The sequence below is a fragment of the Phyllobates terribilis genome, unplaced genomic scaffold (assembly GCF_046119375.1).
Source record: "Phyllobates terribilis strain yellow unplaced genomic scaffold, ASM4611937v1 Scaffold_1__5_contigs__length_1240528914, whole genome shotgun sequence".
In the NCBI taxonomy this organism is placed as follows: domain Eukaryota; kingdom Metazoa; phylum Chordata; class Amphibia; order Anura; family Dendrobatidae; genus Phyllobates; species Phyllobates terribilis.
The window spans coordinates 285,340,362-285,484,540 of NW_027362761.1; the positions used below are offsets into that span (position 1 = coordinate 285,340,362).

Genomic DNA, 144,179 nt, shown 5'->3' on the forward strand with positions numbered 1-144,179 from the left:
TAGCTTAACAAGACAGATGTAATACCCCTTGGAAGAGATGTGGAGGGCACAGTAGCTTAACAAGACAGTTTTAATGCCCCTTGGAAGAGTGGTGGAGATCGCAGTGGAATAAAAAGACAATATTAATGCCCCTTGGAAGAGTGGTGGAGGTCACAGTAGCTTAACAAGATGGTTTTAATGCCCCTTGGAAGAGACGTGGAGGTCACAGTAGCTTAACAAGACAGTTTTAATGCCCCTTGGAAGAGTGGTGGAAATCGCAGTGGAATAAAAAGACAATGTCAATGCCCCTTGGAAGAGTGGTGGAGGTCACAGTAGCTTAACAAGAAAGTTTTAATGCCCCTTGGAAGAGCTGTGGAGCACAGAGTGGTTTAACAAGATGGTTTTAATGCCCCTTGGTAGAGACCTGGAGGTCACAGTAGCTTAACAAGACAGTTTTATTGCCCCTTGGAAGAGTGGTGGAGGTTACAGTAGCTTAACAAGACGGTTTTAATGCCCCTTGGAAGAAATGTGGAGTTCAGATTCATTTAACAATTTAGTTTTAATGCCCCTTGGAAGAGTGGTGGAGGTCGCAATGGAATAAAAAGACAATATCAATGCCCCTTGGAAGAGAGTTGGAGGTCACAGTAACTTAACAAGACAGTTTTTATGCCCCTTGGAAGAGTGTTGTAGGTCGCAGAGGAATAAAAAGAAAATATCAATGCCTCTTGGAAGAGTGGTGGAGGTCATACTAGCTTAACAAGAAGGTTTTAATGCCCCTTGGAAGAGTGGTGGAGGTCACAGTAGCTTAACTAGACGGTTTAATGCCCCTTGGAAGAGACGTGGAGGTCACAGGAGCTTAACAAGACAGTTTAGTGCCCCTTGGAAGAGTGGTGGAGGTCGCAGTGGAATAAAAAGACAATATCAATGCCCCTTGGAAGAGTGGTGGAGGTCACAGTAGCTTAACAAGATGGTTTTAATGCCCCTTCGAAGGATTTTAGAGGTCGCAGTGGACTAAAAAGACAATATCAATGACTCTTGGAAGAGTGGTGGAGGTCACAGTATCTTTACAAGATGGTTTTAATGCCCCTTGGAAGAGTGGTGGAGGTCACAGTAGCTTAACTAGACGGTTTAATGCCCCTTGGAAGAGACGTGGAGGTCACAGTAGCTTAAAAAGACAGTTTTAATGCCCCTTGGAAGAGTGGTGGAGGTCGCAGTGGAAAAAAAAGACATTATCAATGCCCCTTGGATGAGTGGTGGAGGTCACAGTAGCTTAAGAAGACGGTTTTAATGCCCCTTGGAAGGGTGGTAGAGGACGCAGTGGAATAAAAAGACAATATCAATGCCACTTGGAAGAGTGCTGGAGGTCACAGTAGCTAAACAAGACGGTCTTATTGCCCTTAGAAGAATGGTGGAGGTCACAGTAGCTTAGCAAGACGTTTACATGCCCCTTGAAAGAGATGTGGAGGTCACAGTAGCTTAACAAGACAGTTTAAATGCCCCTTGGATTTGACGTGGAGGTCACAGTAGCTTAACAAGAGGGTTTTAATGTCCCCTGGAAGAGACGTGGAGGTCAAAGTAGCTTAACAAGACAGTCTTAATGCTTCTTGGAAGAGTGTTGGAGGTTACAGTAGCTCAACAAGACAGTTTTAACGCCCCATGGAAGAGTGGTGGAGGTCGCAGTGGAATAAAAAGACAATATCAATGCCCCTTGGAAGAGTGGTGGAGGTCACAGTAGCATAACAAGACAGTTTTAATGCCCCTTGGAAGAGTGGTGGAGGTAGCAGTGAAAAAAAAGACAATATCAATGCCCCTTGGAAGAGTGGTGAAGTTGACAGAAGCTTAACAAGACGGTTTTAATTCCCCTTGGTAGAGCTGTCGAGTTCAGAGTGGTTTAACAAGACTGTTTTAAAGCCCCTTGAAAGAGTGGTGGAGGTCACAGTAGCTTAACAAGATGGTTTTAAAGCCCCTTGGAAGAGACGTGGAGGTCACAGTAGCTTAACAAGACAGTTTTAATGCCCCTTGGAAGAGACGTGGAGGTCACAGTAGCTTAACAAGACAGTTTTAATGCCCCTTGGAAGAGTGGTGGAGGTCGCAGTGGAATAAAAAGACAATATCAATGCCCCTTGGAAGAGTGGTGGAGGTTACAGTAGCTTAACAAGACGGTTTTACTGCCCCTTGGAAGAAATGTGGAGTTCAGAGTTGTTTAACAATATGGTTTTAATGCACCTTGGAAGAGTGGTTGAGGTCGCAGTGGAATAAAAAGACAATAACAATGCCCCTTGGAAGAGAGGTGGAGGTCGCAGTAACTTAACAATACAGTTTTTATGCCCCTTGGAAGAGTGTTGTAGGTCGCAGTGGAATAAAAAGACAATATCAATGCCTCTTGGCAGAGTGGTGGAGGTCGCAGTGGAATAAAAAGACAATATCAATGCCCCTTGGAAGAGTGTTGGAGGTCACAGTAGCTTAACAAGACATTTTTAATGCCCCTTGGAAGAGTGGTGGAGGTAGCAGTGAAAAAAAAGACAATATCAATGCCCCTTGGAACAGTGGTGAATTTGACAGAAGCTTAACAAGACGGTTTTAATTCCCCTTGGTAGAGCTGTCGAGTTCAGAGTGGTTTAACAAGACTGTTTTAAAGCACCTTGAAAGAGTGGTGGAGGTCATAGTAGCTTAACAAGACGGTTTTAAATCCCCTTGGAAGAGACGTGGAGGTCACAGTAGCTTAACAAGACGGTTTTAATGCCACTTGCAAGAGTGGTGGAGGTCGCAGGGGAAAAAAAAGACAATATCAATGCCACTTGGAAGAGTGGTGGAGGTCACAGTAGCTTAACAAGACGGTTTTATTGCCCCTTGGAAGAGAGGTGGAGGTCCCAGTAGTTTAACAAGACAGTTTTAAAACCCCTTGGAAGAGACGTGGAGGTCACAGTAGCTTAACAAGACAGTTTTAATGCCCCTTAGAAGAGTGGTGGAGGTCGCAGTGGAATAAAAAGACAATATCAATGCCCCTTGGAAGAGAGGGAGAGGTCACAGTAGCTTAACAAGACAGTTTTAATGCCCCTTGGAAGGGTGGTGGAGGTCGCTGTGAAATAAACAGACAATATCCATACCTATTGGAAGAGTGGTGGAGGTCTCAGTAGCTTAACAAGACAGTTTTAATGCCCCGTGGAAGAGTGGTGGAGGTCAAAGTAGCTTAACTAGACGTTTTAATGCCCCTTGGAAGAGTCGTGGAGGTCACAGTAGCTTAACAATACAGTTTTAATGCCCCTTGGAAGTGTGGTGGAGATCACAGTATCTTAACAAGACAGTTTTAATGCCCCTTGGAAGAGCGGTGGTGGTCGCAGAGGAATAAAAAGACAATATCAATGCCCCTTGGAAGAGTGGTGGAGGTCACAGTAGCTTAACAAGACGGTGGAGTTCAGAGTCGTTTAACAATATGGTTTTAATGCCCCTTGGAAGAGTGGTGGAGGTCGCAGTGGAATAAAAAGACAATATCAATGCCCCTTGGAAGAGAGGTAGAGGTCACAGTAGCTTAACAAGACAGTTTTAATGCCCCTTGGAAGGCTGGTGGAGGTCGCTGTGGAATAAAAAGACAATATCAATGCCTATTGGAAGAGTAGTGGAGGTCACAGTAGCTTAACAAGGCAGTTTTAATGCCCCGTGGAAAAGTGGTGGAGGTCAAAGTAGCTTAACTAGACGTTTTAATGCCCCCTGGAAGAGACATGGAGGTCACAGTAGCTTAACAAGACAGTTTTAATGCCCCTTGGAATAGTCGTGGAGGTCGCAGTGGAATAAAAAGACAATATCAATGCCCCTTGGAAGAGTGGTGGAGGTCACAGTATCTTAACAAGACAGTTTTAATGCCCCTTGGAAGAGTAATGGTGGTCGCAGAGGAATAAAAAGACAATATCAATGCCACTTTAAAGAGTGGTGGAGGTCACAGTAGCTAAACAAAACAGTTTTAATTCCCCTTGGAAGAGTGGTGGAGGTCACAGTAGCTTAACAAGACTTTTTACTGACCCCTTAGACGAGACGTGGAGGTCACAGTAGCTTAACAAGACAGTTTTAATGCCCCTTGGAAGAGTGGTGGAGGTTGCAGTGGAATAAAATGACAATATCAATGCCACTTGGAAGGGTGGTGGAGGTCACAGTAGCTTAACAAGATGGTTTTAATGCCACTTGGTAGAGAGGTGGAGGTCACAGTAGCTTAACAAGACAGATGTAATACCCCTTGGAAGAGACGTGGAGGTCACAGTAGCTTAACAAGACAGTTTTAATGCCCCTTGGAAGAGTGGTGGAGATCGCAGTGGAATAAAAAGACAATATTAATGCCCCTTGGAAGAGTGGTGGAGATCACAGTAGCTTAACAAGATGGTTTTAATGCCCCTTGGAAGAGACGTGGAGGTCACAGTAGCTTAACAAGACAGTTTTAATGCCCCTTGGAAGAGTGGTGGAAATCGCAGTGGAATAAAAAGACAATGTCAATGCCCCTTGGAAGAGTGGTGGAGGTCACAGTAGCTTAACAAGAAAGTTTTAATGCCCCTTGGAAGAGCTGTGGAGCACAGAGTGGTTTAACAAGATGGTTTTAATGCCCCTTGGTAGAGACCTGGAGGTCACAGTAGCTTAACAAGACAGTTTTATTGCCCCTTGGAAGAGTGGTGGAGGTCGGAGTGGAATAAAAAAACAATATCAATGCCCCTTGGAAGAGTGGTGGAGGTTACAGTAGCTTAACAAGACGGTTTTAATGCCCCTTGGAAGAAATGTGGAGTTCAGATTCATTTAACAATTTAGTTTTAATGCCTCTTGGAAGAGTGGTGGAGGTCGCAATGGAATAAAAAGACAATATCAATGCCCCTTGGAAGAGAGTTGGAGGTCACAGTAACTTAACAAGACAGTTTTTATGCCCCTTGGAAGAGTGTTGTAGGTCGCAGTGGAATAAAAAGACAATATCAATGCCTCTTGGAAGAGTGGTGGAGGTCATACTAGCTTAACAAGAAGGTTTTAATGCCCCTTGGAAGAGTGGTGGAGGTCACAGTAGCTTAACTAGACGGTTTAATGCCCCTTGGAAGAGACGTGGAGGTCACAGGAGCTTAACAAGACAGTTTAGTGCCCCTTGGAAGAGTGGTGGAGGTCGCAGTGGAATAAAAAGACAATATCAATGCCCCTTGGAAGAGTGGTGGAGGTCACAGTAGCTTAACAAGATGGTTTTAATGCCCCTTGGAAGGATTTTAGAGGTCGCAGTGGACTAAAAAGACAATATCAATGACTCTTGGAAGAGTGGTGGAGGTCACAGTATCTTTACAAGATGGTTTTAATGCCCCTTGGAAGAGTGGTGGAGGTCACAGTAGCTTAACTAGACGGTTTAATGCCCCTTGGAAGAGACGTGGAGGTCACAGTAGCTTAAAAAGACAGTTTTAATGCCCCTTGGAAGAGTGGTGGAGGTCGCAGTGGAATAAAAAGACATTATCAATGCCCCTTGGATGAGTGGTGGAGGTCACAGTAGCTTAAGAAGACGGTTTTAATGCCCCTTGGAAGGGTGGTAGAGGACGCAGTGGAATAAAAAGACAATATCAATGCCACTTGGAAGAGTGCTGGAGGTCACAGTAGCTAAACAAGACGGTCTTATTGCCCTTAGAAGAATGGTGGAGGTCACAGTAGCTTAGCAAGACGTTTACATGCCCCTTGAAAGAGATGTGGAGGTCACAGTAGCTTAACAAGACAGTTTTAATGCCCCTTGGATTTGACGTGGAGGTCACAGTAGCTTAACAAGAGGGTTTTAATGTCCCCTGGAAGAGACGTGGAGGTCAAAGTAGCTTAACAAGACAGTCTTAATGCTTCTTGGAGGAGTGTTGGAGGTTACAGTAGCTCAACAAGACAGTTTTAATGCCCCATGGAAGAGTGGTGGAGGTCGCAGTGGAATAAAAAGACAATATCAATGCCCCTTGGAAGAGTGGTGGAGGTCACAGTAGCATAACAAGACAGTTTTAAATCCCCTTGGAAGAGTGGTGGAGGTAGCAGTGAAAAAAAAGACAATATCAATGCCCCTTGGAAGAGTGGTGAAGTTGACAGAAGCTTAGCAAGACGGTTTTAATTCCCCTTGGTAGAGCTGTCGAGTTCAGAGTGGTTTAACAAGACTGTTTTAAAGCCCCTTGAAAGAGTGGTGGAGGTCACAGTAGCTTAACAAGATGGTTTTAAAGCCCCTTGGAAGAGACGTGGAGGTCACAGTAGCTTAACAAGACAGTTTTAATGCCCCTTGGAAGAGACGTGGAGGTCACAGTAGCTTAACAAGACAGTTTTAATGCCCCTTGGAAGAGTGGTGGAGGTCGCAGTGGAATAAAAAGACAATATCAGTGCCCCTTGGAAGAGTGGTGGAGGTTACAGTAGCTTAACAAGACGGTTTTACTGCCCCTTGGAAGAAATGTGGAGTTCAGAGTTGTTTAACAATATGGTTTTAATGCACCTTGGAAGAGTGGTTGAGGTCGCAGTGGAATAAAAAGACAATAACAATGCCCCTTGGAAGAGAGGTGGAGGTCGCAGTAACTTAACAATACAGTTTTTATGCCCCTTGGAAGAGTGTTGTAGGTCGCAGTGGAATAAAAAGACAATATCAATGCCTCTTGGCAGAGTGGTGGAGGTCGCAGTGGAATAAAAAGACAATATCAATGCCCCTTGGAAGAGTGTTGGAGGTCACAGTAGCTTAACAAGACATTTTTAATGCCCCTTGGAAGAGTGGTGGAGGTAGCAGTGAAAAAAAAGACAATATCAATGCCCCTTGGAACAGTGGTGAATTTGACAGAAGCTTAACAAGACGGTTTTAATTCCCCTTGGTAGAGCTGTCGAGTTCAGAGTGGTTTAACAAGACTGTTTTAAAGCACCTTGAAAGAGTGGTGGAGGTCATAGTAGCTTAACAAGACGGTTTTAAATCCCCTTGGAAGAGACGTGGAGGTCACAGTAGCTTAACAAGACGGTTTTAATGCCACTTGCAAGAGTGGTGGAGGTCGCAGTGGAATAAAAAGACAATATCAATGCCACTTGGAAGAGTGGTGGAGGTCACAGTAGCTTAACAAGACGGTTTTATTGCCCCTTGGAAGAGAGGTGGAGGTCCCAGTAGCTTAACAAGACAGTTTTAAAACCCCTTGGAAGAGACGTGGAGGTCACAGTAGCTTAACAAGACAGTTTTAATGCCCCTTAGAAGAGTGGTGGAGGTCGCAGTGGAATAAAAAGACAATATCAATGCCCCTTGGAAGAGAGGGAGAGGTCACAGTAGCTTAACAAGACAGTTTTAATGCCCCTTGGAAGGGTGGTGGAGGTCGCTGTGAAATAAACAGACAATATCCATACCTATTGGAAGAGTGGTGGAGGTCTCAGTAGCTTAACAAGACAGTTTTAATGCCCCGTGGAAGAGTGGTGGAGGTCAAAGTAGCTTAACTAGACGTTTTAATGCCCCTTGGAAGAGTCGTGGAGGTCACAGTAGCTTAACAAGACAGTTTTAATGCCCCTTGGAAGAGCGGTGGTGGTCGCAGAGGAATAAAAAGACAATATCAATGCCCCTTGGAAGAGTGGTGGAGGTCACAGTAGCTTAACAAGACGGTTTTAATGTCCCTTGGAAGAACTGTGGAGTTCAGAGTCGTTTAACAATATGGTTTTAATGCCCCTTGGAAGAGTGGTGGAGGTCGCAGTGGAATAAAAAGACAATATCAATGCCCCTTGGAAGAGAGGTAGAGGTCACAGTAGCTTAACAAGACAGTTTTAATGCCCCTTGGAAGGCTGGTGGAGGTCGCTGTGGAATAAAAAGACAATATCAATGCCTATTGGAAGAGTAGTGGAGGTCACAGTAGCTTAACAAGGCAGTTTTAATGCCCCGTGGAAAAGTGGTGGTGGTTAAAGTAGCTTAACTAGACGTTTTAATGCCCCCTGGAAGAGACATGGAGGTCACAGTAGCTTAACAAGACAGTTTTAATGCCCCTTGGAATAGTCGTGGAGGTCGCAGTGGAATAAAAAGACAATATCAATGCCCCTTGGAAGAGTGGTGGAGGTCACAGTGTCTTAACAAGACAGTTTTAATGCCCCTTGGAAGAGTAATGGTGGTCGCAGAGGAATAAAAAGACAATATCAATGCCACTTTAAAGAGTGGTGGAGGTCACAGTAGCTAAACAAGACGGTTTTAATACCCCTTGGAAGAGTGGTGGAGGTCACAGAAGCTTAACAAGACATTTTAATGCCCCACGGAAGAGAGGTGGAGGTCTCAGTGGCTTAACAAAACAGTTTTAATTCCCCTTGGAAGAGTGTTGGAGGTCACAGTAGCTTAACAAGAAGTTTTACTGCATCTTAGAAGAGACGTGGAGGTCACAGTAGCTTAACAAGACAGTTTTAATGCCCCTTGAAAGAGTGGTGGAGGTCACGGTGGAATAAAAAGACATTATCAATGCCCTATGGAAGAGTGGTGGAGGTCTCAGTAGCTTAACAAGACGGTATTAATGCCCCTTGGAAGAGGCATGGAGGTCACAGTAGCTTAACAAGACAGTTTTAATGCCCCTTGGAAGAGTGGTGGAGGTCGCAGTGGAATAAAAAGACAATATCAATGCCACTTGGAAGAGTGGTGGAGGTCACAGTAGCTTAACAAGATGGTTTTAATGCCCCTTGGAAGAGAGGTGGAGGTCCCAGTAGCTTAACAAGACAGTTTTAATTCCCCTTGGAAGAGACGTGGAGGTCACAGCAGCTGAACAGGACAGTTTTAATGCCCCTTGGAAGAGTGGTGGAGGTCGCAGTGGAATAAAAAGACAATATTAATGCCCCTTGGAAAAGTGTTGGAGGTCACAGTAGCTTAACAAGACGGTTTTAATGCCCCTTGGTAGAGACGTGGAGGACACAGTAGCTTAACAAGACAATTTCAATGCCCATTGGAAGAGTGGTGGAGGTCACAGTAACTTAACAAGAAGGTTTTAATGCCCCTTGGAAGAGCTGTGGAGTTCAGAGTGGTTTAACAAGACGGTTTTAATGCTCCTTGGAAGAGACGTGGAGGTCACAGTAGCATAACAAGACAGTTTTAATGCCCCTTGGAATTGTGGTGGAGGTCGCAGTGCAATAAAAAGACAATATCAATGACCCTTGGAACAGTGGTGGAGGTCACAGTAGCTTAACAAGACGGGTTTAATGCCCCTTGAAAGAGCTGTGGAGTTCAGAGTGGATTAACAAGACTGTTTTAATGCCCCTTGGAAAAGACGTGTGTAACATACCTGGCGGCTTCCTTGCATAGTGGTCCATCTCCCACTGTGCAAGAGCACGCACTTGATCTCCAGTCCAGTTTGCTAGCCTGGCTTCCCTCCATGCTGTCTGTTTGCCTCTGTGTCTGCTGCTTAAGGGCGGCGCCCGATCACTTCCTGCTTTTTGTACCTGCTGCAGGCACACCCCTTGTGCGTCCTCAGCCTATTGCTGTCTGCCATCTGGTATTTAACCCAGCTGCTCCAATGAATCCCTGCCTGAGCATTGTGTTCTGTCAGTTGGCCTTTGGTCACTGATATGCCAAGTCCCGTTTATGTTTCCTGCCTTCGGTATCAGTTCCCGTGTCTGAACTGTGTCCTGTCTGTATTATCTTCTAGCCTGTTGTCTTCTGCCTATCCTGGAGGCTGTATTTCCAGGCCTGTGTGAACTCGCTCCTTCCTGTTCGTTCTGCCTTCTAGGGGCCGCATACCTAGACCTGCTCCTGTATCTTGCTGCTGTGTCTGTTCTTGTCTGAATACTCTCCTAGCCTGTTTTGTTTTTCTCTATGTCCGTACTTTCCCTTTTTCTGCAGAGTCTGAACTCGTACCTAACTCCTGATCGTTGTCACTGTACTTCTGTTTGTGAGTTTGTGGTCCACTTGCTACTTCTCTGCAAGTACCCTGTGGGTATCTGGTTCTGCCTTTCCCTTCTAGTCTGTTCCGTGTGAACAGAGCCTTGTCCCCACCGCGTCTGCGGTTTTCGCTTTGCTCAGCTCTGTCCACCGCGTCTGAGGTTTGTGCTTTGCTCAGCTCTGTCCACCGCGTCTGCGGTTTTCGCTTTGCTCAGCTCTGTCCACCGCGCCTGCGGTTTTCGCTTTGCTCAGCTCTGTCCACCGCGTCTGCGGTTTTCGCTTTGCTCAGCTCTGTCCACCGCGTCTGCGGTTTTCGCTTTGCTCAGCTCTGTCCACCGCGTCTGCGGTTTTCGCTTTGCTCAGCTCTGTCCACCGCGTCTGCGGTTTTCGCTTTGCTCAGCTCTGTCCACCGCGTCTGCTGTTTTTGCTTTCCTCAGCTCTGTCCACCGCGTCTGCGGTTTTCGCTTTGCTCAGCTCTGTCCACCGCGTCTGTGGTTTTCGCTTTGCTCAGCTCTGTCCACCGCGTCTGCGGTTTTCGCTTTGCTCAGCTCTGTCCACCGCGCCTGCGGTTTTCGCTTTGCTCAGCTCTGTCCACCGCGTCTGCGGTTTTCGCTTTGCTCAGCTCTGTCCACCGCGTCTGCGGTTTTTGCTTTGCTCAGCTCTGTCCACCGCGTCTGCGGTTTTCGCTTTGCTCAGCTCTGTCCACCGCGTCTGCGGTTTAGAATTTGTCTCCCAGTCTGTACTGGACCCTACCCAGCCTGCGCTCTAGTCTGCCTGTTCCTGTATTCTCCGGTGTGGGTCAACAGCCGTGTCCGGAGTCTGACCTGGAGTAGACCCTGGTTCCTCTGCTCGGTTCCTCCCTGGTGCACTGGTATCGTATGCCGTCGTGCGACCTTGGTCGGATCGGGTAGATACTTAGTTACGCCCCTCCAGGCACTCTCCGGTTCATGGCACAGTGGAATCACTACATAAACATGCACACGCCAGTCAATCCGGGCGTGTGCATTACAGCATGCTCAGGCCATGGTTCCCGTTGAGCCCCACGGCCTTTGCTCTCTGAGACGTTTTCCAGCGAATAGGTGCATTAAAAATAAATATATATTTTTTTTCTCTAGCTGAGTTCCAGGCGAATTACGCACCCGTCCGGATGGATCTATCCGCTCTCGTTCCTGCGGATCCGCCACGGTACTATGGGGATCCAAGACAGAGTCGTGCATTTGTGGAGCAATGCATGCTACACTTCAAGTTCTACCCTCTTTGTTTTCCCACCGATCGGGTTAAGGTGGGATTCATTATGTCTAACCTAGAGGGTGATGCCTTGGAATGGATCAACCCCCTATGGGAAACACAGGATCCTATCGTCCTCGACATAATGGCCTTCCTGGTGGCCTTTTTAATGGTCTTCGATGATCCTAACCCGGAGTCTCCTGCTGAAGCTTCACTTCCCAATATCCCGGAGCAGCCCCGATGGGTAATGTGTGTGGGTAGCGCACTAGTCCTCCTGCACGAAGAGACTACTGCCCAACCAGAATCCACACAGGATGACTATGCTCTCCGGAATACTTCTCCCAACCTTAAGAGGCAGTCCAGACGTGCTAGGCGTAGATGGAAGCCGTCACGCCAGGGTCTGTCCTCCCAAAGATCTCCTGACCCCAACCTTGAAGTCCCTGTTGAAGCTTCATTTCCCAGTATCCCGGAGCAGCCCCGACAGGTAATGTGCGTGGGTAGCGCACCAGTTCTCCTGCCCGAAGAGACTGCTGCCCACCCAGAATCCACACAGGAGGACTTCCTGCACCTGGTATCTGATACTTCAGACACTTTAATCGGTGAGCCTGTCCAAGGGTCCTCCGAAGCAGAGGTTACCCCCAAGTCTCTACACCCCTCCGACCAGGCGGAGGACCTCCAGTTGTCTCCTGAATCCTTCGGGGTGCTATCTGGTAGGGAATGGACAGAGACTTTCCTATACTCTGCACCTGATACCTCGCCCGCTTCATTCAGTGAGTCCGACCTAGTGTACTCCGAAGCAGAGGTTACCCCCAAGTCTCTACACCCCTCCGACCAGGCGGAGGACTTCCAGTTGTCTCCTGAACCCTTTGGGGTGTTACCTGGTAGCGAATGGACAGAGACTTTCCTATACTCTGCACCTGATACCTCGCCTGCTTCGTCCAGTGAGTCCGACCTAGTGTTCTCCGAAGCAGAGGTTACCCCCGAGTCTCTACACCCCTCCGACCAGGCGGAGGACTTCCAGTTGTCTCCTGAACCCTTTGGGGTGCTACCTGGTAGCGAATGGACAGAGACTTTCCTATACTCTGCACCTGATACCTCGCCTGCTTCGTCCAGTGAGTCCAACCTAGTGTACTCCAAAGCAGAGGTTACCCCCGAGTCCCAAACACCCTTCCGACCAGGCGGAGGACCTCCAGTTGTCTCCTGAACCCTTCGGGATGCTACCTGATAGCGAATGGACAGAGACTCTTCTATACTCGGTACCTGATACCTCGGCTGCTTCATCCAGTGAGTCTGAACAAGTGTACTCCGAAGCAGAGGTTATCCCCGATTCTCTACACCCCTCCGACCAGGCGGAGTATCTCCAGTTGTCTCCTGAACCCTTCAGGGTGCTACCTGATAGCGAATGGACAGAGACTCTCCTATACTCGGTACCTGATACCTAGCCCGCTTCTTCCAGTGAGTCCGAACTAGTGTACTCCAAAGCAGAGTTTACCCCCGAGTCTCTACACTCTTCCGACCCGGCAGAGGACCCCCAGTTGTTTCCTGAATCCTCCGGGGTACCACCTGATAACAAAGAGACAGTGACTTTTCTACACCTTGTACCTGATACCTCGCCCATTTCATTCTGTGAGCTTGACAAGATGTACCCCGAAGCAGAGGTTACCCCTGAGTCTCTGCACCCCTCCAACCCGTCTGAGGGCTTCCAGTTGTCTCCTGAACCCTCTGGGGTGCTACCTGATATTAAGTGGAGAGAGACTTCCTTGTGTGCTATTCCTGGTACTCCACCCGTTTCGTCTGTTGCTGAGAATGGCTGGATAGGAGGTAGCATCCTAGCTACCCAGAGGAGACCAGTTTTTCCGGTGGACAGTGGAAGTGATCTCCTTGAAGTAAAGGATTGGCCCTCGAATTCCCTGCGGAACATTCTGGCAGGCCTGAAGAAGAGGGGGCGTAAGGGGGGGTGGTGTACTGTTTCATACCTGGCGGCATCCTTGCATAGTGGTCCATCTCCCACTGTGCAAGAGCACGCACTTGATCTCCAGTCCAGTTTGCTAGCCTGGCTTCCCTCCATGCTGTCTGTTTGCCTCTGTGTCTGCTGCTTAAGGGTGGCGCCCGATCACTTCCTGCTTTTTGTACCTGCTGCAGGCACACCCCTTGTGCGTCCTCAGCCTATTGCTGTCTGCCATCTGGTATTTAACCCAGCTGCTCCAATGAATCACTGCCTGAGCACTGTGTTCTGTCAGTTGGCCTTTGGTCACTGATATGCCAGGTCCCGTTTATGTTTCCTGCCTTCGGTATCAGTTCCCGTGTCTGAACTGTGTCCTGTCTGTATTATCTTCTAGCCTGTTGTCTTCTGCCTATCCTGGAGGCTGTATTTCCAGGCCTGTGTGAAATCGCTCCTGCCTGTTCGTTCCGCCTTCTAGGGGCCGCATACCTAGACCTGCTCCTGCATCTTGCTGCTGTGTCTGTTCTTGTCTGAATACTCTACTAGCCTGTTTTGTTTTTCTCTATGTCCGTACTTTCCCTTTTTCAGCAGAGTCTGAACTCGTACCTAACTCCTGCTCGTTGTCACTGTACTTCCGTTTGTGAGTTTGTGGTCCACTCGCTACTTCTCTGCAAGTACCCTGTGGGTATCTGGTTCTGCCTTTCCCTTCTAGTCTGTTCCGTGTGAACAGAGCCCTGTCCCCACCGCGTCTGCGGTTTCGCTTTGCTCAGCTCTGTCCACCGCGTCTGCGGTTTTCGCTTTGCTCAGCTCTGTCCACCACGTCTGCGGTTTTCGCTTTGCTCAGCTCTGTCCACCGCGTCTGCGGTTTTCGCTTTGCTCAGCTCTGTCCACCGCGTCTGCGGTTTTCGCTTTGCTCAGCTCTGTCCACCGCGTCTGCGGTTTTCACTTTGCTCAGCTCTGTCCACCGCGTCTGCGGTTTTCGCTTTGCTCAGCTCTGTCCACCGCGTCTGCGGTTTTCGCTTTGCTCAACTCTGTCCACCGCATCTGCGGTTTTCGCTTTGCTCAGCTCTGTCCAGCGCGTCTGCGGTTTTCGCTTTGCTCAGCTCTGTCCACCGCGTCTGCGTTTTTTGCTTTGCTCAGCTCTGTCCACCGCGTCTGCGGTTTTCGCTTTGCTCAGCTCTGTCCACCGCGTCTGTGGTTTTCGCTTTGCTCAGCTCTGTCCACTGCGTCTGCGGTTTTCGCTTTGCTCAGCTCTGTCCACCGCGTCTGCGGTTTTCGCTTTGCTCAGCTCTATCCACCGCGTCAGCGCTTTTCGCTTTGCTCAGCTCTGTCCACCGCGTCTGCGTTTTAGAATTTGTCTTCCAGTCTGTACTGGACCCTACCCAGCCTGCGCTCTAGTCTGCCTGTTCCTGTATTCCCCGGTGTGGGTCAACAGCCGTGTCCGGAGTCTGACCTGTAGTAGACCCTGGTTCCTCTGCTCGGTTCCTCCCTGGAGCACTGGCGTCGTATGCCGTCGTGCGACCTTGGTCGGATCGGGCAGATACTTAGTTACGCCCCTCCAGGCACTCTCCGGTTCATGGCACAGTGGAATCACTACTTAAACACGCACGCGCCAGTCAGTCCGGGCGTGTGCATACAGCGTGGAGGTCACAGTAGCTTAACAAGACAGTTTTAATGCCCCTTGGAAGAGTGGTGGAGGTCGCAGTGGTTTAAAAAGACAATATCAATGCCCCTTGGAACAGTGCTGGAGGTCACAGTAGCTTAAAAGACAGTTTTAATGCCCCTTGAAGAGCTGTGGAGTTCAGAGTGGTTTAACAAGACAGTTTTCATGACCCTTACAAGAGCCATGCAGTACAGCATATTAAAAACATTATTCCCATTATTGGGGAGTGGTTCTCCCTTAGTCTTTGCCTATGCCTTCAAAGCAAAAGCTGCCCAAAATTAGGACGGAGTAACTTGCAATGCTGGCAAACAAGAGCCTTGGAGTACAGCATTTTAAAAAAATTATTCCCATTATTGGGGAGTGGGTCTCCCATAGTTTTCCCTATGCCTTCCAAGCAAAGGCTGCCAAAAATTAGGACGGAGGAACTTGCAATGCTGTCAACATGGACCACGGTCACCATGGTGGTATAGTGGTGGTGGAGACTGAGGATTAGGAGAAGAGCAAAATACAGTGGATGTGAAGCGGTGCATGGGAATACACCCCCCGAAATAACACAGTGGATTTGATTTTATGTTACTCTGCTGTCATTTGGTGGTGATGAGAAGTCTGGCCCAATCCAGCCCTTGTTCATTTTGATAAGTGTCAGTTTGTCAGCATTGTCAGTTGACAGGCGAGTGCGCTTATCAGTTATAATTCCCCCAGCGGCACTAAAAGCACGGTCCGATAACATGCTAGTGGCCAGGAACTCCAAGGTGAACAGAGCGAGTTCATTCCAAGTGTGCAGCTTGGATACCTAATAATTAAAAGACACAGAGGAATCACTGAGGAAGCTGGTACGGTCGGCAAGGTACTCCCTCATCATCTTTTGAAACTTTCCACTCCTTGTGAGAGTACCCCGCGCCTCAGGGCCTGTAAGCTGGGCGGGTCTCAGAAAACTGTCCCAGAACATTGACAGTGATCACCTGCCTCCACTGGATTGGAGTTGCGTCTCTCTCGCCTGTACACCTTGGTTGGGCAATGAACTGTGACCTCTGCAGCTAGAGTGTTCAGATGGGAATTTTTTTAAACAGTTCTGCAGCAAGGGCCTTCTGGTACTGCCCCATTTTTGTAGACCTCTCTACCTCAGGAATGAGAGAGTGAAAGTTCTCCTTGTAGCGGGGGTCTAAAAGTGTCACCAACCAGTAATGACTGTCACCCAACATTGTGACAATGCGAGGGTCACGGTTAAGGCAGCGTAACATAAAGTCAGCCATGCGTACCAGACTGGTAACTGGCAAGACTTGCGTGTCCTCACCAAGTTGACAACTGACCATGCTCCCCTCCTCCTCCTCCCCCCTGTCCTCAGGCCACCCATGCTGAACCGACGGTATGACAGTTGTACAGGTACTACCGTCTACAGCGCATGATACCAGCTCCTGTTCTTCCTCATCCTCCTCCTCTCCCTCATGTTCCCCCAATGCACGTTGGGATGAGATGAGCCTGGGCTGTGTGTAACCGCCCGTTACGGCTTTTTGATCCATCTCATCATACTTTGGCTGCAATGCCTCCTCTTAAATTCTCAGCAGAGAGCATTGCAAAAGACAGACAAGTGGGATGCTGACACTAATGATGGCGTCACTCACCATCTTGGTGGACTCCTCAAAGTTTGTCAGGATGGTACATATGTCAGACATCCAGGTCCACTCCTGAGGTCTTATGTGTGGAGTCTGACCTGAATATCGATGGTCTTGCTGCAGCTGGTACTCCACAACTGCTCTCTTCTGCTCACAAATCCTTTGCAACATGTGGAGGGTAGAGTTCCAACGTGTGGGGACATCACACACCAGTCGGTATGCCGGAAGCTGCAAACGCTGCTGCAACACAGCAAGGGCGGCAGAAGCTGTAGCTGACTTGCGAAAATGAGCTGACAGGCAGCGTAATTTGACAAGCAGATCTGGCTACTCGGGGTACGATTTAAGAACCCCTGAACCACGAGGTTAAGCACATGAGCCAGGCATGGTTCATTAAATGATCAATATTTCAGCGTTGATGCCAATTTAATTTCTTAACCTAAACCAAATTTGGGAGGGTTTCAGCTTTCAAAAGAGTAATTTATAAAACCAATGGATGAATTTAACGTCAGGCTATAAGCTTTTATTTACATAACATGGATAAGCGACATAACTTCTATCAGGGAGTGTACACCAGAATCTTTTAAACAGATATATTGGTGTCTGAACAGTCACAGACACACTCAATTTTTTTTTTTGGGGGGGGGGGGGGCAATACCAAAAGGTTAATAAGACGCGTATTTGTACAGTCTGACTGAGGGAAAAAAAAATACAAGATTTAGATGAAAAAAAAGGATTTTTCCTGGCCCCTGAGACCTGGGGCTAAGTCTAGCAATTTGACCAGCAGGAGCACACAGGACTGTAATGCAGCGTTTGCTGGTATAACCACTGCGTCTCCTATACAGCCTGCCTGTCTGATATCTGGGATGGATATTAGTCCTGAGAAGTACTGTTTGTTTGATTTGGCAGGCTTTAGAGACCCTACACTACCTATTTCACACTATATATCTCTCCCTAACTCAGCAGCACTCTTGCTACACTGTCTGATCCGGAGCGACTGTGTCCAAGATGGCGGCGCCCGGTTTTAAATATTCGAGGTGACGCTGTGTGGCCAGCCAATCACTGTAATGCCCACAAACAACATGGCTGCGGCATTACAGTGACCGGCTGGCAATCCCTGCATGTTCATTGGCTCTGTAAAGAGCGCCAAACGTGCAGGGCGGAGACCCGAGCTCCCGCCCGAGTAACCCGGAAATTCTCGGTGCTCGCCGAACATCCCGAGTAGCGTGATGCTCAGGCGAGTAACGAGCAGTGTCGAGTATGCTCGCTCAACACTATTGTTTATATATGAACATGTGAATGTCTATTGTCTAATGTTAGCTACAGGGACAGTATATGTTAGGAGTGGATGGTATATTAGATTAGGAATTGGGTACAGTGCAGTGGTGGGCACAATAGTTTAGGATAGAAATAGTTAATATATTTAGTAATAGCTCCAGTGTAGAAGAAGCCAGGGTAGTAACGGAATAGTTTACCCAGAAACCAACGAAGACGGTTGATGATTGGTCCAGTTGATAAAGTGGGAGGAGTTTTGGCCAGAGGAGAGCAATGGTTATTCCTGTCAGGAGACAGTTGAGTGAGAGCAGTTGTTGCTGTTGGTAACGTTAAGTCTGTGCTGGAGGAAGACTGAGGAGAAGTTCAGGGTCCTGGGGGCTGAAGGTCGATAAAGATACAGACGGATGATTGGAAAAGAGGCAGCTTGGGGAACGATAAAGCGGACAACTCTGAGGAAAATTCGTTAAACGTCCGAGGTCTACGGCCTGTAGAAGGACTGATGGAGCCAGCCTTCACTACTCCCAAGGAGGGAAGAATGGACAGGGACATACCTGAGGAGAGTAGGACCATGTTCTGGGAAGCTGTGGTACCGGGGAAACTAACTCTGAGGACAGGCAAGAAAGGGAGAGAAGAGAGGATGAAAACTGTAACGGAGATGTCCAAAAAGACTGTATCTGTGACTAAAACTGAACAAATGGAGTTTGGTAAAGTTATGTTATATAAAAGAGAGACACAGTCTGAAAGTATTTATCTGCCTGCAACAGCTGAACTCCTGAAGAAAACGGATTTCCCGGGAAACTGTAAATGTTATACAATACATGCAAATCACCAGACAATCGGGACACTGTCTTGTATTTGTGGGTGGTTAGGCTGTAGGAGCAGAACAACTGCATTCCCTTGCCATTACTACCATCATGTACCCCTTACACATATATGGATAATTCACATGAAATTACAGCTGCTCTATACACACATAGGAATCACACTTATTAATTGCAGTATAACCTACAGTATGTGGTTGAGAATATCCCTTTTTTCGGGAAGTTATTTATTCTATTTGCATTTTTGGAACTCTGTGCTAAATATTGATCCCTGGTCTTACTATTAGCTTTATCTTTTTATGTTTCTATGGTTTTAGTATCATACCCTCGATTTATTAGCCTCTCTTTAATGATTTGACATTCCTGTTCATATTTGACGCCATTAGTGCAACACCTGTGTGCCCTTATGAACTCTCATGTGGGTATGTTGCTAATAACATGTTTAGGGTGCTGGCTCGAGGTGTGCAATATAGAATTGGCAGCTATTTTTTTACAAAAAAATGTTGCATTCCACCCTATGGTTATTAATATCTAAAAAGGAAATTTCTTCCTTTCTTGCTTCAATAGTAAAGGATAAATTCAATTCATTAGTGTTTAAATAATTTTCAAACCCGAGAATGTCACTCTCCTGTCCGCTCCAAACAATTAAAATATCATCTATGAAGCGCATGTAATACCGCAGATAGTCTGAATAAGGGTTAGAAATAACATAAATGTATTTAGATTCCCACCAGTTCATGTACAGATTTGCCAGGGATGGAGAGAATTTGGCCCCCATGGAACATCCCTGGCACTGTACATAAAACTGATGGGAAAACTTGAAGCAATTATTTTGAAGCAAGAAAAGAGTAACATCAAGAATGTATTCCTTCATTTCATCAGAGTAAATAGAATTCGCAATTAGTTGTTCCATTAATGCTGGAATGGCCAAACTGTGCGGAATGCAGGAATATAAAGTTCTCACATCACAGGTCCAGAACTCCATCAAAGATCCTCACTCCATTTCACATAATTCATGATGGTTAGAACTAGAGATGAGCGTTGTTCTACTCGAACTGTTCGCCAATCTCATATTCGAGCTGTTTTGGGCGGTGTTCGAGCCGGTCGGCGAACACGAACACTTTGAGAAAAATTCGGCTGTTCGAGGTTATGTTCGATAACTGTTCGTGCACCAAAATCATAACTGGATTTTTTCTCAGTAATGATGAAAATTAATGTTAATACGCAGTTTGAGTGTACAGCGGGGCGGGGGGAGGGGCAGGGGATGGATCTCTGCAGGAACAATGAAGATCTCCATTTTTTTTTCTCTTTCCCGCATTTGCAGTGGGGAGGTGCAATCTGTCAGCCTATCAGCAGCGCACACACGGAGCGAAGTGCTTTTTTTCACACAAGCAAGGGCATGTGTGATTGGCAGTGTATGTCACATGTCCTTGCCCTATAAGACCAAGCCATTTTCCCCGTCGCCACCATTTTCTCACTGCTGCAGCTGCGTGTTAGACGGCACCGCTGTTGCTGTGTGCGCTATACCTTGTTAATTTCAAGCCAATTTTCGCACAAATATACAGATAGCTTGGGAGTAGGGAATAGTTGTGATTGCAGTCCTTTTAAGGACTAGGTTACAGCATTTCCTACGACTTTTATCAGGCAGGTCTGTGCTCTTAAATAGATAGATTGTGGGAGTAAAGACTAATTGTAATTGGAGTCCTTTTCAGGACTAGGTTACATCAGTTCCTATCAGTTTTTGCCAGGCAGGTCTGTGCCAGTGCTGTGCAAGTTTTTTTCACAGCATTTGGCTGAATCTAGCAAAGCTAATCCTTTTTGGCCTATTGCAGAGTGTGTTAGTCAGTGGAGTAGCCTATCTGTGTTGCAAGATATACCACCTGTGTATAGAATACCAATTTTTTTACTGCACTTAGTGAAGTAAAATCTTTTGGGCATAGCATCATTCTATTAGTCCATCTACACTGACCTCCATCAGGTTGCAAACTGAATATAATTTTTTTCTGCATCTAGCTCTGAAAAAATATTTGGGCTTCTAGCAGTGTGTGGGACTTGGTCTATTAGTCCATCTATACTGACCTCCATCAGGTTGCAAATTAAAAATAATTTTTTTCTTCATTTAGCTCTGAAAAAATATTTGGGCTTCTAGCAGTGTGTGGGACTTGTTCTATTAGTCCTTCTATACTGACCTCCAGCAGGTTGCAAATTGAATATAATTTTTTTCTGCATCTAGCTCTGAAAAAATATTTGGGCTTCTAGCGGTGTGTGGGACTTGGTCTATTAGTCCATCTATACTGACCTCCATCAGGTTGCAAATTAAAAATAATTTTTTTCTGCATCTAGCTCTGAAAAAATATTTGGGCTTCTAGCAGTGTGTGGGACTTGGTCTATTAGTCCATCTATACTGACCTCCATCAGGTTGCAAATTAAAAATAATTTTTTTCTTCATTTATCTCTGAAAAAATATTTGGGCTTCTAGCAGCGTGTGGGACTTGTTCTATTAGTCCATCTATACTGACCTCCATCAGGTTGCAAATTAAAAATAATTTTTTTCTGCATCTAGCTCTGAAAAAATATTTGGGCTTCTAGCAGTGTGTGGGACTTGGTCTATTTGTCCATCTATACTGACCTCCATCAGGTTGCAAATTAAAAATAATTTTTTTCTGCATCTAGCTCTGAAAAAATATTTGGGCTTCTAGCAGTGTGTGGGACTTGGTCTATTAGTCCATCTATACTGACCTCCATCAGGTTGCAAATTGAATAAAAAATTTTTCTGCATCTAGCTCTGAAAAAATATTTGGGCTTCTAGCGGTGTGTGGGACTTGGTCTATTAGTCCATCTATACTGACCTCCATCAGGTTGCAAATTGAATAAAAAAATTTTCTGCATCTAGCTCTGAAAAAATATTTGGGCTTCTAGCGGTGTGTGGGACTTGGTCTATTAGTCCATCTATACTGACCTCCATCAGGTTGCAAATTAAAAATAATTTTTTTCTGCATCTAGCTCTGAAAAAATATTTGGGCTTCTAGCAGTGTGTGGGACTTGGTCTATTAGTCCATCTATACTGACCTCCATCAGGTTGCAAATTAAAAATAATTTTTTTCTTCATTTAGCTCTGAAAAAATATTTGGGCTTCTAGCAGTGTGTGGGACTTGTTCTATTAGTTCTTCTATACTGACGTCCAGCAGGTTGCAAATTGAATATAATTTTTTTCTGCATCTAGCTCTGAAAAAATATTTGGGCTTCTAGCGGTGTGTGGGACTTGGTCTATTAGTCCATCTATACTGACCTCCATCAGGTTGCAAATTAAAAATATTTTTTTTCTGCATCTAGCTCTGAAAATATATTTGGGCTTCTAGCAGTGTGTGGGACTTGGTCTATTAGTCCATCTATACTGACCTCCATCAGGTTGCAAATTAAAAATAATTTTTTTCTGCATCTAGCTCTGAAAAAATATTTGGGCTTCTAGCAGTGTGTGGGACTTGGTCTATTAGTCCATCTATACTGACCTCCATCAGGTTGCAAATTAAAAATAATTTTTTTCTGCATCTAACCCAGCCAATAGTTTTGGCCTAATACCACAGTTTGGCCACTCAGCTCTGCTCGGTTACCATCCATTGTTTTTTTGTGCAAACAACTCCAGAGTTGTGAATTAGTTAACCACCAAAATGAGTGGAAAAAGGCCTGCTGCTGGTGGAAAGGGGAATAGGCGTGTTGGGAAGGGGAAAAAAGGTTGTGTCCGTGGGGTAGGTGCAGAAGAAAGACCATCTTCCAGCCAAACTAAAATGTCCACTTCTTTTAGCGGACAATGTGATAAGATCCCTTTCTTACGGCCACGCCAATCGCTACAAATTCCAGATGAGGCACAAAAACAGCAGGTGCTTAAACGGATATCAAGTGCTCCTTTAAGTGGGCTCTCCTCCACATCAACTTCAACATCACAAATACTCCAGTCCTCAAAGGTGTCACCCAAATCGCACTTGCTTCCTCACAGCTCCCAAATCTCCAGCTGCCCGTCTGAGTATGAGGTAGAACAGATGGTTGAGTCTGCAGAGCTGTTTACTCATACTATAGCCTGGGAATCAGAGGTCGACTCCAGCGCTTCTGTGAATCCAGACGAGGAAATGATCTGCACTGATGCCCAGAATCTTTATGAGTCGGATCCAGGACCAGACGCAGAAGGTTCTGACCATAATGTAGACCCTCATTCCCAAACTGTAACTCCTGTTGGTGGAGACAATGAGGAAGACGATAATAAGACTCAAATACCTGATTGGAGCGACAACTTTAGTTTTTTGTCAGGGCAGGAACAGGTTGGCTCTGAGGACGACGGGTGTGATAACGCACAGGGTGATGATGATGAGGTCGGAGATCCCACTTACTGTCAACCCACAGTCAGCCAAGAGATGAGGTCAGCAGAGGAGGTGGAGGAAGATGCTAGTGACGACGAGGTCAGGTTGCGCCTTCCTGGACAGAGACGTAGTACTGGAAGCACGTCAACAACTGCATCCTCAAACACAACTCTGCCTCTCACCACAAGTCGTGGTGGCTCTTCAGGTCGCATGGGTGCTAAGCCTTGCATAGCCTGGGCATTTTTTCAGATCGATAAAGATGACCCAACTCGTGTTATCTGTAACATTTGTCAGCAAAAGCTAAGTAGAGGCCAAAAAATACATAGTTTGAGTACTTCATGCATGAACCGGCACATGGACATGAAGCATAAGTTGCAGTGGGAAGCTCAGTGTGCTACAATGCGGTCTAGCCGGCCGGGCCAACCACCGTCTGCCATATCTTGTGCATCCGCGGCCTCTTCATCCTCTGTGACTGGGGGGACAGCAGTCACACCTGTTTTGGGGCGCAGACCTGCCACCTCTTTACCCGCAACAGCCAGCGTGATTGGCAGGTCATCATTTTCTTTGGAGGTGGGAACACCAGCTGGTCTTGAGCGCTGTCCGACATCGATAGCACCACCTTTGGATCAAGGCAACCTAACATGTCCGCCTGCATCTTCCTCACAGACCGGCAGTTTGCCGGGGACACCCTTATCAACCCCGTCTAAGCACAATAGCCAGCCCTCGGTCCCTCAGATGTGGACAAGTAAAAGACCATTTCCTCCTAGCCATGAGAAAGCTAAGAGGTTGAATTTCACCATCTGCAAGCTCTTGGCTACAGAAATGCTGCCTTTCCGCCTGGTGGACACAGAGGATTTTCGAGACCTTATGTCCGTCGCAGTGCCCCAGTACCAGATGCCCAGTCGGCACTACTTCTCAAAGAAAGGTGTGCCTGCGCTCCACCAGCATGTTGCACACAACATCACCGCTTCTTTGAGAAACTCTGTGTGTGACAGGGTGCATTTCACCACAGACACTTGGACGAGTAGGCATGGACAGGGGCGTTACATGTCGCTGACTGGGCACTGGGTAACTATGGTGACAGCAGGACAAGGGGCTGCTGTCCAAGTCTTGCCGTCCCCACGAGTTGTGCGTCAATCCTCTTTATGTCAAAGTTCCTCCACTGCTTCTGCCTCCTCAACCTCCTCTCGGTCTTCCACCTGCACCCAAAGCCTGTCTGGTCATGCCACAAGCTTTCTAACTGCGCAGAAGGGATCTTGCACACCTCCTTACTATGCTGGCAGTAGGGCTCAACGTCATCAGGCGGTTTTTACATTGAAATGTCTGGGAAATGTGAGTCACACAGCTGAGGAGTTGTGGTCAGCTCTGGAGAACCAATTTCATGAATGGTTGTCTCCACTGGACCTGAAACCAGGGAAGGCCGTGTGCGACAATGCTGCAAACCTGGGTGCGGCCCTTCGCCGGGGCAATGTCACACACGTGCCTTGTATGGCTCACGTGTTGAACCTGGTTGTCCAGCAATTTTTAGCCCACTATCCCAGACTAGATGGCCTTCTGCAGAGGGCACGGTCGCTGTGTGCTCACTTCCGCCGTTCGCATCCCGCAGCTCAGCGACTTACATCTCTACAGAAGTCGTTGGGCCTGCCACTTCACCGGCTAAAATGCGATGTGCCTACCCGGTGGAATTCAACTCTGCACATGTTGCAGCGACTGTGGCAGCACCGACAAGCCCTGGTGCAATACGTTCTGACGTATAGCCTGGGCCAACGAGATTCAGAGGTGGGGCAAATCACGCTGGAGGAGTGGTCTCAGATCAGGGACCTATGCACCCTTCTGCACAGTTTTGAAATGGCGACGAAGATGTTTAGTGATTTACATGCTGGAGCACATGTTAAACAGAATTCGGAGTCAGGTGGTGGCACAAGAGGAGGTGGAGGAAGTAGAGGAGGAGGAGTTGTATGCGGAAGGGCTAACATCTGCAAGGTCCAGACGGTCGGCAGCACCAGGGCGGCAGGCATGTGAGGGTGGGGGAGATGATTTTACCAGGGCGCATGGTAGCAGCCAAACTAGTGAGGAAGGTGCAGGAGCCCAGGAAGAAGTGGAGGACGAACTGATGGAAGACTCATCAGATGAGGGAGACCTTGATCACATTTCTGTTGTGCGAGGTTGGGGGGAGAGGACAGAGGAAGGAAGCATGATTGTTACCTCGCCACCAACACAACAGGGACTTGGTGCTCCTGGATGCGCAACACACATGAGTGCCTTCTTGCTGCACTACCTGCAACATGACCCTCGAATTGTGAGAATTAGAAATAATCCTGACTACTGGGTTGCCACACTGTTAGATCCCCGGTACAAAAGTAAATTTGCAGAAATTATTCCTGCCATAGAAAGGGATGCACGCATGCAGGAGTATCAGCAGAGACTGTTGCAGAATCTTACATGTGCTTTTCCACAAAATACCAGTGGTGCACGTAGTGAATCTCACAGTTCCAACTTGCCAACCGTGGGACCGTCAAGTGTTCAGCACTCAAACCGTAACAGAACCACAGTATCTGCTGGTAACATCAATTTTGCGGAATCATTTCACCACTTTTTTAGCCCATCCTTTGCAAGGCCACAGGAGACAAGAAGTCTGACACATAGTCAACGCCTAGAGACGATGGTACAGGAGTATCTCCAAGTAAACATTGAAGCCACGACTGTGTCACTGGACCCTTGCTCTTTTTGGGCTTCCAATCTGGATAAATGGCCGGAGCTAGCCACTTACGCCTTGGAGATCTTGTCATGCCCCGCAGCCAGCGTTCTGTCTGAACGTGTGTTCAGCGCTGCTGATGGTGTGCTGACAGATAAGCGCACGCGGCTCTCCACTGATAATGTAGACAGACTCACGTTCATAAAGATGAACAAATCATGGATCCGAAACGACTTTTCTACCCCTGTGTCATCCTGGGGAGAGTAAAAGCTTGATGATTGGTTAAAATCACCCTACCAACCGTTTTAAGCTTTCAAATTACTAATCATGTTTATCTGTATCTTGACTGGAAAATAATTTGGGCTTTGTAGCAGTGTGCAGCACTGATCCTATTAGGCCATCTATAATAAGCTTCACCAGATTTAAAATTAAAAATAATTTTTAGCTGCATCTAGCCCGGAAAATAATTTTGGGGCTCCGAGATGCGCAAGACACATAAGTGCCTTCTTGCTGCACTACCTGCAGCATGACCCTCATATTGTCAGAATTCGAAGTAATCATGACTACTGGGTTGCCACACTCTTAGATCCCCCAAACTTTTCGATCAACCTTTTCATTTTAATAAAGACCAAAAAAATGGTCATTTTTGAAATTATAAGCATTAGCAGGTTGTTAGAAACTGAAATCAAACAGTTTTCAACTCAAAACTTTATTCTAGGTGATGTTACATTTTCACATAGGACCCCTTGTTCGAAAGGAGCTTCTGAACTCTCTCGTCCATTGAATTTGTCAGGTTTTGGATGGTTTCTGCTTCAATTGTTTTGCATGAGGACAGAATACCCTCCCAGAGCTGTTGCTTAGATGTGAACTGCCTCCCGCCATCATAGACACTCCTTTTAATGATGCTCCAAAGGTTCTGAATGGGGTAGAGGTCAGGGGAGCATGGGGGTCACACCATAAGTTTGTCCCCTTTTATGCCCATATCAGCCAGAGATGCAGATGTTTTATGTGCAGCATGAGATGGTGCATTATCATGCAGAAAAATGATCTTGCTGTGAAATACACGGTTCTTCTTCTTGAACCATGGCAGGAAGTGCTGTTTGAGAAAATCCACATACATTATGGAGTTCATCTTTAGCGCCTTCAGGGATCCTAAAGGGGCCGACAATCTCTCTCCCCATGATTCCAGCCCAAAACATTACTCCACCTCCTCCTTGTTGGCGCTGTAGCCGTGTTTGCGTGGGGTGTCCATCAACCAGCCATCCTCCACTCCATTCATCTGGACCATCGAGCGCTGCACGGCACTCATCCGTGAACAAAACAGTTTTGAAATCAGTCTTCATGTAATGTTTGGCCCACTGGAGCCGTTTCTGCTTGTGTGAAGTGGATAGAGGAGGTCGACAGGATGGCGTATGCACAGCTGCAAACTTCTGAAGGACCCTGCATCTTGTTGTTCGGGGGACGTTGGAGGCACAAGCAGCTTCAAAAACTTGTCTGCTGCTATGACAAGGCTTTTTTGCCGCTGCTCTTTCAACCTGACGTAATTGCCTGTAGGAAAGAGTCCTCAATTTGCCCTTATCAGCACGCACACGTGTGTACTGTGAATCAGCTACATACTTCTTGATTGCCAAGACACTTCATCCTGATCATCGCACAATGTTGATTGTAGTCATGCCTTGACCTAAACACTCCACAATTTGTTGCTTCTCAGCAGCCGACACATCCTTTTTCTTTCCCATTTTGGCAGAAAATGTAGGCTGCTTAATAATGTGAGAGAGCCTTCTTAAGTAGTCTTGCCTTTCATTGGACACACCTGCCAAACTAATTAGCACAGGTGTCTGCAATTGCTTACAGTGATATAAAGAGCCCTGACACACATCACCATCAATGAGTTTAACTGACAAACAAACAAATTCTTCCCTTATCACTCCTAAACACTTTTTGCATAATAATTTGGAACGCGGTGTACATGTGCTTTTCCACAAAACACCAGTGGTTCACGTAGTGAATCTTACAGTTCTAACTTGCCAACCGTGGTCTGTATGGAATTGTTCAATAAAGGGCCCAAAATTAAGATAACATAGATGGGAGAGGTCTCTATGAATAGGAATTCCTAAGTATTTGATACCCTGTGAGGGCCAGGCAAAGGGAAAGTTGGACTGGATGGAATCCTATATGGATTTAGGGAGGGAGACATCGAGGGCCTCAGACTTCGCTGCATTGATTTTAAAATTTTACCATGTAACAAAGTGATCTATTTCAGCCATAACAGCAGGGATGGATATATGTGATTGAGTGATATATACTAGGACATCATCAGCAAATAGAGAGCACTTGTACTCGGTGCCTTCCACCTCAATCCACCTAATATTGGGGTTATGGCGAATTGATGAGAGCAGGTGCTCCGTCACTAGGATGTATAAGAGAGGGGACAGAGGACATCCCTGCCTTGTCCCATTGGTGATTGTGAAAGGTGATGAAAATGTTCTGACGCACCCCCTGGGCCTTGGGACACCCGGAGCCGGACCCTTTTTGGTGGATGCTGGTGGTTGTAGTCTTCGTGGCGGCGATCCGGTTCCGTGGCTCAGGGCGGTCAAACCAGTGGCGGAACTATTTATGTGGTTTTGATGTTTAAATGTCCGACTACGCCACCCGTGGATTGCGGTCAGAGTGAACCGCCGCTACAGGGCAGACCGCTAAGGCTGGTGTTGTGGGTGCAGCAGAGCGTAGCATAACTCCCCACGGGAGGAGTATAGCCTCAGGGCAGTGTATGCGGAGGATGGGGGTGATGGTGCAGGGCAGCAGCAGTAACGACACGGAGTCAGTGATGCAGTTCAGGGCCTTTACTCACAGTTCTTATTATCCAGACCACGTCTGCAGGTAACGGCTGCCCACGTCGTACTGTGCTCACCAGGTGAGGGGCTCAGACAACTCCCAGATAACTTTGGAGCGCTTCACAGGACCCCCTTTGTGTGTCCTTTGTCTGGCCTTTCTTACCAACACTTCTGTCCGGCTGCCTCGGGCCTCCTCTTGGTAAACTTGGCGCCAGTTTCCCTGACCCTATGTGGTGCCTTCCTAGCGGGTGGAGCAAGGGGCTGCGCCACATAAAATGTCAGAGCCTCCGGTTTCTAGCTGAGGGTCGTTTCCTGCCTCCACTAGTTCGGGGACCGGTCTCCCCCTTTGGCCTGACCCCTCCACGCAGGTGGATTCGGGCGTGCTGTGGCGACTCGCCCGTCCGCACCCCTGGGATCCCTTCATTCCTCGTTCCTGGAGCCTTCTCCGCTCCTCTTCCTTCCTTCTCCCTCTTGCAGGCCTGGGCCTCTGTTACTAGGCCCGCCTCCGGAGCAGAGCTCATGCAGAGCCCCTGCTCCCTGCCACTTCTGCTCAGACTTCTCTGCACTGAACTAAGATGGTGCCCACCTTTTATACTCCCTTCTCAATGCACCCAGGAACTGCTTCCTCCCTGCTCCTGCACTGCAGGGTTCCCCTTCCTCAGTGTTCCCTCCCCCCACTCCAGCCAGGGACAGGGACTGTCGTGCCCATCTCAGGGGCATATTGGTCGCCCTGCCCCACGGCAATGTGGTGTAATGCATGCAGGTGTCGGGTCCTGATCCACACTCCATCCTTATCTGAGAGTGAGATATCACACCTCTGGGTGAGGTGCAATACGTCTGTAGCAACCGAGCCCTCGGTGCTACAGTTCCATTTATCTTCAGCCTAGGTGACGTATTGTGATACAGGGCCGTGATTTTGGCTATAAAAGGGTCCCCTAGACCCCTACCCCAAGCTTTTTAAGAGAATCATATATGGCGTGCCAGGAGACTCTATGGAATGCTTTCTCAGCATCCAACGAGAGTATCTACTTACAAATTTTTAACTGCATCTAGCCCAGGAAATACTTTGTGCCTAGTAGCAGTGTCTGCTAGTCAGCGGATTATCCCGGCTGTTAAGCAAGCTACACCACCTGTAGTTTGGACACTTAATTTTTTCAAAGGAAATGCTTCGGGACCATGGGATACTTAGTGAAGAGCATCAGGAGGCACCCCAAGGCATAGGGGCTGGGACTGGCACTAGGATGCCTTGCGGTGGACAGCCGAGCTCGATCCTTATAAAAGCTTTTTAACTGCAGCAGCTTTAGTGGACGCTACTGGAGCTGGAATTACGCGGCTGCTGGCATGAGACTTGCCCTCCAATAGATCCTTGTAAATGGATTTAAAGTGTATTCACGGAGATGACACGGAGGTGGCACGAGCAGGAGCGGACTGGCCGTCTCGGCTTCTCACTTTTTGGATTTTAGAAGGGCATGACATGCCTATATCTGTGTCTCCCCCTCCTTTTACTCCTCCACCTCTTTTCTTTTCGCATGACTATATGTACTTGTCACTTTTCCATGTGTTAGTTGTGTCTTCTGAGCAGTTTGTCAGCTTTTGGACACCTTTGAAGGTGTTTTCTATGTGTTTCTATGTGTTTTTGTTTGCCTGCCATTGGTTTTAACGGTGTTCGAAGGTGTTCGACGAACAGTTCGACGAACAGTTCGGCGAACACACGGGTGTTCGACGAACCGAACCGAACTCGAACACTACGGGGGTGGCTCAACACTAGTTAGAACGTGCTTACTGTCTCTCAAATAACTGGGTGATATCACTACCAATGGTTGTAACCTATCATCCAACCATGAACCCAATCTCTCCAGCAGTGAACTTATGCCTGAGACTATAGGTCTTAGAGGGGGTGGAAACTGGTCCTTGTGCGTTGTTGGTAACGCATGAAAAATTGGTATTCTTGAATTGCTAGGTCGTAAATAATCCTTTTGCTTTAAATTCAGGATACCCAGGTCCACCCCTTCTTGTAAGATCTTATCCAATTTTTCTCCTATAATCTGTGTGGGATCATAACTTATCTTACGATATGACTGTTCATCATTTAAAATTTTATTTACCTCTCTAGCATAAAGCTCTTTATCCAATACTACCACTGACCCCTCTTTGTCAGAATTCTTCACTATAATATTGGGATTATTTTTGATGCTATTTAGAGCTCTTCTTTCCCCCCTTGTTAGATTATCCTTTTCTGTATTATTATCTGTCTTTTTAGAATAGATTTGTTTTAAATCATTTTCTACCATTAACTGAAAATCATCGATGTTGGGCGCTCTCGACTGTATGGGATAAAAATCCTCATTAGATATTCTAGAAAAAAACATGCCATTATTCACAAGGTTTTCTTTCATGTCATTATCTGGGTATTCAGTTGTATAACGGAAAGCTGTTCCTGAAAGGAAAGTCCTTTATAAATATTCTCCGGTATAAAAATATCATTAATATCAGTTATTTCCTGATCCTGATTATAGAAATGTTTTTTAATAGTGAGTCTCCTTATAAATTTGTTCACATTCAAAATCGTGGAAAAAAAGTCCCCATTATTTTTTGGAACAAAATTTAGTACTTTTTGCAAAACATCTAAATCATTTTTAGTAAGGATATTGTCAGATAAATTTAACCCCTTTACCCCCGAGGGTGGTTTGCACATTAATGACCAGGCCAGTTTTTACAATTCTGACCACTGTCACTTTATGAGGTAATTACTCTGGAACACTTCAACGGATCCCCCTGATTCTGAGACTGTTTTTTCGTGACATATTGTACTTCATGATAGTGGTAAAATTTCTTCGATATCACTTGCGTTTATTTGTGAAAAAAACGGAAATTTGGCGAAAATTTTGAAAATTTAGCAGTTTTCAAAATTTGAATTTTTATTGCCTTAAATCAGAGAGATATGTCACACAAAATGTTCAAAACCACATTCAATAACTTTATTAACCCTTCAGGTGCTTCACAGGAATTTTAGGAATGTGGAAGAAAAAAATGAACATTTAACTTTTTTCACAAAAATGTTACTTTAGACCCAATTTTTTATTTTCGCAGGGGTAACAAGAAAAAATGGACCCCAAAATTTTTGAGCAATTTCCCCTGGGCACGCAGATACCCCATATGAGGGGAAAAACCACTGTTTGGGCGCACGGCAGGGCTCAGAAGGGAAGGAGCGTCATTTGACTTTTTGATTGTAAAATTTGCTTGAATAATTAGCGGACGCCATGTTGCGTTTGGAGAGCCCCTGTGTGCCTAAACATTTGAACTCCCCCACAAGTGACCCCATTTTGGAAACTAGATCCCCCATAGTGAGCACTTGGAACCCCCAGGTGCTTCACAAATTAATCCGTAAAAATAAAAAAGTGTTTTTTTTTCCACTCTTTCATTTTTACGAATCAATTTGTGAAGCACCTGGGGGTTCCAAGTGTTCACTATGCATCTAGATAAGTGCCTTGGGTTGTCTAGTTTCCAAAATGGGGTCACTTGTGGGGGAGCTCCAATGTTTAGACTCCCTGGGGCTCTCCAAACGCGACATGGTGTCCGCTAACAAATTGAATTGGAAAATCGGCTCAAATTGTTAGCGGACACCATGTCGCGTTTGGAGAGCTCCTGTGTGCCTAAACATTGGAGCTCTCCCACAAGTGACCCCATTTTGGAAACTAGACCCCCAAAGGCACCTATTTAGATGCATAGTGAGTACTTGGAACCCCCAGGTGCTTCACAAATTGATTCGTAAAATGAAAAAGTGGGAAAAAAAAGACTTTTTTATTTTTACGGAATAATTTGTGAAGCACCTGGGGGTTCCAAGTGCTCACTATGCATCTAGATAGGTGCCTTGGTGGGGTCTAGTTTCCAAAATGGGGTCACTTGTGGGGGAGCTCCAATGTTTAGGCTCACAGGGGCTCTCCAAACGTGAAATGGTCTCCGCTAACAAATTGAATTGGAAAATCAGCTCAAATTGTTAGCGGACACCATGTCGCGTTTGGAGAGCCCCTGTGTGCCTAAAAATTGGAGCTCCCCCACAAGTGACCCCATTTTGGAAACTAGACCCCCCCAAGGCACCTATCTAGATGCATCAATTTGTCCGCTAAAATTTTGATTCGTAAAAATGAAAAAGTGGAAAAAAAAGACACTTTTTTATTTTTACGGATTAATTTGTGAAGCACCTGGGGGTTCCAAGTGCTCACTATTCATCTAGATAGGTGCCTTGGGGTACAAGTGACCCCATTTTGGAAACTAGACCCCTCAAGGATTTTATCAAGGGGTATAGTGAACATTTTGAACCCAGAGGTACGACACAGAATTTGATAACATTATGTCATCATATTGAATAAGTTGTCATTAGTCTTGAGCTACTTAAGTTTGCATCGGGTACTCAGGTATGCACCATGTACTGCGTGTGCTCGAGTGACATGCTCGAGTCCCTGCCCCGCATGTTTCACGGTTATTAGACACCCCAAAAAAAACATGCGGGGATTGCTCGTGCATGGCAGGCAATCCCCGCAAAGTTTTTTTGGCCGCGAAGCATATGGGGCGGAGACTTGAGCATGTCACTCAAATACCCATGATACTCAATGCATACCAGAGCACCCGATGCAAACTCAATAAGCGAGCACTTGCGCTCAACACTAGTCACCATATCGTCATCTTTTTTTCTTACTTTTGAAAAAAATCCCAACCCCATCACAACCCTAACGCCAACCCTAACCCCAACCCCAGCCCTAACCCTAGCCCAACCCTAACCCGAGAGATTATTTTTTACGCCGTTCCTCGTGCAGTATAAGTGATTAGACGACTTTATTCTTCGGGTCGGTGTGATTACAGCGATACCAGAATCATATGGGGTTTTTATGATTGACAGCTGTCACACACTAAAAGACGCATTTTTTGTAAAATCTAGTTTTTGCATCGCCATATTTTGAGAGCTATAATTTTTCCAGATTTTGGCCGACAGAGTCATGTGATGGCTTGTTTTTTGCGGGATGAGTTGACATTTTTATTGGTAGCATTTTCAGGCACGTGACATTTTTTGATCGCTTTCTATTCTGATTTTTGCGAGGCAGAATAAACAAAAACAAACAATTCATGTTTTTTTTTTTATTTAATTCTGTTCTGCGTGTGGTAAAATTGATAAGGCTGCTTTATTCTTTCGGTCAGTACGTTTACAGTGGTACCACATTTATATAGTTTTTCTATGTTTTGCACTTTTACATAATAAAAGCAATTTTATAGAAAAAAATATTTTTTTGCATCGCTTTATTCTGAGAGCTATAACTTTTTTATTTTTCGGCTGATGGAGCTGTATGGCAGCTTGTTTTTTGCGGGACGAGATGACGTTTTTAGCGGTACCATTTTTATTTATATTTGTCTTTATGATCGCATGTTATTCCATTTTTTGTTTGGTGTTATGGTGATAAAGCATTGTATTTTGCTTAGTTTTTTTTTTTTTTTTTACCGTGTTCACTGAAGGGAAATATGTGTACTTTTATTGTTTTTTTTGTTTTTTTTTCATAATAATATTTATTGATGGGTACATTATATTTTTTATTTTTGGTCAATTATTTTTTTTAATTTTTTTTTTATATTTTTACAATTTTTTTTTTTTTTTTCACTTTCTGACAATTTTTTTACTTTTTTACTTTGTCCCACTATGGGACTTTCACTTTTTTTCTCTGATCGCCTGCATGGCATAGGGATGGAGCACCATCCCTGTGCCATGCAGGCTGTCAGCGCTGGACAGGGAGAAGATAGTTTGGAAATGCTCTGTGCATGTCCAAAAAATCTTCCTGCTGTCTGGTGACCCGATGTTGTCATGATGACATTGGGTCATCGTGGCAACATCCTGGAAGCCGCGGCAGACAGCACTGGAGGCCGGAAGAGGAGGTGAGTATACGATCACCTCCCCTTAGCAACCGCAATGCTGCGATCGACTATGTAATGAGGGCCTCTTGTGGAGAAGTCCGTCCATGTACCCTTTTGGGTTCTGGGGTACCTGTGGGTAGCAGGGTGCCACATATACAGTGAGTAAGGAAAGAATTCAGACCCCTTTAAATTGTTCACTCTTTGTTTCATTGCAGCCATTTGGTAAATTCTAAAAAGTTCCTTTTTTTTCTCATTAAAGTACACTCTGCATCTTGACTGGAAAAAAACAGAAATATAGAAATTTTTGCAAATTTATTAAAAAAGAAAAACTGAAATATCATATGGTCATAAGTATTCAGACCCTTTGCTCAGTATTGATTAGAAGCACCCTTTTGAACTAGTAATGCAATGAGTCTTCTTGGGAATTGTGCAACAAGTTTTTCACACCTGGATTTGGGGATCCTCTGCCATTCTTCCTTACAGATCCTCTCAAGTTCCATCAGGTTAGATGGTGAATGTTGGTGCACAGCCATTTTCAGGTCTCTGCAGAGATGCTCAATTGGGTTTAGGTCAGGGGTCTGGCTGGGCCAGTCAAGAATGGTCACAGAGTTGTTCTGAAGCCACTCCTTTGTTCTTTTAGCTGTGTGCTTATGGTTATTGTCTTGTTGGAAGGTGAACCTTTGGCCAAGTCTGAGGTCCAGAGCACTCTGGAAGAGGTTTTTATCCAGGATATCTCTGTACTTGGCTGCATTCATGTTTCCTTCAATTGCAACCAGTCGTCCTGTCCCTGCAGCTGAAAAACACCCCCATAGTATGATGCTGTTACCACCATGTTTCACTGTTGGGATTGTATTGGGCAGGTGATGAGCAGTGCCTGGTTTTCTCCACACATACCACTTACAATTATCACCAAAAAGTTCTTCATCTCATCAGACAAGAGAATCTTATTTCTCATAGGCTGGGAGTCCTTCATGTGTTTTGAGCAAACTCTATGCGGGCTTTCATATGTCTTGCAATGAGGAGAGGCTTCCATCGGGTCACTCTGCCATAAAGGCCCAACTGGTGGAGGGCTGCAATGATAGTTGACTTTGTGGAACTTTGAGGAACCAGGAAGATCCAGCTGAACAAATCTTGTAAAATCCACAATTTATTGGGTCATACAAAAAATATTTTAAAAGTCCACCATGGAGAAGAACAGCAAACGCGTTTCGAACTAAGAGTTCTTAATCATTGCATAACCCAATAAAATGTGGATTTTAGAAGATTTGTTCAGTTGGATCTTCCTGGTTCCTCATTGTTCGTCTGGTAGCACTCCTGGCTCCGTGCTGTTGATCTTCTAGGTGGGTGAGCTGATTTTTTCCTTTCTTTTAGTGGAACTTTCTCCCATCTCCCTACTGCATCTCTGGAGCTCAGCCACATTGATCTTGGGGTTCTTCTTTACGTCTCTCACCAAGGCTCTTCTTCCACGATTGCTCAGTTTGGTTGGACGGCCAGGTCTAGGAAGACTTCTGGTGGTCCCAAACTTCTTCCATTTAAAGATTATGGAGGCCACTGTGCTCTTAGGAACCTTAAGTAATGCAAAAATTCTTTTGTAACCTTGGCCTGGTCTGTGCCTTGCCACAATTCTGTCTCTGAGCTCCTTGGGCTGTTCCTTTGAGCTCATGATTCTCATTTGGTCTGACATGCACTGTGAGCTGTGATGTGTTATATAGACAGCTGTGTGTCTTTCCAAATCAAGTTTAATTAAACACAGCTGGACTCCAATGAAGGAGTAGAAGCATCTCAAGGAAAATCACAAGGAAATGGACAGCATGTGACTTAAATATGAGTGTCTGAACAAAGGGTCTGAATACTTATGACCATGTGATATTTCAGTTTTTCTTTTTTAATAAATTTGCAAAAATTTCTACATTTCTGTTTTTTTCAGTCAAGATGGGGTGCAGAGTGTACTATAATGAGAAAAAGAATGAACTTTTAAGAATTTACCAAATGGCTGCAATGAAACAAAGAGTGAAAAATTTAAAGTGTTCTGAGTACTTTCTGTACCCACTGTATATATCCATCTGAACTAACAGACCTTCTGAGGACTAATCCAGCTGCATATTTTCAGTGGTGAAGGTGATAGCAGGATTTAGGCAGGTAGGCAGTATATATAGCAGACTGCAGTGCATCATACAGCACAAGAGGGTCCATTGAACGTTCTGTCTGCTGCTGCTGTTCTGACATATATTTGTAGACATAGCACCATATATCATGGGAGAGGGCCAATTTTTTTTATCTTAATCCTGATTATTTGCTTAAAAAGCAATCCAGAGTGCTCCATTTGCTTGCTGGCACTGCAGAATACAGCCAGATCTTTTCCATATTACAGATATAAAAATCCAGAAATTTGAACAGAACGTGGAAAATATTGGCTAATACTGCGTGCCCACTATGAGTTTTTCAAGCGTTTTTGCAGTGGAATTTCCGGAGCGAAAACGATTATTTTTTATTTTTTACCATTTCTATATTTTTTTTTTAACTATTATTTGGTGACACTATATAAATCCATGCCGGTTGCATGGATTTATATAGTGTCACCAAGTTGTCAAGCCAATTTTTTTTATCTTAATCCTGATTATTTGCTTAAAAAGCAATCCAGAGTACACATTTTTTCTGCTCCATTTGCTTGTTGGCACTGCAGAATACAGCCAGATCTTTTCCATATTACAGATATAAAAATCCAGAAATTTGAACTGAACGTGGAAAATATTGGCTAATGCTGCGTGCCCACTATGTGTTTTTCAAGCGTTTTTGCAGTGGAATTTCCGCAGCGAATAACGCTTATTTTTTACCATTTCTATTTTTTATTTTTTTTAACTATTATTTGGTCGTACTATATAAATCCATGCCGGTTGCATGGATTTATATAGTGTCACCAAGTTGTCAAGCACTTTTCCAAGTGATGCTAAAAACGCTTGGAAAAGCGCTTGATAACCCGCATGCAGAAATGCATGCAAAGACGCTTGACAAACGCTTCTGCCTGGCAGGAAAAATGCATGTAAAATCCGCATGCGTTTTTTCTGCCAGGGAGAAGTGGAAAAAATATGCAGCATTTCTGCATCGTGGGCACTTAGCCTTACATTTTCATTTTGTTGCAGTGTGTCGGTCAAGCTATTCACACTAAGTGTCTGAGAAGAACAGTATTACTAAACAACAGGCCTGCTGTTTAAACGTGTGGTTCTCTGTCAGAAGTATCTCACATATAACAGCGTTCCAAAATCAGCCATTTCTGCTTTCCATTTCATTGCAGTGTGTCGGTCAAGCTATTCACACTTGGTCTCTGAAGTATTAGTAAGCTTCAGGTCTGCTATTTAAAACCATGGTTCTCTGTCAGACGTATGACATATAACTGCGGCTCAAATCCAGCCATTTGTAGTGAACGTGGAAAATATTGTTCTCCATTTATAGATTGTAGCAGTGTGTCAGTGTACACGATTTTACAGCTTGTTCGCAGAATACAGCCAGATTTTTTTAGTTTTATTCATATTACTGTATTGTGGAAGCAGAGGAACTTTTTTCAATGATCAGACGCACGTGATCCATATGACTGCCGTAATAATACAGAAATTTTATGGAGTGTGCCAAATATTCCTCTCCGTTTAAATTCAGCCACCTGTGTTTTGTTGAACCAATTGACACTTGGTCGCTGACAAATACCATACTATTAGACGACTGCCTGAAACTGTGGCCATCAGACGTTATCTCATATCTTGCGCTAATAATCCAGCAATTAATGTGAGCATGTCAAATATTACACTCCATTTAAAGTATTGCAGTTGTGGCTTCAAGCCTGTTCTCAATTGGCCGCTGACAATTAGCATATCTATTGGGCGGTTTGTCACCTAAGCATTAAGCATATTATCTTCAGCATAGCCTGTTGCCGCTTGGCCAAGGCAGTGCTGCAGTGCCTCCAGCTTGTGACTGATGTAGTCATTTCGGAGATGGAGGCGAACAGGAGGAGGAGGTGAAGGAGCTGAACAATGTGATTACATTGAGGTTACATTGGCGAGTCTGGTTTTTATACTTAAAAAAGCCTACTCTGTTTTTATATTTAGTTTTTATTTTTTTACTTCTCTTCAAATGTGTATTGGAGTTCATCCTAATTTTTGGCAGCCCTTGAAATTGCTGCATATGCAATAACAGTATAGGAGACACTCTCCTTAATAATGGGAAGGAAATTTCAAATAGATTCTATATTCTAGAATATTTACTGTCTTATCTGAAGTTGTTTTATGGGTGAGGTATCGCAGTATGGATAGCGTATCGCAGAGATCCAGCCAGGTATTATTGCGTTATACTGCGTGCTGTGTTAGGCCAGTACGCAGGAGAAGGGCTTTCTCGCGGTGTCCGGCCAGGCCCTTTCCTGCTGGTCAGTAATTGTCAGCATTTAGGTTCCGTTCTAGGGATTCTAAGTGTGGTTTCTGCGCATGTGCAGCTAAGCCATGCCCCCTTGCGGCGATGTGCCGTTAAGCCACGCCCCATTGCAGTCATGTGCCGCTAAGCCACGCCGCCTGCTGTCTGGCACAGCGTGATTGGTTGTCCTGGGGTGCTGGGGATGTCTCTAGTGTATTTAAGGGCTCCGTGGGCTCCGACCCGGTGCCTAGTCAATCTCTTTCTAACCTGTGATGAGGTATCTGGCAGACGATGCAGTGTGTGAGAGTAGTTGTCAAGGGTTCCTGCTGAGTGCTCCCTAGTCATCCTAGCCATCAATTAGGGCTAGGGGAATGCTGTGAGCAGCACGCTCTACCGTGTCAGTTCACCGGTTGGTGTCCATGCCACGGAGGCGTCCCTGCTACCGATTCAGCATTCCAGGGTCTGCCATTGTATGTGTGGTCACACTGCCACTTTTACACCCATGTGTTGGGTGCTGCAGAGATCCTCCTCCTCTTTAGGAACTTAGGTTCCAGGCTTTTCCTGGCCTGCAGCTAACTGCAGCTCTATACGCCGCCATTTAGCGCTCAGGCGTTTCATGCTGCCAAATCTTTCCTGCTCTGCATTGCGGTGTCTTGCAGTGCAGAAGTTTATTAGTTTAGTTTCTGGAGTGTTGCTAACTCTCAGCATTGTAGCTTGATTAGTTACTTCTTGTGTGTACACATAGCACACTAGTTGATTTCTTTCTCTGTGCTTAGCTAAAAATTCCTATGGGACTCAGCTGCTGCAGCTCCTCTGCAGTCCGGTGGACCCCGACGTGTCCTTTAAGTTTTATTTTATTTTATTAAAGACACGCCAGCATAACATGCTGCTGGTGCCCAAAAAAATGTAAAATCTATTCTATTCCCTATCGATAACGCTGTTAGATAAATTTACAATAGGGACAGGTGCTGCTAGGTGGTATCATCACCAGCTACAGATGAGTGTTCATTCTGGTCGAATAAATGTCTTCCACAGTCTATAACTTTATTTCTTATTTATTTTTTGGCCTTATGTACAAGTCATTACCCTGGAAAGAATGTTTCTTAACATGCTGGAGAAACTTGTACCTACTGCCACTCAGTATCTTCAGCTCCTTTTTGAGAAAATAATGTATTTGGGCAGACGAAAAGGAAATTGTGGATGGCTTCGCTACTGGTACTGGGGGCACTGCTAATATCATGGCATTGTGCCATAGTTCACTGGAAATAGTTCACTGGAAATATTCTAGGCGGGTTGGAGCCAAGCTGATTCCCATAGAAAAGTACCAGCAGCAAGCTAGGGAGATCGTGACCTCTATCAACATCACAACCTCACCTCGGCACTATGAACTCTCCTGAAGGAGAATCCAGGGCCCACCGGAGGATTCTCCGGTTCTCTGGTGGGCCCGTCCAACCCTGCCAAGACGCAGCCCTGACTAAGAAAAGTGTGTGGGAAGGTTCCTGGACAATCTATGGTTGCTTTTTTACTGTGGACTGGCTCCAGCAATCTATAAGATTGCAATCTATAATCCCTTCACTGGCTCCCAATTATCCTGAGACTTCAGTTCAAAACCGTAACCATGACATGCAAAGCCATCCACAAACTGTCTGCTCCATATATCTGTGACCTACACTGTATGCAGAATTATTAGGCAAGTTGTATTTTAGAGGATTATTTTTATTATTGATCAACAACTATGTTCTCAATCAACCCAAAAGACTCAAATATCCAAGCTTAATATTTTTGGAAGTTAGAGTGTTTTTTATTTTTGGATTTGGTTATCTTAGGAGGATATCTGTTTGTGCAGGTAACTATTACTGTGCAGAATTATAAGGCAACTTAATAAAAACCAAATATAATTCCACCTCACTTGTTTATTTTCACCAGGTAAACCAATATCAGTGCTCAACATTTAGAAATAAACATTTCTGACATGCAAAAACAAAAACAAAAAAAATTAGTGATCAATATAGCCACCTTTCTTTATGATGACACTCAACAGCCTTCCATCCATAGAGTCTGTCAGTTGCTTGATCTGTTTTTGATCAAGATTGCGTGCAGCAGCCACCACAGCCTCCCAGACACTGTTCCGAGAGGTGTACTGTTTTCCCTCCCTGTAGATCTCACATTTTATGATGGACCACAGTTTGTCTATTGGATTCAGATCAGGTGAACAAGGGGGCAATGTCATTATTTTTTCTTCTTTTAGACTTTTACTGGCCAGCCACGCTGTGGAGTAGTTGGATGCATGTGATGGAGCATTGTCCTGCATGAAAATCATTTTTTTCTTGAACGATACCGACTTTTTCCTGTACCACTGCTTGAAGAAGTTGTCTTCCAGAAACTGGCAGTAGGTCTGTGAGTTGAGCTTCACTCCATCCTCAACCCGAAAATGTCCCACAAGTTCATCTTTGATGATACCAGCCCATACCAGTAATCGACCTCCACCTTGCTGGCGTCTGAGTCAGAGTGGAGCTCTCTGCCCTTTACTGATCCAGCCTCTGGCCCATCCATCTGGCCCATCAAGAGTCACTCTCATTTCATCAGTCCATAAAACCTTTGAAAAATCAGTCTTAAGATATTTCTTGGCCCATTCTCGACGTTTTATCTTATGTTTCTTGTTCAAAGGTGGTCATTTTTCAGCCTTCCATACCTTGGCCATGTCCCTGAGTATCTCACACCTTGTGCTTTTTGATACTCCAGTAATGTTGCAGCTATGAAATATGGCTAAACTGGTGGCGAATGGCATCTTGGCAGCTTCACGCTTGATTTTCCTCAATTCATGGGGATTTATTTTGCGCCAACACGCTTCTTGCGACCCTGTTGGCTATTTGTCATGAAACGCTTGATTGTTCGGTGATCACGATTCAAAAGTTTGGAAATTTCAAGACTGTTGCAACCCTCTGCAAGACATCTCACAATTTTGGACTTTTCAGAGCCTGTGAAATCTCTCTTCTGACCCATTTGACCAAAGGAAAGGAAGTTGCCTAATAATTAAGCACACCTTATATAGGGTGTTGATGTCATTAGTCAATGTAACATCCCTGGCGGCATGCTTGCATAGCTTACCATCTCCTACCATGCAAGACCGCAATCTTACCTTTCAGGCCAGGCTGCACACTTTGCTCCAGTGCCTGCTGTTTGTGTGTCTCTTGTCTGCTGGCTTAGGGCGTCGGCGCTTTTGCTTTCTGATTCTTAAAGCTACAGTGTGCACAGTCCTAATGCATCCCCAGCCTATTGCTGTGAGTCACTGGATACTTAAACCCCCTCCACCCAGTAGGAGGTGCCTGAGCAACACTTTCTTACAGTGTGTTCTGTGCAACTGTGAGTTGCCAGGTCCTGTCCTGACTCTAGTCTGTTTCCGCCACCCTGGGGGCTGAGTACCCAGGGCTGCTACCTGTATCTCTGACTACTAGTCTGTTTCCGCCACCCTGGGGGCTGAGTACCCAGGGCCGCTATCTGTACCTGTGACTTCTAGTCAGTTTCTGCTACCCTGGGGGCTGAGTTCCCAGGCTCGTTCCTGTATCTTGTTCCTGGTTCAGATCCTGTCTGAATAGTGTCCTAGTCCGTTACTTGTTTGTCTCTATGTCTGTATCTTCCCTTTTTCCTGCAGTATCTGAACCTGCACCTAACTCCAACTCGTTGTCTCTGTACTTCTGTTTGTGAGTTTTGTGTCCACTCGCTACTTCTTTGCAAGTACCTTGTGTGTATCTGGTTCAGCTCGTTCTGTTTCCCTGCCTGTGTATCTAACTCCTGTGTTCTAGCTATCTTCTTGTGTTTTCCAGTCTGTTCCATGTGAACAGAGCCCTGTCCTGTCTACCGCATCTGCGGGTTTTTCTTTGCTCTGCTTGCTCACCGCACCTGCGGTTTTGCTCTGCTTTGCTTGTTCACCACATCTGCGGGTTTTGCTCTGCTTTGCTTGTTCACCGCATCTGCGGTTTTGCTCTGCTTTGCTTGTTCACCGCATCTGCGGGTTTTGCTCTGCTTGCTTGTTCACCGCATCTGCGGTTTTGCTCTGCTTTGCTTGTTCACCGCATCTGCGGGTTTTTCTCTGCTTTGCTTGTTCACCGCATCTGTGGTTTTGCTCTGCTTTGATTGTTCACCGCATCTGTGGGTTTTGCTCCGCTCTGCTTGTCTTGGTCGGATCGGGTTGATACTTAGTTACTCCCCTCCAGGCACTCCTCGGTTCATGGTACAGTGGGATCACTAATCACGCTCACGCTAGTCTTCCTTGGCGTGTGCGTAACAGTTTGCTCAGGCCATGGTTCCCGTTGAGCCCCACGGCCCTTCGCTCTCAGAGACATTTGAATCCTTGTCTGGCGAATACGTGCAAAAAGGAAAAAAATTTTCGCAAGCTGAGGCCCAGGTGATTTACGCACCAGCCCAAATGGATTTATCTGCACTCGTTCCTGCGGATCCACCACGGTACTATGGGGATCCAAAACGAAGCCGTGCATTTGTGGAGCAATGCATGCTGCATTTCAAATTCTATGCTCAATATTTTCCTACCGATCGGGTTAAAGTAGCATTCATGATGTTCTACCTAGCGGGTGATGCCTTGAAATGGATCACCCCCCTATGGGAAGCATGGGATCCTATCGTCTCTGACCTGCAGGCCTTCCCAGTGGCCTTTCTAATGGTCTTCAATGACCCTATTCCTGAAGCTTCTGCTAAAGCTTCCCTTCCCAATGTCCTGGAGCAGCCCCGATGGGTGATGTGTGTAGGTAGCCTACCAGTTCTCCAGCCTGAAGAGACTGCTGCCCACACAGAATCCACACAGGATGACAATGCTCTACAGAATAATTCCCTTCCCAACCTCAAGAGGCAGTCCAGACGTGCAAGGAGTAGAGGTAAACCGTCACGCCAGGTTCTGTCCTCCCAAAGACCTTCTGTTCCCCGGCCTGTAGAGGCAGCTGTCCGCACAGAATCCATGAAGGATGACTATGTTCATCAGGCAAAGCAGAGGCCATAACTCAGTCACAAAATCGGATTGCAGTCCCGCTGTGGTTGTTTGGGATCCCCTGACGGTCTTTGTCCAGCGAAGGTTGGAGAATCCCAAGACATTAGGCCTGTAGGAGGGGCTGCCCTTGGCGTTAGTGTTTCCTCTTCACAGATGACCATGACTGTCTCCGTGGCAAGTGAAGGCCTCGGATTAACCGGAAGTTTCGGGCTTAAAGCTTTGAAGAGTCGGTGTCTGATTCCTGTCTGACAGCTCCAGAAGCCGGTTTGGGCATTGTCAGTGGAAGGACGAGCCCTACTCAGAAACAGTCAAAATATGTCTGTACAAATTAAGCTCCAGATTGGAGCATTACACATGAAGAAGTTCACATTCCAGGTGCTGTCTGGTTTACCCACAGGTTGTCCAGAGCCGAGAGATCTAGTGCCCGCTCAGGTCTGGAGATCCTGCATGGTGTTTCCTGGGGGACTGCTGAGGTGCTAGGGGTGTCCAGTTCCCATATCTTCAGGACAGTCAACAGTTTCTTCTTCTTCTTCACCAGATCTGCTAGTTGCTGACTCGCTGTGCTCTGAAGTCTCTGAAGGAAGGGAAGCGGAGGCATTGTCCCCACAAAGTCTCGACAATTGTATCAATGATATGGCTTTAAGCACCGCCCCGCCTCGCAGATGTGTCATCTCAGAAACCAGACTGAAGTTGGTCCCTAAGCAAGGATCCTCCATCTCTAACAAATCTGGCAATAAGTCCATCAAGGCGGTGGCTACCTCCAAGTTTCTGCACCCCTCCAACCAGGTGGAGGACCTCCAGTTGCCTCCTGAATCCTCCGGGGTGCTATCTGATAACAAATGGAGAGAGACTTTTCTGCACCCTGTACCTGGTACTCCACCCACTTCATCCAGTAAGCTTGGCAAAGTGTACGTCAAGGCGGTGGTTACCCCTGAGTCTCTGCACCCCTCCAACCAGGCGGAGGACTACCAGTTGTCTCCTGAATCCCCCGGGGTGCTACTTGATAACAAATGGAGAGAGACTTTTCTGTACCTGGTACTTCACCCACTTCATCCAGTAAGCTTGGCAAAGTGTACGTCAAAGCGGTGGTTAACCCCGAGTCTCTGCACCCCTCCAACCTGGTGGAGGACCTCCAGTTGTCCCGTGAATCCTTTGGGGTACTACCCAATATTAACAAGTGGAGAGAGACTTTCCTGTGTACTGTTCCTGATACTTCACCCACTTTATCTGTTGCTGAGGATGGCTCGATGGGAGGAAGCATCCTAGTCACCAAGATGGTGAGACCAGTTTCGCTCCCTCTAGTGGACAGAAGAGGTAATCTTCTTGAAGAGAAGGATCGGCATCCAAATTCTCTGCAGGAAATCCTTGCTGGCTTGAAGAAGAGGGGGCGTAAAGGGGGGGGTTCTATAACATTAATGGCGGTGTGCTTGCATGGCTTACCATCTCCCACCATGAAAGACCGCAATCTTAGCTTTCAGGCCAGGCTGCACACTTTGCTCCAGTGCCTGCTGTTTGTGTGTCTCTTGTCTGCTGGCTTAGGGCGTCAGCGCTGTTGCTTTCTGATTCTTAAGGCTACAGTGTGCGCAGTCCTAATGCATCCCCAGCCTATTGCTGTGAGTCACTGGATACTTAAACCCCCTACACCCAGTAGGAGGTGCCTGAGCAACACTTTCTTACAGTGTGTTCTGTGCAACTGTGAGTTGCCAGGTCCTGTCCTGACTCTAGTCTGTTTCCGCCACCCAGGGGGCTGAGTACCCAGGGCCGCTACCTGTATCTCTGACTTCTAGTCTGTTTCCGCCACCCTGGGGGCTGAGTACCCAGGGCCGCTACCTGTACCTGTGACTTCTAGTCAGTTTCTGCCACCCTGGGGGCTGAGTTCCCAGGCTCGTTCCTCTATCTTGTTCCTGGTTCACATCCTGTCTGAACAGTTGTAACATCCCTGGCGGCATGCTTGCATAGTGCACCACCTCCCACTATGCAAGACCGCAATCTTACCTGTCAGTCCAGCCTGCAAATCTTGCTCCTGTTCATGCTGTGTGCATGCCTCTTGACTGACTGCATAGGGCGGCGGCCCGGTTACTTCCTTATTCTCATAGCTTCTGTGGGCGCACCCCTAATGTGTCTCCAGCCTATTGCTGTGAGTCACTGGATATTTAAACCCCCTCCACCCAGTAGGAGGTGCCTGAGCAACACTAACATTCAGTGTGCTCCTTGACTCTGAAGTTGTCAGGTCCAGTTCTGCTTCTTGTCTGTTTCCGCCATCTCTGGGGGCTGCACACCCAGACCTGTTATCTGTGACTTCTTGTCCGTTTCCGCCATCTCTGGGGGCTGTATACCCAGGCTCGTTCTTGTATCTCTTTGCAGTAGCAGTTCCTGTCTGAGCTGTATCCTAGCCAGTTACCTGTTTATCTCTATGTCCGTACCTTCCCTTTTCCTGCAGTATCTGAACCTGCACCTAACTCGAACTCGTTGTCTCTGTACTTCTGTTTGTGAGTTTTGTGTCCACTCGCTACTTCATAGGAAGTACCTTGTGTGTATCTGGTTTTGCTTGTCCCTTTTCCCTTCCTCCGTATCTTCCTGTATTTTCCAGTCTGTTCCATGTGAACACGAGCCCTGTCCTTTCTGCCTTGCCCACCGCTCCGGCGGTTTCTCACTGCTCTGACTTGCCCACCGCTCCAGCGGCTTCCCTCTGCTCTGCCTTACCCACCGCTCCAGCGGCTTCTCTCTGCTATGAATTACCCACCGCTCCGGCGGCTTCTCTCTTCTCTGCCTTGCCCACTGCTCTGACGGTTCCGCTCTGTTCTGCCTTGTCCACCGCACCTGCGGTTTCTCTCTGCTCTGCCTTGTCCACCGCTCCGGCGGTTCGGCTCTGCTCTGCCTTGCCCACCGCACCTGCGGTTTTCTCTTCACTCTGCTTGTCTACCGCATCTGCGGCTCTGTACCTGTCTCCCAGTCTGTACTGGACCCTATCCAGCCTGTGCTCCAACCTGCTAGTACCTCCCTGTCTGCACTCCAGCTGTGCTTGCCAGTATCTCCCTGTCTGCACTCCAGCCGTGCTGGTCAGTGCCCTCCTGTCTGCATACCAGCCGTGCTTGCCAGTGCCCACCTGTCTGCATACCAGCCGTGCTTGCCAGTGCCTACCTGTCTGCATACCAGCCGTACTTGCCAATACCCACCTGCGTGTATGCCAGTCTAGCCTGCCTGTTCCTGCATTCCCCGGTGTGGGTCAACAACTGTGACCGGGGTCTGACCTGGAGTCGCACCTGGTCCCTCTGCTCGGTTCCTCCTTGGTCCATGGAGTCGACTAAGCCGCTGTGCGACCTTGGTCGGATCGGGTTGATACTTAGTTATGCCCCTCCAGGCTCTCCTAGGTTCATGGTACAGTGGGATCACTAATCACGCTCACGCCAGTCAGTCCGGGCGCGAGTGTACCAGTTTGCTAATTCCATGGTTCCCGTTGAGCCCCACGGCCTTTCTCTCTCAGAGACATTTTGAATCCTTGTCTGGCGAATATGTGCACCAAGAAAGTTTTTTTTTTCCACAAGCTATGGCCCAGGTCATTTATGCACCAGCCCAAATGGATCTATCAGCACTCGTTCCTGCGGATCCACCACGGTACTATGGGGATCCAAAACGAAGCCGTGCATTTGTGGAGCAATGCATGGTCCAGATGAATTACACCCCAGAGTACTGAAGGAGATTGTAGAAGAAATTTTAGAACCACTCTCCATAATCTTTGAAAATTCTTGGAGAACAGGAGAAGTCCCAGAAGACTGGAGAAGAGCAAATGTTGTTCCTATCTTCAAAAAGGGGAAGAAGGTGGACCCAAGGAACTATAGGCCGGTGAGTCTGACTTCTATACCAGGAAAGATCTTTGAACAAATTATTAAACAACATGTATGTAAGTACATGGATAAGAATGAAGTGATTAACCAGAGTCAGCATGGGTTTGTAACTAACAAGTCATGTCAGACTAACTTAATTTCCTTCTATGACAGAATCACTGACTGGGTGGATCAGGGAAATGCTGTAGATATAGTATATCTTGACTTCAGCAAAGCATTTGACAAAGTATCTCACATCATCCTTATTGAAAAAATGACCAAGTATGCAATGGACCAGGCAACTGTTAGGTGGATTCATAACTGGCTTAGTGATCGGACTCAAAGGGTGGTTGTAAATGGCTTCACATCCAGCTGGATGAATGTCTCAAGTGGGGTACCACAGGGCTCTGTCCTGGGACCTGTATTGTTCAACATCTTTATCAATGATTTAGATGAAGGAATTGAGGGTAAACTGATTAAATTTGCTGATGACACAAAGCTAGGAGGGATAGCTAATACTAGAGAAGAGAGAGAGAGGATTCAAAAAGACCTAAATAAACTGGAGCAGTGGGCAGCAACCAACAGAATGGTTTTTAACAGGGAAAAATGCAAAGTACTACATCTGGGCAATAAAAATGAAAAAAGCATATACAGAATGGGAGGAATAGAGCTAAGCAACAGTACATGTGAAAAAGACTTAGGTATACTAATAGATCATAGACTGAACATGAGTCAACAGTGTGATGCAGCAGCAAAAAAGGCAAATACAATTCTGGGATGTATTAACAGAAGCATACAGTCTAGATCACGTGAAGTCATTATCGGTCTTTACTCCTCTTTGGTCAGACCTCATCTGGAATACTGTGTACAGTTTTCGGCACCACATTTTAAAAAAGACATCGACAAACTGGAGCAAGTTCAGAGAAGAGCGACCAGAATGGTGACTGGTCTGCAAACTATGTCCTATGAGGAACGGTTGCAGGATTTGGGAATGTTTAGCTTGCAAAAAAGAAGACTGAGAGGAGACTTAATAGCTGTCTACAAATATGTCAAGGGCTGTCACATTGTAGAAGGATCATCTTTATTCTCATTTGCACAAGGAAAGACTAGAAGCAATGGGATGAAACTAAATGGGAGGAGACACAGATTAGATATTAGAAAAAACTTTTTGACAGTTAGGGTGATTAATGAGTGGAACAGGCTGCCACGAGAGGTGGTGAGTTCCCCTTCAATGGACGTCTTCAAACAGAGGCTGGACAGACATCTGTCTGAGATGATCTAGTGAATCCTGCTTTGAGCAGGGGGTTGGACCAGATGACCCAGGAGGTCCCTTCCAACTCTACCATTCTATGATTCTATGATTCTATGCTGCATTTCAAGCTCTATGCTCACTGTTTTCCTACTGATCAGGTTAAAGTAGCATTCATGATGTCCTACCTAGCGGGTGATGCCTTGAAATGGATCACCCCCCTATGGGAAGCATGGGATCCTATCATCTTTGACCTGCAGGTCTTCCCGGTGGCCTTTCTAATGGTCTTCGATGACCCTAATCCTGAAGCCTCTGCTAAAGCTTCCCTTCCCAATATGCCCGATGGGTAATGTGTGTAGGTAGCCTACCAGTCCTCCAGCCCGAAAAGACTGCTGCCCACCCAGAATCCAACCAGGATGACTATGCTCCACAGAATACTTCTATTCCCAACCTCAAGAGGCAGTCCAGACGTGCAAGGCGTAGAGGTAAACCGTCATGCCAGGTTCTGTCCTCCCAAAGACCTCCTGTTCCACAGCCTGTAAAGGTAGCTTTCCGCACAGTATCCATGAAGGATGACTATGTTCGTCAGGTAAAGCAGAGAGAAGCCGCCGGAGCGGTAGGCAAGTCAGAGCAGAGAGAAGCCGCCGGAACGGTGGGTAAGGCAGAGCAGAGGGAAGCCGCCGGAGCGGTGGGCAAGTCATAGCAGAGAGAAACCGCCGGAGCGGTGGGTAAGGCAGAGCAGAGGGAAGCCGCCAGAGCGGTGGGCAAGTCAGAGCAGAGATAAACTGCTGGTGCGGTGAGCAAGGCAAAGCAGAGAGAAGCCGCCGGATCGGTGGGCAAGTCAGAGCAGAGAGAAGCCACCGGAGCGATGGGTAAGGCAGAGCAGAGGGAATCCGCTGGAGCAGTGGGCAAGTCAGAGCAGAGAGAAACCACCTGAGTGGTGGGTAAGGCAGAGCAGAGGGAAGTCGCCGGAGTGGTGAGCAAGTCAGAGCAGAGAAAAGCCGCCGGAGTGGTGGGTAAGTCAGAGCAGAGGGAATCCACCAGAGCAGTGGGCAAGTCAGAGCAGAGAGAAGCCACCGGAGCGGTGGGCAAGTCAGAGCAGAGAGAAGCCGCCGGAGCGGTGGGCAAGTCAGAGCAGAGAGAAGTCGCAGGAGCGGTGAGCAAGTCAGAGCAGAGAGAAACCGCCGGAGCGGTGGGCATGTCAGAGCAGAGAGAAACCACCGGAGCGGTGGGCAAGGCAGAGAGGACAGGGCTCTGTTCACATGGAACAGACTGGAAAATACAGGAAGATACGGAGGAAGGGAACAGGGACAAGCAGAACCAGATACACACAAGGTACTTCCTATTATGTAGCGAGTGGATGCAAAACTCACAAACAGAAGTACAGAGACAACGAGTTGGAGTAAGGTACAGGTTCAGATACTGCAGGAAAAGGGAAGGTACAGACATAGAGACAAACAGGTAACTGGCTAGGATACAGTTCAGACAGGAACTGCTACTGCAAAGAGATACAAGAACGAGCCTGGGTATACAGCCCCCAGAGATGGCGGAAACGGACAAGAGGTCACAGATAACAGGTCTGGGTATGCAGCCCCCAGAGATGGCGGAAACAGACAAGAAGCAGAACTGGACATAGCAACTTTAGAGTCAAGGAGCACACTGAATGTTAGTGCTGCTCAGGCACCTCCTACTGGGTGGAGGGGGTTTAAATATCCAGTGACTCACAGCAATAGGCTGGAGACGCATTAGGGTTGGGCCCACAGCAGCTATAAGAATCAGGAAGTAATCGGGCCGCCGCCCTAAGCAGTCAGTCAAGAGGCATGCACACAGCATGAACTGGAGCAAGATTTGCAGGCTGGACTGACAGGTAAGATTGTGGTCTTGCATACTGGGAGGTGGTGCACTATGCAAGCACGCCACCAGGGATGTTACAACAGTGTCCTAGTCTGTCACTTGTTTGTCTCTATGTCTGTATCTTCCCTTTTTCCTGCAGTTTCTGAACCTGCACATAACTCCAACTCATTGTCTCTGTACTTCTGTTTGTGAGTTTTGTGTCCACTCGCTACTACATTGCAAGTACCTTGTGTGTATCTGGTTCTGCTCGTTCTGTTTCCCTGCCTCTGTATCAACTCCTGTGTTCTAGATATCTTCTTGTGTTTTCCAGACTGCTCCATGTGAACAGAGCCCTGTCCTGTCTACCACATCTGTGGGCTTTGCTCTGCTTTGCTTGTTCACCGCATCTGCGGTTTTTCACTGCTTTGCTCTATCACCGCATCTGCGGATTTTGTACTGCTTTGCTTGTTCACCGAATCTGCGGTTTTGCTCTGCTTTGCTTGCGGGTTTTTCTCCGCTCTGCTTGCCTACCGCACCTACGGCTCTGTTCCTGTATCCCAGTCTGTACTGTTCCATATCCTTTAATCACAAATGTCCTATATTTTTACCACAATACCTGGCAATATTGAGTAGGCACTTCTTAAAGCAAAGATATAATCAACAGATCCCTCCAGGCGTTCTAGTTGCTCCTGGTGGTAATTAGAAGTGACACAGATTAGTTTAAAAATTATTTTTTATTAAAAATATTTTTAAAATTACTATTGTTAAAAAACAGAAAAAGGTGCAGGAAAAAAAGTACAGGAGCTATAAATCACAGAGGTAAAGGCGAAAATTTGTAAATACAACCACCATCAAAAGTACCAATTCATAATAAATATTATTTATCAAGACCGTCAATTGCACAATGTCCCTTAGCTGGAGTTCTTAATGCCCAATGCCCTAAATGTTATAACAGTGTCATACAGAAATGAGGTGCTAGTGCAGTTATAAAACATTATTAGTCACTGTATCCCATTGCATTCTGCCCTTTGGCCACAAACCAAAAATAAACATTCCTCAAATATAAAGAGATCTTTGTAAATTTAGGATCTAAATGAGGAGTCACATTAATTGGGCTCACAGGTGCACAGAGCAATGAGAATATAGCAGTGAAGCTACATAAGACTTATAAACTATACCCCGGATATAAACCAGGCCTCATAGAGATAAACATCCAGGCATGGAAGTCTTACTAGAGCATAATTGGGACCCAAGTTGTGATTTACCTGATACTAAATTGCTGAAATGTCTGCGTGGGAGCTCCTGCACTCAGCCCTGATGTGCACGTTTCGCCCAGGGGCGTGTCTAGCTGCAGGGGCAGGCAAAATTAAATACTGCGAACTGTCCAATGAAAAAATCCAAAAATGTGACATCATCTGTTGCTAGTCAAAAACTGTAACCAATAAGAAAATTCAAGATAAAGCGAGTCATCTGTTGCTGGTGTTTGCGGCGCATGTGTCGACTGATAAGGATGCATTCTAAGGAGAAGTCCGGAAGATCGGTCACATGACCCAGTCACTCCACCCCTCCGTGTCCCAGGGCTCAGGAGGAAGCAGTGACAGGTCTCTCTAAACCGCAATTACGGACTCTCAATGCATCCCCAGTCCGGACATGCGCACTCACCGCTACACAGTCCTAGCCATTGGGAAAATAAAATAAATAAATAAATAAATTAACCAAAGTTTTTACTTTTATGTATTTCAAAACGGGGTCCAATCATGGAGGATTGTGGGTCAGGCACTGAATTTGAACAGCGTCCAAGGACTAGATTGTATCAAAGGAAAAAACCATATGACAGGCCTTCTAAAAATTACTAAGATGACAATCTGAAGGTAATTAATCTCTCAACTCATATTTTAACGGCTACTCAAATAGCAGTATTACAGAGAGGTTTAACCTTTTCTCCTTCATCCCATATAGACACGTTCTCGGAGATTTGCATTTATTTGCAAGAAAATTGATTCTAAAAAAATTACACCATAAAACCGATATTTTGGAAATGTTTCCAACTCATCAGGAGAGAGAAGCATTGAATATTTTGCAGTCATTGATAGATGAAAATGCATCAAGTGTAAGTACGTTTCCTAACCATCATATAAAACAGGAAAAAAATTTTCCCCCTTTATCTTTAGTACTAGCGGTAGATACCTTTACCAAAATGGTTAGCAGGGAAATTGAGGATTTGACCACAATCAAATGCAGTGAATCTAACCTCAATTTTCAGGAAAGACAGGCCTTGAAGGAGTTGGGACAATGGGATGACGTGGTTTTCAAGGAGGCTGACAAAGGCGTTAATATAGTCATCTGGCCTAATTATAAATATGAAAATCAAGCAAATATTTTGTTAAATGATAAAAAATGTTATAAACAACTTACATTTAATCCCATGTCCAAATTTCATGGTGAATTAATATTCATTTTGCAACAAGCCTTTGAAAACCACGTCATCCCCAAAAAACTCCTCGACGCCTGCAAGAAATTAAATCCTCGACTGCCCACATTCTACCTCATTCCCAAGATCCATAAAAATGCTCTAGATCCACCTGGGAGACCTATAGTCTCAGGAAAGGAGGGATTATGTGAAATGGCATGCAAAGTGGTGGATTATTTTCTCAAACCATTGGTAGGTGAGTTGCCTTCCTATATACAAGACACTACGGCTGCACTGGGAAAATTGGATGACATTTGTTTAAACCAAAATATGCTTCTAGTCAGAGCTGACGTGGAAGCGTTATATACCTCCATAAAACATTCGGATCGTCTAAGAGCAGTGAGATGGTTCTTACAAAACAGTAATGTGGAAAAACCAATGATGGAATTAATTTTGATTGTTGGAGTTTATTTTAACCCACAATGCATTCACTTTTAATAAAAAAATATTTCTGCAAATACAGGGAACAGCGATGGGGGCATCTTGTGCCCCCTCGTATGCAAACCTTTTCCTCGGTTTTTGGGAACGTGAAATTTTCCAAGAGGAACGAATCCAGGAAGTGGGTCAAATCCAGAACTGGATTCATTTCATTGATGATGTTCTGTTTATATGGGAAGGGTCAGTGGTTGAGTTGGACCAATTGATGAAAAAATTGAATAAGAACGTCTATAACATCAAATTGTCTTACAAGTGTGGAAGATCAATTGAGTTTTTGGATGTTTTTGTTTCAGCAGACCCTATGGGACGATTAACCACTACCCTATACCGAAAACCTACAGCAACTAATTCTCTGTTACCTGCTACGTCAAGCCATTTGAGTTCTACTATTCAAGGCATTCCGATTGGGCAGTTTTTGCGTGTTAGGAGAATCTGCTCTGAAACTACAGAATTTGAATATCAGGCCAGACAATTGTCACAACGATTTAAAGAAAGAGGATTTAGCTCCAGAAGCATTAAAAGGGGTTATCTGAGAGCAAAAGGTTCCTCAAGAAATTCGCTGCTTTATAAAACCAATTCCAATAGCAGACAAATGGATGCCAACTGTGAGGTACGCTTCATTACCAACTTTCATGAGCAATGGTCCAGTTTTAAACATTGAAACATTCTTTTTACAGACCCTATTTTAAAACAAATCCTACCATCCAAACCTTCTATTGTGGCTAAACGGTCATGGAATTTGGGTGATGTGTTGACACATAGCCATTATGATCCACAAAGAAAAAGATTGGGAAAAACAGAGGGACCAAAAGAATTTTTTCCTTGCGGTTTATGTAACGCCTGTGCCAATCTGGTGAAAACAAAAAAATTTAAGAGATTTTGAAATTAGGCATTACATCACATGTTCCTCCAAAGGAGTGATTTATCAGGCTGAATGTCCCTGTAAAAAAATTTATATAGGCCTCACAAGCCGTGAATTAAAAATAAGGACTAGAGAACACTGTTTGGACATTGAAAAAGCAAAAATATGTAGTGATGATTCAACTTTAAAAACCATTCCCAAACATTTCAAGAAATTTCACAAATGCAATTCCGCCGCATTGAAAATAAAGGGCATAGATCTAGTCACTATGGGTTTTAGGGGAGGTGATCTGACTAAGAAATTGGCTAAACAAGAGAGCAGGTGGATTTATAAACTGGGTGCTTTGGCTCCCCAAGGATTAAATGAAAGCCTTGCCTTTGGGGCCTTTTTATAATATGCCATCATATTTTGTGATGTCTGTGCGTTGTTTTTGTATTTTCTGCATCTTTTTGGCACCAAATGGTGCTAGTTTCAAATTTGGGGTAGTTTTTGTAATATTGTTTTATGATTTTTAACTGTTTGTTTTCTTTATATTTAGTAATCAGCTTTATTGTAGAACTGGTCAATTCCTTCTGATGACTATTCGGGACGTTTTCCCCCAAAAATTGTTGAAAATAAGAGTCTTCAAGCAGGAATACGCTACGCATTAGAAAATGGACAACTTCATCTCCATTGTCTTATTAAGCTAAAAACTTTTTCTGCCATATTGGACCAATAAGAAAAATCTTCGATACTTACCAAGGGGGGCTGGGAGTTGTCGCCAATCCGGATAGAAACCTGTGAAGAAAGAGATATATTTTATGTATTTCTATGTGTTTACAATTATAACCAGTAAAATGACTCGAGTGAATTTATATATATTTATTTTATTATTTTTTTTATACACTCTGTTCACACTTTAATAAGCTATTCTACTTAATACACACTTATACTTGTCACATGATATCAATATTTACATACATTTTCTATTAAGACACTTTTTTTTTTTTTTTTTATTATTATTATTTTTTTTATATTTACCTTAACATTTGATTCACTTAAATTTTCATTTAAAAATTTATAATAAATTATTCACTATTATGTTCACATTATACATATTTATATATTCTTTCTTCGATTGATTATTCATATTTATTTTTTATTTATTATTTATTTATTTTTATTTTTTTATTTATTATGTATTTGTAGTGTTCATTTTATATGAATTGAAAGGCTATGGAAGTGAGGATATTTACTTTTTAAATCCTCCATGATTGGACCCTGTTTTGAAATACATAAATTTAAAAACTTTGGTTAATTAATTTATTTATTATTTTCTTTTATTTTCCCAATGGCTAGGACTGTGTAGCGGTGAGTGCGCATGCCCAGACTGGGGATGCATTGAGAGTCCGTAATCGTGGTTTAGAGAGACGTGTCACTGCTTCCTCCTGAGCCCCGGGGCACGGAGGGGTGGAGTGACTGGGTCATGTGACCGATCTTCCGGACTTCTCTTTAGAATGCATTCTTATAAGTCGACACATGCGCCGCAAACACCAGCAACAGATGACGCCCTTTATCTTGAATTTTCTTATTGGTTACAGTTTTTGACTAGCAACAGATGATGTCACATTTTTGGTTTTTTTCATTGGCCAGTTCGTAGTATTTAATTTTGCCTACCCCTGCAGCTAGACACGCCCCCCCGAAGAAGCTGGGCGAAACGTGCACATCGGGGCTGAGTGCAGGAGCTCCCACGCAGACATTTCAGCAATTTAGTATCAGGTAAATCACAACTTGGGTCCCAATTATGCTTTAGTAAGACTTCCATGCCTGGATGTTTATCTCTATGAGGCCTGGTTTATATCCGGGATATAGTTTATAAGTCTTGTTATGTAGCTTCACTGCTATATTCTCATTGCTCTGTGCACCTGTGAGCCCAATTAATGTGACTCCTCATTTAGGTCCTAAATTTACAAAGATCTTTATATTTGAGGAATGTTTATTTTTGGTTTGTGGCCAAAGGGCAGAATGCAATGGGATACAATGACTAATAATGTTTTATAACTGCACTAGCACCTCATTTCTGTATGACACTGTTATAACATTTAGGGCATTGTGCATTAAGAACTCCAGCTAAGGGACATTGCGCAATTGACGGTCTTGGTAAATAATATTTATTATGAATTGATACTTTTGATGGTGGTTGTTTTTACAAATTTTCGCCTTTACCTCTGTGATTTAAAGCTCCTGTACCTTTTTTCCTGCACCTTTTTCTGTTTTTTAACATAGTAATTTTAAAAAATTTATAATAAAAATAATTTTTAAACTAATCTGTGTCACTTCTAATTACCACCAGGAGCAAATAGAACACCTGGTGGGATCTGTTGATTATATCTATTCCCTATCCTGCCTACGTTCCTACTTGCCACTACCCGCCTGTCTACATGCCAGCAGTGCCTGCCAGTGCCCACCTGTCTGCATACCAGCTGTGCCTGTCAATATCCACCTGTCTGCATACCAGCCGTGCCTGCCAGTACCCACCAGTCAATATGCCACTTTAACCTGCCTGTTCCTGCATTCCCCGGTGTGGGTCAACAGCTGTGACCGGAGTCTGACCTGGAGTAGCACCTGGTCCCTCTGCTCGGTTCCTCCCTGGTTCACGGAGTCGACTGAGCCGCCGTGGGACCTTGGTTGGATCGGTTTGATACTTGGTTATGCCCCTCCAGGCACTCTTGGTTCATGGTACAGTGGGATCACTAATCAGGCTTACGCTAGTCTGCCCGGGCGTGTGTGTAACAGTCAACACCCCTCCTCATTACAGAGATGCACATAACCAGATTTACTTAATTGATAGTTGGCTTTCAAGCCTATGCAGCTTGGAGTAAGACAACATGTATAAAAAGTATCATGTGATCAAAATACTCATTTGCCTAATAATTCTGCACACATTGTAGTCTCCAGGTACATACCTGCACGCAACATCTGATACTCACAAGATCTCCTTCTCTACTCCCATCTTCTCTCCTCTTCCCACAATCACATACAAGATTTTTTCCGTGCATTCTTTCTACTCTTGAACTCTGTGCCCCAACATGTCAGACTCTCGCCTACTGTTGAAACCTTTAAAAGAAAGCTGAAGACCCACCTCTTCTGACAACCCCACAACCTGCAGTAAAACAACCAAAAATATGCATAGACAGGGTCTAATTATAATAAAAGAACAAAAGAACCAGAAGAGATCAGACCCCTAAAATGTCAGTCAGAGTTGCCCCCACAGTGTACAGCTCCTGCGCATCATCCTCCTCCTCCTCCTCATGTTCAGCCTCCATCTCAGATATCACCACATCAGTTACAAGCTAGAAGCACTGCAGTACTGCCTCAGCCAAGCAGCAACAGGCTGTGCTGAAACTCATAAGCTTAGGTGATAAACCTCACACTGCTTGTGAGTTGTGGACAGCTGTGAAAGAGCAGGCAGATCTGTGGCTGAGACCACTGAATCTACATCCAGGCATGGTAGTGTGTGACAATGGCCGTAACCTGGTGGCAGCTCTGAGGCGAGGCGAGATCACACACGTACCATGACTGGCTCATGTGCTTAACCTCGTGGTTCAGCGGTTTCTTAAATCGTACCCCGAGTTACCAAATCTGCTCGTCAAAGTACGCCGCCTGTCAGCTCATTTTCGGAAGTCGGCTACAGCTTCTGCCACCCTTGCTGTGTTGCAGCAGCATTTGCAGCTTTCGGCACACCGACTGGTGTGTGATGTCCCCACACATTGGAACTCTACACTCCACATGTTGCAAAGGATTTTTGAGCAGAAGAGAGCAGTTGTAGAGTACCAGCTGCAACAAGGCCATCAATATTCAGGTCAGACTCCACACATAAGACCTCAGGAGTGGACCTGGATGTCTGACATATGTACCATCCTGACAAACTTGATGAGTCCACCAAAATGGTGAGTGGCGATGACGCCATCATTAGCGTCAGCATCCCACTTGTCTGTCTTTTGCAACGCTCTCTGCAGAGAATTAAAGAGGAGGCATTGCAGCCAGAGTATGACGAGATGGATCAAGAAGCTGTAGCGAGCAATTACACACAGACCAGCCTCATCTCATCCCAACATGCATTGGGGGACAATGAGGGAGAGGAGGAGGAGTAGGAGGAGGAAGAACAGGAGCTGGTATCATGCGCTGTAGATGGTAGTACCTGTACACCTGTCATACCGTCGGTTCAGTGTGGGTGGCCTGAGGACACGGGGGAGGAGGAGGAGGAGAGCAAGGTGAGTAGTCATCTTGGTGAGGACACAGAAGTCTTGCCCGTTACCAGTCTGGCACGAATGGCTAACTTTATGTTACGCTGCCTTAACCGTGACCCTCGCGTTGTCAAAATGTTGGCTGACAGTCATTACTGGTTGGTGACAATTATAGACCCCCGCTAAAAGGAGAACTTTTACTCTCTTATTCCTGAAGTAGAGAGGTCTACAAAAATGGGGCAGTACCAGAAGGCCCTTGCTGCAGAACTGTTAAAAAAATTTCCATCTGAACACGCTAGCGGCAGAGGTCACAGTTCGTTGACCAACCAAGGAGTACAGGCGAGAGAGAAGCAACTCCAATCCAGCAGAGGCAGGGAAACACTGTCAACATTCTTGGAGAGCTTTCTGAGACCCGCCCAGCTTACAGGCCCTGAGGCGCGGGGTACTCTCACATGGAGTGGAAAGTTTCAAAAGATGGTGAGGGAGTACCTTGCCAACCGTAACAGCGTCCTCCGTGATTCCTCTGTGCATTTTACTTATTGGGTATCCAAGCTGGACACTTGGAATGAACTCGCTCTGTACGCCCTGAAGGTCCTGGCCTGCCCTGCTGCTAGCGTGTTATCGGAGCGTGTTTTTAGTGCCGCTGGGGGAATTATATCTGATAAGTGCACTCGCCTGTCAACTGACAATGCTGACAAGCTGACCCTTATCAAAATGAACAAGGGCTGGATTGGACCAGACTTCTCATCACCATCAAATGACAGAAGAGTAATATAAAGTCATATCCATTGTGTTATTTCGGGAGGTGTATTCCCATGCACCGCTTCACACCCACAAATGGGTATACACTTCCTCATTTCGGCTGTTTTTTGCTCTTCTCCTTATCCTCAGCCTCCACCACCACTATACCACCAGGGTGACCGTGGTCTGCGCTGCCAGCATTGCAAGTTCCTCCGTCCTAATTTTTGGCAGTCTTTGCTTGGAAGACATAGGCAAAAACTATGGGAGACCCACTCCCCAATAATGGGAATAATGTTTTTAATATGCTGTACTGCATGGCTCTTGTAAGGGGCATTGCAAGTTCCTCCGTCCTAATTTTTGGCAGCTTTTGCTTGGAAGGCATAGGCAAAGAATATGGGAGACCCACTCCCTAATAATGGGAATAATGCTTTTAATATGCTGTACTGCAGGGCTCTTGTAAGGGGCATTGCAAGTTCCTCCATCCTAATTTTTGGCACCTTTTGCTTGGAAGGCATAGGCAAAGACTATGGGAGACTCACTCCCCAATAATGGGAATAATGTTTTTAATAAGCTGTACAGCATGGCTCTTGTAAGGAGCATTGCAAGTTCCTCCATCCTAATTTTTGCCAGCTTTTGCTTGGAAGGCATAGGCTAAGACTATGGGAGACTCACTCCCCAATAATGGGAATAATGTTTTTAATCTGCTGTACTGCATGGCTCTTGTAAGGTGCATTGCAAGTTCTTCCATCCTAATTTTTGGCAGCTTTTGCTTGGAAGTCATAGGCAAAGACTAAGGGAGACCCATTCCCCAATAATGGGAATAATGTTTTTAATATACTGTACTGCATGGCTCTTGTAAGGGGCATTGCAAGTTCCTCCGTCCTAATTTTTGGCAGCTTTTGCTTGGAAGGCATAGGCAAAGACTATGGGAGACCCACTCCCCAATAATAGGAATAATGTTTTTAATATGCTATATTGTATGGCTCTTGTAAGAGGCACTGCAAATTCCTCCGTCCTAATTTTTCGCAGCTTTTGCTAGGAAGACATAGGCAAAGACTATGGGAGACCCACTCCCCAATAATGGGAATAATGTTTTTAATATGCTGTACTGCATGGCTCTTGTAAGGGGCATTGCAAGTTCCTCCGTCCTAATTTTTGGCAGCTTTTGCTTGGAAGGCATAGGTAAAGACTATGGGAGACCCACTCCCCAATAATAGGAATAATGTTTTTAATATGCTATATTGTATGGCTCTTGAAAGAGGCACTGCAAGATTCTCCGTCCTAATTTTTGGCAGCTTTTGCTTGGAAGACATAGGCAAAGACTCTGGGAGACCCATTCCCCAATAATGGGAATAATGTTTTTAATATGCTGTACTGCATGGCTCTTGTAAGGGGCATTGCAAGTTCCTCTGTCCTAATTTTTGGCAGCTTTTGCTTGGAAGGCATAGGCAAAGACTATGGGAGACCCACTCTCCAATAATGGGAATAATGTTTTTAATATGCTGTACTGCATGGCTCTTGTAAGGTGCATTGCAAGTTCTTCCGTCCTAATTTTTGACAGCTTTTGCTTGGAAGGCATAGGCAAAGACTATGGGAGACCCACTCCCCAATAATTGGAATAATGTTTTTAATATGCTGTACTGCATGGCTCTTGTAAGGGGCATTGCAAGTTACTCCGTCCTAATTTTTAGCAGCTTTTGCTTGGAAGGCATAGGCAAAGACAATGGGAAACCCACTCCCCAATAATGGGAATAATGTTTTTAATATGCTGTACTGCATGGCTCTTGTAAAGGGCATTAAAATCGTCTTGTTAAGCTACTGTGACCTCCATGTCTCTTCCAAAGGTCATTGATATTGTCTTTTTATTCCACTGCCACCTCCACCACTCTTCCAAGGAGCATTGATATTGTCTTTTTATTCCACTTGGACTTCCACGTCTCTTCCAAGGGGCATTAAAACCGTCTTGTTAAACCACTCTGAACTCCACGTCTCTTCCAAGGGCCATTAAAATCGTCTTGTTAAGCTACTGTGACCTCCACATCTCTTCCAAGGGGCATTGATATTGTCTTTTTATTCCACTGCGACCTCCACCACTCTTCCAAGGGGCATTGATATTGTCTTTTTATTCCACTGCGACCTCCACGGCTCTTCCAAGTGGCATTGATATTGTCTTTTTATTCCACTGTGACCTCCACGTCTCTTCCAAGGGGCATTAAAACCATCTTGTTAAACCACTCTGAACTCCACGTCAGTTCCAAGGGGCATTGAAATTGTCTTGTTAAGCCACTGTGACCTCCATGTCTCTTCCAAGGGGCATTAAAACCGTCTTGTTAAACCACTCTGAACTCCACAGCTCTACCAAGGGGCATTGAAATGTTGTTTTTAATTACCTCTAACCTCCACGACTCTTCCAACAGGCATTGCATTTCCTCCTAATTTTAGTCAGCTTTTGCTTTTCAATGCATAGGCGAACACTAAGCGAGACCACTCCCCAATAATGGGTAGAAGGTAATAAGTAAGCTGTAATCCACGTCTGTTTCAAGGGGCATTGCAGTTCCTCATAATTTTTGGAAAGCCTTCCATTCACTGCTTAGGCCAACAGTGTACAGGAGACCCAGTTGCTATAAATGGAAAACTGGGAGTCATAGAACTGGGATAATAGCTGGAAAACATCCAGCAATCCTCGGAGGTGGTAGGATATGCGTCAAAACGCTGACCACCTCAGGCCTAGCTGCTACTACATACATGCGCTTGCATTCCAAAGAACAGAAAGCTAAGGAGATGGATGGCCTCATGATCATGAATAATTTACTCGTTGTGTAGGAGGCCTCTAAGTCTAGAGGACATGTTGCATCCCAGTGTCCAACTGTGTCCCGGCTTCCACAATATTAACCCAGTGTGAAGGCGTCAGTGAGATGGACCATCCCTGGCTACATTCAATTGTCCACGTGTTTGTGGTTAGGTTGTCCTTCCCACTAAATGCCCTGGGGAGGGCACAGGTAATGTTTTGGTATGCGCGCTTGTGTATAAGGCGCATCGGGACAAATATGGGCGGCTGGGGACCGTTTTTGGACACCCGGCCGCCCCCAGGTGGCTGGGGACCGTCTGTGGGCACCCGGCCGCGGGACGGCTGGGTACCGAGTATGGACACCCGGCCGCCCCCTGGTTGCTGGGGACCAAACGTGGACACCTGGCTGCCGGGCGGCTGGGGACTGAGTATGGATACCAGGCCGCCGACTCAGCCATGACGTGGTGGCCAGATTCCGCCTCCAAATGCCTAAAAGGCCCAATTTCAAGTGCAAGCAAGCAAGCAGTATGTTATTGCAGCCTGGGGGTGGGTGGGTGGCAGGCTGCATACTTGCACTTGCATTGCAAGGAATGGGGGTGGTACAATTGAACACTGCCCTGGGAAAAGGACTTGCACGGGGATAGTTGCAAGTCTGCATCTTCTGATGCGGCAAGGATCACTTCTGATGGGCACACTTTTAGGCAGTGATCTGGGTGTCAGCGATGCTTCCAGGGGTCTTCTCCATGCTGTTCCCATGTCTTTTCAGCACTGTATGCATGTATCACACACAGCACATGGTCAGATAAGGTTGTAAAATGTTAAAATGATATTTCCCGGTGAATGCATTTGTCACATTTGAAAGCATTACAAAAGTGCAAAAATGTCAGAAATGCTTCCTGGGGTGATCCCCATGCTGTCCCCATGTCATTTGAGTACTGTCACTATCGTTTTGGGCACTTTTTAGGCTTTCCACAAACTGCCGGGGTGCCGCCGCAAAAATGCTCGGGTCTCCCATAGACTAACATTGGGCTCGTTGCTTGGGTCGAGCACCCGAGTATCACGGTGAGCTCGCCCGAGCTTCGAGCACCCGAGCATTTTAGTGCTCGCTCAATACCAGTAATTAGTAATAATTATTGATCCCATCTTTCTAATTGCACAGGAAAACAACCTCATCAGCTGATTCCACATAAATTAATTTGCATAGCATGGTTAGGGATCAACATAATTCCTCAGAGTAAATATAGGACAGGGATCCAAATGCATATACAAGAGTTACTACATTCAGAATAGACACAACAGTCTGGTATTCATGTGAATATAAAGAAAAACACCCTTGGCCAGTAATGGACATTTATATCCTGACCCATAAGTGGTATATATCCAGAACACAATACCCAGTAATTATTAAATATGGGCAAAAATAGTTCCTCAAAGCAAAAGACACATAAAAGGCTGTTTCACATACATTATTCATCCTAAAATCAGCCAATATACTGATATAGCTCAATACATATGATAAATGGCACTTGTAATCAGCAGTCACATGTCACAACAAGCAGTCTGGCAAAATACAATTGTATAATAGATAGCACTTATCATTAGTAGTCCCATCATTCGTAGTCCCAATGTGTTTCTCCCGTCACTGAGCGGGGGCGCCACCTAGTACAAATTAGAGTGACAACCTCCGCTGTCAGGAAGGGAGAGCTACTAGGGACAAACTAGGGACAGGGCAGTCCTTATATCTTCCTGCCTGGTGTATTTCCTTAATTTGGTGTTCCCTGTTGATATTTTTTGTTTTTTTGCGGATTTTGATAGTCCTTTTTAGATAAATTAATAAAGGTTACATTTTAGGAGTCTGATCTCTTCTGGTTCTTTTTTTTTTTTTTTTACAACCTGCAGTAACCCTTGCTCCACCATACCGCTGCACGACCAGCTGTACCCTCACCTACTGTATCCTCACCCATCCCTTATAGACTATTTTTTTTCCTCACGGGCAGGGTTCTCTCTGGTCTTGTACCAGTCAGTGACTTCTTTTCATATGTTAAGCACAATGGAATAAATAGCGCTATAATAACAAATAATAATACTTATACTACTTGTACTCTGGGTCAATTGATGGCACTTTCTTGGTGACTGCCTCTAAATTGATGTGTTTTGGCAGATTTTGGTCCCGTTTGAAGGTATTGTGTATACGTTTGGTTTTGGAACCCATTGAATCCAATGGCGTTCGGCAATGTTCGGCAAATATTTGACAATTACATTGGCGAATATTGCAAAAACGGCGATTATAATTCGAAACGAATATTGAAATATTTGCACGTCTATAATCAGAAACACCCTTAAAAAATTATGTGGGTATTACATTGCGGTCTTCTTGGTGATACGGTGGTGGAAGATGAGGAGAAGGAGTAGGGTGACATAAAATAGCACAATTCCTGAAGGAGATATCCATTTCTAGGTGTGAACTGGTGCATGGGAATAGACCCCCAAACAATAACCACTGGATTAGAGTTTATGTTTGATGCTATTATCTGGTGGTGTTAAGTCTGGCCCAATCCAGCCCTTGTTCATTTTTATAAGAGTCAGCCTGTCAGCATTTTCAGTTGACAGGCAGATGCGCCTATCAGTTTTATCAGTTATAATGAGCAGCGAGCGTTTCAGTAGACAGAGAAGCGGAATGGTGATGCTAATTATGGCGTCATAGCCGCTCACCATCTTGGTGGAGTCCTCAAAGTATTGGAGGAGGGCACAGATGTCAGACATCCATGCCCACTCATCAGCTCTATTGTGCGGAGGCTGACCTGAATGCTGATGGGCGTGTTGCAGCTGGTACTCAACAGCTGCTCTCTGCTGCTCAAAATCATTCCAAACATCCGCAATGTTGATTTCCAATGCATAGTCACATCGCACACCTGTTGGTGAGCTGGAAGCTGCAACTTTCTGAAATGGGCACACACGTGGCATACTTTCACAAGCTGCTCTGGCAGATCCGTGTCGATTTTGAGAAACTACAGAACACTAAGTTGAGCACATGGGCCAGGCATGGTACATGTGAGAGCTTGCCTAGCTTCAGAGCCACCACCAGGTTCTCTGATACAGCGTTCAACAACTCTTCAACCGTTTGCTTTTTGTCGCCTAAGCATACTGTCCTGCTTATTGTTATTGGCCCACACAAAGTTTAAGTAAATGATCTGGAATATATCCTGAAAAAATGAATCAAGTGATGGAGATGGAGGCTGAAGAGGAGGAGGAGATGGTGCAGGAGCTGTAGAATGTAGGGTAACCGTGATTGACCCAGGGCCCGCAATCCTCTGCGTCGGGAGGTCGTGTTCGGTCCCAGGGTCCCACTGGGTACCAGCTTCCACAATATTAACCGAGGGGAATGCTTTAGCGAGATGAACCGTCCCTGGCTACATTCACTTGTCCTTGTGTTTGTGGTTAAGCGGTCCTTCCCACTTAAGTGCACTGGGAAGGGCACGAGTAATATTCTGGGACCCACGCTTGTGGAAGGAGGAGACAATACAGGGAGAAATAGTGGCGGCTGGCGACTGAGTATGGACACCTGGCTGCTGACGCCATGAGGTTGTGGAAAGCTTCTGCCTCCCCGAGCCTAAAAGGTAACATTTCAAGTGAAAGCAGACCAGAAATGTGGCAGTTTAGTATTGCGGCCCTGTTTGGCTGGCTGCACACTTGCGCTTGTATTACAAGGACTGTGGTAGGGACAACTGAATGCTGCAAAAGGGACAAGGACGTGGACGGTGATGGTTGCAAGTCTGCAATGACAGGTGCCTGGTGGGAGGCATCTTCGCATGCTCCATGGACAGGGGATTGGTGTGCATGCACAACAGCAGAAGAGGAAGTGGTGTCACCCGCAAACAATGTTTCTGGACCTTGGTGTTCGGCCCAGCTAGTCGCGTGCTTTGCTGTCATGTGCCTATGCATGATGGTTGTGGTCAGGCTGGTAGTTTTGGTGCTCTTGCTGATGCTGGCCTGGCAGATATTGCAAATGGCATTTTTGGGGTTATCTAAAAGGTCTTCCCGAGTCTGGTTCTTTTCTAAAGACTGAACAGTTGTACTGGCAACTTCCGTCTTGTTGATGTTGTGGGGAGCAGTTGCCCACCTTGTGTCTGAGGCCACCACACTGCTTGTTCCTGCCTGTTGTGGTGCTACGAACCCCTCCCGGTGTGCTGCTGTCCTCGCTCTACATGTCCCCTTGCCAGATTGGGTCAGTGACTTTATCGTCCACTGCTTGGCTTTCCACTTCCACACCCTGGTCCTCCTCCTGACTTTCTGTCCATTGTGTCTCATCATTATCCACCTCTTGTAATAGTAATTGCACTTTCCCACTGTCACCTTCGGGTGACCATGGCTGCTCAAATCGCTCTACATGCGATCTTCTGTTGCACTGCTCGAATCTGGCCAGTCGAGAGGCCCGAATTTATCGATGGAATAATTTACAGCTCTTGGGGTAACCCTGACCTCTAATCTCTCCTTCAAACCATATATCTAAGCTCTTTCCACTGCCGAGCCGACCGAGCGAGAGGCCAGAATCTATAAATGGAAAAATGAGCAAAACAGCTCTTCGGAGTGTCCAAGTGTAGGATCAGTTGTCTCAGGGCTTTCGGAATGGTTGGAGGAAGGAGGATCAGGGTGAGGAAGATGCCGACTCCAAGTAAAAAAAATCTCCCAGATCTGCACATTTCTCAACGACGAGTCTACAAAAACACTACTGCACGCGCTCATCATTTCCCTTCTCGATGACTTCAACCTCCAGCTCTATGGCCTCCCTTCTAACACTCTTGCATTCCTCCAATCTATCCTTAACTCTGTTGCCCAACTAATCCACCTGACCCCTTGCTATTCCCTGGCCTCTTCTCTCTGTCAATCACTTCACTGGCTCCCCATTGCCGAGAGACTCAAGTTCAAAACCCTAACCTTGGCATGCAAAGCCATCCACAACCTGCACGCTACCTCCGATCCTCACAAGATCTCCTTCTCTACTCCCCTCTTATCTAGTGTTCAGCGAGCATGCTCCGCACTGCTCGGTACTCGCCCGAGGATCTCACTACTCGGTATGTTCGACGAGCACCGAGCATTTCCGGGTTACTTGGGCGGGAGCTCGGGTCTCCGCCCTACACTATTTACAGAGCCAATGAACATGCAGGGATTGCCAGCAAGACACTGTAATGCCGCAGCCATGTTGGTTGTGGGCATTACAGTGATTGGCTGGCCGCACAGCGTCACCTCGAGTGTTTAAAACCGGGCGCCGCCATCTTGGACACAGTCGCTCCGGATCACACAGTGTAGGGAGAGTGCTGCTGAGCTAGGGAGAGATTTATCCTATGAAAAAGGTAGTGTAGGGTCTCTAAAGCTTGCAAAATCAAACAAACAGTCCTTATTAGTGTTACATCCCTGTCGGCATGCTTGCATAGTGCACCACCTCCCACTATGCAAGACCGCAATCTTACCTGTCAGTCCAGTCTGCAATCCCTGCTCCAGTTCATGCTATGTGCATTTCTCTTGACTGACTGCTTAGGGCGGCGGCTCGGTTACTTCCTGATTCTTATAGCTGATGTGGGTGCACCCCTATTGCGTCTCCAGCCGATTGCTGTGAGTCACTGGATATTTAAACCCCCTCCACCCAGTAGGAGGTGCCTGAGCAACACCTTCACTCAGTTTGTCTTTGCAACTGTATTGCCAGGTCCTGTCCTGTTGTCTCTGACTTCTAGTCTGTTTCCGTCACTCTGGGAGCTGCATTCCCAGACCTGTTATCTCTGACTTCTAGTCTGTTCCGCTACTCTGAGGCCTGTATTCCCAGGCCTGTTACCTGTGACTTCTAGTCTGTTTCTGCCACTCTGGGGGCTGTATTCTCAGGCTCGTTCTTGTATCTCTTGCAGTAGCAGTTCCTGTCTGAACTGTATCCTAGCTTGTTACCTATTTGTCTCTATGTCCGTACCTTCCCTTTTCCTGCAGTATCTGAACCTGCACCTAACTCCAACTCGTTGACTCTGTACTTCTGTTTGTGAGTATTGTGTCCACTCGCTACTTCATAGGAAGTACCTTGTGTGTATCTGGTTCTGCTTGTCCCTTTTCCCTTCCTCCATATCTTCCTGTATCTTCCAGTCTGTTCCATGTGAACAGAGCCCTGTCCTCTCTGCCTTGTCCACCGCACCAGCGGTTTCGCTCCGCTCTGTCTTGCCCACCGGTCCGGCGGCTTCTCTCTGCTCTGCCTTGTTCACCGCTCTGGCGGTTTCTCTCTGCTCTGACTTGTTCACCGCTCTGGCGGCTTCTCTCTGCTCTGACTTGCCCACCGCTCCGGCGGCTTCTCTCTGCTCTGACTTGCCCACCGCTCCGGCGGCTTCTCTCTGCTCTGACTTGCCCACCGCTCCGGCGGCTTCTCTCTGCTCTGCCTTGCTCACCACTCCGGCGGATTCTCTCTGCTCTGACTTGCCCACCACTCCAGCGGCCTCTCTCTGCTCTGCCTTGCCCACCACTCCGGCGGTACCGCTCTGCTCTGCCTTGTCTACCGCACCTGTGCTTTCTCTCTGCTCTGCCTTGTCCACCGCTCCGGTGGTTCCGCTCTGCTCTGCCTTGCCCACCGCAACTGCAGTTTTCACTCCGCTCTGCTTGCTCACCGTACCAACAGTTCCTCTCTGCTCTGCCTTGTCCTCCGCTCCGGCGGTTTCGCTTTACTCTGCTTGTCTACCGCATCTGCGGCTCTGTACCTGTCTCCCAGTATGTACTGGACCCTATCCAGCCTGCGCTCCAACCTGCTAGTACCTCCCGGTCTGCACTTCAGCCGTGCTTTGCCAGTGCCCACCTGTCTGCATACCAGCCGTACTTGCCAATTTCCTCCTGCCTGTATGCCAGTCTAACCTGCCTGTTCCTGCATACCCCGGTGTGGGTCAACAACTGTGCCTTGGTCTGACCTGGAGTCGCACCTGGTCCCTCTGCTCGGTTCCTCCTTGGTCCACGGAGTCGACTAAGCCGCCGTGCGACCTTGGTCGGATCGGGTTGATACTTAGTTACGCTCCTCCAGGCACTCCCCTGTTCATGGTACAGTGGGATCACTTATCACGCTCACGCCAGTCAGTGTGGGCGCGAGCGTTACAGTTTGCTCAGGCCATGGTTCCCGTTGAGCACCACGGCCTTTTGCTCTCAGAGACATTTTGAATTCTTGTCTGGCGAATATGTGCACCAAGAAAATTTTTTTTTCTCAAGCTATGGCCCAGGTGATTTATGCACCAGCACAAATGGATCTATCAGCACTCGTTCCTGCGGATCCACCACGGTACTATGGGGATCCAAAATGAAGCCGTGCATTTGTGGAACAATGCATGCTGAATTTCAAGTTCTATGCTCACTATTTTTCTACTGATCGGGCTAAAGTAGCATTCATGATGTCCTACCTAGCGGGTGATGCCTTGAAATGGATCACCCCCCTATGGGAAGCATGGGATTCTATCATCTTTGACCTGCAGGCCTTACTGGTGGCCTTTCTAATGGTCTTCGATGACCCTAATCCTGAAGCCTCTGCTGAAGCTTCCCTTCCCAATATCCCGGAGCAGCCCCGATGGGTAATGTGTGTAGGTAGCCTACTAGTCCTCCAGCCCGAAGAGACTGCTGCCCACCCAGAATCCACACAGGATGACTATGCTTCACAGAATACTTCTCTTCGCAACCTCCAGAGGCAGTCCAGACGTGCAAGGCGCAGAAGAAAACCATCACGCCATGTTCTGTACTCCCAATGACCCACTGTTCCCCTGCCTGTAGAGGCAACTTTCCGCACAGAATCCATGAAGGATGACTATGTTCATCAGGCAAAGGAGAAGCCAGAACTCAGTCACATAATCGGATTGCGGTCCCAATTCGGTGGTCTGGGACCCCTGACGGTCTTTGTCCAGCATAGGTTGGAGAATTCCAAGACATTAGGCCTGTAGGAGAGGCTGCCCTTGGCGTTAGTGTTTCCTCTCCACAGATGACCATGACTGTCTCCGTGGCAAGTGAAGGCCTCGGATTAACCGGAAGTTTCGGGCTTAAAGCCTTGAAGAGTCGGTGTCTGATTCCCGTCCGAAAACTCAAGAAGACGGTTTGGGCATTGTCAGCGGAAAGACGAGCCCTACTCAGAAACAGTCTAAATATATCTGTACAAATTAAGCTCCAGATTGGAGCATTACACATGAAGAAGTTCATATTCCAGGTGCTGACTGGCTTACCCACAGGTCATCCAGAGCCGAGAGAACTAGTGCCCGCTCAAGTCTGGAGATCCTGCATGGTGGATCCTGGGGGACTGCTAAGGTACAAGGGGTGTCCAGTCCCCATATCTTCAGGACAGTCATCAGTTTCTTCTTCTTCTTCACCAGATCTGCTAGTCGCTGACTCACTGTGCGCTGAAGTTTCTGAAGGAAGAGAAGCGGAGGAGTTGTCCCCACACAGTCTCGATGATTGTACCAATGATTTGGCTTCAGGTACCGTCCTGCCTTACAGACAAGTCATCTCTGAAACCAGTCTGAAGATGGTCCTAAAGCAAGGACCCTCCGTCTCTAATAAATCTGGTCCTACGTCCATCAAGGCATTGTTTACCCCTGAGCCTCTGCACCTCTCCAACCAGGCGGAGGACCTCCAGTTGTCTCCTGAATCCTCCGGGGTGCTACCTGATAAAGGGAGAGAGACTTTCCTACACCCTGTACCTGGTACTTCGCCCACTTCATCCAGTAAGCTTGGCAAAGTTGTACATCGAAGCAGTGATTACCCCCGAGTCTCTGCACCCCTCCAACCAGGCGGAGGACCTCCAGTTGTCTCCTGAATCCTCCGGGGTGCTACCTGATAAACGGAGAGAGACTTTCCTACACCCCGTATCTGGTACACTGCCCACTTCATGCAATAAGCTTGGCAAAATGTACTTCGAAGCAGTGATTACCCCCGAGTCTCTGCATCCCTCCAACCTGGCGGAGGACCTCCAGTTGTCTCCTGATTTTCCCTGGGTGCTACCTGATAAATGGAGAGAGACTTTCCTACACCCGGTTCCTGGTACGAAGCCCACTTCATCCAGTAAGCTTGGCAAAGTGAACGTCAAGGCGATGGTTACCCCCGAGTCTCTGCACCCATCCAACCAGGCGGAGGACCTCCAGTTGTCTCCTGAATCCACCAGGGTGCTACCTGATAACAAACGGAGAGAGACTTTCCTGTGTGCTGTTCCTGGTACTTCACCCACTTCATCTGTTGCTGAGGATGGCTTGATAGGAGGAAGCATGATGAGACCAGTTTCGTTTCCTCTAATGGACAGAAGAGGTGATGCTCTTTAAGAGAATTATTGGCCTCCAAATTCTCTGCAGAAGACCCTTGCAGGCTTGAATAAGAGGGGGCTTAAAGGGGAGATACTGTTACATCCCTGGCGGTGTGCTTGCATTGTGCACCACCTCCCACTATGCAAGACCGCAATCTTAGCTGTCAGTCCAGTCTGCAATCCCTGCTCCAGTTCATGCTATGTGCATTTCTCTTGACTGACTGCTTAGGGCGGCGGCCCGGTTACTTCCTGATTCATATAGCTGCTGTGGGCGCACCCCTAATTAGTCTCCAGCCTATTGCTGTGAGTCACTGGATATTTAAACCCCCTCCACCCAGTAGGAGGTGCCTGAGCAACACCTTCACTCAGTTTGTCTTTGCAACTGTATTGCCAGGTCCTGTCCTGTTATCTCTGACTTCTAGTCTGTTTCCGCCACTCTGGGGGCTGCATTCCCAGACCTATTATCTCTGCCTTCTAGTCTGTTTCCGCTACTCTGGGGCCTGTATTCTCAGGCCTGTTACCTATGACTACTAGTCTTTTTCCGCCACTCTGGAGGCTGCATTCCCAGGCTCGTTCTTGTATCTCCTGCAGTAGCAGTTCCTATCTGAACTGTATCCTAGCCAGTTACCTGTTTGTCTCTATGTCCATACCTTCCCTTTTCCTGCAGTATCTGAACCTGCACCTAACTCCAACTAGTTGACTCTGTACTTCTGTTTGTGAGTTTTCTGTCCACTTGCTACTTCATAGGAAATACCATGTGTGTATCTGGTTCTGCTTGTCCCATTTCCCTTCCTCCATATCTTCCTGTATCTTCCAGTCTGTTCCATGTGAACAGAGCCCTGTCCTCTCTGCCTTGTCCACCGCACCTGCGGTTTTGCTTTGCTCTGTGTTGCCCACCACTCCGGCGGTTTCCCTCTGCTCTGACTTGCCCACCGCTCCGGCGGTTTTCCTCTGCTCTGACTTGCCCACCGCACCAGCGGTTTCTCTCTGCTCTGACTTGCCCACCGCTTCAGCGGCTTCTCTCTGCACTGCCTTGCTCACTGCTCCGGCAGTTTCTCTCTGCTCTGACTTGCCCACCGCTCCGGCGGCTTCGCTCTACTCTATCTTACCCACTGCTCTGGTGGCTTCTCTCTGCTCTGACTTGCCCACCGCTCCAGCGGCTTCTCTCTGCTCTGCCTTGCTCACCGCAACAGCGGTTTCTCTCTGCTCTGACTTGCCCACCACTCCGGCAGCTTCTCTCTGCTCTGCCTTGCTCACCGCTCCGGCGGTTTCTCTTTGCTCTGACTTACCCACCGCTCCGGCGGCCTCTCTCTGCTCTGCCTTGAACACCGCTCCGGTGGCCTCTCTCTGCTCTGCCTTGCCCACCGCTCCGGCGGCCTCTCTCTGCTCTGCCTTGCCCACCGCTCCGGCGGTTCCGCTCTGCTCTGCCTTGTCCACCGCACCTGCGGTTTCTCTCTGTTCTGCCTTGTCCACCGCTCCGGCATTTCCGCTCTTCTCTGCCTTGCCCAACGCATCTGCGGTTCTCCCTCCACTCTGCTTGCTCACCACACCAGCAGTTCCTCTCTGCTCTGCCTTGTCCTCTGCTCCGGCGGTTTCTTTCTGCTCTGACTTGCCCACCACTGCGGCGGCTTCTCTCTACTCTATCTTACCCACTGCTCCGGTGGCTTCTCTCTGCTCTGACTTGCCCACCACTCCAGCGGCTTCTCTCTGCTCTGCTTTGCTCACCGCAACAGCGGTTTCTCTCTGCTCTGACTTGCCCACCACTCCGGCAGCTTCTCTCTGCTCTGTCTTGCTCACCGCTTCGGCGGTTTCTCTTTGCTCTGACTTGCCCACCGCTCTGGCGGCCTCTCTCTGCTCTGCCTTGCCCACCACTCCGGTGGCCTCTCTCTGCTCTGCCTTGCCCACCGCTCCGGCGGCCTCTCTCTGCTCTGCCTTGCCCACCGCTCCGGCGGTTCCGCACTGCTCTGCCTTGTCCACTGCACCTGCGGTTTCTCTCTGTTCTGCCTTGTCCACCGCTCCGGCAGTTCCGCTTTGCTCTGCCTTGCCCACCTCTCCGGCGGTTCCGCTCAGCTCTGCCTTGTCCACGGCACCTGTGGTTTCTCTCTGTTCTGCCTTGTCCACCGCTCCGACAGTTCCGCTCTTCTCTGCCTTGCCCACCGCACCTGCGGTTTTCGCTCCACTCTGCTTGCTCACCGCACCAGCAGTTCCTCTCTGCTCTGCCTTGTCCTCTGCCCTGGAGGTTTCGCTTTACTCTGCTTGTTTACCACATCTGCGGCTCTGTATCTGTCTCCCTGTCTGTACTGTACCCTATCCAGCCTGCGCTCCAACCTGCTAGTACCTCCCGGTCTGCACTCCAGCCCTGCTTGACAGTTCCCACCTGTCTGCATACCAGCCGTACTTGCCAGTACCCACCTGTCTGCATACCAGCCGTACTTGCCAATACCCACCTGCCTGTTTGCCAGTCTAACCTGCCTGTTCCTGCATTCCCCAGTGTGGGTCAACAACTCTGACCGAGGTCTGACCTGGAGTCGCACCTCGTCCCTCTGCTCGGTTCCTACTTGGACCACGGAGTCGACTAAGCCGCCGTGCGACCTTAGTCGGATCGGGTTGATACTTAGTTATGCCCCTCCAGGCTCTCCTCGGTTCATGGTACAGTGGGATCACTTATCACGCTCACGCCAGTCAGTGCGGGCATGAGCGTAACACTTAGGGCTAATATCCATCCCAGATATCAGGCAGACAGGCTGTATAGGAGACGCAGTGGTTATACCAACAAACACTGCATTGCAGTACTGTGTGGTGCTGCTCAAATTGCTAGACTTAGCCCCAGGTCTCAGGGGCCAGGAAAAATCCTTTTTTTTTTCAAATTAATACTCTTTTTTCTTTTTTTTCCTCAGTCAAACTGTACAAATACCCATTTTACTAACCTTCAGACACAAATATATCTGTTTAAAAGAGTCTAGTTTCGGCCAGATAACTAAAACTGTGGTTTTGCAGTTCCACGGTTCAAATCTCTGTATTATTTACTTTTTGCCTTTTTTCCATAAAAAAACAGTTTCAGTGTCTCGCTGACTGTTCACACACAAATATATCTATTTAAAATGGTCTGGTATACGCCAGGAAATATATCTGTTTAAAAAATTCTGGTGTAGGCCAGAGAACTAGAACTGTGGTTTTTCTCTTCCACGGTTCAAATCTGGGTGTAATCCACCTTTTTGCATAAAAAAAAACAGTTTGAGTGTCTCACTGACTGTTCAGACACAAATATATCTGTTTAAAAGATTCTGGTGTAGGCCAGAGAAATAGAACTGTGGTATTCCTCTTCCACGGTTCTAATCTCCTTTTTATTACCCTTTTGCCATTGATAGTGCGAGTGTAAGCTATTTTACTTCATTTACAATAGGCAAGGCGCGTGGCAAGGCACGTGGAACTGGACATTCTGGCGATGGTGCGTGCTGAGGACGGGGCTGTGGCCAAGGTGAAAATGTGCCACAACCAACAGCCACATCTTCTCGCTCCCAGTTCTTGACCGAATTAATAGGGAAGCACACAACAACAACACTATTGCGAACTGATCAGTGTGAACAGGTTATTAATTGGATAGCAGATAATACTTCCAGTCAACTGGGCACCACCACCTCCGGTCTGTCTTCCACACGGTCAAGTCTTAGTAGCCGTGAGTCTCAATTGCATACTCCTCCTCACCCTGATGCTCCTTCCTCCCACCATGCCGAGTGTCGTCAGACAGCAACTGATCCCACAGTTGGACACTCTGAAGAGCTGTTCACTGGTCCATTTCCATATTTGGGCCCCTCGCCTGCTCCGCTTGAAGTAGTGGAAGAGGAGATCCCATGTAGCAATGGCCAAATATTTGAATAGCTACGGCCACAGCAAGGCGACGCTGGCAATTTGTCATAAGAGTTGGATGATGACGAGACACAATTGACACTAAGTGAGGAGGAGGACCGTGGTGCGTAAGTGGAAGAGGAGGAGGTGGTGGATGATCTAGTAACTGACCCAACTTGGCAGGAGAACACGCAGAGCGAGGCCAGCAGCACACACGGGGAGGGAGGCAGAGTACCCCAACAGGAAGGGAGAAGCAGTGTGGTGGCCGCAGACAGAAGGCGGGCAACCGTTCCCCTTAACACCAACACAAGGGACTTTGCCAGTACAACCGGTAGGTCTTCCAGAGTCTGCTGATAACCCCAAAAAGGCCATTTGTACCACCTGCCAGGCCAGCATCAGCAGGGGTGACAAAACTACCAGCCTGACCACCACCAGCATGATCAGGCACATGGCAGCAAAGCACCCGACTTTGTGGGGCGAACCCGAGGGTCCACGACTAGTGTCAGCAGGTGTCACCACTGTTTAACCGCTGTTATGCATGTAAGAAAACCCCCTGTTGTGCGTGCAAGGCAATCCCCTGTCCATACTGCATGCAAATATGCCCCCTCCTCTCAGTCTTCACTTGTTATGGCAGTTTCTCAAGAAACAGCATCAACGTCCACGTCCACGTCCCACCGCAGCGTTCAATTGTCCTTATCCCAGACATTTGAACGAAAGCGGAAATTCGCAGCCAACGCCCCACAGGCCACAGTCCTAAATTCTCACATTTCACGACTGCTTGCGTTGGAAATGCTGCATTTTAGGCTGGTGGAGACGGAATCCTTCCGCAACCTTATGGCGGTGGCCGTCCCTCGGTACTCGGTCCCCAGCTGATACTATTTTGCCCGGTGTGCCATCCCCGCACTGCGCAAGCACGTGTCCCAAAACATCTGCCGTGCCCTCAACAACGCAGTTACTGGGAGAGTCCACCTGACAATGGACACGTGGACAAGTGCTTGTGGCCAGGGACGATACATCTCCCTGACGGCACACTGGGTAAACATAATGGGATTGCGGGCCCTATGTCAGTCAAAGTTGCCCCCACAGTGTAGAGCTCCTGGCATCAAACTCCTCCTCCTCCTCCTCATGTTCAGCCTCCATCTCAGATATCACCACATCAGTTACAAGCTGGAAGCACTGCAGTACTGCCTCAGCCAAGCAGAAAGAGGCTGAGCTTAAAGTCATAAGCTTAGGTGATAAACCTCATACTGCTTGTGAGTTGTGGACAGCTGTGAAAGAGCAGGCAGATCTGTGGTTGAGACCGCTGAACCTACATCCAGGCATGGTCATGTGTGACAATGGCCGTAACCTGGTGGCGGCTCTGAGGTAAGGCGAGATAAAACACGTACCATGCCTGGCTCATGTGCTTAACCTTGTGGTTCAGCGGTCTCTTAAATCGTACCCCGAGTTGCCAGATCTGCTCGTCAAAGTACGCCGCCTGTCAGCTCATTTTCAGAAGTCGGCTACAGAATCCACCGCGTTTGCAGCTTTCGGCACACCGACTGATGTGGGATGTCCCCACACGTTGAAACTCTACCCTCCACATGTTGCAAAGGATTTGTGAGCAGAAGAGAGCAGTTGTGGAGTACCAACTGCAACAAGGCCGTCGATATTCAGGTCAGACTCCACACATTAGTCCTCAGGAGGGGACCTGGATGTCTGACATATGTAACATCCTGACAAACTTTGAGGAGTCCACCAAGATGGTGAGTGGCGATGACGCCATCATTAGCATCAGCATCCCACTTGTCTGTCTTTTGCAATATTCTCTGCAGAGAATTAAAGAGGAGGCATTGCAGCCAGAGTATGATGAGATAGATCAAGAAGCCATGGCGGGCAATTACACACAGCCCAGCCTCATCTCTTCCCAACATGCATTGGGGGACGATGAGTGAGAGGAGGATGAGTAGGAGGAAGAACAGGAGCTGGTATCATGTGCTGTAGACGGTAGTACCTGTACAACTGTCATACCGTGGGTTCAGTGTGGGTGGCTTGAGGACAGGGGGGAGGAGGAGGAGAGCATGGTCAGTCGTCATCTTGGTGAGGACATGGAAGTCTTGCCCGTTACCAGTCTGGCATGCATGGCTGACTTTATGTTACGCTGCCTTAACCGTGACCCTCGCATTGTAAAAATGTTGGGTGACAGTCATTACTGGCTGGTGACACTTTTAGACCCCCGCTACAAGGAAAACTTTGACTCTCTTATTCCTGAGGTGGAGAGGTATACAAAAATGGGGCAGTACCAGAAGGCCCTTGCTGCAGAACTGTTAAAAAAATTCCCATCTGAACACGCTAGCGGCAGAGGTCACAGTTCATTGACCAACCAAGGCGTACAGGCGAGAGAGACACATCTCCAAACCAGCAGAGGCAGGGGAACACTGTCAACATTTTGGGACAGTTTTCTGAGACCCGCCCAGCTTACAGGCCCTGAGGCGCGGGGTACTCTCACAAGGAGTGGAAAGTTTCAAAAGATTTTGAGGGAGTACCTTGCCGACCGTACCAGCATCCTTCGTGATTCCTCTGTGCCTTTTAATTATTGGGTATCCAAGCTGGACACTTGGAATGAACTCGCTCTGTACGCCTTGAGGGTCCTGGCCTGCCCTGCCGCTAGCGTGTTATCAGAGTGTGTTTTTAGTGCTGATGGGGGAATTATAACTGATAAGCCCACTCGCCTGTCAACTGACAAGCTGACCCTTATCAAAATGAACAAGGGCTGGATTGGGCCAGACTTCTCATTACCACCAAATGACAGCAGAGTAACATAAAGTCAAATCCACTGTGTTATTTCGGGAGGTGTATTCCCATGCACTGCTTCACACCCACACATGGGTATACGCTTCCTCATTTCGGCTGTATTTTGCTCTTCTCCTTATCCTCAGCCTCCACCACCATTATACCACCAGGGTGACCTTGGTCTGTGTTGCCAGCATTGCAAGTTCCTCCGTCCTAATTTTTGGCAGCTTTAGCTTGGAAGGCATAGGCAAAGACTATGAAAGACCCACTCCCCAATAATGGGAATAATGTTTTTAAGATGCTGTACTGCATGGTTCTTCCAAGGGGCATTAAAACCGTCTTGTTAAGCTACCGCAACCTCCTCGTCTCTTCCAAGGGGAATTAAGACCGTCTTGTTAAGCTACTGTGACCTCCAAGTCTCTTCCAAGGGGCATTAAAACCGTCTAGTTAAACCATTCTGAACTCCACAGCTCTTCCAAGGGGCATTGAAATGTTGTTTTTAATTAACTCTAACCTCCATGACTCTTCCAACGGGCATTGCATTTCCTCCTAATTTTAGTCAGCTTTTGCTTTTCAATGCACAGGCGAACAGTAAGGGAGACCCACTCCCCAATAATGGGTAGAACTTTTTTAGTATGCTGTAAGCAACGTCTGTTTCAAGGGCCATTGCAGTTCCTCATAATTTTTTGGAAAGCCTTCCATTCATTGCTTAGGCCAACAGTGCACAGGAAACCCAGTTGCTATAAATGGAAAAAACGGTTTAGTTAAGGCCATCTGACCTCCATGTCACTTCCAAGGGGCATTGGAGTGCCTCGAAATTTTTGGTAGGCATTGCACTCACTGTATGCCTATAACTGTGTAGCCGAACTGCGCCTTTTGGTACAGAAACATATCCTACAAGATGTGTGGTTGACTGGCCTGATATTGATGTGAATGGTTCCTGTTCCTCCTGCTCTTTCTCCTTTGCCACCACCTCATCCATCATTCATCACCTGAAGCTTTGTTTTAATGGGAGTCATAGAACGGGGATAGTAGCAGGAAAACATCCAGCAATCCTCGGAGGGGGTAGGATATGAGCCAAAATGCTGACCACCTCAGGCCTAGCCGCTGCTACATACATGCGCTTGCATTCCAAGGAACATAAAGCTAAGGAGATGGATGGCCTCATGATCATGAATAATTTACTCGTTGTGTAGGAGGCCGACCACTGCTGCTGTCTACCTTCTGAACTTTATGTTGAAGCCTGATTGACCCAGGACCCGCAATCCTCTATGTCTGAAGGACGTGCTGCATCCCAGTGTCCAACTGTGTCCCGGCTTCCACAATATTAACCCAGTGTGAAGGCGTGAGATGAACCCTCCCTGGCCGCATTCACTTGTCCACGTGTTTGTGGTTAGGCTGTCCTTCAAATAGGGGCGGCTGGGAACCGTGTGTGGACACCCAGCCGCGGGGCAGCTGGGGATCGAGTATGGACAACCGGCCACCCCCTGGCATCTTGGGACCGAGCGTGGACACCCGGCCGCAGGGCGGCTGGGGACTAAGTATGGATACCAGGCCGCCAACGCAGCCATGACGTGATGGCCAGATTCCGCCTCCACATGCCTAAAAGGCCCAATTTGAAGTGCAAGCAAGCTAGCAGTATGGTATTGCAGCCTGGGGGTGTGTGGGTGGCAGGCTGCACACTTAGGCTTGCATTCCGAGAAAGCAAAGCAGATGCTAACTTCTATCATCATCATCATCATGCTCCTCACCTTGGCACTCTCAACTCCCCTGATGAAGAAGCCAGGGCCCACCAGAGGAGTCTGGTTCTCTGGTGGGCTTGTCCAATGCTGCCCTAAAGCAGGCTGGGCTAAGAAAAGTGTGTGGGGGGAAGTTGACAGGAGAAATAGGGGTGGCTGGGGACCGTTTATGGACACCCGGCCTCCCCCTGGCGGCTGGGGACCGTGTGTGGACACCCGGCCGCGGGGAGGCTGGGGACCTTTTTTGGACACCAGTCCGCCCCCTGGCGGCTGGGGACCGAGCGTGGACACCCGGGCCGCCGGGCGGCTGGGGACTGAGTATGGATACCAGGCCGCCAACGCAGCCATGACGTGGTGGCCAGATTCCGCCTCCACATGCCTAAAAGGCCAAATTTCAAGTCCAAGCGAGCTAGCAGTATGGTATTGCAGCCTGGGGGTGGGTGGGTGGCAGGCTGCACACTTAGGCTTGCATTTCGAGAAAGCAAAGCAGATGCTAACTTCTATCATCATCAAGCTCCTCACCTTGGCACTCTCAACTCCCCTGATGGAGAAGCCAGGGCCCACCGGAGGAGTCTGGTTCTCTGGTGGGCTCGTCCAATGCTGCCTAAAGCAGGCCGGGCTAAGAAAAGTGTGTTTGGGGAAGATGACAGGAGAAATAGGGGCGGCTGGGGACCGTTTATGGACACCTGGCCACCCCCAGGCGGCTGGGGACCGTGTGTGGACACCCGGCCGCAGGGCGGCTGGGGACTGAGTATGGACACACGGCCCCCCCCATGACGTGGTGGCCAGATTCCGCCTCCACATGCCTAAAAGGCCCTATTTCAAGTGCAAGCAAGCTAGCAGTATGGTATTGCAGCCTGGGGGTGGGTGGGTGGCAGGCTGCATACTTGCGCTTGCATTGCAAGGAATGGGGGAGGTACAATTGAACACTGCCTTTGGACAAGGACTTGCACGGGGATAGTTGCAAGTCTGCATCTTCTGATGTGTTAAGGATCACTTCTGATGGGCACACTTTTAGGCAGTGACCTGGGTGTCAGAGATGCCTCCAGGGGTCTTCCCCATGCTGTTCCCATATCTTTTCAGCACTGTATGCATGTGTCACACAGCACATGGCCAGATAAGATTGTAAAATGTTAAAGTGACATTTTCCGGTGAATGCATTTGTCACGGTTGAAAGCAATACAAAAGTGCAAAAACGCATAAAAAATGCTACTTGTGAACATAGCCCAAGGTGTGGAGGAGTATTTTTGCTTTTGTTTATTTATTTTACCTTATACATAAGTCTTTTCCCTGGAAAGGAAGTTCCTTAACATATTTCACAGGAAAACAGTTTCAGTTTTGTTTTTGAACGTTTTATTGTGAGCCTAATACCTCTGACCACGTTGTTGACAGCAGTGACCTGGGGGTCAGAAATGCTTCCTGGGGCGATGCCCATGCCTTCCCCATGTCTTTTGAGCACTGTCACTATCGTTTTGGGCACTTTTTAGGCTTTCTACTGACTGCCGGGGGTGCCGCCGCAAAAATGCTTGGGTCTCCCATAGACTAACATTGGGCTCGTTGGTCGGGTCAAGCACCCGAGTATCACGGCGAGCTCGGCCCGAGCTTCGAGCACCCGAGCATTTTAGTGCTCGCTCAACACTACTCTTATCTCCTCTTCCCACAATAGCATTCAAGATTTCTCCCGTGCATCCCCCTTCTCTGGAACTCTCCAACCCACCATTTCTGACTCTCGCCTACTGTTGAAACCTTCAAAAAGCACCTGAAGACCCACCTTTTGTGACATGCATTCAACCTGCAGTAACCCTAGCTCCACCATACCGCTGCATAACCAGCTCTATCCTCACCTACTGTATCCTCACCCATCCCTTGTAGACTGTGAGCCCTTGCGGGCGGGGTCATCTCCTCTCCTGTACAAGTCTGTGTCACATTTTTGTTCAAGATTATTGTAATTGTTTTTGCGATGTATACCCCTTTTTCATATGTAAAGCACCATGGAATAAATGGTGATAAAGCAATAATAATAATGTGGACCAGGCTCACATCTACTGAGACTGGACCATTTGGAACACAGGGTGGTGGTGGTGGCAAACTGACTGGAAACTTTATCTGCTATCCAACCAACAATCTTTTCACACTGCTCTGGCTTCAATAATGGTGTTCTGCGGCCCACTAGAAATTGGGCCAGGAAGGTAGTTCGACATGAAGTGGGTATTTGTTGTGCTCCCTGAGCAGGCACAGTTTCATCTTGCCCATGCCCTCTGCATGCACTATCACTATCACCATCACCATAATGTCCACTTCTCAGTGCCTTGACACACACCTTGCCCATTTTAAATAGAGTTTAAGATTTTTCACGTTGCCAAAAATGTCTGTATTATTACTGCAGTAATATAGGATCACATCTGATGGGATGATCACAGTTTTAGGCAGTGACCTGGGAGTCAGAGATGCTTCCAGGGGTCTTCGTCATGCTGTTCCCATGTCACACACCACACGGCCAAATAAGGTAGTAAAATGTTAACTCCTTTAAAGCCTGGGGCGTGTTAGCATGCCTCAATCCATCACCCCCTGTTCAGCACGGGCTCCGGCGCTGAGCCTGTACTTAACTGGGCACATGTCAGCTGATTCTTACAGCTGACATGTGCCCGCAACAGCTGCGGGTAGAATCGCGATCCACCCGCAGCTGTTAACCAGTTAAATGCCACTGTCAATCTCTGACAGCGGCATTTAACATCACCGTGCCGGAAGTGTGGCATTTGCCCCACCCATCGGTGACCCATCACATGATCGCGGGTCACCGATGGGTTGGCATGACAACCCGGGGTCTGCAGCAGACCTCTGTGATTGTCATGTCTCAATTGCTATGAGCACCACGCAGTGGTCGGCACTCATAGCAAGTGAGCATTTCTACTGGATACAGGCGATCTGCTCACTGCCTGTATGCAGTAGAAGCAATCAGACAACTGCTGCTTCTTGTCTCCTATGGAGACTATTAAAACATGCAGAAAGTGTAAAAACACTGGTTTTAAAAATATTAAAAAAATAAAAAATGTATAAAAGTTTAAATCACCCCCCCTTTCGCCCCTTTCAAAATAAAATAATAAAAAAAAAACATATACACATATTTGGTATCACCGCGTTTAGAATCGCCTGATCTATAAATATAAAAAAAGAATTAATCCGATCGGTAAACGGCGTAATGAGAAAAAAATTCTAAACGCTAGAATTACGTTTTTTTGGTCATCGCAACAGTGCAATAAAATGCAATAATAGGCGACAAAAACATCTGTTCTACCCCAAAATAGTATCAATAAAAACGTCAGCTCGGTGCGAAAAAAATAAGATCTCACCCGGCCCCAGATCTCTACAAATGGAGACGCTATTGGTCTCGGAAAATGGCGCCATTTTTTTTTTTTAAGCAAATTTGGGATTTTTTTTCACCACTTAAATAAAAAAGAACCTATACATGTTTGGTGTCTACAAACTCGTAATGACCTGGAGTATAAGAATGGCAGGTGAGTTTTAGCATTCAGTGAACGTGGTAAAAAAATAAAAATAAATAAAACAACTGTGGTATTGCACTTTTTTTGCAATTTCACCCCACTTGGATTTTTTTTCCCGTTTTCCAGTACACGATATGGTAAAACCAGTACCATATATAGTACAACTTGTCCCGCAAAAAATAAGCCCTCACACGGCCATATTGACCAAAAGATAAAAACGCTATGGCTCTGGGAACAGACGGAGCAAAAAACGAAAGCGCAAAAATGGAAAATCCCAAGGTCCTTAAAGGGGTTAAAATGACATTTCCTTGTGAATGCATTTTTAACCATTAAAAGCAATGTAAAAGTGCAAAAACGCATAAAAAACGCTACGTGTGAACATCGCCCAAGATGTGGAGGAGCATTTTTGCTTTTGGTTATTTATTTTGCATTATGCACAAGTCAATACCCTGGAAAGCAGGTTCCTCAACACATTTCCCAGGAAAATACATTTTGGTTTAGTTTTTGTATGTTTTATTGTGAGTCCGTAAAAGTGGCGTAATACCTCTGACAACATTGTTGACAGCAGTGACCTGGGGGTCAGAAATGCTTCAAAGGGTCTTCCCCATGCTGTTACTATGTCATTTGAGCACTGTTCCCATCGATTTTGGCAATTTTTATTTCGACCCAAGCAACGAGTATCTGAGCATTTTAGTGCTCGCTCATCACTACCAATTACCTCAACCAGTGGGCCCCCACTTTTGGCGAACCCCTACAGAGAGGAGGTAGCGGCAAGCTTAGGAAGCTGACCATCCATCGAGGTACAAGGCCAGGAGACCCGAGGGTCCCACCCTGGCTTCTCCTTGAGTTTCCATGGGGCCAAATGACCGGCTGGTCCCAATTTGGCTTCTCCGAATGTCTCCATGGGTTCCAGATGACCAGAGGTCCCACCTGGTAAGCCCAAAAAACATATCCATGGGGCCAGGTGACCTCATTGTCCCAACCTGATCTCCCTAGCTGTATCCATGGGTTCTCTGATAGTTAATGGAGCAAATCTGTATCCTTCCTGTCAGGGCCGTATACTCTTAGACCGTAATCATGTAGAATACAAAATCTGTGTCTCTCTGGAGCAAGCCATGCTACCAAGCTGATGTCCTGAAGAGTCTGTCTGATCTTTGATTCTCTTTTCTAAAGTCTGCCTACTGCAGAGGCCTTGTTCCTTAAATAGTTCCTAATTGTTCTTTCAAGCACATATCCACAGGTCAAGGATTAGGGAGGGTATTATTCCACAGTGCACAGCTCTCATTGCTTGAGCATTTATTCAATTTACATAGTTGGTATAGCAGGGGGGCTCTTGTACATCAACATCTAGCTGACTTTATTAGAATATGCAATATTAACAAACATTATTGTTTCCAGACTAAGCAAAGTCAACATTCAGGTTTATACACATAGTAGTATGTCCTTCTAGACCAGCCACAGAAAAACACATAAATTCACAAGTCAACACAAACACAATAGTGTATTTCTCTTGGCTTAACAAACATAGATGTCTAGCTGATTAAGATTTGAAACTGTTTCGTCACACATACCTGACTTTTACCTCAATATTTGCCATTGATCAGAGAGCTATTTCCACTGCAGTGCCCTGACCATCACATCTTTCATGGACCTTTCTTTAAAAGATAAAAAAAAAATGGCCATTTACTTTTACAAAATATGATGGGCCATGAAAATTAGGTAACTTCACATCCCAAAAGTAAGCACCTACAACACTTAACTGTTTTCAGGTGGCACATACACAGGTTTAATATTGAAATAATACCACAATGAAGAAAAAAAAATAATTTAAGCCATGTATACTTTGTGAGGTAGAGAGTAGGGATGAGTGGACCTGTGGAAATGCAGAATTGCTCCCGAACTTGAACCTGAACCCGAACCCCATTGAAAGAACTTTGGGCTTGAAAAATTCCCTCTCTCTCTATCTCCCGCCTCTCTCTTCTCTTCTCTCTTTCCTTCTGGACTTCCCCAGATCTCCAAACGTTAAAACGGACATGCGGAAGAAGTCTATTTTCTGAGTTTAGAACTGGACACTAAATGTCCGGTACCATCCCCTAACTTTTAAGTTTGGGTTCTCTCATCTCTAGTAGAAAATTATATTTAAATTTTTATCTTTTTTAGGATGTGGAAAAAAATATATGATTTGTCCATCTTACAATGCAGGAAACACATATTATATGACACACAAGCTTTGGTTTCAGCAATGAAGGATTTAATACCAAAAGTACATTTTACAACCAATTAATTTATGAAAACATGTATTGTATTCATGTGATACAATATTAATAACAACTGCTCACAGTGATAACCATCTGAAATTAATCTCAATAGATTTGATTAAATCGATTTAAAATATGAGTAATTCAATAGGGAGCTAAAGATAATGAGGCAATGTCTCAACAGATCCTCAATTATAACGTTCAGATCTGGGTGGAAAGTATATATAAGAAATATTTCACTCAGTGAAGACCTGCTCATCAACTTATAACAATAAATCTAAGTAGAAAATTTAATCATAGCAAATCATTTTAAGTAAGTCAATATTCAATAGATACTCATGCTGTGCTTTTATACTAAGTTCTTGTAATATTTCTTCATCTTTAGAGGGAAAATATGTATTTGTAAAAAGCTATATTAATCTTGATGTGCACTCACTTTTTTTTTTTTAATAAAATAGAGTTATCTAATTAACTAATTAATTTTGAATATATATATAATATAACATTAAGATCTGCTATTAGTTTTTAATTGTGAACATTGTGTTTTTCTATTTTGACTCATTTCTAAATTTAGAACAAATATAGAAATGATCATTTAATTTATTATATTCAATTATAATGCCAAATGGTGACAGAACATCTCCTGACATTAAAATCTGCTATATTAGATATTTTTGAAAATCTTGTTCTTTTCAACAGTAGGCCATCATGAATCTACAGTACATTAAAAAGATGAAAAGTAATGTCTTGTAATATTTGACTTATTATTGCCCAAATATGCTGCATATATTAATAACATGCTAAAACTTCTTTACTATATGCAGATCCTTATAAAGACTGTCCAATGGAAAGCGTTAACAAAACACATGTCACATCATTTATACTACTGGGATTTCCAAGCTTGCACTATCTAGGAATCTTCATTTTCATCCTAGGATTATTTATCTATATAATAACATTAATTGCAAATGTCCTAATAGTTCTCATGGTTCGGAAACAGAGTCGCCTTCATCTGCCTATGTATTTCTTTCTTGCAAATATCTCTGTGATTGATATTTTCTATACTACTAATATTGTTCCTCAAATGCTTGCCACTTTTCTCATTGAAGTTTTTTGTGTCTCTTACATTGGATGCATTTCTCAGTTTTTCATTCACATCTGCCTCGGATCAGCAGAATGCCTCATCTTGGCTATCATGGCATTTGACCGTTATGTTGCCATATGCAATCCATTGCATTACCTTTCAATCATGAATTATACTGTATGTATCTATTTAATTGCTGGAATGTGGGTTATAGCAATAACGGCGAACCTGCCTCCATTGTTTTCTGTTTGCCAGTTACAATTCTGTGGTCGTAACACTATCAATCATTTCTTCTGTGATGCCCCACCATTACTGGAAAATTCTTGTACAGGGGCTGAGAGGGTAGAATTTATAAACTTTGTTGTTGCTGCCAGTATGATCATGAGCTCCTTTTCCATGATCATGTTGTCCTATATCATGATAATAAGAGCCATTATTTTAATTCCCACAACAGGGGGGAAGAAGAAAACTTTTTCAACTTGTGCTTCCCATCTCATAGTTGTTGGTATCTTTTTTGGAAGTTTAATTATTATGTATGTAAGACCAAATTACAAAAATTCAACAGAATATAATGAAGTTGTGTCTGTTTGCTACACTCTGGTGACACCCATACTAAACCCTATCGTATATACATTCAGAAATAAAGATATTAAACATTCACTTAAGACTTATTTCATATGTCATAATCTATGACTGTAGATGTTATATACATGTAAATCTAAATTACAGCAGTGTGTTAGATGTTTCTTGTTACTAAGAACAAAATGTGATTATACAAAGTGGTCTTCACATGACAATCTCTAGAAAGGATCCAACACGAGGATTAAAGAAGAATTTCAGTTTATCGAAGGTAATCCTATTTATAAAAAATCAGATTAGTAAAAGGTCCATAATTTGTAACTCGTATAGCAAAATTGCTGCGGCATTCAGTGTAACTGATTAACAGAAATTGCTTTCAATTTAGGAACCAGTACCAATTCTTATAATTATACTTTTTTCTTAAAGACAACACATTCAGGATAGCATAAAAAAAAATTGAGTTAGTACTTTAGGGTACTTTTAGGGGCATTAAAGCTGATTATTGTTGCATATGCACTTTGGGAAATGGAAAGCGTAGGGGTACTGTTATGTTTTTGGGACACTATATTTGTAGACACAATGTTTTAGGAAATTTTGATTGACAGTTACAATGACTATATTTTTTGGGCTGAATGTTTTCATGGATACTATAGCTGATACCATGAGTGCGGCTCATATATTTCAGGTTAAAGAGGTTATGAAAGAAGATCTTCGTGTATTTTCACACGTCTTTTTCGCTCAGATTCTGCCCGAAATCTGCGTTTAAATAGTGCCCCAAAACCACCACAAAAAATGAACATAATTCTTGAACATGTAAAATTATATTGCTATGCGCATGTTCAGTCTTTTGTAACTTCTTTTAACCATTTTAGGGTTTGGAAACCATGAAGCGATTAAAAAAAGTAGTATGTTCATTCTTTGAATGGCTTTGGAAGCATAGGGAGAAGTTGAAATAGTTGGGCATAGTTGAAAAGTGGAAAATACAGGGAAAAGACGCTGAAAAAAATAATTGCAAAACCGCCAGTGAAGACACTTCAGGGAAAAAATACATTTTCCTGAAACGGCTTCACCTAGCAAAACCTCAGCGTGAAATAAAATATGCATATACCATTAAGTTAACTGGCCACAATAATAAAAAAAAATATTCTTTATGAACAGTGCTGTCCACAAAAGAGCTTTATCCTGTTCTCTATGGCTGCCACATGAAATACAATTCTGAATGGTTATCTATGCAGTTATCTGTGGTCTTATTTGATTTTTACCCCGTTTTCTAAAGAATAATCATTTCAGAACGTCACGTATTTTCATAGCAATAGTCAAGTCAAAAACGCCATTAACCTGAAGATATGCTGCTGTAATCTGCAGGTTAATAGCATTCTAAAGCTGTGCTGCCGCCGCACTGAAAGCCCAGCTACCAGGATGAAATAAACGTTATTCCTCCTGGCAGCCAGTAGCTTTCAGTCATAAAGGCACGGCCGTTGCGGCTTCGGTCAACCGACTACACCTGACTAGCGTTTTGATGTTTGTTGGGTGAGCCTCTGTTTACTGTATGTACTTTTCTTTCCACATGATTTAATGTTTGGGACTTGTTTTATTTGGCACCTTAACTTTATACTTTTATGTGAGTATGTGTACTGTGTTTCAGACTGCACATTATTAGTCACTTGTATTATCGCATACTTATATACGTACTCTTCTGTGTTTTATTACATTGTTAAATTAATTGGTGCCTTTTCATTATTGGGGTCCCTCATTATTGGGGTCACTCATCAATTTGCGTTTTGTGCCTGTCCGGTTGGATTTTTCTATATGCTTTTTCATGATCAATAAAATCTTTTTAAGCAGTAAGTATTTATTGTAGTCCTGGCATAAACAAGTGACATAAAGGGGATAACTCAAATCATTTTTATACCAAATCCTGAAAGGCTGTAATCAGCTGTTTAAAAGTAATGTACAGTAATTCTAGCACATGTATCATATGTAGTGTCAGGCAGAGTAATGAGTGCAAAAAATCACCTTCTTGAGAATGCCCCCTTAGAAATGCCAACCACAGTGTCTGTGTTTGTAGTGCCTTCTTACTTCACATGGAGTCATTCTCTAGCAGCCACTAAGTACCAGCCAGAGAGAATACCACCATAATATCAGCCAAACAAATGCCCATATTTATTGATAGCGAAATCACCCCCAATGTTTATAGTGATACAGAAGTCTGTTATGTTTCATCTATAATCTTACAGTGACAAATCACAAGAAGGCACACAAAATGCTACAAGGCAGCTAACAAATCTTCTAAATTAGGAAGAAAATATTCCATGTAAATCTAAGACTGGTGCTAAACAGCAACTTTGGCTGTAACACTGGTCCCGCGGTCAAAGAACGCTATGTACTGCTGCTAGATCATATCATAATGGAGGTGTATAGGGTTAGATCACCACCCCTAGTGTAACACAGCCAAAGCAAGTTGCAAAAATCCAACTGGTTCGAAATTTTTGCAACTTCCTTGTCGCTGTCGTGGTACGCTAAGGGTCAAAATTCACCCCTTTTACCTGCAGTACATTGTGATATACCAGAGGTCAATAATGATAAAGTGCAGGACAGGAAAAATGTAACAAAATAATAAATAACTTTTATTACAAAAAATTATTAAAAGACAAAAAGTTCATAATGGTAATAGTGCAGACAGAGAGGACACAGTAGATGTATGTTGGTGGGTGAACTAAAGTGAAGAAAAACTCTGGAAGTAATAAATCAAGTGGAAAGGATAAAACATAATCGATTCATAATTACATATGCGCAATGGAAATAAGAATTGGATGCCAGGGGGAAATTCAATAAATATAAGGATATAATAGTATACATCATCACAGCCAAGATGAAACGGGCTCACCCATCAAACACACCCAACGTAAGTTTCACAAATGCTTCATCAGTGGTACTTGGTTGTTGTGACATTCTGGTATATAAAACACAGGTAACCAATTAGAAAGTGGACATAATGAGGCAAACATAGATAACACATGCACAAACAGAACAAACAAACAAAGTTGCAGTCTGCAGTGCTAAAGCATGTAAACATGAAATATATTAAATTTTCTTATTATCCAGAGAAGTAATGCTATTCAAATTTCATATATTTCATGTTTACATGCTTTAGCACTGCAGACTGCAACTTTGTTTGTTATGTATAGAGAATGGCTACTCTTAGTTCACACCTGTACACACCAGTTTTCCGATTTGTAAGTCTTTTTGCTACATGTACAAACAGAGATATAACATGCTGATAAATACCTGGGAACATATACAAAATGCCTGCGCAAAGAGTGCTTATTTGCTGGTCAAATGGCAAATTGGATTCCACACAGTGCATGCCAGTACGTGTGTACATAAATGATATCACCATATGTAGCAGAGGAAAAGAGATTCAGCACTTCCAACCTTTGAAGTAAAATATTTGTCAATCCTTATTAGTAATCCATTAAAAACAGAGAAGTTAGGGGAAAGTTAAAGCATTGATGAGTTTCTAGCACATTAAGTGCCCTTAATCATAGCATATCAAATGAATCCTGGGAGTCTTGTTTTAAACATATTGGAACTAGTGACGAGCGAGCACTAAAATACTCGGGTGCTCGATGCTCGGGTCGAGCAAATTAGAATACTCGGGTGCTCGACCCGAGCAACGAACCCAATGTAAGTCTATGGTAAACTTGAGCATTTTTCAGTCAGCTCCCCCCGGCGGTCTGCAGATGGCCTAAAAATTGCCCAAATCGATGGGAACAGTGCTCAAATGACATGGGAACAGCATGGGCAAGACCCCTGGAAGCATTTCTGACTTCCAGGTCACTGCTTTTAATAACGTTGTCAGAGGTATTACGCCACTTTTACAGACTCACAATAAAACATACAAAAACAAAACCAAAATGGATTTTCCTGTCAAATATGTTAAGGAACATCCATTCCAAGGTAATGACTTGTATATAAGGCAAAATAAATAACCAAAACCAAGAATACTCCTCCACACCTTGGGCTATGTTCAAACGTAGCGTTTTTGATGTGTTTTTGCACTTTTGCATTGCTTTCAACCAAGACAAATGAATTCACTGTGAAATGTCATTTTAACATGTTACAACCTTATCTGGCCATGTGGTGTGTGAGACATGATCAGACACATCCTGCTTAACTTATGAAGGAGGGACACTGAAAGTCACAAAGCGTACTTTTATAGGGCCATCAGGCAGCCTTTACTATTCTTAAAGGGTCAGCAGTTGGCCCTCACTATTGTTAGAGAGCCATCAATCGGCTATGCTTTGTTGTTCCCATTACTAAAGACTGGGTCTCCTATACTGTTATTGCGTATGCAGTGAGTGGCAGGGTTGGCCAAAATTTGGACTCCCCACAATACCCCTTTGAAGAGACGTAGAGGAGGGCCTCCTGAAAACAATGTTCCAATTATTAGGAAGTTGGTCTCCCATTGTGTTTGCCTATGCAGTGAATACAAGAGTTGCCAAAAAATTGGAGGCACTCCAATGCCCCATGGAATAGAATAGTTGTGGAGTTCAGAGGGCTTCCTGAAAACAATTTTCCCATTATTAGGAAGTAGGTCTCCCATAGTGTTGGCCTATGCAGTGAATGCAAGGGCTGCCGAAAATTGAGAGGCACTCCAAAGCACCTTGGAAAAGACATGGAGGAGGGCTTCATAAAAAAATGTTCCCATTAGAACGGAGCGAGTCTCCTATACTTGTAATGTCCATGCACTAAGTGTATGGGCTGACAAACTTTTACCCCTGGGGGGTATACATGAACATACTGTATAAAACATTTTTTTTACCGGCAACATAAACACCCTTTAAAAAAATTATGTGGGTGTTGCATCACGGACCACAGTCACCCTGGTAATATGGTGGTGGAGGATGAGTATGAGGAGAAGGAGAAGGACAAGAGCAAATAGCCAAAATGAGGAAGCGTATATCCATGTGTGGGTGTGAAAAGATGCATGGGAATACACCTCACAAAAATAACACTGGATTTGAGTTTGTTACGCTGCTATTATTCGGTGGTGTTGAGAAGTCTGGCCCAATCCAGCCTTTGTTCATTTTTATGAGAGTCAGCCTGTCAGCATTTTGAGTTGACAGGCGGATGCGCTTATCAGTTAAAATTCCACTAGCGGCACTAAAAACCCACTCTGATAAAACGCTATCGGCAGGGCAGGCAAGGACCTCCAAGGCATAGAGAGCCAGTTCATTCCATGAGTCCACATTGGATATCCAATAGTTATAAGGTACAGAGGAATCACAGAGGACATTGGTATGGTTGGCAAGGTACTCCCTCAGCATCTTCCTAAACTTTGCACTGCTTGTGAGAGTACCCTGCGCCTTAGGGCCTGTGCGATGGGAGGGGCTGAGAAAATGCTCCCAGAACTTTGCCAGTGTTCCCCTGCCTTCACTGGATTGGAGTTGTGTCTCTCTCTGCTTGGTTGTCCAACAAACTGTGACCAATGTCGCCAGCGTTTTCAGATGGGAATTTTTTTTAATAGTTCTGCAACAAGGGACTTCTGGTACTGCACCATTTTTGTAGACCTGTCTGCCTCAGGAATAAGAGATATAAAGTTCTCCTCGAAGCATGGGTCTATAAGTGTCGCCAACCAGTAATGACAAGTCACCCAAAATTTTGAGAACGCAAGGGTCACGGGAACGGCAGCGTAACATAAACTCAGCCATGCGTGCCAGACTGCTAGCAGGCATGATTTCCATGTCCTCACTAAGAGGACGACTAACCATGCTCTCCTCCTCCCTGTTCTCAGGCCATCCACGCTGAACAGACGGTATGACAGTTGTGCAGGTAGTACCGTCTATAGCGCAATAAACCGGCTCCTGTTCTTCCTCCTCCTCTTCCTCATTGTCACCCAGTCCACATTTGTCACGCTGTCTCTATATACTGGAGGTAGGGGGCCTAAGCTGACCCTAAGCTGGGGCCCTGACTAATCCCTTAACCTGGAGGTAAAGTTAAAGGTACAGAGGTCCAGGCCACCAGCGTAACCCCTACCTCCTGAAGATCCCTGCACCTCCGTAATCTAGTCCTGAGAAGGACCCCGATCACAACCAAAGGGAACAAGAAATAATATGCCCAAACACAGTATTTAGACGAACGAGACAGTACAAGGGAAAAACCAAAACCACCTTGCATGCAAACAACTTCTCAACTACAACAGAGGGAAAACCAACGGGAAAGGAGATAAATGATAAAGCGAGGAAAGGGAAAAAACACTTCCAAATACACTTATCTCAGCAACTCCAAACACCACGATCCGCTCTGTCAGTCTGAATGAAATGCTTTCACCGACACCTCCCAAACAGACCAGCAGGTATATGAAGGAGTCTCACTACAGCAGCATTGATTGCAGCTGGGCGAGGCTGGACCTCATCTAGCCCAGAGAGAGAGAGAGAGAATTAACTCCCTCACTGCCGAGAAACACAAAGCACCAACAAGTCAGCTGCGAGAAGTCAGGCTGTGTACTCGTGACGATCTTCGTGGCAACACACCCGTGACAGTACCCCCCCTTCTACGAGGGGCCTCCGGACCCTCAGGGCCAGGTTTATCCGGGTGAGTCGTGTGGAAGGCCCGAACTAATCGGTCTGCGTTAATATCCGACGCAGGAACCCACATCCTCTCCTCAGGACCATACCCCTTCCAATGAACCAGGTACTGAAGGGACCGGCGATTAAAGCGTGAATCAATGACCCTCGATACCTGGAACTCCAAGTTACCATTGACAACCACTGGAGGGGGAGGTAAAGGTGACGGTACCACCGGCGCCACATACCTCTTAAGCAATGATCTGTGAAACACGTTGTGAATTTTAAACGTAGGGTGGAGGTCAAGACGGAATGCCACCGGATTAATAATAGAACTGATTCTGTACGGCCCGATGAACCTGGGACCCAGTTTCCAGGAGGGAACCTTAAGTTTTATATTCCTGGTAGACAACCATACCCGATCGTTCACACTTAGGTCCGGACCAGACACTCTCCTCCTATCAGCCATACGTTTGTATCGGTTCCCCATAGTATTCAGACTCTTCAGCACCCCTCTCCATACTGAAGCGAGTGATGAGGAAAATCGTTCCTCCTCAGGAACCCCCGAAGAGCCCCCCCCACTGAAAGTACAAAACTGGGGGTGAAAACCATATGCCCCAAAAAACGGGGACTTACCAGTGGACTCGCTCCGCCTATTATTAAGAGCAAACTCTGCCAGAGGTAAGAAAGAAGCCCAGTCCTCCTGGTTCTCTGACACAAAACACCGGAGATATGTCTCCAAGCTCTGGTTCATATTTTGCGTCTGACCATTGGTCTGAGGATGAAAAGCCGATGAGAATGACAACTGCATCCCCCGCCGTGCACAAAACGCCTTCCAGAACTTAGACACAAACTGAGACCCCCGATCAGACACCACCTCGGAGGGTACCCCGTGAAGCCTCACAATCTCCCCAATGAACACCTGCGCAAGAGTTTTAGCATTAGGGAGAGCCTGAAGAGCGATAAAATGTGCCATCTTGCTGAACCTGTCCACTACAACGAGTATGACCGTTTTACCCGAAGACGGAGGGAGGTCCGTAATAAAGTCCATAGACAGATGAGTCCAAGGACGCTCCGGGATCTTCAAAGGTAAGAGGGCCCCAGATGGACGGGTATGTGAGGTCTTAGAGCGCGCACAAACCCCACAGGACGCGACAAAAGTTACCACCTCCTTATGTAAGTTAGGCCACCAAAACCGACGCGAGAGGAGATCCACAGTTGCTTTACTCCCCGGGTGTCCTGCAAAAACTGAGTTATGGTGTGCCTCGATCACCTTCTGTCGCAACTGATCTGGAACAAACAGTCTCCCTGGAGGTCCAACAGGGGCGTCCCCCTGAGCCTCCAATACCTCCTCCTCCAGCTCAGAGCATACTGCCGAAACCACCACCCCCTCCTGAAGGATAGGAATCGGGTCGTCCGTATTCCCGGCCCCAGGGAAACTACGAGATAAGGCATCCGCCTTTACATTTTTTGACCCAGGACGATATGTAACGACAAAATTAAACCTGGTAAAAAACAATGACCACCTAGCTTGTCTGGGATTCAGACGTTTCGCGGACTCCAGATATAGCAGGTTCTTGTGATCGGTGATGACGGTGACCGGATGAACTGCCCCCTCCAAAAAATGGCGCCACTCCTCAAAAGCTAACTTAATGGCCAAGAGTTCCCTATTGCCGACATCGTAATTCCTCTCAGCGGACGACAATTTTTTAGAGAAAAAGGCGCACGGATGCCACTTACCAGGGGACGAACCCTGTGACAATACTGCTCCCACCCCTACCTCGGAAGCGTCTACCTCTACAATGAATGGCTGAGACGCATCAGGTTGAATGAGTATGGGCGCCGAGGCAAAACATTTTTTCAAAGAGGAGAATGCTTGACAAGCCTTGTCAGACCACCTAGAAAAATCCGTCCCCTTTTTAGTCATGTCAGTGAGAGGCTTAACCATGGACGAGAAATTACGAATGAACTTTCGGTAATAATTAGCAAACCCCAGGAAACGTTGTAGTGCCTTAAGATTCTCTGGCCGATCCCACTCAAGAACTGCCCGCACTTTCCCAGGGTCCATACGAAAACCGGACGCTGAAACCAGGAAGCCTAAAAACTGGAGTTCCTGTACGGCGAACACACACTTTTCCCACTTGGCATACAGTTTATTATCCCGCAAAATCTGTAACACCTGCCTAACGTGCTCCTGATGAGACACCAGATCCGGCGAGTAAATTAGGATATCATCCAGATATATGACAACAAACTGTCCCACCAAGCGGCGAAAAATGTCATTAACAAAGTGTTGGAACACCGCCGGGGCATTAGTCAGACCGAATGGCATGACAAGGTTCTCATAATGCCCCTCCGGAGTGTTAAACGCCGTCTTCCACTCATCCCCCTCCTTCATCCTAATCAGATTGTACGCCCCCCTGAGATCCAACTTAGAGAACCATTTGGCGCCCACGATCTGATTAAAGAGATGGGGAATAAGTGGGAGCGGATACGGATCTCGGACCGTAATCCGATTAAGTTCACGGAAATCCAGGCAAGGGCGTAGGCCTCCATCTTTCTTCTTAACAAAGAAGAACCCCGCAGCCACCGGTGAAGATGAAGGTCTAATATGCCCCTTAGCCAGACTTTCTGAGATATAATCCTTCATGGCCTGCCTCTCAGGACCAGAAAGGTTATACAACCTAGCTTTAGGTAACTTGGCCTCAGGGAGCAGTTTTACAGAACAGTCATACACGCGATGAGGAGGTAGTTCCTGACACCCATTCTCCGAGAATACATCCTCAAAGTCCGCCAGAAATGGAGGTAAAACCCAAGGAGTAACCGCACCAATGACCGTGTTCATGCAGTTTTTATTACAGAATTTACTCCATTCGCTTATCTCCCTGGTTTGCCAATTAATAACCGGGTTATGCTTAGCTAACCAAGGAAGGCCCAACACAATAGGAGTGGGAAGACCCTCCAACACGTAGCAAGACAACAGTTTTTTATGTATTGCCCCCACTTGAAGTTTTACGTCATGCACAGCTTGCAAAAAACTTCCCTGCCCGAGAGGCCTGGCATCGATCGAGAATATGGGGATGGGTTTAGCCAACTCACTCAACCGCATACCTTGAACCCGGGCAAACCGAGCATCAACCAGATTAGCCCCGGCCCCACTATCCAGAAGAACAGATATCCTCTCAGTTCTCGTACCCACCACCACCTCCGCCGGTACGAGAAACTGAGACGAACCTAGGGACGAAATACCTACTCCCAGATTGCCGTCCACCACACAACCTGGGATCAACAGTTTTCCGACGACTCTTCACTCTGCAAGGGACGGGATGGACACCCCCCAATAAAATGTCCCTTTCTCCCGCAGAAGAAACACCTTCCTGCCTTATGGCGCACCACCGGTCCCCTCCCCCGAAATGATGTCCCTCCTAATTGCATAGGCTCCTCTGGACTGACCAGGGGAACCACCATATGAGGGGACCTTGTAGGAGGTGGAGTCATCACAGGGGGTAGAGTTATCCCGCACCTCTCCCGAAGCCGTCTGTCCACGCGAATAGCAAGGGCCATAGCGGCTTCCAGAGACACGGGAGAGTCATACTGTGCCAACACATCCTGTAATTTGTCGGATAAACCATGACAAAACTGGCTCCTAAGAGCCGGGTCATTCCACTGGGTGTCCGTGGCCCACCTACGGAACTCCGAACAGAATTCCTCCGCCGGACGATCTCCCTGCTGGATCCTACGTAACTTAGACTCAGCAAGGGAGATCCGATCTGGGTCATCATATACGAGTCCCAGGGCAGCGAAAAACCTATCCACTGACTGGAGAGCCGGGGAACCCGGGGGAAGAGAGAACGCCCAAGATTGTGGGTCCCCTTGTAGGAGCGAGATGACAATTCCCACCCTTTGTTCTTCACTCCCCGATGACCGAGGCCGCAGCCGAAAGTACAATTTACATGCCTCCCGGAAAACAAAAAACTTGTCCCGCCCCCCAGTGAACCTATCAGGGAGAGCTACTTTAGGTTCTGGTCCGGCTTGCTCCTGAGGATGCCAAACCTTGGACCTAACGTCCGCCAGCTCCATGGACAAACTCTGCAATTGCCGAGCTAGACCGGCTACTGGATCCATGGTAGCTGGAGAAAAACTAAGCGGGTCGGTGAAAATGTCACGCTGTCTCTATATACTGGAGGTAGGGGGCCTAAGCTGACCCTAAGCTGGGGCCCTGACTAATCCCTCAACCTGGAGGTACTGTTAAAGGTACAGAGGTCCAGGCCACCAGCGTAACCCCTACCTCCTGAAGATCCCTGCACCTCCGTAATCTAGTCCTGAGAAGGACCCCGATCACAACCAAAGGGAACAAGAAATAATATGCCCAAACACAGTATTTAGACGAACGAGACAGTACAAGGGAAAAACCAAAACCACCTTGCATACAAACAACTTCTCAACTACAACAGAGGGAAAACCAACGGGAAAGGAGATAAATGATAAAGCGAGGAAAGGGAAAAAACACTTCCAAATACACTTATCTCAGCAACTCCAAACACCACGATCCGCTCTGTCAGTCTGAATGAAATGCTTTCACCGACACCTCCCAAACAGACCAGCAGGTATATGAAGGAGTCTCACTACAGCAGCATTGATTGCAGCTGGGCGAGGCTGGACCTCATCTAGCCCAGAGAGAGAGAGAGAGAATTAACTCCCTCACTGCCGAGAAACACAAAGCACCAACAAGTCAGCTGCGAGAAGTCAGGCTGTGTACTCGTGACGATCTTCGTGGCAACACACCCGTGACAACATTGGGATGAGATGAGGCTGGGCTGTTTGTAATCACCCTGTATGGTTCCTTGCTCCATTTCATCGTGCTCCGCCTGCAAAGCATCCTCTTTGATTGTAAGCAGAAGACAGAGAAGCGGGATGTTGATGCTAATTATCGCGTCATGTCCGCTCACCATCTTGGTGGAGTCCTCAAAGTTTTGGAGGATGGTACAGATGTCGGACATCCATGTCCACTCCTGAGTCTGAACTGAATACCGACGGCGTTGTTGATGCTGGTAGTTAACAATTGCCTTCTTCTGCTCAAAAATCCTTCCCAACAACTGCAGTGTACAGTTCCAACGTGTGGGGGTATCACACACGAGTCGGAAAGCCAGAAGCTGCAAACACTGCTGAAACACGGCAACGGCAGCGCAAGCTGTAGCTGACTTTCTAAAATGGGCACACAGGCGGCATACTTTGACAAGCAGATCCAGCAGCTCCGGGTAGCTTTTGAGAAACCGCTGAACCACGAGGTTAAGCACATGGGCCAGGCATGGTACATGTGTGAGCACGCCTTGCCTCAGAGCTGCTACCAGATTCCGGCCATTGTCACACACGACCATGCCTGGCTGTAGGTTTAGCGGTGCAAGCCACAGATCTGCCTGCACTTTCAGAGCTGTCCACAACTCTTCAGCATTGTGCGGTTTGCCACCTAAGCATATTAGCTTCAGCACAGCCAGTTGCCGCTTGGCTGAAGCAGTGCTGCAGTGCTTCCAGCTTGCGACTGATGTGGTCATTTCGGAGATGGAGGCTGAAGAGGAGGAAGAGGCTGAGGAGGATGAGGTGCAGGAGCTGTAGACTGTGGGGGCAAACCCTGATTGACCTAGGGCCCGCAATCCTTGGCGTTGGGAGGACGTATTCCGTCCCAAGGTCCTACTGGTTCCCGGCTTCCACTATGTTAACCCAGTGTGCCGTCAGCGATATGTACCATCCCTGCCCACAAGCACTAGTCCACGTGTCCGTGGTTAGATGGACTTTCCCAGTAACTGCATTTTTGAGGGCATGGCTAATGATGTGGGACACATGCTTCTGTAATGCGGGGACGGCACACTGGGAGAAATAGTGGCAGCTGGGGAGTGAGAACCGAGGGACGGCCACCGCCATCAGGTTGCGGAAAGCATCCGTCTCCACGAGCCTAAAATGCAACATTTCGAGAAATGTGGGAATTGTGGGAATTTAGTAGTGTGGCCTGAGGGGCGTTGGCTGCGTATTTGTGCTTGCGTTCCAATTACTGAGGTATGAACAAGTGAATGCTGCACTGGGACAAGGACGTGCTTGCTGATGGTGCTAGTTGAGAGTGTGCAATGACAGGTGCAGGGCAGGAGGCATCTTTGCATTCACTATGGACAGGGGATTGGCTTGCATGCTCAACAGCGGACCCTGGGGTTAGGCCCACAAAGTCAGGTGCTTTGCTGCCATGTGCCTGATCATGCTGGTTGTGGTCAGGCTGGTAGTTTTGCTACCCCTATTGATACTGACCTGTCAGGTAGTGCAAATAGCCTTTCTGGGATGATCAGCAGAGTCTTTAAAAAACAACCAAACTCGGGAAGACCTAACAGTTGTTCTGGCAACTTCCGTCGTGATGGTGTTAGGGGGAACGGTTGCCTGCCTTCTGTCTGCGGCCACCACACTGCTTTTTCCTGCCTGTTGTGGTGCTCTGCCTCCCTCCCCCTGTGTGCTGCTGTCCTCGCTCTGCATGTCCTCCTGCCAGATTGGGTCAGTTACTTTATCATCCACCACCTCGTCTTCCACTTCCGCACCCTTGTCCTCCTCCTGACTTTCTGGCAATTGTGTCTCATCATCGTCCACCTCTTGTGACTCTTTCCCACCATCGCCTTCGTATGACTGGCTGCTCAAATATTTGGGCATCGCTACATGCAATCTCCTCTTGCCCCACTTCAAGTGTACCAGGTGAGAGGCTCGAATCTATAAATGGAAAAGTTAACAGCTCTTCGTAGTGTCCAAGTGTGGGATCAGTTGCCTCCGGGCACTCGGCATGATGAAAGGAAGGAGAATCAGGGCGAGGAATATTCAGTCCAGACTCACGGCTACTGAGATGTGACCGTGTGGAAGATAAGGTGGTGGTGGTGACTAAGTGACTGGAAGCATTATCTGCTATCCAATCAATAACCTTTCACACTGCTCTGTCTTCAATAGTGGTGTTCTACGGTCCCCTATTAATTGGGACAGGAAGGTCGAGCGAGAAGATGTGGGTGTTTGTTGTGGCACAATTTTAGCTTGCCCACGGCCTCGGTCTCTGCATGCACCATCACCATCACCATCACTATCACGTCCAGTTCCCCGACCCTTGCCACGTGCCTTGCCCACTTTAAATGGAGGACAATATCTTCTAAGCTCACTATAAATGGCTGAATTTGGAGCGAACTTATATGTGATCCGTGTGACGGACAAACCACAGTTTTAAATAGCTGGCCTGTAGGTAACTATTTTTGACAGCGCCGACCTTGTGTCAATAAATTCACTGACAAACTGCAACAAAATTTCAATGGAGGCCAGAAATGGCAATATTTTCAGCGCAATTATATGTGATCCGTGTGAAGGACAAACCAGTTTTAAATAGCTTGATTTTTAGCGCTGTAATATGAAAAGGACCTGGCTGTATTCTGCATTTCTTTTTAAGCAAATGATCAGGATTAAGATAAAATAAATTTTTCCTGGCCCCTGATACCTGGGCCTATTTCCACAAATATCTCTAAAAACACCAGCAGACAAAACTGGAATGGACCCTCTTGCTATGTGCACTGCAGTCTTCTATATACCCTGCCTGCCTAGCACTGATATCTTTGCAGCTGGATTAGTCCTCAGAAGAAGGACTGCTTGTTGAGATGGATATATGTCTCTAATATACAGTAGTTTGGTACACCTACACTAACTAGAAACAAGAAAATCTCTCCCTAGCTCAGCAGCAGCTCTCCTTACACTGTCTGATTCCGGAGTGACTGTGATGAGCATGGCGACGCCAGGTCTGATATAGACCTTTTGACCCTGTGCCTATCCAATCACTGTAATGCCACAACCAACATGGCTGCAGCATTACAGTGTGTGTCAGACAATCCCTGCATGTTGATTGACGCTCTAAAGAGCACCAAACATGCAGGGAGGGGACCGGAGCTCCAGCCGAGCAAGGTCGAAAATACTCGCCGAGCATCTCGAGCAGTTAGGTACTCTGGCGAGCACCGAGCAGTAGCGAGCAAGCTCGCTCATCACTAATTGGAACCAATCACCTGCAACCATAAATATGACGTATATCAAACAATGAGGGAACGACACCTTTATAATTGATTCCAGAAGATCATACAAATCAAAATTAAGAATACAATCAAAATCAAACTGATACAAGTATATAAAAAAACAATAATTCATAAAGTTCATACCTTGAGGTTCTGGATTTTGACTCTAGACATCAAATACAATGAGGTGATGTGTCTTTGCCAACTACCTCCTCTGATTGGACTTATAACTTTTTCAATGGCAAAAAACTTTTAAGTGTGTAATGTCCCCATTATGTATGGTAACAAAGTGCTTAATAGCAACAGAATATGAGCTATTCTTTTTATGTATATTAGCAACATTTTCTGTGATGCATTTTTTAATTTTTGAGTGGTGCACCATACCTACTATATAATCGGCTTATCCCGTCTGTCTGTCCGTCCAGGAAATCCCGCGTCGCTGATTGGTCCGGCCACGGCCAATCAGCGACACAGGATTTCAGAACAAGATGGTGGCCATTAGCGGCTGATCTGCCGCACGGATGTCAGCGGTGATGCAGCCGGGAGATGACCGGCGCTACCAATCAGCGATATTGGAGCGAAATTTAAAACACCAATTCTCTGATTGGTCAAGGCAGAGACAAAGCGCGCGGTGGATGCTGGGTGTGACACGATGGGGGATAACCCCACCCACAGCCCTTCATTCACCGTGGTACGCGGAACAGGAGACCCCTGGCTGCAGCCGCAAATAGTCGTGATGTAAGCGGAAGCAAGAGCCGGCTGCAGCCGGGGGAATTACGTGCTGGCTGTGCGTGGTCAGCGATGTTGTCACAAGCAGTATTGACAACATAGTTACAAAATTCATTAGGGGCCCTGGGGGGATACATTGGGGGGTTAATTTAAAGTATTGCACAACCCATTTAAACACTGCTTCGCTGATTAGTCGCGCCCGGTCGGCCGCATACATATTCTAGAATACCCGATGCGTTAGAATCGGGCCACCATCTACTGTACTATAATTTGCGAAGATTGTATTCAATGCTTTGCACCCCGTACAGTGTCCATTTTAGGACATGATCAATTATTAAAATTAAACATCAGAATGATGTCAGTTTGAGGCTAAATACCCTGTCTGAGAACTGATTTTGACAAGTGACTTTGACATGTGACTTTGATAAGGGACTTTGATAAGGGACTTTTACAACTGTAATAATAATAGTGATGAGCGAACGTGCTCGCCACTGCTGGGCGAGCAGTGGCGAGCATCACTGTGCTCGACGAGCTCAGCGCTCGGCGAGTATTTCTGGGTTGCTAGGGTGGGAACTCGGGTCCCCTCCCTGCATGTTTGGCACTCTTTAGAGAGCCAATGAACATGCAGGGTTTAGCTCTGGCGTCTCTGCTGGGCAGAGACACCGATCCCCTCACCTCCACGGTCCCGATCAGGCGTTATACAGCTCCTCTGTTGCTGCCGGGGTGCGTGCACCACGCACAGTTTCCCGGGCACTGTTCTTAGGGCACTTGTGCGCTCCCTCCCTCTTAAAGGGGCCGCATGCGCCATCCTAAAGAGTCCCCAGCCACCTTCTCCAAAATGTAGGTGCCTGTGCAAGGTTGTTGTTTGTGTGTTAACACTCTCCTCAGCCCTCAGGTTCCAGTGCCCTCCAGCCTGCCTGTTAACCGTGTCTGCCAGTCTGCCTGTTAGACAGGATGACGGGCACGGCTGATAGACAGGCTGACAGGCACGGCTATCAGCCGTGCCCGCCAGCCTGTCTACCCGTATCACCTGGCTGGCTACCTGCTATACCCGCCTGCTTGCCTAGCCGCATCACCTGTCTGTTTACCGGCCATGCTCATCTTCTGTACCTGTCAGCTTCCGCCATCTGACCCGTGGGAGTCGCCTGCTCTCACACAAGGTTGGTCTCAGAGTGGCACCAGGTTCACATTCCCGGTCCCTCCTTGGTTCACGGAGTCGACTAAGCCACCGTATGGCCAGGGTCCATCCGGGGAGGCACTTAGTTACGCCCCTCTGGTCCCTCCTTGTTGCATCACAGCACAGAGATTCCACCATCCGGATCCGTAACAGTTTGCACAGGCCATGGAATCCGGTGGCTCCTTCGCTCTCAGACCGGTACCAGGAGGTCTCTCGCTAGAGATCCCAACAGGATACTATCCTTTCATATCTGCGGACAGTCAGCTCCCACCTGGATGTGCAGTCCATCCCGACTGTGTCCGTCTCTAACCCAGCAGCACCCGCTCCGGCGACAACTCAATCCAGTGGTGCTGTGACACCCAGCTTTGGACCTCGGCTTTCTGCGCCTCCATGTTTTGGTGGTGATCCTGTCCTATGTCGGGGCTTCATAAATCAGTGCACGATGCACTTTGAACTCCTGGCACACCAGTTCACTTCCGACCGAGCCAAGGTGACATTCATCATGTCTCACCTCACCGGAGAGGCATTGGCGTGGCTTAACCCTATGTGGGAGAGAGGGGTTCGATCTCCAGGCCTTCCTCGCGGCTCGAAGGTGTTCGATGAACCTGGATGAAAATCTTCTACTGCTTCCTCAAGTCTCCGACTCCGCCAAGGAGTCTCTCAGTGGGACAGTATGCCGTGCATTTCCAAACCCTCGCATCTGAACTTGCCTGTAACAATGAGGCTCCGGTGTCCACCTTTTGGGAGGGCCTTTCCGAACGGATCAAGGATGAGTTAGCCGGTTGTGACATACCTCCTTCCCTGGACGACTTGGTGTCATTAGCTACCCGGATTGACATCCGTTTTCTGGAACGTGCTAAGGAGACAACCCATGAGAGGAAACCTCTGCACTCGCTCCAACCCTCCAAAGTCCAGTCTCACAACCAACACTCCCCCGGGTGTCTTCTCCAGAGCCTATGCAAATTGACCAAGTTAAGATGGTCAAGTCTCACCAGGAGACCCGCAGCACCAAGAGGAGTTGCTTCTATTGTGGCAATATAGAGCATCAGATCCGTTCCTGCCCGGCGAGACATGGAAACTCCAGTGTCTAGGACCGCTTGGAGAGGTCATTCTAGGCAAGAGCTCTTCCTCTCCCCCCTTGACTCTGTCCGTTTGTGTTACCAGTGGTGAGACCCGCTTCTTCGACACTGCCTATCTGGATTCCGGAGCGGCTGGGAATCTCATTCAACAGGCCGTTGTGGAGCGTTTTCAGATTCCTACCATACATCTGGCAGATCCTTTAGCGGTTTCCTCTGTGGATGGTAAGCTTCTCCCTGAAACCATCTTGTTGGTCACTGAGCCTGAAACTGTTCAGGTGGGAATGCTGCACTCGGAGAAGATCTCCTTTTACATACTGTCCGGTCTCTCTCATCCCCTCTTGCTTGGTCTACCCTGGTTACAGAGACATGAGCCCGTCCTGAATTGGAGCTTGGGTGAGGTGCTCCGTTGGGGTCAGGAATGCCATAAGTCCTGTCTGGTTCCGGTTCGTCCTGCTCGACCCTCGTCTACTCCGGCTAACCTACCTGGCCTGCCAGCACCCTACTGGTCATATGCGGACGTCTTTGATAAAAAGGAGGCAGAGACACTACCACCTCATAGGCCGTATGATTGCCCCATCAACCTGATACCTGGTGCTTCACCGCCTCGCGGGCGAATCTACCCCTTGACGCTGGCCGAGACCTATACCATGTCTGAATACATTGAAGAAGATCTTGCTAAGGGATTTATCCAGAAATCAACCTCTCCGGCTGGAGCAGGATTCTTTTTGTCAAAAAGAAAGATGGCTCTCTTCGTCCTCGTATTGACTATAGGGGCCTAAACCAGATTACCATAAAAAATAAGTACCCCCTGCCTCTCATCTCGGAGCTGTTTGACTGCCTAAAAGGAGAAAAGATCTTCACTAAGCTTGATCTTCGTGGGGAGTACAATCTGGTCCGGATTCGCCAGGGAGACGAGTGGAAGACGGCATTCAACACCCGGGATGGCCACTATGAATACGGCGTGATGCCCTTCGGTCTCTGCAATTCTCCAGCCGTCTTCCAGGAGTTAGTAAATGACGTCTTCTGAGATCTCCTGTATTCCTGCATGGTGGTGTACCTGGACTATATTTTGGTGTTCTCCCCTGATCTGCCCTCTCACTGGAGGGATGCTCGTCAAGTCCTGTTGAGGCTCTGGAAGAATCGCCTGTATGCTAAGTACGAGAAATGCCTCTTTGAGCAGACCTCCTTACCATTTCTGGGGTATATCATTTCTGAGACCGGTCTGCGGATAGATCCTGAGAAGGTGTCTACCGTCTTAAAGTAGCCCTGACCTGAGGGGTTGAAGGCTATTCAGCGGTTACTGGGTTTCGCTAACTATTACCGCCTCTTCATTCCTCATTTCTCCTCCCGGACTGCTCCCATCTCTGCTCTCACCCGTAAGGGAGCGAATCCCAGTTAGTGGACTTCCGAGGCGGAGAAGGCATTTGTCTGTCTTAAACAAGCTTTCTCCTCTGCTCCAGTGCTGCACCGTTCGGATTGCAATAAACTGTTCTTCCTGGAGGTTGGTGCCTCTTCCTCCGGGGCCGGAGCAGTGCTCACCCAGTAATCCCCATCCGGACGAATGGTGACCTGCGGCTTCTTCTCCAAACTCTTCTCTCCGTCAGAGACCAATTACTCCATAGGACATTGAGAACTTCTGCCCATCAAATTAGCGCTGGAGGAGTGGCGCTACTTGCGTGAGGGGGCTCTGCAGTCGGTGGTCATCTACACTGATCATAAAAACCTTTCTTATTTGCAGATCGCCCAACGACTAAACCCGCGTCAGGCCAGCTTGGTTTTTATTCTTTGCTTGATTTTGCTTCACTCTTTACTACCACCCGGCAGACAAGAACATTAAAGCCGATGCTCTATCCAGCTCATTTCTGTCTACGGACCAAGAGGAGGAGCCTCTACACATCATTGTCCCCTCCAGAATAAAAACTGTTGCTCCGTTCGACCTGTCTCATCTACCACCTGGTAAGACCTTTGTAGCGGCTCAGGATCGGAAGAGGGTCTTACTCTGAGGTCATTCGTCCAATCTGGCCGGCCATGCCGGACAGAGGAAGACGCTTCTGCCCACCCTGCGCAAGGATGTTGCGGATTTTGTCGCGACTTGTTCCTCTTGTGCCCATAACAAGATACCTAGGCATTTTCCAGCTGGTCTGCCTCATGCCGGGCAGATACGCCGATCCCCTCACTGCCACGGTCCCTGTCCGGCGTCCTCCAGCTCCTCTGTTGCTGCCTGGGGTGCGTGCACCACGAGCAGTTTCCCGGGCACTGTTCTTAGGGCGTGCGCGCGCTCCCTCCCTCTTAAAGTGGCGGCGCACACAGTCCTAAAGAGTCCCCGGCCAATGGCCGGAGGACTACTATTTAAAACACCTCCTACAAAATGGAGGTGCCTGTGCAAGGTTGTTGTTTGTGTGTTAACACTCTCCTCAGCCCTCAGGTTTCAATGCCCACCAGCCTGCCTGTTAGCCGTGCCCGACAGCCTGTCTATCAGCCGTGCCCGCCAGCCTGTCTACCCGTATCACCTGGCTGGCTACCTGCCGTACCCGCCTGCTTGCCTACCCGCATCACCTGTCTGTCTACAGGCCGTACTCATCTGCTGTACCTGTCAGCTTCTGCCATCTGACCCGTAGGAGTCGCCTACTCTCACACAAGGCCGGTCCCAGAGTGGCACCTGGTTCACCTTCCCGGTCCCTCCTTGGTTCACGGAGTCGACTAAGCCGCCGTTTGGCCCCGGTCTGTCCGGGTAGGCACTTAGTTACACCCCTTTGGTCCATCCTTGTATCAGAGGTTCCGCCACCCGGATCCCTAACACAGGGATTGCCTGCCATGCACTGTAATGCCGTAGCCATATTGGTTGTGGGCATTACAGTGATTGGCTGGCGGCACAGAATCATCAGGTGTATATATGACCGGGTGCCGCCATGCTCGTCACAGTCAACCCCGGAATCAGGCAGAGTAGGGAGATCTGATGCTGCGTCAGGGAGAGATTTGCTTGTTTATAGTTAGTATAGGTTTTCCACAACATATATCTATATCCATCTGAACTAACAGTCCTTCTGAGGACTAATCCAGCTGCATATATTCAGTGGTGATAGCAGAAGGCAGGCAGGCAGTGTATGTGGCAGACAGCAGTGCATGATACAGCACAAGAGGGTCCATTGAACATCCTGTTAGTATCGGTATTCCACAACATGAACAGTATATATATATTCACCTGAACTAACAGTCCTTCTGAGGACTAATCCAGCAGCATATATTCAGTGCTAGGCAGGCAGTGTATGTGGCAGACTGCAGTGTATGATACAGCACAAGAGGGTCCATTGAACGTCCTGTCTGCTGCTGTTAAAATTACAGATATTTCTAGACATAAAAAGGCAATTTTTTTTATCTTAATCCTGGTTATCTGCTTAAAAAGCAAACCAAAGTACACCATTTTTCTGCTCCATTTGCTTGTTCTCACTGTAGAATAAAGCCAAATCTGTTCCATATTTCAGTGATAAAAATCCAGAAATTTGAACTGAATGTGGAAAATATTGGCTTCCTTTTCCATTCCGTTGCAGTGTGTCGGTGAAGCTATTCACACTAGGTCTCTGTGTAGAATATTATTAGTAAATTACAGGCCAGCTATTTAAAACCGTGGTTCTCTGTCAGACATATCACCTATAAGACTGTTCAAAAATCATACACTTCTTCCATTTTCATTCCATTGCAGTGTGTCGGTGAAGCTATTCACACTAGGTCTTTGTGTAGAATATTATTAGTAAATTACAGGCCTGCTATTTAAAATTATGCTTCTCTGTCAGATGTATTACATATAACTGTGTTTCAAATCAGCCATTTCTCGTGAGCGTGGTAAATATTGTCCTCCATTAAAAATGGGCAAGGTGCGTTGCAAGGAACGGGGAAGTGGATGTTAGGAAGCTGAAATTGTGCCACAGCAAACACCCACCTCTTGTCGCTCGACCTTCCTGTCCCAATTAATAGGGGACCGCAGAACACGACTATTGAACACAGAGCAGTGTCAAAAAATTATTGGTTGGATAGCAGATAATGCTTCCAGTCACTTAGCCACCACCACCACCCTGTCTTCCACACAGTAAAGTCTCAGTAGCCGTGAGTCTGGACCGCTTATTCCTCACCCTGATCCTCCTTCCTCTCACCATGCCGAGTGCCCGGAGACAACTGATCCCACACTTGGACACTCAGAAGAGCTGTTCACTTTTCCATTTGTAGATTCGGGCCTCTCGCCCAGCCAGCTTCAAGCGAGTCAAGAGGAGAACGCATGTAGCGATGCCCAAATATTGGAGCAGCCACTGTCACACGAAGGCGATAGTGGGAAAGTGCAATTACTGTCGTAAAAGGACAACAATTGTCAGAAAGTCAGGAGGAGGACCAGGGTGCGTAAGTGGAAGACGAGGTGGTAGATGATATAGTAAGTGACCAAACCTGGCAGGGGGACATACAGAGCGAGGACTGCAGCACACAGGGGGAGGGAGGCGTAGCACCAAAATAGGCAGGAAGAAGCAGCGAAGGCGGGAAAGTGTTCCAAGAAATGCTAACACGACAAAAGTTGCCAGTACAACTGTTAGGTTTTCCCGAGTTTGATCTGATTGCTTAGGGCATTGGCGCGGCTTTCTCCTTGTTTCTTATAGCTACTGTGTGCACAGTCGTAATGCGTCCCCAGCCTATTCCTGTGAGTCACTGGATACTTAAACCCCCTCCACCCAGTAGGAGGTGCCTGAGCAACACTTTCTCTCAGTTTGTCCTTGCAACTGAATTGCCAGGTCCTGTCCTGTATCTAGTCTATTCCGACACCCTGGGGGCTGTATACCCAGGCCTGTTACCTGTCTGTTCTGCCACCGTGGGGGCTGTATACCCAGGCATGTTACCTGTCTGTTTCCGCCACCCTGGGGGCTGAGTTCCCAGGCTCGTTTCTGTTTCAGTTCCTGTCTGAACAGTGTCCTAGCCCGTTTCTAGTTTGTTTCCATATTTGTACCTTCCCTTTTCCTGCAGTGTCTGAACCTGCACCTAACTCCAACTCGTTGTCTCTGTACTTCTGTTTGTGAGTTTTGTGTCCACTCACTACTTCATTGTAAGTACCTTGTGTGTATCTGGTTCTGCTCGTTCTGTTTCCCTGCCTCCGAATTTACCTCCTTTGTTCTAGCTATCTTCCTGTATCTTCCAGTCTGTTCCATGTGAACAGAGCCCTGTCCTGTCTGCCTTCACCTACTGCTCTGTTCTGCTCTGCTTGCTCACCGCACCTGCGGTTCCGCTCTGCTCTGCTTGTTTACCGCACCTGCGGTTTCACTCTGCTCTGCTTGTTCACGGTTCCGGCGGTTCTGCTATGCTCTGCTTGTTTACTGCACCTGCGGTTCCGCTCTGCTCTGCTTGTTTACCGCACCTGCGGTTCCGCTCTGCTCCGCTTGTTTACCACTCTGGTGGTTCCGCGCTGCTCTGCTTGTTTACCGCACCTGCAGTTCCGCGCTGCTCTGCTTGTTTACCGCTCCTGCGGTTCCGCTCTGCTCTGCTTGTTCACCGCTCCAGAGGTTCCACACTGCTCCGCTTGTTTACCGCACCTGCGGTTTTGCTCCGCTCTGCTAGTTCACCGCACCTGCGGTTTTTGCTCCGCTCTGCTTTTTCACCGCACCAGCGGTTTTGCTCCGCTCTGCTTTTTCACCGCACCTGCGGTTTTGCTCCGCTCTGCTTGTTCACCGCTCCTGCGGTTTTGCTCTGCTAGTCCACCGCACCTGCGGCTTTTTTCCTGTATCCCAGTCTGTACTGGTTCCTATCCAGCCTGCGTACATGCCTTCCAGTATCTGCCTGTCTGCATTCCAGCCGTGCCATATCAGCTCCCACTTGCCTTCATACCAGCCGTGCCTGCCAGTGCCCACCTGTCTGCATACCAGCTAACCTGCCTGTTCCTGCATTCCCTGGTGTGGGTCAACAGCTGTGACAGGGGTCTGACCTGGAGTAGCACCTGGTCCCTCTGCTCGGTTCCTCCCTGGTTCACGGAGTCGACTGAGCCGCCGTGTGACCTTGGTCGGATCGGGTTGATAATTAGTTACACCCCTCCAGGCACTCCTCGGTTCATAGTACAGAGGGATCACTAATCACGGTCACGCCTGTCAGTCCAGGTGTGAGCGTAACACCCCACAGGCCACACTACTAAATTCACACATTTTGCTAATGTTTGCGCTCAAAATCATGCTTTTTAGGCTCATGGAAACGGAAGCGATCAGCAACCTGATAGTAGCGGTGGCCGTCCCTCCGTACTCAGTCCTCAGCCGTCACTATTTCTCCTTGTGTGCCATCCCCGCATTAAACGTGTATGTGTCCAACAACATTAGACGTGCCCTCCACAATGCAGTTACTGGGAAAGTCCACCTAACCACGGAGATGTACTGCAGCACTGCCTCGGCCAAGCGGAAACAGGCTGTGCTGAAGCTAATATGCTTAGGTGACAAACCGCACAATGCTGAAGAGTTGTGGACAGCCCTGAAAGAGCAGGCCGATCTGTGGCTCACACCGCTGAACCTACAGCCAGGCATGGTCTTGTGTGACAATGGCAGGAACCTGGTGGCGGCTGTGAGGCGAGGCGAGCTCACACGCGTACCATGCCTGGCCCATGTGCTTAATCTCGTTATTCAGCGGTTTCTCAAAAAATACCCGGATCTGTCGGACCTGCTTGTCAAAGTACGCTGCCTGTGTGCCCATTTTAGAAAATGTCAGCTACAGCTTCCGCCGCCGTGGCCGTGCTGCAGCAGCTTTGCAGCTTCCCACTCACCGACTGATCTGCGATGTCCCCACGCCTTGGAACTCTACATTGCAGATGTTGGGAAGGATTTGTGAGCAGAAGAGGGCAGTTATTGACTACCAGCATAAACCAGGCCGTCGATATTCAGGTCAGACTCCACACATAAGACCTCAGGAGTGGACATGGATGTCAGACATATGTATCATCCTCCAAAATTTTGAGGACTACACCAAGATGGTGAGCGGCGATGACGCCATAATTATCGTCACCATTCCGCTTCTCTGTCTTCTAAAACGCTCTCTGCTCAATTAAAGAGAAAGCATTGCTGGCGGAGTACGATGAGATGGAGCAAGGAACCATACAGGGTGATTACACACAGCCCAGCCTCATCTCATCCCAATGTGGACTGGGTGACAATCAGGAAGATGAGGAGGAAGAACAGGAGCTAGTTTCCTGTGCTATAGATGGTACTACCTGCACAACTGTTAGACCCTCTGTTCAGCATGGGTGGCCTGATGACAGGGGGGAGGAGGAGGAGGAGGAGGAAGAGAGCATGGTCAGTCATCCTCTTGGTGAGGACGAGGAAGTCTTGCCTCTTTGCAGTCTGGCACACATGGCTGAGTTTGTTACACTGCTGTTCGAATGACCCTCACATCGTCCAAATTTTGGGTGACAGTCGTTATTGGTTGGTGACGCTTCTAGACCCATGCTATAAGGATAACTTTCTGTCTCTTATTCCCTTGCAGGACAGGCCTAATAAAATGGTGCAGTACAAGAAGGCCTTTGTTGCGGAATTATTAAAAAAATTTCCATCTGAAAACACTGGCTGCAGAGGTCACAGTTCATTGGACAACCAAGGAGTACAAGCGAGAGAGACACAAATGCAATCAAACAGAGGCAGAGGAACGCTGTCAAAGTTCTGGGACAGTTTTCTCAGACCCTCCCATCACACAAGCCCTGATGCGCTGGGTACTCTCAAGGAATGAAAAGTATTGGAAAATGGGGAATGAGTACAGTGCAGACTGTACCAATGCCCTCCGTGATTCCTCTGTGCCTTATAATCTTTGGGTATCCAAGCTGGACACGTGGCATGAACTGGCTCTTTACACCTTGGAGGTCCTGGCCTGCCCTTCTGCTAGTGTTTTGTCAAAGCGGGTTTTTAGTGCCGCCGGTGGAATTATAACCGATAGGCGCATCCGTCTGTCAACTGAAAATGCTGGCAGGGTGACTCTTATAAAAATGAACAATGGCTGGATTGGGCCAGACTTCTCAACACCACCGAATGATAGCAGAGTAACATAAACTCAAATACATTGTCTTTTTTTTGGGAGGTCTAACTCTATTCCCATGCACCTCTGTCTTCACACCCAGACATGGGTATACGCTTCCTAAATTTGTCTGTTTGCTCTTGTCCTCCTACTTCTCCGCATTTTCAACATCCACCACCTTATCACCACTGTAGCGTCGGCGTCCCTGCCTCCTGCTAGGCAGGGACGCTGTTCCCCTCACCTCTCCGCGCCGTGCCCGGCGTCTTCCTCCCGCTCTGCTGGCAGCGCGTGCTGCTTCCCGGCCACTGTGCTTAGGGCGCGCGCACGCGCGCTCCCCCTCTCTTACAGGGGCCGTGCGCGCCGTCCTAAGGAGTACGCCCCCTGCTCCGGTTTCCGCTGAAAACGAGTTTGAGGTAGAGAACATTCTGGCCGCCAAAAGGGTAAGAGGAAATACCCTTTTTCTAGTAGATTGGAAGGGGTTTGGTCCTGAGGAGAGAACGTGGGAGCCCCGGGAGAGCATCCATGCCCCTCTCATCCTTGATAAATTTCTGTCTGGCCTAAAAAAGGAGGGGGGGTAAAGGGGGGGTACTGTAGCGTCGGTGTCCCTGCCTCCTGCTAGGCAGGGACGCTGTTCCCCTCACCTCTCCGCTCCGTCCCCGGCGTCTTCCTCCCGCTCTGCTGGCAGCGCGTGCTGCTTCCCGGCCACTGTGCTTAGGGCGCGAGCGCGCGCGCTCCCCCTCTCTTAAAGGGGCCGCATGCGCCATCCTAAGGAGTCCCCGGCCAATGGCCGGAGGACCTCACCATATATAAGGCACCTCCTCCAAAATGGAGGTGCCCGAGCAATGTTGTTGCATAGCCTATCACTCTGCTTCAGCCCTCAGGTCCCGTTACCAGATTCCTGCTGGATACCTGCCTGATACTTGTCTATGTGCTTACATTCCTGCGGTCCGACAGTCTGCCTACCAGCCCTGCCAGTCTGTCTATGGATCTGTTTGCCCGATCACCTGGGAGCGCTCATCTGCTACCTGCCTGCTAGCCTACCTGGAGGCTCTGCCGTCCCGTGCTGTGACCACCTGCCTGTCCAGAGACTCTTACCCGCTAACCTGGGAGCGTCCGCCTGCTACCTGCCTGCTAGCCTACCTGGAGGCTCTGCCATCACATGCTGTGACCACCTGCCTGTCCAGAGACTCTTACCCGCTCACCTGGGAGCGTCCACCGGCAGGCTTCTTCTTCGTCAAAAAGAAGGACGACTCACTCCGTCCCTGTATAGACTATAGAGGCCTTAACCAGATCACGGTGAAGAATAAATACCCCCTTCCGCTCATTCCGGAATTATTTGACCGTCTGAGGGGGGCTAGAATCTTCACCAAGCTGGACCTCCGTGGGGCGTATAACCAGGTCCGTATCCGTCAGGGGGATGAATGGAAGACGGCATTCAACACCCGGGACGGCCACTATGAATACCTGGTAATGCCCTTCGGTCTCTGTAACGCTCCCGCCGTCTTTCAAGATTTGGTCAATGACATCTTCCGGGACCTTCTCTACTCCTGCGTAGTGGTGTACCTGGACGACATCTTGGTCTTCTCTCCGGATCTTCTCACTCACCGGAGGGATGTTCGTCAGGTCCTGCTCAAGCTCAGGCAGAACCACCTCTATGCTAAATATGAGAAGTGCCTCTTTGAGCAGACCTCGCTTCCGTTTTTGGGCTACATAATCTCTCAGACCGGCCTATGAATGGATCCTGAGAAACTGTCTGCCATCCAGAAGTGGCCCCGACCAGAGGGGTTGAAGGCTATTCAGCGGTTCCTGGGCTTTGCCAACTACTACCGCCTCTTCATACCGCACTTCTCTTCCCGGACTGCCCCAATCTCTGCGCTCACCCGTAAGGGCACTAATCCCAGAGAATGGCCGCCCGAAGCAGAGGAAGCCTTTCTTTCCTTAAAACAGGCTTTCTCTTCCGCCCCGGTGCTGCATCGTCCGGACGGCAACAAACAATTCTTCCTGGAAGTTGACGCCTCCTCCTCTGGAGCTCGAGCGGTACTTACCCAAAAGTCGCCTTCCGGAAGAATGGTAACTTGCGGCTTCTTCTCCAAACTCTTCTCCCCTTCTGAGCGCAATTATTCTATAGGAGACCGAGAGTTATTGGCCATTAAGCTGGCACTGGAGGAGTGGCGTTACCTGCCCGAGGGGGCTCGGTAATAATTTACATGGACCACAAGAACTTGGCTTACCTCCAGAGCGCCCAGAGACATAACCCGCGCCAAGCCCGGTGGTCCTTGTTTTTTGCCCGCTTTGATTTCGTTCTTCATTTTCGCCCGGCAGACAAAAACATCAAAGCTGACCCCTTGTCCCGATCCTTCCTGGTGTCTGATCTAGAGGAGGAGCCTAAGCACATCATTGATCCTGCAAGAGTAATGCAGGTGGCCCCCGTGAATCTAAATCGTCTCCCTCCCGGTAAGACGTTCTTAACAGTACCTGATCGGAAGAAGGTCCTACACTGGGGTCACTCATCTAAGCTAGCTGGCCACGCCGGTCAGAAAAAGACCCTCCAGCTTATTACCCGGCATTACTGGTGGCCTATCCTGCACAAGGACGTAATAGACTTTGTTTCAGCCTGTGTGTCTTGTGCCCGCAACAAGGTTCCGAGACACCTGCCAGCCGGTCGCCTCCTTCCTCTTCCAGTACCTGCTGCCCCGTGGCAGCATATAGCTATGGACTTTATAATGGATCTCCCTGTCTCTGCCGGTTGTACGGTCATTTGGGTGGTCGCTGACCGCTTTTCCAAGATGGCTCACTTCATTCCCCTGCCGGGCCTCCTGTCTGCACCCGAGCTGGCTAAATACTTTATCCGCTACATCTTCCGTCTCCATGGCCTGCCCCTCCACATCGTGTCGGATCGTGGGGTTCAGTTCACCTCACGCTTCTGGAGAGCCACATGTAAGCTGCTTGACGTCACCCTGGACTTCTCCTCCGCTTACCCACCCACAGTTCAATGGTCAAGTGGAGCGGATCAATCAGATTCTGACCGGTTACCTCCGGCACTTCGTTAATGCCCACCATTCGGACTGGGTGGATCTCCTACCATGGGCCGAGTTCTCTTACAATAATCACGAGAGTGAATCTTCCTCCAAATCCCCGTTTTTTGTAGTCTTCGGTCAGCATCCTCGGATCCCATTTCCCGTCTCCACCTCGGTGGACAATCCGGCTGCGGAATCTCTCGTTAGCGAATTCTCCTCCATTTGGGAGAGTACCCGATCCGCACTCCTTCAGTCGTCTGACTAAAAACGCCTGGATCCTCCACAATTCCGTCCTGGAGATAAAGTCTGGCTCTCGTCCAAGTATGTCCGGCTCAAGATTCCTTCCTACAAGTTAGGGCCTCGGTTCATCGGCCCACTGGAAATTATCAAACAAATCAACCCAGTGGCCTATAAATTGAAACTCCCGGCCAACTTGCGGATCCCTAACTCCTTCCATGTATCTCTCCTCAAACCCGTGGTACTTAACTCTTTTTCCAAGTCCACAGGTACGCCCCCTGCTCCGGTTTCCGCTGAAAACGAGTTTGAGGTAGAGAACATTCTGGCCGCCAAAAGGGTAAGAGGAAAGACCCTTTTTCTAGTAGATTGGAAGGGGTTTGGTCCTGAGGAGAGAACATGGGAGCCCCGGGAGAGCATCCATGCCCCTCTCATCCTTGATAAATTTCTGTCTGGCCTAAAAAAGGAGGGGGGGTAAAGGGGGGGTACTGTAGCTTCGGTGTCCCTGCCTCCTGCTAGGCAGGGACGCTGTTCCCCTCACCTCTCCGCTCCGTCCCCGGCGTCTTCCTCCCGCTCTGCTGGCAGCGCTTGCTGCTTCCCGGCCACTGTGCTTAGGGCGCGAGCGCGCGCGCTCCCCCTCTCTTAAAGGGGCCGCGCGCGCCATCCTAAGGAGTCCCCGGCCAATGGCCGGAGGACCTCACCATATATAAGGCACCTCCTCCAAAATGGAGGTGCCCGAGCAATGTTGTTGCATAGCCTTTCAACTCTGCTTCAGCCCTCAGGTCCCGTTACCAGATACCTGCCAGTTACCTGCCAGATCTCTGCTTGAAACCTACCTGATTCCTGTCTATCTGCTTGCATTCCTGCGGTTCGACAGTCTGCCTTCCAACACCTGTCAGTCTGTCTATGGATCTGCCCGCCCGCTCACCTGGGAGCGTTCACCTGCTACCTGCCTGCTAGCCTATCTGGAGGCTCTGCCGTCACGTGCTGTGACCACCTGCCTGTCCAGAGACTCTTACCCGCTCACCTGGGAGCGTCCGCCTGCTACCTGCCTGCTAGCCTACCTGGAGGCTCTGCCGTCACGTGCTGTGACCACCTGCCTGTCCAGAGACTCTTACCCGCTCACCTGGGAGCGTCCACCTGCTACCTGCCTGCTAGCCTAACTGGAGGCTTAGCCGTCACCTGCTGTGACCACCTGCCTGCCCAGAGACTCTTGCCCACTCACCTGGGAGCGTCCACCTGCTACCTGCCTGCTAGTCTACCTGGAGGCTCAGCCGTCACTTGCTATGACCACCTGCCTGTCCAGAGACTCTTGCCCGCTCACCTGGGAGCGTCCATCTGCTACCTGCCTGCTAGCCTATCTGGAGGCTTAGCCGTCACTTGCCGTGACCACCCGCCTGTCAAGAGACTGTCCCCATAACTTGCCGTGACCTCCTGCCCTTCTACCCAGAGACTGTCCCAGTCACTTGCCGTGACCTCCTGCTCTTCTACCCAGAGACTGTCCCCGTCACTAGCCGTGACTACCTGCCCGCCTACCCTGGGAGCCACCCGCTTCCTTACAAGGACTGCCCCTTTGTATAGTTGCTCAGAGGTTCCACCTTCCAGACCCGTTACAACCACCATATGCACCATATCAGCATATCTACGTCTCTTGCAAGAGACCATTGGAGTTCCTCCAAATTTTTGGCAGCCGTTGCTTTACTGCATAGGCAATGAGAGACACACTTCCTAATAATGGGAGCATTTTTTTGCAGGAGGACCTCCCACCTCTACGTCTCTTGCAATGCCATTGGAGTTCCTCCAAATTTTTGGAGCAGTTACTTCACTGCATAGGCAAACATCATGGGAAACATACTTCCTAATAATAAGAACATTGCATTTAGGAGGCTCTCTGACCTCTACATCTCTTGCAAGGGGCATTGGAGTGCCTCCAAATTTTTAGCAGCCCTTGCAGTCACTGCATTCCCAAAAAAAGTATAGGAGACCCACTCGTTAATAATGGGAACACTAGCGAGGGCCGACTACTGGCCCTTTAAAAGTAGGCTTTGTGACTTTCAGAGTCCCTCCATCATAAATGAAACAGGATATGTCTGATGATGTGTCACACACCACATGGCCAGAAAAGGTTGTAAAATGTTAAAATGACATTTCCCAGTGAATGCATTTGTCTTGGTTGAAAGCAATGCAAAAGTGCAAAAATGCATCAAAAATGCTATGTGTGAACATTAGTGTTGAGCGAGCACTAAAATGCTCAGGTGCTCGAAGCTTGGGCCAAGCTCACCGTGATGCTCGGGTGCTCGACCCGAGCAATGAGCCCAATGTTAGTCTATGGGAGGCCCAAGTATTTTTGCGGCGGCACCCCCGGCAGTCTGTAGAAAGCCTAAAAAGTGACCAAAACGATAGTGACAGTGCTCAAATGACATGGGGACAGCATGGGGATCGCCCCAGGAGGTATTTCTGACCCCAGGTCACTGCTGTCAACAATGTGCTCAGAGGTATTAAGCCACTTTTACGGGCTCACAATAAAACATACAAAAACGAAACTAAAACTGTTTTCCTGTGAAATATGTTAAGGAACATCCTTTCCAGGGTAAAGACTTGTGTATAAGCTAAAATAAATAAGCAAAAACAAAAATTCTCCTCCACACCTTGGGCTATGTTCACAAGTAGCATTTTTTATGCGTTTTTGCACGTTTGTATTGCTTTCAACCGTGACAAATGCATTCACCGGGAAATGTCATTTTAACATTTTACAACCTTATCTGGCCATGTGCTGTGTGACACATGCATACAGTGCTGAAAAGACATGGGAATAGCATGGGGAAGAACCCTGGAAGCATCTCTGACACCCAGGTCGCTGCCTAAAAGTGTGCCCATCAGAAGTGCTACTTGCCGCATCAGAAGATGCAGACTTGCAACTATCCCCGTTCAAGTCCTTGTCCCAGGGCAGTGTTCAATTGTACCTCCCCCATTCCTTGCAATGTAAGCACAAGTATGCCACCTGCCACCCACCCACCCCCAGGCTGCAATACTATACTGCTTGCTTGCACTTGAAATTGGGCCTTTTAGGCATGCGGAGGCGGAATCTGGCCACAAAGACATGGCTGAGCGGCGGCCTGCTATCCATACTCGGTCCCCAGAAGCCCCTATTTGTCCTGGTGTGCCTTATACATAAGCGCGCATACCAAAACATTACCTGTGCCCTCCCCAGTGCATTTAGTGGGAAGGACAGCCTAACCACAAACACATGGACAAGTGAATGTGGCCTGGGATGGTCCATTTCACTGACGCCTTCACACTGGGTTAATATTGTGGAAGCCGGGACACAGTTGGACACTGGGATGCAACACATCCTCCAGACATAGAGGATTGCAGGTCCTGGGTTAATCAGGCTACAACACAAAGTTCAGAAGGTAGACATCAGCAGTGGTCGGCCTACTACACAACGAGTAAATTATTCATGATCATGAGGCCATCCATCTCCTTAGCTTTCTGTTTCTTGGAATGCAAGTGCATGTATGTAGTAGAGGCTAGGCCTGAGGTGGTCAGCGTTTTGGTGCATATCCTACCTCCTCCGAGGATTGCTGGATGTTTTCACGCTACTATCCCAGTTCTATGACTCCCGTTAAAACAAAGCTTCAGGTGATGAATGATGGATGAGGTGGTGGCAAATGAGAAAGAGGAGGAGGAACAAGGACCATTCACATCAATATCAGGCGAGTCAACAACACATGTCTTGTAGGATATGTTTCTGTACCAAAAGGAGTGGTTCGGCTACACAGTTAGAGGGCATACAGTGAGAGCAATGCCTACCAAAAATTTCATGGTACTCCAATGCCCCTTGGAAGTGACATGGGGGTCAGAGGGCCTTCACTAAACCGTTTTTTCCATTTATAGCAACAGGGTCTCCTGTACACTGTTGGCCTAAGAAGTGAATGGAAGGCTTTCCAAAAATTATGAGGAACTGCAATGCCCCTTGAAACAGACGTGGATTACAGCGTACTAAAAACCTTCTACCCATTATTGGGGAGTGGGTCTCTCTTAGTGTTCGCCTATGCATTAAAAAGCAAAAGCTGACTAAAATTAGGAGGAAATGCAATGCCGGTTGGAAAAGTCGTGGAGGTTAAAGGTAATTAAAAACAACATTTCAATGCCCCTTGGAAGAGCTGTGGAGTTCAGAGTGGTTTAACAAGATGGTTTTAATGCCCCTTGGAAGAGATGTGGAGGTCACAGTAGCTTAACAAGACGGTTTTAATGCCCCTTGGAAGAGACGTGGCGGTCACAGTAGCTTAACAAGATGGTTTTAATGCCCCTTGGAATAGACGTGGAGGTCCCAGTGGAATAAAAAGACAATATCAATGCCCCTTGGAAGAGTGGTGGAGGTCGCAATGGAAATAAAAGACAATATCAATGACCCTTGGAAGTGTGGTGGAGGTCGCAGTGGAATAAAAAGACAACATCAATGCTCCTTGGAAGAGTGGTGGAGGTCGCAGTGGAATAAAAAGACAATATCAATGACCCTTGGAAGAGTGATGGAGGTCACAGTGGAATAAAAAGACAATATCAATGATGCTTGGAAGAGATGTGTAGGTTACAGTAGCTTAACAAGACGATTTTAATGCCCCTTACAAGAGCCATGCAGTTCAGTATATTAAAAACATTATTCCCATTATTGGGGAGTGGGTCTCCCATAATCTTTGCCTATGCATTCCAAGCAAAAGCTGCCAAAAATTAGGACGGAGGAACTTGCAATGCTGGCAACATGGTCCACGGTCACCCTGGTGGTATAGTGTTGGTGGAGGCTGGGGATAAGGAGAAGAGCAAAAAACAGCTGAAATGAGGAAGCGTATACCCATGTGTGGGTGTGAGGCGGTGCATGGCAATACTCCTCCCGAAATAACACAATGGATTTGACTTTATGTTACTCTGCTGTCATTTGGTGGTGATGAGAAGTCTGGCCGAATCCCGCCCTTGTTCATTTTGATAAGTGTCAGCTTGTTAGCATTGACAGTTGACAGGCAAGTGCGCTTATCAGTTATGATTCACCCAGCGGCACTAAAAACACGCTCCGATAAAACGCTAGCGGCAGGGCAGGCCAGGACCTCCAAGGCGTACAGAGTGAGTTCATTCCAAGCGTCCAGCTTGGATACTCAATAACTAAAAGGCACAGAGGAATCACGGAGGACGCTGGTACTCCCTCACCATCTTTTGAAACTTTCCACTCCTTGTGAGAGTACCCCGTGCCTCAGGGCCTGTAAGCTGGGTGGGTCACAGAAAACTGTCCCAAAATGTTGACAGTGTTCCTCTGCCTCTGCTTGATTGGGGTTGCGTCTCTCTCGTCTGTACACATTGGTTGGGCAACGAACTGTGACCTCTGCCGCTAGCGTTTTCAGATGGGAATTTTTTTAACAGTTCTGCAGCAAGGGCCTTCTGGTGCTGCCCCATTTTTGTAGACCTCTTCACCTCAGGAATAAGAGAGTGAAAGTTCTCCTTGAAGCGGGGGTCTAAAAGTGTCACCAACCAGTAATTACTGTCACCTAAGATTTTGACAACGCTAGGGTCACAGTTAAGGCAGCGTAACATAAAGTCATCCATGCATGCCAGACTGGTAACGGGCAAGACTTCCGTGTCCTCACCAAGATGATGACTGACCATGCTCTCTTGCTCCTCCTCCTCCCCCCTGTCCTCAGGCCACACACGCTGAACCAATGGTATGACAACTGTACAGGTACTACCGTCTATAGTGAATGATACCAGCTCCTGATCTTCCTCCTCCTCCTCTTCCTCATTGTCCCCCAATGCATGTTGGGATGAGATGAGGCTGGGCTGTGTGTAATCGCCCGCTACGGCTTCTTGATCCATCTCATCATACTCTGGCTGCAATGCCTCCTCTTTATTTCTCTGCAGAGAGCGTTGCAAAAGACAGACAAGTGGAATGCTGACGCTAATGATGGCGTCATCGCCACTCACCATCTTGGTGGACTCCTCAAAATTTGTCAGGATGGTACATATATCAGACATCCAGCTCCACTCCGGAGGTCTTATGTGTGGAGTTTGACCTGAATATCGACGGCCTTGTTGCAGTTGGTACTCCACAACTGCTCTCTTCTGCTCACAAATCCTTTGCAACATGTGGAGGGTAGAGTTCCAACGTGTATGGACATCACACACCAGTCTATGTGCCGGAAGCTGTAGCCGACTTCCGAAAATGATCTGACGAGCAGATCTGGCAACTCGGGGTATGATATAAGAAACCGCTGAACCACGAGGTTAAGCACATGAGCCAGGCATGGTACGTGTGTGAACTCGCCTCACCTCAGAGCCGCCACCAGGCTATGGCCATTGTCACACACGACTATGCCTGGATGCAGGTTCAGCGGTCTCAGCCACTTATCTGCCTGCTCTTTCACAGCTGTCCATAACTCACAAGCAGTGTGAGGTTTATCACCTAAGCTTATGAGTTTCAGCACAGCCTCTTGCCACTTGGCTGAGGCAGAACTGCAGTGCTTCCAGCTTGTAACTGATGTGGTGATATTTGAGATGGAGGCTGAACATGAGGAGGAGGAGGATGAGGCGCAGGAGCTGTACACTGTGGGGGCAACTCTGACTGACATAGGGCCCACAATCCTCGGTGTGGGGAGAATGTGTTCCGTCCCAAGGTCCGACTGGGTCCCTGCTTCCACTATGTTTATCCAGTGTGCCGTCAGGGAGATGTACCGTCCCTGGCAACAAGCACTTGACCACGTGTCTGTTGTCAGGTGGACTCGCCCAGTAACTGCGTTGTTGAGGGCACGGCAGATGTTTTGGGACACGTGCTTGTGTAGTGCGAGGATAGCACACCGGGCAAAATAATGTTGGCTGGGGACCGAGTACCGAGGGACGGCCACTGCCATAAGGTTGCGGAAGGATTCTGTCTCCACCAGCCTAAAAGGAAGCATTTCCAACGCAAGCAGTCGTGAAATGTGCAAATATAAGACTGTGGCCTGTGGGGCGTTTGCTGCGAATTTGCGCTTTCGTTCAAAGTTCTGGACCAATGAACGCTGCGGTGGGACGTGGACTTGCAAGTTGATGCTGTTTCTTGAGAAACTGCCATAACAAGTGAAGACTGAGAGGAGGGGGCATCTTTTCATGCAGTATGGACAGGGGATTGCCTTGCACACACAACAGGGTGTTCTCTTACATGCACAACAGCGGATGAAGCAGTTTTGACACCAGCTGACACTGGTCGTGGACCCTGGGGTTCGCCCCACAAAGTCGGGTGCTTTGCTGACATGTGCCTGATCATGCTGGTTGTGGTCAGGCTGGTAGTTTAGTCACCACTGCTGAAGCTGGCCTGACAGGTGGTACAAATGGCCTTTTTGGGGTTATCAGCAGAGTCTTTAAAAGAATTCCAGACTCTGGAAGACCTACGGGTTGTACTGACAACGTCCCTCGTGTTGGTGTTACAGGGAATGGTTGCCCGCCTTCTGTCTTCTGCCACCACCCTGCTTCTTCCTGCCTGTTGGGGTACTCTGCCTCCCTCCCCCTGTGTGCTGCTGGCCTCGCTCTGCTTGTCCTCCTGCCACATTGGGTCAGTTACTAGATCATCCACCACCTCCTCCTCTTCCACTTCCACATCACGGTCCTCCTCCTCACTTCCTGGCAATTGTGTCTCGTCATCGTCCACCTCTTGTGACAGATTGCCAACGTCGACTTCCTGTGGCCGTGGCTGTTCAAATATTTGGCCATCGCTACATGGGATCTCCTCTTCCACCACTTCAAGCGGAGCAGGCAAGGGGCCCAAATATGTAAATGAAGCAGTGAACAGCCCTTCAGAGTGTCCAACTATGGGATCAGTTGCTGTTTGACGACACTCGGCATGGTGGGAAGAAGGAGCATCAAGGTGAGGAGGAGTATGCGGTTGAGACTCACGGCTACTAAGACTTGACCGTGTGGAAGGCAGACCGGAGGTGGTGGTGCCCAGGTGACTGGAAGTATTATCTGCTATCCAATTAATAACCTATTCACACTGATCAGTTGGCAACAGTGGTGTTGTTGTGTGCTTCCCTAGCAATTCGGTCAAGAACTGGAAGCGAGAAGATGTGGCTGTTGGTTGTGGCCCATTTTCACCTTGGCTATGGCCCCATCCTCTGTATGCACCATCACCAGAACGTCCAGTTCCACGTCCCTTGTCAAGCGCCTCGCCCATTTTAAATGAAGTAAAATAGCTTACACTCGCACTATCAATGGCAAAAGGGCAATGAAAAGGAGATTAGAACCGTGGTAGAGGAAAACCACAGTTCTATTTCTCTGGCCTACACCAGAATATTTTAACCCCTTTAAAGCCCATGACGTACTAATACTCGTCTGTGCCCTGGGACTTAAGAGCATGACCCGTATTAGTATGTCATTGCGATTGCGCGCGCACACAGTCTGTGCGGGCGCGATCGCCGCCGGGTGTCAGCTGACACCCGGTACTATGTGCAGGGACCGGTCCCGCACCGCTCCCGGCACATTAACCCCCACACTGCTGCATTTGAAGTCGATCGCAGCATTGCGGTGGCTAAGGGGAGGTGATCGCAATACTCATCTTCTCTTCTGGCCTCCAGCGCTGTCGGCCGCGGCTTCCCGGGTGTTGCCATGACCACCCGATGTCGTCATGACAACATCCGGGTCACCAGACAGCAGGAAGATTGTTTGCTCATGCGCAGTGCATGACCAAACAATCTTCTCACTGTGCAGCGCTGACAGCCTGCATAGCACAGGGATGGTGCTCCATCCCTATGCTATGCAGGAGATCAGAATAAAAAAAGTGAAAGTCGCAGAGTGGGACAAAGTGAAAAAGTAAAAAAAACTTTCAGAAAGTGAAAAAAAAAATTTTTTTTTTTAAATATTAAAAAAAAAATAAAAAAATAATCCACCAAAAATAAAAATATAATGTACCAATCAATAAATATTATTATGAAAAAAAAAACAAAAAAACAATAAAAGTACACATATTTGGTATCGCCGCGTCCGTAACGACCTAACTTATAAAACTGTCCCACTAGTTAACCCCTTCAGTGAACACGGTAAAAAAAACAAAAAAACAAACGAAGCAAAAAACAATTCTTTATCATCATACCGCCAAACATAAAATGGAATAACACGCGATCAAAAAGAGGAAATAAATAAAAATGGTACCGCTGAAAACGTCATCTTGTCCTGCAAAAAACAAGCTGCCATACAGCTCCATTGTCTGAAAAATCAAAATGTTATAGCTCTCAGAATAAAGCGATGTAAAAAAATATTTTTTTCTATAAAATAGCTTTTATTGTGTAAAAGCGCCAAAACATAGAAAAATGATATAAATGTGGTACCGCTGTAAACGTAATGACCCGAAGAATAAAGCTACCTTATCAATTTTACCACACGCGGAGTAGAATAAAAAATTAAAAAAAAAAAACAATTCCTGAATTGTTGGTTTTTGTTTATTCTGCCTCCCAAAAGCTGGAATAGAAAGCGATCAAAAAATGTCACGTGCCTGAAAATGGCACCAATAAAAACGTCAACTCATCCCGCAAAAAATCAAGCCGTAACATGACTCTGTCGGCCAAAATATGGAAAAATTATAGCTCTCAAAATATGGCGATGCAAAAACTAGATTTTACAAAATATGTATCTTTTAGTGTGTGACAGCTGTCAATCATAAAAACCCAATATGATTTTAGTATCTCTGTAGCCACACCGACCCAAAGAATAAGGTCGTCTAATCACTTATACCGCACTAGGAACGGCGTAAAAAATAAATGCTAGGGCTGGGGTTGGGGTTGGGGTTGTGCTAATGTTAGGGTTGGGGTTAGTGTTGTTTCTTTTTCAAAAGTAAAAAAAAAAAAAAAAAAGATGACGATATGGCAACTAGTGTTGACCGCAAGTGCATTGAGTATCGCGGGTGCTGGAGTCTCCGCCCCATATGCTTCATGGCCAAAAAAACCTTGCAGGGATTGCCTGCCACACACGAGCGATCCCTGCATGTTTTTTTGGGGGTGTCTAATAACCGTGAAACATGCTGGCGGGGACTCGAGCATTTCGCTTGAGCACCGGTGATACATGGTGCATACCTGAGTACCCGATGCAAACTCAAGAAGCGAGCACTTGCTCTCAAGACTAATGACAACTTATTCAATATGATGACCTAATGTCATCAAATTCTGTGTTGTACCTCTGGGTTCAAAATGTTCACTATACCCCTTGATAAAATCCTTGAGGGTGTAGTTTCCAAAATGGGGTCACTTGTGGCGGGTTTCAACTATTTAGGCACATCAGGGGCTCTCCAAACGCGACATGGCGTCTGCTCTCGATTTTGCATTCAAAAAGTCACACAGTGCTCCTTCCCTTCTGAACTCTGCCTTGCGCCCAAACACTGTATTTTCCCCACATATGGGTTATTGGCGTACTCAGGAGAAGTTGCACAAAAGTTTTTGGGGTCCATTTTCTCCTCTTATCCTTGTGAAAATAAAAAAAATGGGGCTAAAACATCATTTTTGTGGAAAAAGTTAGATTTTTTTATTTTCAAGGATCCATGTTATAAACTTCTGTAAAGGACTTGGGGGTTCAAGGTGCTCACCACACATCTAGATAAGTTTCTTGAGAGGTCTAGTTTCCAAAATGGTGTCACTTGTGGGGGGTTTCCACGGTTTAGGCACATCAGGGGCACATCCGCTAATTATTCAAGCAAATTTTTCAATCAAAAAGTCAAATGGCACTCCTTCCCTTCCGAACCCTGCTGCGTGCCCAAACAGTGGTTTTCCCCCACATATAGGGTATCTGCTAAATCAGGAGAAATGGCACAACAAACTGCATAGTGAAATTTCTTCTGTTACCCTTATGAAAATGCAAAAGTGGGGGCTGAAAAATATTTTTGTGGGAAAAATGTGAAAATTTTATTTTTACGGCTCAATGTTATATGCTTCTGTGAAGCACCTGGGGGCTCAAAGTGCTCACCACCCATCTAGTTAAGTTTGCTGAGGGGTTGAGTTTCCAAAGTGATGTCACTTGTGGGGGGTTTCCACTGTTTAGGCACATCAGGGGCTCCCCAAAAGCAACATGGCATCCGCTAATTATTTAAGCAAATTTTACATTCAAAAACTCAAATGGCGCTCCTTCCTTTCCGAACCCTGCCGTGCGCCCAAACAGTGGTTTTCCCCCACATATTGGGTATCTGCTTACTCAGGAGAAATTGCTCAACAAACTGCATGGTGCAATTGCTCCTGTTACCCTTATGAAAATGCAAAAGTGGGGGCTGAAAAACATTTTTGTGGGAAAAATGTGAAAATTTTATTTTTATAGCTCAATGTTATAAACTTCTGTGAAGCACCTGGGGTTCAAGGTGCTCACCACACATCTGGATAAGTTCCCTGAGGGGTCTAGTTTCCAAAAAGGTGTCACTTGTGGGGGTTTCCACTGTTTAGGCACATCAGGGGCTCCCCAAATGCAACATGGCGTCCGATAACTATTCAAGCAAATTTTACATTCAAAAACTCAAATGGCGCTCCTTCCCTTCTGAACCCTGCCGTGTGCCCAAACAGTGGTTTTCCCCCACATATGGGATATCTGTTTACTCAGGAGAAACTGCATAACAAATTTTGGGGTCCATTTTTTCCTGTTATCTGTGCAAAAATAAAAAAAATTGGGTCTAAAGTAACATTTTTGTGAAAAAAGTTAAATGTTAATTTTTTTCTTCCACATTCCAAAAATTCCTGTAAAGCACCTGAAGGGTTAATAAAGTCCTTGAATGTGGTTTTGAGAACCTTGAGGGGTGCATTTTTTAGAATGGTGTCACTTTTGGGTATTTTCTGTCATAAAGACCCCTTAAATTTTGTTGGAAAAATGAGAAATCGCTGGTCAACTTTTAACCCTTATAGCTCCCCAATAAAAAAAAATGTTGGTTCTAAAATTGTGCTGATGTAAAGTAGACATGTGGGAAATGTTATTTATTAACTATTTTGTGTGACATATCTCTTTGATTTAAAGGCATAAAAATTCAAATTTTGAAAATTGCAAAATTTTCAAAATTTTCGCCAAATTTCCGTTTTTTTCACAAATAAACCCAAGTGATATAGAAGACATTTTACCACTATCATGAAGTACAATATGTCACGAAAAAACAGTCTCAGAATCAGGGGGATCCGTTGAAGCGTTCCAGAGTAATTAACTCATAAAGTGACAGTGGTCTGAATTGTAAAAATTGGCCTGGTCATTAACGTGCAAACCACCTTGGGTTGTAAAGGGGTTAAACAGATATATTTGAGTCTGAAAATGTCAGCGAGACACTGAAACTGTTTTTTTTTTATGCAAAAAGGTGGATTACACCCAGATTTGAACCGTGGAAGAGGAAAACCACAGTTCTTGTTCTCTGGCCTACACCAGAATCTTTTAAACAGATATATTTGTGTCTGAACAGTCAGCCAGACACTGAAACTGTTTTTTTTTATGCAAAAAGGTGGATTGCACCCAGATTTGAACCGTGGAAGAGGAAAACCACAGTTCTAGATCTCTGGCCTACACCAGAATCTTTTAAACAGATATATTTGTGTCTGAACAGTCAGCGAGACACTCAAACTGTTTTTTTTTTATGCAAAAAGGTGGATTACACCCAGATTTGAACCATGAAAGAGGAAAACCACAGTTCTAGTACTCTGGCCTACACCAGAATCTTTTAAACAGATATATTTGTGTCTGAACAGTCAGCGAGACACTCAAACTGTTTTTTTTATGGAAAAAAGGCAAAAAAGTGGATAATACAGAGAACTGAACCGTGGAACTGCAAAACCACAGTTCTAGTTATCTGGCCTACACCAGACTCTTTTAAACAGATATATTTTTGTCTGAACAGTCAGCAAGACACTGAAGCTGTTTTTTTTAATGCAAGAATGTGGATTACACCCAGATTTAACCGTGGAAGAAGAAAACCTCAGTTCTACTTATCTGGCCTACACCAGAATCTTTTAAACATATATATTTGTGTCTGAACAGTCAGCAAGACACTCAAACTGTTTTATTTAATGGAGAAAAGGCAAAAAAGTGGATAATACAGAGATTTGGGTGTATAGCCAACCAGTGAAAGGCACATCTGGTCTAGTGTCATCATGACCTGTACTTAGCGCTAGTGTGTGTTCCATTGTGGAATGCAGACGTCACTTCCTGGTATATATCTAACCAGACGCACACTTCATCATAGATGGAAAAATATTTCCGAACCCGGCGGTAACGTCAATGCATTTGCGCATGGGCATTAGCCTATAGACCTCAAGTGTCTAAATGTCAGACATGCGCAATCATCAGAGTAGGACAGGGAAGCATAATGCGCTTTATAGGACCATATGCCAGAGGGGAGTGGGGTATGCATTAACATATCAATTAAGGGTGATATTTAAACTTGGCTCTGGACATTGCTCCATAGCCAGCTATCCTGCTGCAACCCTATCTATTCTGCTATCCTGCAGCAACCTACAACATGCAGCTTTATCCATTCTGGCCATAGAATTCAGCCATCGGCCTCCTGATGAACCATAAAGATTGGAGAAACGCGTTGTGGTAAAATCTGAATATGAGATAAGTTTATCTATCTATTTTCTATATCTCTACTCTTTATTATTTTTATGCTAGGAAAACCTCTGTACTAGAATAGGCAGTCACCTTATCCTGTTGTGCTTAGTTCACTTGCTAGGGCACAATAGGAAAAGGGAGGGACAGCAGCCGCTGAGCGGGGGCACCAAATACGCTGTTAGAGTGCCAACCTCCTCGTCAGGCAGGATCAGAATAGAGCTCTATCAGGGCAATATAAGTCCTTATTATTTATCCTCCTTAGGGAGTAATGTCATTATTGAATATTGACAGTTGCCACATTGGTTTTTAATACACGGGCAATGGTGTGTTTTAATGAAACAAAATAAAGATATACATTTTTAGAGGGGTCATATGTTCACGCTGTTAGTGCATCAAATTTGTTAATCCCTAAGATTGTGTTAATAACCACAGTGAAACGAGTACTGTATCAACATGGGAGGAAAGGCCACTTTGCCAGGAAGAAGCCATTACTCCAAAAGAAACATAAAAAAGCCAGATTAATGTTTGCAAGTGCACACAGGAACAAAGACCTTAATATTTGGAGGCATGTTCTGTGTTCTGATGAAACTTAAGTTCAACTTTTTGGGCATAATGACCATCATTACGTTTTGGAGGAAAAAAGGCAGAAGCTTGGAAGCCTAAGAACACCATCCAAACTGTGAAACACTAGGGTGGCAGCTCCATGCTGTGGGGTTGTTTTGCTGCAACTGGAACTGGTGCATTTCGCAAAATAGATGGCATCATGGGAAAAGAAGATTATGTGGCAATACTGAAACAACATCTCAAGACATCAGCCAGGAAGTTAAAGCTTGAGAGGAAATGGGTTTCCAAATGGATAATGACCCTAAGCATATTGCCAAAATGGTAGCAAAGTGGCTTAAGGATAACAAAGTCAATGTTTTGGAGAAGCCTTGATCTCATTCCTATTGAAAATTTATGGGCAAAGCTGAAAAGGGAGGTGCGAGCAAGGTGACCTACAAACCTGGATCAGTTACAACAGTTTTGTCAGGAGGAATGGGCCCAAATTCCGACCAACTGTGAGAAGCTTGTGAAAGGATATCCCAAGCATTTGACCCAAGTCATTCAGTTTAAGGGCAATGGTATCAAACACTAATGAAATGTATGTAAACTTCTGACTTTGCAGTAAGTAAAAAAATGCCTTAAAACATTCTCTCTCTCATTATTCTGGCATTTGGCCAATTTTAAAAATGATGGTAATCCTAATTGACCTAAAAAAGGAAAGGTTTATTTTGATGTCATGTCAGATATTGAGAAAAATATGCATATGTATCTTTTTATATAGTGTATGTAAACTTCTAGTTTCAACTGTATGAAGATATGCACATATATACGTATGTGTGTATATATACAGTACAGACCAAAAGTTTGGACACACCTTCTCATTTAAAGATTTTTCTGTATTTTCATGACTATGAAAATTGTACATTCACACTGAAAGCATCAAAACTATGAATTAACACATGTGGAATATACTTAACAAAAAAGTGTGAAACAACTGAAAATATGTCTTATATTCTAGGTTTTTAAAAGTAGCCACCTTTTGCTTTGATGACTGCTTTGCACACTCTTGGCATTCTCTTGATGAGCTTAAAGAGGTAGTCACCGGAAATGGTTCTCACTTCACAGGTGTGCCCTGTCAGGTTTAATACGTGTGATTTCGTGCCTTATAAATGGGGTTGGGACCATAAGAAATCGCAGGTGAACGGCAGCTCAGATTAGAGACCAGGTCAATGCCACACAGAGTTCTGCTTTTTTCTTGCCATAATACAAATTCTAACAGTCTATTCAGTCGGATTATCAGCTGTGTATCCACCTGACTTCTGCACAACACAACTGATGGTCCCAACCCCATTTATAAAGCAAGAAATCCCACTTATTAAGCCTGACAGGGCACACCTGTGAAGTGAAAACCATTTCCGGTGACTACCTCTTGAAGCTCATCAAGAGAATGCCAAGAGTGTGCAAAGCAGTCATCAAAGGAAAAGGTGGCTACTTTGAAGAACCTAGAATATAAGACATATTTTCAGTTGTTTCACACTTTTTTGTTACGTATATAATTCCACATGTGTTGATTCATAGTTTTGATGCCTTCAGTGCGAATGTACAATTTTCATAGTAATGAAAATACAGAAAAATCTTTAAATGAGAAGGTGTGTCCAAACTTTTGGTCTGTACTGTATATATATATATATATATATATATATATATATATATATATATACACTGCTCAATAAAATAAAGGGAACACTTAAACAACAGAATATAACTCCAAGTACATCAAACTTCTGTGAAATCAAACTGTCCACTGAGGAAGCAACACTGATTGACAAGTAATTTCACATGCTGTTGTGCAAATGGAATAGACAATAGATGGAAATTATTGGCAATTATCAAGACACCCTCAATAAAGGAGTGGTTCTGCAGGTAGGGACCACAGACCACATATCAGTACCAATGTTTTCTGGCTGATGTTTTGGTCACTTTTGAATGTTGGTTGTGCTTTCACATTCGTGGTAGCATGAGACAGAATCTACAACCCACAGAAGTTGCTCAGGTAGTGCAGCTCATCCAGGATGGCACATCAATGCGAGCTGTGGCAAGAGGGTTTGCTGTGTCTGTCAGTGTAGTGTCTAGAGGCTGAAGGTGCTACTAGGAGACAGGCCAGTACACCAGGAGACGTGAAGGGGGCCGTAGGAGGGCCACAACCCAGCAGCAGGACCGCTACCTCTGCCTTTATGCAAAGAGGAACAGGAGGAGCACTGCCAGAGCCCTGCAAAATGACCTCCAGCAGGCCACAAATGTGCATGTGTCTGCACAAACCGTTAGAAACCGACTCAATGAGGGTGGTATGAGGGCTCAATGTCCACAGATGGGGGTTGTTCTCAAAGCCGAACACCGTGCAGGACGCTTGACATTTGCCACAGAACACCAGGATTGGCAAAGTCGCCACTGGCGCCCTGTGCTCTTCACAGATGAAAGCAGGTTCACACTGAGCACATGTGACAGACGTGACAGAGTCTGGAGATGCCGTGGAGAGCGATCTGCTGCCTGCAACATCCTTCAGCATTACCGGTTTGGCAGTGGGTCAGTAATGGTGTAGGGTGGCATTTCTTTGGAGGGCCGGACAGCCCTCCATGTGCTCGCCAGAGGTAGCCTGACTGCCATAAGGTACCGAGATGAGATCCTCAGACCCCTTGTGAGACCATATGCTGGTGCGGTTGGCCCTGGGTTCCTCCTAATGCAAACAACCTCATGTGGCTGGAGTGTGTCAGCAGTTCCTGCAAGATGAAGGCTTTGAAGATATGGACTGGCCCTCCCGTTCCCCAGACCTGAATCCGATTGAGCACATCTGGGACATCATGTCTCGCTCCATCCACCAACGTCACGTTGCACAACAGACTGTCCAGGAGTTGGCGGATGCTTTAGTCCTGGTCTGGGAGCAGATCCCACAGTAGACCATCCGCAACCCCATCAGGAGCATGCCCAGGCATTGTAGGGAGGTCATACAGGCACGTGGAGGCCACACACAATACTGAGCCTCATTTTGACTTGTTTTAAGGACATTAAATCAAAGTTGGGTCAGCCTGTTGTGAGTTTTTCCACTTTAATATTGGGGGTGACTCCAAATCCAGGCCTCCATTGGTTAATAAATTTGATTTCCATTGATGATTTTTGTGTGATTTTGTTTTCAGCACATTCAACTTTGTACAGAACAAAGTATTCAATGAGAATATTTCATTCATTCAGAACTAGGATGTGTTTTTTGAGTGTTCCCTTTATTTTTTAGAGCAGTGCATCTATCTATCTATCTATCTATCTATCTATCTATCTATCTATCTATCTAACTAACTAACTAACTAACTATATATATATATATACATATATATATATAGATAGGTAGATATATATAGATACAGATAGATAGCTATATGTGTGTATATATATATATATATATATATATATATATATATATATATATATATATACTGGCTATTGAGCCTGTTCTGCGCCCGGCAGCGAGCATTTTTATAGGTATATGGTCACCCATCCTGGTATTTGTGCTGCCCCCATCCTGGTATTTGTGCTCCCCAATCCTGTTTCCCCATCTTGTTATGTGCTGCCCTCATCCCAATCCCGGAATGCATGGCATACCTCAGCCCCCAGTCCTGGTATGCATGGTACCCCTCATCCCCCAATCCTGGTATGCATGGTACCCCTCATCCCCCTAATCCTGGTATGCATGGTACACCATCCCTCATCCCTTTCACGCTGCACACATACAAAAAAAATAAACACTTATACTCACCTTTCTTTCCTGTGCTCCAGCGCTGCTGTGTCCTCTTCTGCCGGAGGCCAGGGGAGGAGTGTGGCGACAGAACACAGCGCTGTCCGGCGCCATTTTGCTGAAGACACACTGTAAATGTGTCTTCAGTAAAATGGCGCCGGATAGCGGTATGCGCATGCGCCGATTCCGACGCCTTCACTCCGCCCCTGGTCTCCGTCCAGAAGAGAGGCGCCGCGGCAACGCTCCTCCCGGTCAGGTAAGTATGTAAGTATGGCGCCGGAGATCGCAGTATGCATTCAGTGTCTACATATACCGCGATCTCCGGTGCAATACACTCTTCTTACCTGTAACGGCTCCAAGCGTTCTTCTGTCTGGAGCCAGACTGCGCGTTGCGCATGCGCAGTCTATGGAGACTTCAGACAGAGGGACGCTTGGCCGATTATGTTATGGATATCTATAACTATTTATATATATATATATATATATATATATATATATACAGTACAGACCAAAAGTTTGGACACACCTTCTCATTTAAAGATTTTTCTGCATTTTCATGACTATGAAATTGTACATTCACACTGAAGGCATCAAAACTATGAGTTAACACATGTGGAATTATATACTTAACAAAAAAGTGTAAAACAACTGAAAATATGTCTTATATTCTAGGCTCTTCAAAGTAGCCACATTTTGCTTTGATGACTGCTTTGCACACTCTTGGCATTCTCTTGATGAGCTTCAAGAGGTAGTCACCGGAAATGGTCTTCCAACAATCTTGAAGGAGTTCCCAGAGATGCTTAGCACTTGTTGGCCCTTTTGCCTTCACTGTGCGGTCCAGCTCACCCCAAACTATCTCGATTGGGTTCAGGTCTGGTGACTGTGGAGGCCAGGTCATCTAGCGTAGCACCCCATCACTCCCCTTCTTGATCAAATAGCCCTTACACAGCCTGGAGGTTTGTTGAGATCATTGTCCTGTTGAAAAATAAATGATGGTCCAACTAAACGCAAACCGGATGGAATAGCATGCCGCTGCAAGATGCTGTGGTAGCCATGCTGGTTCAGTATGCCTTCAATTTTGAATAAATCCCCTACAGTGTCACCAGCAAAGCACCCCCACACCATCACACCTCCTCCTCCATGCTTCACAGTGGGAACCAGGCATGTAGAGTCCATCCGTTCACCTTTTCTGCGTTGCACACGGTGGTTGGAACCAAAGATCTCAAATTTGGACTCATCAGACCAAAGCACAGATTTCCACTGGTCTAATGTCCATTCCTTGTGTTCTTTAGCCCAAACAAGTCTCTTCTGCTTGTTGCCTGTCCTTAACAGTGGTTTCCTAGCAGTTATTTTAACATGAAGGCCTGATGCACAAAGTCTCCTCTTAACAGTTGTTGAAGAGATGTGTTTGCTGCTAGAACTCTGTGTGGCATTGAGCTGGTCTCTAATCTGAGCTGCTGCTAACCTGCGATTTCTGAGGCTGGTGACTCGGATAAACTTATCCTCAGAAGCAGAGGTGACTCTTGGTCTTCCTTTCCTAGGGCAGTCCTCATGTGAGTCAGTTTCTTTGTAGCGCTTGATGGTTTTTGCAACTGCACTTGGGGACACATTCAAAGTTTGCCCAATTTTTCGGACCGACTGACCTTCATTTCTTAAAGTAATGATGGCCACTCATTTTTCTTTACTTAGCTGCTTTTTTCTTGCCATAATGCAAATTCTAACAGTCTATTCAGTAGGACTATCAGCTGTGTATCCACCTAACTTCCGCACAACACAACTGATGGTCCCAACCCCATTTATAAGGCAAGAAATCCCACTTATTAAACATGACAGGGCACACCTGTGAAGTGAAAACCATTTCTGGTGACTACCTCTTGACGCTCATCAAGAGAATGCCAAGAGTGTGCAAAGCAGTCATCAAAGCAAAAGGTGGCTACTTTGAAGAACCTAGAATATAAGACATATTTTCAGTTGTTTCACACTTTTTTGTTAAGTATATAATTCCACATGTGTTAATTCATAGTTTTGATGCCTTCAGTGTGAATGTACAATTTTCATAGTCATGAAAATGCTGAAAAATCTTTAAATGAGAAGGTGTGTCCAAACTTTTGGTCTGTACTGTATATACATATATATGTATGTGAAAAAATTGAAATTATATATTCAAGTGGATCTTGTGTTCTAAGACCTTAAATTACAGTTATGTCAAGGAAAGTGTTTTTTTCTAGCCCATATTTAAATACATTGTTTTTATTTCCTTATTTGCCTATTTATTTGGATTCATAATAAATGTGTTAAGACATTATTCATGCTGTCAGTGCTTGAGTCATATTGCATTCTGAATATATAAATTCTATTTAGGTCTCCATAATTGTGTAAAAATCAAAACATAACCCGTAAGAGTTAAGTCTTCTGTTTGCTGTTATTATACTCATTAGAAGCACACAAGTGTATTGTTTAAGTAGAACTCTTGATAATACTTTATTGACAACAGATACATTTGTTTTTATATTGGATGAAAGTAACTGGAACTCAGTCACACTGAGACCATTTGAAAATAAATACTAATTAGACTCTTGAGGATTTCGCCGCACAGACGTTTCCATCCCCTGACACTGATTAGTTGACTATGAGTGTTCTATTTCTTTTCAAGATATTTTTTTGTTAATTATGATGTAATTAAAGTGATGTGAAATTTATGGTCTTTAAAATGATGCACTATCACATTTACTCTTATTTTATTACATTATTGGATATTTAATCTAAAATAAAAATATTGATATTGCAGTTATTGTATAAGTCCAAGTTTCTTTGCTGATTAATTGCACTATATGTGTTTCTTAAGATTGAAGGTCAGTTTTTTTCAGAGTGCAAAACCCCTGCTTCCCTTCAAATAGTTATGTGATAAAATTCTTCCTGCTTGCTTCTTATAGTTCAGCAGTCTTTGCACCACAATTTTTACCTTCACATCAATGCAAGGTCTCTTAGTAAAACAGACCCTGTTGAGTGGTACTCTACCTTCTTCAACAAGTTCACATTTAATAAACTCTATTCATGGTGTCTGCCAACTACTCTGTCAGTGATATGGAGGTATGGTAGAATACAGACCATTGCACATACAGGCTAAGAGGAAGATAATCACACAGCACAAACATAGAATAGCAATGCAAGAATAATAAAAATAATTTTTAAGGACACATACTGAATACGCAATACTTTGTAAGGGCGCATTCCATGCAAACATTTTATTACCTGCTTAACTGGGGGCGAGATAAAGTAGTTTAAAACATTTGTTCTCCTAAGTGCAGGTGCAGAAAACGATGTATTCTCTCATCAGCGAGAATTGGAACGATTATGCAAATTATACTCTGATGAAACTATGATCAGAATGTGAGTGTGAGCATAGTGTGATCTGATTCTCTCGGATGAGGAGAAGTGAAGAAAAAAAAGTCTCGATCTTCTCCATTGTGAAAGTCAGTGGAAATCGGACTACACTCAGATGTCATCTGAGTGCAGTCCTATGGGTTCCATAGATGCACTAAATTGCATGGACCAGTGCAATTTGAACATCAGATCAAACTTGGGCATGCAGTGACTTTTCTCCTCAAGCATGTCCACGGTCCCATAGAATAACATTGGTCGCTGTGCGATCTGATGATTTGTCAAATCACACTCGGACTGAAAATACGGCCATGTACACGAGCCCTATAGGAGAGGGAAGAGTAAGGCTGTATGCACATGTTGCATTTTTGCAACTTTTTTGAGGCGTTCTTGCCACGCAGATTTGTCACAAAACCTGAAGGGATTCCTGATGGCAGCAAAGTGAATGAGAATCCTGAAGGGTCATGCTTATTTGTGACTTGCAGATTTGGCGCAGATTAAAATCTGCAACATGTCAGTTTTTACAGCATTTTTGCAATGTTTTTTCACCCATTGACTTCAATGAAGTCAGTCAAAAATGCTATAAAAACGCTGGAATCAAAATGATTGTGGATTTCCTGTGTATTTTCTGTGTTTTTGTAGCAATTTTGCTATAAAAACACATTCGGGAAGGCACAGGATGTGATGTCACCAGGAGGTAGAGGAAACTCCACCATTTTGACTCAACCATTTTGTTCCAAGCAGTTGAGAGCTTGCAGGAGAGTTCAACAAGTATTCCATCAACATACAGTTATATGAAAAAGTTTGGGCACCCCTATTAATCTTAAGCTTAATGTTTTATAAAAATTGGTGTTTTTGCAACAGCTATTTCAGTTTGATATATGTAATAACTGTTGGACACAGTAATGTTTCTGCCTTGAAATGAGGTTTATTGTACTAACAGAAAATGTGCAATCTGCATTCAAACAAAATTTGACAGGTGCATAAGTATGGGCACCTCACCAGAAAAGTGACATTCATATTTAGTAGATCCTCCTCTAGTCGCTTCCTGTAGCTTTTAATGATTTCCTGGATCCTGGATGAAGGTATTTTTGACCATTCCTCTTAACAAAACAATTCCAGTTCAGTTAAGTTTGATGGTCGCCGAGCATGGACAGCCCTCTTCAAATCATCCCACAGATGTTCAATGATATTCAGGTCTGGTGACTGGGATGGCCATTCCAGAACATTGTAATTGTTCCTCTGCATGAATGCCTGAGTAGATTTGGAGCGGTGTTTAGGATCATTGTCTTGCTGAAAGATCCATCCCCTGCGTAACTTCAACTTTGTCACTGATTCTTGAACATTATTGTCAAGAATCTGCTGATACTGAGTGGAATCCATGCGTCGATCAACTTTAACAAGATTCCCGGTGCCGGCATTGGCCACACAGCCCCAAAGCATGATGGAACCTCCACCACATTTTACTGTGGGTGGCAAGTGTTTTTCTTGGAATGCTGTGTTTTTTTGCCGCTATGCATAACGCCTTTTTGTATGACCAAACAACTCAATCTTGGTTTCATCAGTCCACAGGACCTTCTTCCAAAAAGAAATTGGCTTCTCCAAATGTGCTTTTGCATACCTCAGCCGACTCTGTTTGTGGCGTGCTTGCAGGAACGGCTTCTTTCGCATTACTCTCCCATACAGCTTCTCCTTGTGCAAAGTGCGTTGTATAATTGACCAATGCACAGTGACACCATCTGCAGCAAGTTGATGCTGCAGCTCTCTGGAGGTGGTCTGAGGATTGTCCTTGACTGATCTCACCATTCTTCTTCTCTGCCTTTCTGATGTTTTTCTTGGCCTGCCACTTCTGGCCTTAACAAGAACTGTCCCTGTGTTCTTCCATTTCCTTACTATGTTCCTCACAGTGGAAACTGACAGGTTAAATCTCTGAGACAGCTTTTTGTATCCTTCCCCTGAACAACTATGTTGAATAATCTTTGTTTTCAGATTATTTGACAGTTGTTTTGAGGAGCCCATGATGCCACTCTTCAGAGGAGATTCAAACAGGAGAACAACTTGCAAGTGGCCACTTTAAGTAGCTTTTCTCATGATTGCATACACCTGGCTATGAAGTTCAAAGCTCAATGAGGTTACAAAACCAAAAAAAGTGCTTTAGTAAGTCAGTAAAAAGTAGGCAGGAGTATTTAAAAGAAGAAAATGATAAGGGTGCCCATACTTATGCACCTGTAAAATTTAGTTTGAATGCAGATTGCACATTTTCTGTTAGTACAATAAACCTCATTTCAAGGCAGAAACATTACTGTGTCCAACAGTTATTACATATATCAAACTGAAATAGCTGTTGCAAAAACACCAATTTTTATAAAACATTAAGCTTAAGATTAATAGGGGTGCCCAAACTTTTTCATATAACTGTATCTTGTTATCGACGAATGGGGATTGATGTCAGAAAATTGATCGGGTAAGTTGCTTTTATTTGGATTTTCTTATATGTATCCACGTACATATACACACATATATAAATATGTAAGTGTGTTAATTTAGATGTAAATGTATGTATATTCCTCATATATCCCACTTAAAAGATGACAGAGGCCTGTAATTGACATCATAGGTAGACCTCAACTATGAGAGACAAAATGAGAAAACAAATCCTGAAAATCACATTGTCTGATTAGGAAAGAATTTTTTTTCCAACTTCGGTGGAAAATAAGTATTTGGTCAATTACAAACAAGCAAGATTTCTGGCTCTCACAGACCTGTAACTTCTTCTTTAAGAGGCTCCCCTGTCCTTCATTCATTACCTGTAATACTGGCACCTGTTTGAACTTGTTACCAGTATAAAAGACACCTGTCCGCAACCTCAAACAGTCACACTCCAAACTTCTGTGGAAAATGAAGCAAAAAACGATGCTTTATCATCAAACCGCCAAACAAAAAATGGAATAAAATGCGATCAAAAAGATGAATGTAAATAAAAATGATGCCGCTGAAAACATCATCTCGTCCTGCAAAAAACAAGCTGCCATACAGCTCCATCAGCCATAAAATAAAAAAGTTATAGCTCTCAGAATAAAGCAATGCAAAAAAAAAAATAATTTTTTCTATAAAATAGATTTTATTGAGCAAAAAGCCGCAAAACATAAAGAAACAATATACATATAGTATCGCTGTAAACCTACTGACTCGAAGAGTAATGCTGCCTTATGAATTTTACCACACTCGGAATGACATAAAAAAAAACAATTCCTGAATTGTTGATTTTTGTTTATTCTGCCTCCCAAAAATCGGAGTAGAAAGCGATCAAAAAATCTAATTTGCCCGAAAATGGTACCAATAAAAACGTCAACTTGCCCTGCAAAAAACAAGCCCTTATATGACTCTGTCAGCTGAAATATGGAAAAATAATTGCAAAAACTGGTCTCTGCAAAAAAAATAGCGTCTTTTAGTGTGTGACAGCTGCCAAACATAAAAACCCGATATGAATCTGGTATCTCTGTAATCTCACCGACCCGAAGAATAAAGTCATCTAATCACTTATACAGCACGAGGAATGGCATAAAAAATAAACTCTAGGATTACAGTTAGGATTAGGATTAGGGTTGTGTTAGGGTTAGGGTTGGGGTTAGAGTTAGGGATGGGGTTAAGATAAGGTTTTGGGGGTTAGGGTTGTGCTAGGGTTAGGGTTGTGTTAGGGTTAGGGTTGTATTAGGGTTGGGATTGTATTAGGGTTGGGATTGTATTAGGGTTGTGTTAGGGTTGGGCTTGTATTAGGGTTGGAGTAAAGGGTTGTGTTGGGGTTGGGATTTTTTCAAAAGTAAGGAAAAAAAATGATGACAATATGGTGATTATTGTTGAGCACAAGTGCTTACTACTTGAGTTTGCATCGGTTGCACCGAGTATTGTAGGTGCGTGAGTGACATGTTTGAGTCTCCGCCCCATATGTTTCATAGCTGTTACACAGCCAAAAAAAACACACGGGGATTGCCTGACATGCACGGGCAATCCCCGCATGGTTTTTTTTGGGTGTCTAACAACCGTGAAATATGCTGGGCGGGGAATCGATCATGTCATTTGAGATACTTGGTGCATACCTGAGTACCCGATGCAAACTAAAGTAGTGAGCACTTCTGCTCAAGACTAGTGACAACTTATTCAATATGATGACCTAATTGTTAGAACCCTACTGTTTTTTTCTTTTTCCATATTGTGTTTTGCGGGCACGTGACCATCTGCCTTTATATTCCAGCTCCGCCCTTTTGGCTGTGCTGGACTTCAGTGTTTGACTGTTTCTCTAGCCAAGTGCTTCGGTGCCTTTCTCTGTCAGTTCGCTTGGTCCTTCTGGGACCTCTGGTACCTTTTTGTCAGTTTGTCTTTTTGTGTTCTGCAACAACTTCTCTGTTTAGGAGGTGTCCCATTTTTTGTCCCAGTCCTTTGTTCTTTTAGTGACCCCTCCCCTTATGCTATAGGTCTTCGTTCAGACTAGCCAAGGACTAAGGCGGGTCTGTTCGCTAGGAACAGGCAGCCTGCTACATCGTAGGGATTCAGCTTAGTCTTACTGTAGGGACAGCTTTCCCCTATCTTTCCTTAGTACTTGTTGCAGATCATAACACTAATGTTATCAAATTCTGTGAAGCAACTGGGGGTTCAGGGTGCTCACCCCACATTTAGATAAGTTCCTTGAAGGGTTTCCAAAATGGGGTCACTTGTGGGGATTTCAACTGTTTAGGCACATCAGGGGCTCTCCAAACGCAACATGGAGTCCTCTCTTGATTCCAGCCAATTTTGCGTTCAAAAAGTCACACAGTGCTTTGTCCCTTCTCAACCCTGCTATGCGCACAAGCAGTGTATTTTCCCTACATATGGGGTATCTGCGTATTCAGGAGAAATTGCACAACAGTTTTTGGGGTCCATTTTCTCCTCTTACACTTGTGAAAATAAAAAATTGGGGCCAAAAGATCATTTTTGTGGAAAAAGTTTGATTTCTTTATTTTCACTGCACTAAGTTATAATCTTCTGTTAAGCACCTGGGGATTCAGGATGCTCACCACACATTTAGATAAGTTGAGTTTCCAAAATGGGGTCAGTTGTGGGTGGTTTCCACTTTTTAGGTACATCAGGGGATCTCCAAACGCGACAATGGTGTCCGCTAATTATTCAACAAATTTTACATTCAGTGGTGCTCCTTCCCTTCCAAACCCTGCCATGCACCCAAACAGTGGTTTTCCCCCACATATGGGGTATCGGCCTATTCAGGAGAAATTGTACAACAAATTGTATGGTGCAAATTCTCTTGTTACCCTTATGAAAATGCAAAATTGGCGGCTTAAAAACATTTTTGTGGGAAAAATGTGAAAATTTTATTTTTACAGCTCAATTTTATAAACTTCTTTGAAGCACCTGGGGTTTCCAAGTGCTCATCACACATCTAGGTAAGTTCCCTGAGTGGTCTAGTTTCCAAATGGTGTCACTCGTGTGGTGTTTCCACTGTTTAGGCACATCAGGTGCTCCCCAAATGCGACATGGCGTCCGCTAATTATTCAAGCAAATTTTACATTTAAAAAGTCAAAAGGCATGCCTTCCCTTCCGAACCCTGCCGTGTGCCCAAACAGTGTTTTTTCCCCACATATGGGGTATCGGCGTGCTCAAGAGAAATTTCACAACTAATTTTGTGGTCCATTTTTTCAAGTTACCCTTGCAAAAATAAAAAAAATTAAGTCAAAAGTGACATTTTTGTGAAAAAAAGTTAAATGTTCAATATTTTCTTTCACATTTCAAAAATTCCTGTGAAGCACCTGAAGGATTAATAAACTTCTTGAATGTGGTTTTGAGCACATTGAGGGATGTAGTTTTTAGATTGGTGTCACTTTTGGGTATTTTCTGTCATAAAGGCCCCTCAAAGTCACTTCAAATGTGGTGTGGTCCCTTAAAAAACGCTGTTGTAAATTTTGTTGGAAAAATTAGAAATCGCTGGTCAACTTTTAACCTTTATAACTTCCTCCTAACAAAATAAAATTTGGTTCCAAAATTGTGCTGATGTAAAGCAGACATGTGGGAAATGTTATTCATGAACTATTTTGTGTGACATATTTCTCTGATTTAAGGGCATAAAAATTCAAAGTTTGAAAATTGCAAAATTTTCAAAATTTTCACCAAATTTCCGATTTTTTTCACAAAGTAACGAAAGTCATATTGAAGAATTGTTGCCACTATCGTGAACTACAATATGTCATGAAAAAACAATCTCAGAATCAGGGGGATCCGTTGAAGCATTCCAGAGTTATTACTTCATAAATTGACAGTGGTCAGAATTGTAAAAATTGTCCGGGTCATTAAGATGCAAACCACCTTCGGTGGGTAAAGGGGTTAATAATTAGGCATACAGTACCACTTCTGAATTGCTCTTTAAGGCCCCGTCACACTTAGCGACGCTGCAGCGATCCCGACAATGATACGACCTGTCAGGGATCGTTGCTGCGTCGCTATGTGGTCGCTGGTGAGCTGTCAAACAGGCAGGCTCACCAACGATCAGGGAAGCAGCGACATCGTGGAAAGAATCTTTCCACAATGTCCGACTCCTGGTTACCAGTCTGCTGAAGCAGGAGCAGGCTGGTAACCATGATAAACAGCGGGTTACTAGGGGCACACGCGCACCTAGTAACCCGCTGTTTATCATGGTTACCACTCTGCTATGGTGAGCGGGAGGTTACCGCTCACCGTAGCAGAGTGGTAACCATGATAAACAGCGGGTTACTAAGTGCGCGTGCGCCCCTAGTAACCCGCTGTTTATCATGGTTACCAGCCTGATCACTGCTCCCGCTGGTCACACAGAGCGATGTGTACTGACCAGCGGGAGGGCAACGACCAAAAAAAGGTCCAGGACATTCTGCAGCGATCAGCGACCTCACAGCAGGGGCCTGATCACTGCAAGTGTCACACATAGCGACATCGCTGGTGAGGTCGATGTTGCGTCACCAAAACCTTGACTCAGCAGCGATCTCGCT

At 46.3% G+C, this 144,179-nt stretch overlaps 1 long non-coding RNA gene across 1 annotated transcript; it reads right to left on the reverse strand.

Annotated features, from left to right (window-relative positions):
- Window positions 1-54,927: 54,927 nt before the first annotated feature.
- On the reverse strand, window positions 54,928-90,424 carry LOC141166875 (uncharacterized). Its single transcript, XR_012251356.1, has 3 exons — window positions 90,306-90,424; window positions 89,905-89,970; window positions 54,928-54,972 (listed from the first exon to the last, which is right to left on the reverse strand). It is a non-coding gene; the product is annotated as an uncharacterized lncRNA (long non-coding RNA).
- Window positions 90,425-144,179: the final 53,755 nt, after the last annotated feature.